The sequence below is a fragment of the Pleurodeles waltl genome, chromosome 5 (assembly GCF_031143425.1).
Source record: "Pleurodeles waltl isolate 20211129_DDA chromosome 5, aPleWal1.hap1.20221129, whole genome shotgun sequence".
NCBI classification, from domain to species: domain Eukaryota; kingdom Metazoa; phylum Chordata; class Amphibia; order Caudata; family Salamandridae; genus Pleurodeles; species Pleurodeles waltl.
In genome coordinates this window covers 653,109,090-653,253,268 of record NC_090444.1, presented here as the reverse complement: position 1 = coordinate 653,253,268, position 144,179 = coordinate 653,109,090, and the positions used below count along the sequence as shown (strand labels likewise).

Here is a 144,179-nt window from a genome sequence, read left to right as displayed (position 1 = left end):
GCAGACTCTAGAGGCCTCCCTGCAAGTGCCTGTTCTGCTTTCCTACTTATCTCATATCAGAGCTTACAGAACCTCTCTGGAATGCACTTCTGAGTTCAAAGAAGACCTTTATTGTTGTTAATTCTTCCCCACCCACAAGTTCTTGAGAGACGAATTAATAGATTTCAAGCACACGTTCAAAAGAGTAAAAGTAGTCGCAGCAATGAAAACAAAATATATCACAGTACTTCTCAGTTGCAATGTACACAGCAGATATATATTATATGATTATAATAGCAAAGCATAAAAGTCAAAATTCATCACCGTATGAGCAAGTAGGACCTATCTTCAGCTTCATCTTTCTGGGGTCTGCAAGTTGATGACTCCGGTCAACTGCGAGAAAGAGATTATCTACCCACACGGGAGACTGGCAACTGACGCCTAGTTCAGCCTGAAGTCAAGCAGATTTGAATTTAAATCACTGTAGCCCAGAGTCATCCTTACAAAAGCGTGCCCCCTCCTCTCAGACTTGGGAAAACTATGCAAGCCTTTGGAGACTGGCCAGATCTCCTAGACTTCTCCTATTCCCAAGGCTGAGCAGAAAGGAAAACACCAAATGTACTCTCTCTTATCAGGTCTAGTCTGGTGTGAAGAAAACAGCTTGGTTCATCTTGTGGAAAAACACAGCTTGGAAGAATACAGACATCTGCAATGTTTCAACTGCAATGTCTAACTCCACGTTAAAGCCAATAGGCAGCTAACCTAAATATCAAATGTAATGTCTAATGTCATGTCAAAGCCAATAGGCAGCTATGCTGAATACAGAATGTAATGTCTAATATCATGTCAAAGCCAATAGGCAGCTAAGCTGAATACAAAATGTAATGTCTAATATCATGTCAAAGCCAATAGGCAGCTAAACTGAATACAGCATGTCAAAGCCAATAAGCAGAATACAGAATGTAATGGCTAATGCCATGTCAAAGTCAATAGGCAGCTAAACTGAATACAGAAAGTAATGGCTAATGCCATGACAAAGCCAAGAGGCGGCTGAACTGAACAAAACATGCAATGTGCTACTAGTGAACATTCAGCAACTAATATGTGCAGCGGTGAAACACAGTCATTGGTCAAACACAATTAATAGCATCACATTCCACCCTGTGACCAATGAATTTTTGTTTCACATACCTCTTATTTAAAAAAAAAAAAAAAAAAATCAACACAAAAAAACCAACATTATAAGCAAATCAGATCTGAATGACAAAAGCAATCACTGTAAAGCAATGGAAGTGGATTCACATATAGATCTCATAACCTTTCACATCAGATACATCTACACAGAAAAGACTGAAACTCATATACAGTACTCTGATTGGGATAAAAGTGTCTCTGAAATAGCAATTTGATGTAGCATGAGTACTACTCATGTAAAGGTGCACGGTCCACCTGAAAGATTTGCTGGAAGGTTAGTGAAAGTCAGAGTTCCACTCAAAAACACAGACAGTTAACTGTTAAGGTTGCTTAGTTCCAGTGGAAGAATGTAATCAAGCAAGTTGAACTTGAACTGAAGGCGCCATTTGCGCAAAATGGAACCATGGTGCTTGTACTTTGGTGGAGAAGTGTGGCTCAATGGTTAGAGCGGCAGACCCTGAAGCAGAGATCTGGCTCAAGACCAGGGTTCAAGTCCCGCTTCGGCAGGTCTTGGGCTCAATTCCCCTTGACCAGATAATTCTCGCCTCGGTGCCTAATCTAATTCATGGGTCCCACTCTGCAACTCTGGGCAATAGCTTGCTTAATCTCCACAACGGCCCCAACAGCGCTTGGATGCCTGGCTTCACCCTGGGGGTGCTCAGGAGTGGGCCCCTCACAGGGAAAAGCCAGGAGGGGTTCCATAGCGGTATGAGTACAGCGCCTTGAGACCCTAACGGGTGAGTAGTGCGCTATACAAGTGCTAATTTACCTTTACCTTTTACTTTACTCAGTCAGGTTCAGGTTGGGGGTTCGGTCCCTTCCCCGACCCCACACGCACACACCCGAAGGGGGACCACACAGCACACTCGGGGACAGTGGTGAAACATGGTAGGACCTGCAAAAGAAAAAAGTATGACTTTTCTTGCAAATAACATTTGTCATCTGAAATGTACCCTTCCTCTACCTTTCCCTGTTTTATAATCAGCAGGACGTTTTTGGGGCCCTTTGTTAAAATTTCTGCAGGTTCTGGAGGGTCATCTGGGGCTTCAACCCACACCTCAGCACTGAGGTTTTTATCTGCTGCACCACAGCTTCCCTTTTCTTGCACTGTCAGAAGGGCTGGGGCAGACTCATTCTTTACCAAACCTCCATTCACTGCACTTTTGACAAGTTGGGCCATTCTGTCTCCAATTTGCATGAATGAATCAGATTCTTTTCTAGTTGCCATCATACTTTTAATTTCTTCTAGGTAATCTGCAGCAATCATTCGCCCTAAAACCTGATCAATTTGCCATATCTGTCCTGGTAACTTTCCTCTCCCCAACTGCTCTGTGACTGTTTGTGGGACAGATTGCTTTTGTGCGTGCTGCACCGTTTTTATCAAATCTATGGGAATATGTATCCCTCTCATCTCTGCCCACCTGTAAGTGGCTTTTTCTCCCAGCTGTTCACATTTCTGGTGCACCCACTTAGCTATCCCCACTAAGTCAGAATTCTGGGTGAACACTTCTCTGTCTGAATTTTTCTCTTTAACATCTGCAAGGGAATTGAACCAGTTAGGTACAAGCCATGTGGAAAACCAAACGGCTAAACCATTGGCAATGAACCAAGAATCAGTGTAAAAATGACACCCCTCACGCAGCTCTTGCTTTAAAGTCTGACACACATTGTACAACGCTGTTCCTTCTCCTGTGCCAGAAAACAACATTTCAGTCAATGAATCATTGGTCAAACAAACATGCTTTTTATCCTCAGTGGACACGAATTCAAATGGTGCACTCAATTTCACTGGTGACTCTTTTACCTGTGGTACTCTAGGCCCTGTCTTGCAGGTACCAGATCCAGTGTATGATCCTAGCTAGGGGCACTCTTTTCTTCCCCTGTTCCTGATTTACATGTAAATCAGTGTTTCCCTCTTGCACTGCACAGAAACCTAAAGTCATTATTTCATTTGCCAAATCACAAGGGTGCAGCTGCTTATAATTTTTCCTTGTGACTCTGTACCAAAGTGTTAGGATTTCACTCAGATGAGGGCTATATTGTTTCCAAACATCAAACAAACTAATGAAACTCGGTGTCTCTTGCTTAGTGCAAACAGTAAGAAACTCTAAAATCTTTCCTTTTACTTGCACATTTTGCGACGGTACCTCGTAAATCACATTCTGAGCTCTGTTCTCCGTGTTATCAGTTAAGGAATGCACTTCGACTGCCAAAAAACCTGGCTCACACGGAGGCTCAGACTGGCTCACAGCTGTCTTAAGCCCCTCATTACTGGAATGGGAAAAGACAGATTCTTCTGAAACAGTAGTTTTATAACTTTCAGCATTATCTTGCATTAATGTATTCTGGCTGATTTGCTCACGTAAATTCTTATTTTCATGTTCTAACTGCCTACATCTCTCCTGCATTTTTCTGTAACCAGATAAAAGTATCCAAACCCTTCTGTCAAGAACAAAATGAACATCATTGCTTCCAAAAGACACATTTTCTAAATATGCTTTATCACAGAAAGAAAACATGTTTCTCACAGCACCATCAGGCAGTTTAACTACACATGCATTTTCAAATATGGTCTGCCGTGCTTCTGTAATTCTCTAAACAACAAAAAACAATTACACTTTTAAATTGTGCACGTAGAAATCTACAATTCGACTTTCAAGACTGCTGACTACGTCAAAGTGTTCTGCTTTCCTACTTATCTCATATCAGAGCTTACAGAACCTCTCTGGAATGCACTTCTGAGTTCAAAGAAAACCTTTATTGTTGTTAATTCTTCCCCACCCACAAGTTCTTGAGAGACAAATTAATAGATTTCAAGCACACGTTCAAAAGAGTAAAAGTAGTCGCAGCAATGAAAACAAAATATATCACAGTACTTCTCAGTTGCAATGTACACAGCAGATATATATTATATGATTATAATAGCAAAGCATAAAAGTCAAAATTCATCACCGTATGAGCAAGTAGGACCTATCTTCAGCTTCATCTTTCTGGGGTCTGCAAGTTGATGACTCCGGTCAACTGCAAGAAAGAGATTATCTACCCACATGGGAGACTGGCAACTGACGCCTAGTTCCAGCCTGAAGTCAAGCAGATTCGAATCTAAATCACTGTAGCCCAGAGTCATCCTTACAAAAGCGTGCCCCCTCCTCTCAGACTTGGGAAAACTACGCAAGCCTTTGGAGACTGGCCAGATCTCCTAGACTTCTCCTATTCCCAAGGCTGAGCAGAAAGGAAAACACCAAATGTACTCTCTCTTATCAGGTCTAGTCTGGTGTGAAGAAAACAGCTTGGTTCATCTTGTGGAAAAACACAGCTTGGAAGAATACAGACATCTGCGATATTTCAAATGCAATGTCTAACTCCACGTTAAAGCCAATAGGCAGCTAACCTAAATATCAAATGTAATGTCTGTCATGTCAAAGCTAATAGGCAGCTAAGCTGAATACAGAATGTAATGTCTAATATCATGTCAAAGCCAATAGGCAGCTAAGCTGAATACAAAATGTAATGTCTAATATCATGTCAAAGCCAATAGGCAGCTAAACTGAATACAGCATGTCAAAGCCAATAGGCAAAATACAGAACGTAATGGCTAATGCCATGTCAAAGCCAAGAGGCAGCTAAACTGAATACAGAAAGTAATGGCTAATGCCATGTCAAAGCCAAGAGGCGGCTGAACTGAACAAAACATGCAATGTGCTACTAGTGAACATTGAGCAACTAATATGTGCAGCGGTGAAACACAAAGTAATTGGTCAAACACAATTAATAGCATCACAGTGCCAAGCTGATCTGCTCTTACCCTGCCTGAACCTGCAACTTGATCTTGCTGTACCTTCAAATGGACTTGCCTGAACCCTGCTAGACTCTGCTGGAGTATGTTCCTGAGCCCCAAGGGGTGCTTCCCCACATCCTGGATCCTTGGATGGCCTCAGTTGAGCTCCTCTTGTGAAATCCTAATGTTTTGAACTCTGCACTCTGCAGGTTGACAAGATAACTTTATTCAGTGGGTTTTTTCTAGTCCCTGTATCCCACCTGCAATTCATCATGGTCAGCCAGAATGTGCGAGTTTGTCCTGGTCTAGTGTGACCAGATAACCACAGTTAGTGCTTTCTGGGCCAGATGGAAGTAGCGTTTTTTATGGCGCAAACTGCGAAAATCGCAGTTTGTGCCATGCAAAATGCGTATCGCGATGCTCATTCCCATTTTGCGGGTCGGTACCGACTCACAAAATGGGAATGTAACTCGCAAATAGGAAGGGGTGTCCCCTTCCTATTTGCAACTCGCACTGCGATGCTAAAATGCTTTGTGACCGCGAACGTGGTCACAAAGCAATTCGCAGTTACCACCAGTGTCACACTGGTGGTAACCCATTAGCAAAAGGGAAGGGGTCCCCATGGGACCCCTTCCCCTTTGTGAATGTTGCCATAAACATTTTTTCAGAGCAGGCAGTAGTCGAATGGACCACTGCCTACTCTGAAAAAACAAAAACAAATGGTTTTGTTATTTTTTTTTGTATTGCAACTCGTCTTCCTTTAAGGAAAACGGGCTGCAATACAAAAAAAAAAAAAAAAGCTTTATTTAAAAAGCAGTCACAGACATGGAGGTCACCGTCCCTGTGAGTGCAGAGAATCGCAATGGGGTCGCAAAATGCGACCCACCTCATTAATATTAGTGAGGTGGGTCTTTGTGACCCCATTGCGATTCGCAGACGGTGTCTGAGACACCGTTCTGCATCCGATTTTGCGATTCGGAAATTGTGAGTTGCACCAACTCGCAATTTCCGAATCGCAAAATCGGAAATTGCTACATCTGGCCCTCTGTGTCCTGGCACAATTTTAACATTAAGCTTTAAATTGCACATTCGCAGTTCTATTGATTGCATTTTTTTGATTTGGGTCTCATTTTATTTATTAAATGTTAGTCTATTTTTCTGAATTTGTTCAGGATTTTTCTTGTGTTGTGTTTTATTTATTACAGTTTGTGTGCTTAATTCAATGCCTCCAAGTTAAGTCTGACTGCTTTTGTGCCAGGCAACTAGAAGCGTTCATTTAGTGGCTTCTGTGGTTTGTGCGTAGAGGAATTGTGGTTATTTGAGAAGGGGTTTCAACCCCCTCAATCAGTGTCCAATTTGTCATAGATCACATGCCAGGGACCCTGTGCCAATGTGTCGGTGTACATTTTTGCTCAAATTAAATAAAATGTCTCACTCCAATTTGTGCTCACTGTGCATAGGACTTGAGCTACACCCTACTGATGAGACCTAAATAGGCTGACACCTGTCTGGGTTGCCTGCGTTCTTTTCCAAAGGGGGGTTGTGGTCTGTTCTCATGAAGGGCAAGGTCAGGGTTAGTACTGATTTGCAAAATGTCAGCCTCTGTTTACAGTGGTATGGTGGACAAAAATCAATGGACTGGAATGCGGCCCGGGCCATTGCCAGTGGCCGGGATTAATTGCAGCATTCTTCTATCACCTTGTTGTTTGTTGCAGTTGATGCCCTATGTGCAATGGGTATGCCCAGCTGTGGGTCTTGTATTCACTGTGCCACAAGAATCAAGCTGCACCCACGCTTGGGTCCTAAATTAGTCAAAAGGCTGGCCAGGTGTGCCTGGATAACCACATCACCTCTGAGCCGTCCTGCTCTGGTCCTCCTGAAGCACTACACGCATGGCCTTTGGGCCCACTCCTAGCGGGCCTGACATGATGCTTGGTGGTGGCATAGACAGGCGTGTCTACCTGCGGCTCCTGGCCTTTCCTAGGGGGTGGTATGCCCATCATGTATTGATGCCGACGGATGCCTACTGACCTTGCCAACTTCCCAAACATTGGGAAAGTGGAGGCACGCCAGTCCAAACTGGCCTTTGAGACGAAGAGGCAGAAGCGCCACACAGCACCATTGAACCCCAGAGAGACCGCAAGTTACCTCCCTGCAAGACCCAGACCTCAAAGAGATCATTGTGGATGTCAAAAACACCTTACGTGCCATTGATACCAGAATCGACCTTCTCAATAGCTGCATCGATCGTATGAAGGTGCAGGTGGATAAGCACAAGGATTGGCTGGATCACCTGGAGGCCTGAGCCTCGGATGTGGAGGATGCTCAATCAGCAGCAGGGAAACATTTCCTTTGTATGGACAAGGTCCTATAGGTCATTAAAGTCAAAAATAAATTCTTGGAAGCGTGCTTTCGGTGCAACAATCTCTGTATTTTTGGGATCCCTGAATCCATGGCAATTGACAAAATGGAGGAATGTGTTGAGAAAATGCTGCACTCCCTCTTTGAGGACTCCCTGTCCACTTTTTTTAAATCATTGAATGGGTGCATAGATCCCTGGGCCAGTGCCTCCCTGGCACTCCCATCCGACCGATAGTTGCTAGACTCTTCAACTACAGAGATCGAGGTGTGAATCTCTGGCTCTCCCGTGAATTGCGCTCTATTCAGTACTAAGGGAACAACTTCTCCTTCTATCCCAACTTCACACTAGCTGTTCAGGCTGCCTGTCATGGATTTGTTCCGGCAAAAAAACTCCTCCAAAAGGTGGACATTACTTGCTCTTTTCTATACCCTGCAAAGCTGCGTAAACTCCACAATGGCAAGCCCCACTACTTCACCAATACCAAAGCTTCACTGAAATTTTCCCAGCAAATCTCGTCCCAGAAGTCAGCTCCTCGAACTTCCCCACCTCTTCCACTTCAGTGATCCTTAATGATGCCCCATCACGTTATCTTGCCCCTCGGGCGGCCCCCACCTCACCACTGACTGTCGATTGCTCAGGCCTGTACTCTGATCCTTTATCCATGAGTAGAGCAGACATCTTCCATTTACCTTCACTTCTTGGTAGTACTGTTTGTACCTCAGGAGCCCATACCCACTTCACCCTGGGTGCTTTGCACCACATCAGCCACCTGGCTAGCTTCTGACTGGGTAATTCGCCTAGCTCTCAGATGCCTTAGGGTATGCTTCCAAATGTGTTTGGGTTGCGGGTCTGGATGGAGGGTGGAATGGGGTTCTCAATCTAGGTTTTTGGTTCATGTGGGAACGGGGCGGTATTGTTTGGTAAGTTATGGTTCCAGATTTCTTCCCCGGCACCACAGTGCATTGCGTCCTCACCCTGCACAGCTGACAGGTCACAGTTGGCCTGCCCTCATGCACACATGACACCCCTTCTAGCAATGTCATGACCACTACCAGATGCCTGATCTGACACGTCCGCAGGCTCAACAACCAGCGGAAGTTCAGACTAGTTCACATTTACATTAACAGGCACCTCATCAACATCTGCTTTCTCCAGGAACTCTATCTGCAACCGGTGACCACCCCCGATAGTGAGCGGGGTGGTACGCTGAGCCACATATGTCTCTCTACCCCAACTACTCCAGGGAGACAGCCATACTCCTCTGTAAGAGGCTGCCTTGGCAACTACGGCACACCGTGTGCAACCCTCATGGGTGGTATGTCCTACTTGCTAGCACACCTCACAGGCACCCTGTTAGCCTAGCTTTGATTTATGGCCTTAATACTGATAACCCAAAGTTCTTCTCCGAAGTGTCATGTCTGAAAGCTGGCATGGGTCTGGCTGCGGTAAACTGGGGGGGCTGTTTTAATGAGGTACTTGATCACGATATAGGCCTCTCTGGTGCTCCTAAACACCCAACCCTCTCGCTATGGTGCAACTTAATACACTCATGATCGACAATTTCCTCACTGACACCTGGTGCGTGAGTTACTCATCTAGCGATGAAGGCATTTGCGTTACAATGGTGTGGGATGCATGATCACACAGATTATTGGCTGCTCACACGGGATGTCCTCACCAGGGCTGCCACAGCTACACATCTGCCCTGCACTCTACCAGACCATGTGCCTGTTCTGCTGGAGATCTCCCCACTGCTGGCTGCCCCACAGGCATTTATCTGATGATTGGCCCCCGGCAATCTGCACAACGCAGCCTTCTGGGGCAAGGTCCGAACTGGGATCATTGACTACTTCACCACAAACAAGGGATCTGTATCCTCCCTGTTAACACTCCGGGAGACATTAAAGCTTGTAATCTGTGGCGTCTGTATCGTTAAGCAGTCCAGCAATCCAAATGCAACTCACTATGCTTAAACGGGACCTACAGTCCCTCTAATTGGAACTTTGTCTCAAAGTGCCTCTGCTATGGCTGCTATTCATGTGTACCTGCTGGAATATGACAAGGAGGCTCAAAGAGACAGAATACCTGCACTGGGAGGTAACCATGCGTGGCTATGGCGTGGACGACCGCCCCCAGAGGACACCAGCCAAAATGCTCTGCCAGCCTGGGGCTTCGCCCCATGTAGTGGAACATCTTGATGAGTGCCAGGAGCGGCAGACTACCCTGGCTGGCTTTTTGCAAATCTTGGTCTCCCTTTATGCTAGGCTCTACAGTGACTCGATGGCCCCGAACAAGGAGGACCTGTTGGCCTATCTGGACACTATCCATCTGGTATGGATGGATTGTGCCCACTGTCTTTACAGAGACTGTCCCTTCACAGAGGAGGAACTCCAAGTCATACAGGCCCTTCTCGGTGATAAGGCTCCAGGTCTTGACAGCCTCACCACTTCATTCTACAAAGAGTATGCAGCTCTCCTTACCCCACATCTTCTGGCAATGTACGAAGACTCATTGGAGACTAGAACACTGCCACCATCCTTGCTGGAAGCTTTCTGGTAACAGTACTCAATCCAAACAAGCCAGACTACCAATGAGACTCTACAGACTGCTGTCAATGATCAACGTAGATTACAAAATCCTTGCCACGCTCCTTATAAATCATCTCCTCCCATTACTACCTGAAATTGTCCATTCAGATCATTGTGTTTTGTGCCGGGTCGCTCCACTGCACGCAATCTACATAAAATGTTTGCCCTTAAGCACACTGTTAACCCCCAGCATGCTGCTAATGCTGCATTGCTTGGCACCATGGAGGCATTTTATTCCTTGGAGTGGCCATACTTATTCCGAATTCTAACTCATATTGGGCCCACCTCGCACTTTATCAGCCTGATATGGCCTTTGTATGCCTTTCTGATGGCTCGCCTCCGACTCAATGGGATGCTGAAAGATCCGGTCACCCATGGAACCCGGGTGGGGTGGCCCATTATGCCCTGTCCCATTCTCCATGGCAAAAGAGCCGCTGACCACCCGCCATGCCCATTCACAGGCCAACAGCTGATAGTGTCCATGTATGTGGACAATGTCATGCTGTACATCTGCGAGCCCCAAACTACCCTTGTTCCGGTCATTCGTGAAGTTATCAGATTTGGGGGCTACTCAGGCATACACATCAACTGGGCCAAATCACTTTTATTCCTCCTCACTCTCAGCACACTGCCATTCAAAACAAAATACCTATTGCAATGGGCTTCAAAAGTGGTACTGGAATTTGGCTCAGTCGTGACTTGGATTAGCTATAGACACTAAATTATGGCCGGACCATTAAGTGGCTGGAGAAGTGCATACTGGCTTGGACTCAGCTACCAATGTCTGTTACAGGGAGGATTGCAATTGTGAAAATGGTAGTATTTCCTAAATTATGCTTTGACCTTGTAGCCCTAGTCTGGGCAAGCAGGCAGCCACAGATTACCTGCGAGATGCTTACTCTGCCATTTCAGCAGCAAGATCTGGATGCTCCTGACATGACTTTATAGGCACTGTATGCATAGGCTCAATATATGCATTTTTGTCTTTAGCCCATGTGATTCCAGCCCCTTGCAGCAGTGGAGTTGGATTGGACATCCCCTTGGCCATGGCTCTCTACCAGCCCTACAAGCCACTAAGGGCAGAAGTTGACAAAGTGAAGTCTGTCTGATGCGCATGGGATGGCATGAGGCAATGCACCAGGCTACCTTTCCTGTTTTTTTTCTTGTGCAAAATGAGCCTAGGACTGTTCACATTGGCCCAACTGGGCTGAGAATAAGCCCTCAGTGTATGGACTCCCAGGGGAAAGAAAATAAAGCAAATGTGCTCATAGCAATCTGCTGCAAGATCTCTGAAATTCCCAGAGGGGCGGTGCAACAGCATTTTATTATTGCTTACGGAGAGGGGCGTATGTGGGACCCCCCTCCCTGATCTCATATTACTCTTGTTAATGCTTCGGTAACAAAATGGATACTCCCAATGCAATATTTACCATTATATTGAAAGCTATTATTGATTAATACAGTGCATATTGATTTTAGTGTTAAATGATGACATGTGGCTATATTCCATAATGTGGTGTCACCATGACAGTCATTAGGCCTGTCTTATTGATATTGACACCCCCTTAAATTATGATAAACACTGCATATGTATTCTTCCCTCCTTGAGGAAGCAAACAAGCATATAGCAAACTGTAACACTCATTGGATGATGTCATTGGTGTTATCATCAGTGATGTTATCAATGATGTCACTTGAGATGCCATCAGTCATGTTATGAGTGATGTAAGATGAGAGGTTATAGGCAGTGCATGGTGATGGCACCAGTTATAGACAGCTCACTGAACTATTTCTGGTGAACTTCAGTATTTCTTTTTAGTTTCAAATTGTGTTGTTAGCTGACATTTTCACCTATATGTAAGCTCATGTTAACCTTTGATTGTTTTTCAGTGAATTTTGCTTCTTGGTAGTTAAAGTTAGGTCTGCGTTTCCACCACATGAAATGCCTCAGCACTTTCCAAAATAGTGATCTGTTTTGACTAATTTCTTCATGGAAAATGTTGGGGTGATCTGTCAAGCAGGGCCCAAGAAAAAGGGGTGGTCCCAAAATGCAAAACCCCATTCATTTTTCTCAGACTTTTTAGGGAGCGATACCCCAAAAACTGCTGAACAGAATTACACCAAATTTGGCAGGAAGCTAGATCTTTGTCTAGAAAGCATGCTTTTTGAGAATTGGTATCTAATGCATCATAGATGTGTAGAGGTATTGAACATGTTATAAATATTTATATTGAAGAGTAACTCTGTGTGCAGTTGACAGTTGACAACTTGCATCCAGTATGTTACACACAATTTGTTTGGTTCTACAGAAAAAGTTTCCAATAGGGCAAATATTCTACGTAGTTGATGCTAAATATTGTAAGCAGCCTTGAGTGATTAGACAGAATTCTCTCAGTGTGACAATTTCTACTTGTCATAAACTGTGTGCACCAGGTACTAACTTATGTCCATGTGCTTTCTTTGCTTCAGAGGATGGGCTAGGTGCAAGTTTTCTGAACCTGGTTATTTTAAGTGAATAGTGGCTTTTTTGACAAGTGTTGCATTCAATGTAAATTGTTCTTAGTAGATACTTTTTTAATACAACGTGGTGTTTTTCTCATAAGAGTTTAATTGTTTGCAAACAGTGTAGTACAGAGAAAACTCCCTCCATGGAGTAAATACTGTTTACAGTACCCACTTTTCCATATCAACTTCATTTCTCAACATATGTTCGGTGACTGTGAGGGATTTGATAATGATAAAAGCTGTCCATAGTACGGCATTCATTTTGGGACAGACGTTGAGTATTTTGAGAACATTGTATTTCTCTGAACAGTTGTATACAAATTGAACATTGTTTACAAAGAGGGTTTCACATATATCTGTGGTTGACTGTTAGTGTGAACTAGGCAAGTCGTGAAGTATATGGTATAAGGTCAATGTTACACAAAGCACATGCTTGATGAGCTATTTTGTACTTACTTTCAGGCCTCTAATTCCATACTGATTTATAGAGTAATACAGAAGAGGCTTGAATTGTGTCATCAGTGAGTTCATCAATTTGTCAATTGAGATGTCATCAGTGATGTCATAAACATACACATAGGTCATAGGCAGTGCATGGCTGGGGTGCTGTAGGAAAGTACCATCTTTCTTGGCATGTTACCTGCATTTTTACCTGTATGTCAGTAGGTTTTTGCCTGTCTCACTGGGATCCTGCTGGTCAGGACCCCAGTGCTCATACTTTGTGGCCTAATGTGTGTGTTGTCAGTAGTGCTTAACTGTGTCACTGAGGCTCTGCTAACCAGAACCTCAGTGCTTATGCTCTCTCTGCTTTTAAATTTGTGACTATAGGCTAGTGACTTCATTTACCAATTTCAATTTGCACACTGGACCCTCCCTTATAAGTCCCTAGTACAGTGGCAGCCGGCAGTTTTAGGAGGGAGGGGGCGTGCAGGAAGCACACTCACACTCACACTTTCACACACATACACACACACACATGCACATCCATTAACAACACTCATCAACATTCAAACATGCACGCACACACCAAGCATTCATTTAAAAAGATCACACACACACTTACCTTCAGCCTCGGAGGTCCCAGGAGGGTTGGGACTACTGCCTTCCCTCACTGGCTGACCTTAGGTCAACCAAAGAGAGAAGGCAGCAGCCCCAACTTAGTCACAGGGGGGGATGGGGGTCAGTGAGACTGCTGCCCCCACCCCACTCTGTGAAGCGGTGTCACTGATTGACAATCGCACTGGGTGCTTCAGGGCTTAAACCTGAAGCGCCCAGGTCGAAATAAATGGGTGACGCTTCCCTGGTCACCGGGGGAGGGCCTCGAGGCACCTTTGCTTAGCCAAGGAAGCCACGCCCACAGGAACTGTGACCTCTTCAGCCCAGCAAAGTTCAGCTCAGGCAGCCTGGAGTCTGCTCAAATCGCGCATGTCTGCTTCTGGATGCCTGACCTGAACATGAAGAGTGTCTGTCAGGCTGACCTTTGTTCAGCCTGACCGACACTCTTCATGAGGGACAAAAGGTGGAGGGGCATGGCCCCTCCACCCTAAAGGACTGGCCGCGCCTGCCCTAGTATATGGTACCTAGGGCATTGGGGTTCCAGGAGATCCATATGGGCTGCAGCATTTCTTTTGCCACACAAGGAGCTCAGACAAACCCTTTCACAGGACTGCCACTGCAGGCTGCGTGAAATAGTGCACACACTATTTCACAGCCATTTTCACTGCACTTAAGTAACTAATAAGTCACCTATATGTCTAACCTTCATTTACAGAAGGCTAGGTGCAAAGTTACTTAGTGTGAGGGCACCCTTGCACTAGCAAAGGTGCCCCCACGCAGTCCAGGGCCAATTCCCCAGACTTTGTGAGTGCGGGGATGCCATTGCATGCGTGCACTACATATTGGTCAATACCTATATGTAGCTTCACAATGGTAACTCCAAATATGGCCATGTAAGGTGTCTAAGATCATGGAATTGTTCCCCCACTCCGAATCTGGTATTGGGGAGCCAAATCCATGCATCCTGGGGGCGCAACCATGGACCCCCAGTACTGCCAAACCAGCTCTCTGAAGCTTGCACTGCAGCTACAGCTGCTGCCACATCACAGACAGGGTTCTGTCCTCCTGGGGTCTGAGCAGCTCCGCCCCAGGAAGGCAGAGCAAAGCATTTCCTTTGGGAGGGGGTGTTACATCCTCTCCCTTTGGAAATAGGTGTTACAGGCTTGGGATGGGTAGCCTCCCAGAGCCTCTGGAAATGCTTTGAAGGGCACATATGGTGCCCTCCTTGCATGAGCCAGTCTATACCAGTTCAGGGATCCCCAGTCCCTGCTCTGGTGCAAAACTGGAGAAAGGAAAGGGGTGGTGCCCAGAGCTCCTCCAGTGTGTCCTAGACTTCAGCCATCTTGTTTTCCAAGGTGTGGGGACACTCTGGAGGCCTCTGAGTGGCCAGTCCCAGAAGGTGACATCAGAGACCCTCCTGATAGGTCCATACCTGATAAGGTAGCTAGTCCCCATCTCAGGGCTATTTAGGGTCTCTCCCGTGGGTTTATCTTATGTTCTACTTGCAAGTTTCCAACAGGAATCCTATGCAACTACTTCTTCATTCTCTGACCTTGGATCAACCGCAGACTGCTCCAGGTACCGCTGTAACAGCAGCAAAGTATCCAGAAGGGCTACTTTTCCTCTGCAACTTCAGCTCCAGCCAGCAACTGCAACAGTTTCCACAGTGTGCACGCTCTGGGGACTCCCTGTCTTCACCCTGCACCAGAAGGACTGAAGCAATCTCCCGTGGAGTGATGGAGTGACTTCCCTGCTCCAGCAGGTGCCTTCTAAAATGATGACCGGTTCTCTTGGACTCCTCTCCTGGCAACAAGCATGCTCCTTGGATCACAGGTGGTGGATCCCCTCGACACAGACTGTCCAGATTTGGAGGAGGTAAGAGCTTGCCTTCCCCGTTTGCCACCATACACCTGTGCACCGCATCAACTTCACCTCCTAAGGCCTCTGTGCACTATTTGCAAGAATCCCTCTGCCTCCCCAGTCCAAGCTGAGGCCCCCAGGTCCCTCCTGGGTCCAGGCAGCACCACTTTGATGCAATCCACGACATTGCTTGAACCAAGGCTTGTTGGACAAATCCAGCGCCGAAACTCGCCTGCATCCAACATCTCCACGTAGGATATCCATTGCATCATGCAGGAACCCACAGCTATCTTCACTTGGTGAATTTCTGCAGTCTTCTTCCAACCCGAGACTCCTCTTTTACACCTTCTTCTAGGTTGGCAGGGGCTCCTGTCCTTCCTGGTATTTTCTGCAACTTCTGGCCTTTGTCTCCTCTCTTTACAGGTCTTCTGGTCCAGGAATTCACCATTTGTTGTTTGCAGTCTTGCTTTGTTCTTGAAATAACTCTATTCCTAAGGAAACTTGCAGTACTTTACTCCTACTTTCCTGGGCTCTGGGGTGGGGTATTTTATTTTACTCACCTTTGTGGTTTTCCTACTCTCCCAGCAATTCTCTACACACTACACTTGTCTAGTGGGGAATTCGTGATTCACATTCCACTTTCTTAGTATATGGTTTGGGTTGCCCCTAGACCTATTTTCTCCCATTGCATTCTATAGCATTTCCTATTGTTTGCACTTTCCTATGTCTAATTACTTACCTTATTTTGGTGTCTAGTGTATATTTTGTGTATAATACTTACCTCCAGAAGGAGTATTGCCTCTAAGATATTTTTGGTCTTGTGTCACTAAAATAAACTACCTTTATTTTTGGTAACACTGAGTATTGTCTTTACTTATGTATAAGTACTGTGTAACTATAGTGGTATTGCAGGAGCTTTGCATGTCTCCTAGTTCAGCCTAAGCTGCTCTGTTACAGCTACCTCTATCAGCCTAAACTGCTAGAACACTACTACATTTCACTAATAAGGGATAACTGGACCTGGTATAAGGTGTAATTACCCAACGTGCCCACTACAAACCAGGCCAGCCTCCTACGGGCGCAAGATATAGTTAGCTCTGCTAACTATAACTCTCAAACTTCTATGGTTTTTTTCTTCAAAACCTTACTGTTGTCACTGACCAAATCACCAAACTATAATTTTACTTTAACCTTTGTTTTTTTCAGTGAATGTCTAAGATTTGTTTTTAACACAAACAGATCTTTTTATAACACCAAACTATAACGTTACTTTAATCTAGATTATATTTTTTTCAGTGAATTTTTAGTTTTTTTTTTGCATAGAGTAATATTTTCTCACCAATGTAAAGCCAACCACCTGCTGTTCTTGGCCTACTGCCAGGTCAAGCAGAAAACCCCCTACAGGCAGCCAACCCCACATTGTGCACAGCCTTTCGCTGTGCACACCCTTAGGTTGGCAACAGGGTCTGTCCACCCAGAGGCAGCCAACCACCCCTCGCAGGTAGCCAAGTCCACGTTGAGCAGGGTTTTTCATTGCATGTAGTATGGGGTTGGCATCAGGGCCTGGCTTGCAGTCCGCCCAGGATTCAACTTCCAGTAGACAGCCACCCGAAGACAGCTAACCCCACGCCATGCATAGCCTTTGGTTGTGCATGCTTGCGGTTAGCTGTAGGGCCTGTCTTGCAGCTAGACCCTGATTTTAACTCATGCAAGTAGCCAACCGTATGCTGTGCACCGCCTTTGCCTGTGTGCAGCGTTAGTTGGCCACAGGGCTTGGGCTCCCACCAGGCCCTGTGGCCAAACCCCCAGGAGGCTGTCCAACCAACAATACACACAGCCATTGATGAGTGCAGCATAGGGTTGGCTTTTAGGGCCCAGGGACTCATCCCCTAAGCCTAGGTCACATATATAATGGGTAGGACTCTTAATTGACCTTGCTGACCCCATTGCCCCAGGGCCAGTTCCAAAAAAGGAGAGGGTCATGCAGCCTTATCAGGCCAAATTTAATTTAAAAAAAGGAAAGGCGAGCCAAGTGTCTCCCTTCCTAAACCTTATTAGACCTGAGGATCCCACCTCCTAGGGCCAAACCAATAAAAAAGAGGAGGGGAGCATATGCCTCTCCTCCTGAGCCTTCATCTTCTCCATGGACCCCATAACCTGGGGATGTTTTTTGTTTAATAGGGGTGGATGGTTGCACCGGCACCCTCCCTGTGCCAGGTACCAGGTACCCTAATACTGGGGCCAAAACCAACTACAATGGGGGCTGGGTATGCAGCCTCCCCTCCCCAAGTGTTTTTGGGCCTTGGGGGCTTCATTCCACGGGGGGAAATTTAATTTAGACAAAAAGAGGGGACCCTCCCCAAGACTTATTGGGCCCAAGGCCTATCCCTCAAGGCAGAGTAATTAATAAAGGGACAGGAACATGCAGCCCCCCTCCCTGAGCCTAATTAGATCCCAGCGATCCCACCCCTTGAAATGTAAATAAAAGGGGAGGAGGGGTGCAGCCCCCACTTCCTGAGTCTTTAGAGGCTCTAAGGACCCCATCCATCAGGGCCGTACCATTTTTAAACTTGGAGAGAGGCTGTTCCTCTCGAAGCCTATCCAGTATTTTGGCCCCAGACACCCCGTTTTTAAAAAGAGGAGGGGGCCTTGCAGCATCCGTGACACTCCTAAGGCCCCGGTGACCCCCATCTCTAGGGCAGGCCTTTTGTAAAAGAGGAGGTAAACTTCACAGCCCCCCCTCCCCAAGCCTATTTTGGTCCTTGGGACCTCATCATCCGGGCCTGCAATTAAATTAGATGGATTCCCTGGTGCTCACCCGGAGTAGTCACTGACCAACAGGTTGTGCAGGAGCTACCATTGCTCCTGCCTGGATGGAAAACTATTTATGCTGCTCCCCACAGGCAGAAGCAATCTAGCATTCTTTTTCCTGCCCACATCAATGCCAGCATGGAAACAGAACACTAGTCTGTTCCCAGCCGGAGGGAGCATTTTCAAAGTGCCTGCGGAATGGGAGCAGACTTTGGCCCTCATTACAACCGGGCGATAAATGCCGCCTACTGCCAACATACCGTGCCCGTGGCGGTATTCCGCCATGGGTATTATGACCCACACTGAGAATTCTGCCACAATACAGACACCCACACAAGTCCACCAGCCCAAAGGTCAGTGATAAACTGGCGATAGCAAAACCCACAAAGTTACGCCAACAGGAATACGCCCACAGTATCATTACCCAGGAATCACCGCAGCGGTCTTTTAAACACGGTAAACCATTGCCGGTACACATCGCCGCACTCAAAATACACACACATTTAAAAAACAACACCAGATTGGACAATTCAAACTACACACACCTGACACACACCACACCCACACACCCAATCCAATATAAAACACACACCCACATTACCCACAACCCCTTACAGCAAAAGAAATGATAGCACACAAAGAGTCAAGCCTGGAGCACCCACTCAATCAGAGGCACAGAACACCATCACCCATACCCCATCCATACACATCACAGCATACACCCCAACACATCACCCCACACATCACTCGCACCACATCCATGGCGCCCCAAAGACACCCCAGGTTTTCTGGGGAGAAGCTAAGGGTAATGGTGGAGGAAATCATTCAGGTAGAGCCACAGCTATTCAGATCACAGGTGCAGCAGACGTCCATTGCAAGGAAGATAGAACTATGGCGGAGAATTGTGGACAGGGTCAAAGCCGTGGGACAGCACCCAAGAACAAAGGATGACTTCAGGAAGAGGTGGAACGACCTATGGGGGAAATTGCATTCTGTGTTAGCAAGACACCAGGTGGCAGTACAGAGGACTGGCGGTGGACCCCCACCTCCTCCCCACAACTAACATGGGAGGAGCAAGTCTTGGCGATCATGCATCCTGAGGGCCTCGCAGGAGTAGCAGGTGGACTGGACTCTGGTAAGTCAAATCTTAACTACTTTATCCCCCCACCCTACCTGCATGCCATCACAAACTCCTACCCCTACCCTCACCCCCATTACTCCACCACCTCACATATACCCCACTAACACAACCAACCTATCCCAAAACCAAGCCCTGCATGCTACACCAATGCATGGACACCCATCACTGACCTGCATGGACACCCATCACCACAGCATGCCCAGTAGAGAGACTCACCCAGCCCACAAAATCACCACTCACACAAGGCCAAGCTGACAGGGAAATCACAATCATACAGGGAAACACACCCATGCACAAGATGGCACACGCAGATACATTAACACTGCATTTTCATCCCCACAGGACCCATACTCAACGTCACCGGAGAGGAGGTGCCAGCTACATCCAGTCCCCCCACAGAAGAGGCCCACAGTGACGACAGCAGCTCTGCACACCTGGATCACGATGACCAACCTGGCCCATCCGGGACCTCTGGACCAACAGGCCACCAGCACCCCACCCTTTGCAGAAGTAGACCCACCCCGCAAATACTCCCTGTGATCCAGGCAGAAGCCAGAGAACATTGCCAAGTCCCCCGCCAGGAAAGAAGACTCTCCTGATTGTAACCCTTCTGTACCACACTATCACCCTGTCCACCTTGAACTGCCATTACTCCCCTTCCTATTCCCCACTGGGCAATGCACCTGTGATACCAAGAGACTGGACTCTACCCTGAACTTTCCTCCACCATCAGCCCAGCCCCTTGCACATCCCCCTCTACTTATGAGCACCTAAATAAACACCCTTGGAACACATACCAATCTGGAGTCTGTCAAATGATTCACAAATGTATTAGTACAACATTATCAAAGCATAGCAACTCAAAAGTACAGTGAAATATACTTTAGGATGACCTTTGGTGGGCAGCAGTACACATAGCAGGAGCCAGAGTGGGGCACATATATGTGAAAATAGAGATGCCAAAGGTTACAGTCAGTGTCCATAGACAAAGGGAAACAGGCTGCCTTGTACAATGTCCAACAGATAACTGAAATGTTAAGTGAAGTTACAGTGTCTTATCTGTGTGTCACTGGAAGTACTTCTGAATAATATTGGTTCTGTTGTCAACATTTTCTTCCTCTGCCTCCTCTTCCTCACTGTCCACAGGCTCCACCACTGCCACAAGACCACCTCCAGGCACATCCTCCTGCAGAAAAGGCACCTGGCTTCTCAAGGCCAGGTTGTGCAACATGCAACAATGATCTGGCACAGCTTCTTGGGTGTGTAGTACAGGGATCCACCTATCAGGTGGAGGCATCGGAACCTGGCCTTCAGGAGGCCGAAGGTCCTTTCTAAAATCCTCCTTGTACGTCCATGTGCCTCATTGAAAAGTTCCCCTGCCCTTGTCCTGGCATTCCTCATTGGGGTCAGTAGCCATGAGAGGTTGGGGTAACCAGAGTCACCTGCAAATATCAAGGACAACTGTTAGACACACACTAACCCTTAGGGTCAACCCCATACCCAGACACCTACTCATACTGTGTGGGGACCTTAGGCTCACCTACTAGCCACACCCGGTGCCTCTGGAGTTGGCCCATCACATATGGGATACTGCTATTCCTCAAGATAAAGGCATCATGCACAGAGCCAGGATATTTGGCATTCAGTGATAGCTTTTTCTGTTCCTGTAAACTTGTTCAGTTCTCGGGGGGTACAAATGCCACATGTGTAACATCCATGGCACCAATGATGCTGGGGATATATCCCAGGGCATAAAGGCCAGCTTTCACTGTGGCCAAATCCTCCACCTGGGGGAACATAATGTAGCTGCGCATGTGTTTCAGCGGGGCTGACAACACTCTGGTCAACACGTTAGAGAACATTGGCTGAGACATCCCTTATGTCATGGCCACTGTTGTTTGGAAGGAGCCACTTGCCAGGAAATGGAGCACTGACAGGACCTGCACTACAGGGAGGATACCTGAGGGCTGGCAGATAGCTGAAATCAGGTCTGGCTCCAATTGGGCACACAGTGTAGGAAAGTAGCCTCTTTCTAGCCTTGTTATCCCCACTTTTGGCCTGTTTGTTAGTATATGTCAGGGTGTTTTCACTGTCTCACTGGGATCCTGCTAGCCAGGGCCCAGTGCTCATAGTGAAAACCCTATGTTGTCAGTGTGTTCGTTATGTGTCACTGGGATCGTGCTAGCCAGGACCCCAGAGCCCCTAGGTTTGTGGCCTATATGTGTTCCCTGTGTGGTGCCTAACTGTATCACTGAGGCTCTGCTATCCAGAACCTCAGTGGTTATGCTCTCTCTGCTTTCCAAATTTGTCCCTGCAGGCTAGTGACTAAATTTACCAATTCACATTGGCATACTCGCACACCCATATAATTCCATTGTATATGGTACTGAGGTACCCAGGGTATTGGGGTTCCAGGAGATCCCTATGGGCTGCAGAATTTCTTTTGCCACCCATAGGGAGCTCTGACAATTCTTACACAGGCCTGCCACTGCAGCCTGCGTGAAATAACGTCCACGTTATTTCACAGCCATTTATCACTGCACATAAGTAACTTATAAGTCACCTATATGTCTAACCTTCACCTGGTGAAGGTTGGGTGCCAAGTTACTTAGTGTGTGGGCACCATGGCACTAGCCAAGGTGCCCCCACATTGTTCAGGGCAAATTCCCTGGACTTTGTGAGCGCGGGGACACCATTACACGCGTGCACTATACATAGGTCACTACCTATGTATAGCGTCACAATGGTAACACCGAACATGGCCATGTAACATGTCTAAGATCATGGAACTGTCACCCCAATACCATCCTGGTATTGGGGGGATAATTGCATGATCCCCTGGGTCTCTAGCACAGAACCCGTGTACTGCCAAACTGCCTTTCCGGGGTCTCCACTGCAGCTCCTGCTGCTGCCAACCCCTCAGACAGGTTTCTACCCTCCTGGGGTCCAGGCAGCCCTGGCCCAGGAAGGCAGAACAAAGGACTTCCTCAGAGAGAGGGTGTTACAGCCTCTCCCTTTGGAAATAGGTGTGAAGGACTGGGGAGGAGTAGCCTTCCCCAGCCTCTGGAAATGCTTTGATGGGCACAGGTGGTGCCCATCTCTGCATAAGCCAGTCTACACCGGTTGAGGGATCCCCCAGCCCTGCTCTGTCGCGAAACTGGACCAAGGAAAGGGGAGTGACCACTCCCCTGACCAGTACCTCCCAGAGGAGGTGCCCAGAGCTCCTCCAGTGTGTCCCAGACCTCTGCCATCTTGGAAACAGAGGTGTTGGGGGCACACTGGACTGCTTTGAGTGGCCAGTGCCAGCATGTGACATCAGAAGCTCCTTCTGATAGGCTCTTACCTCTCTTGGTAGCCAATCCTCCTTTTCTGGCTATTTAGGGTCTCTGCTTTGGGGAATTCTTCAGATAACGAATGCAAGAGCTCACCAGAGTTCCTCTGCATCTCACTCTTCACCTTCTACCAAAGGATCGACCGCTGACTGCTCCAGGACGCCTGCAAAACCGCAACAAAATAGCAAGATGACTACCAGCAACATTGTAGCGCCTAATCCTGCCGGCTTTCTCAACTGTTTCCAGGTGGTGCATGCTCTGGGGGGTAGCCTGCCTTCACCCTGCACCAGAAGCTCCGAAAAAAATCTCCAGTGGGTCAACAGAATCTTCCCCTGCTAACGCAGGCACCAAAAGACTGCATCACTGGTCCTCTGGGTCCCCTCTCATCCTGACGAGCGTGGTCCCTGGAACACAGCAACTCTGTCAAAGTGACTCCCACAGTCCAGCGACTCTTCAGTCCAAGTTTGGTGGAGGGAAGTCCTTGCCACCCCACACTAGATTTTAAAGCTGTGCACCGTGTGATTTGCAGCTGCTCCGGCTCCTGTGCACTCTTCCAGGATTTTTCATTGTGCACAGCCTAGCCTGGGTCCCCAGCACTCTGTCCTGCAGTGCACAACCTTCTGAGTTGTCCTCCAACATTGTGGGACCCCCTTTTGTAACTTCGCGTGGACTCTGGTTCACTCTTGTTCTGAGTGCTTGTTGGGGTACTTCTGCAGGTGCTGCCTGCTTCTGTGAGGGCTCTCTGAGTTGCTGAGCGCCCCCTCTGTCTCCTCCTCCAAAAGGCAATATCCTGGTCCTTCCTGGTCCTCAGCAGCACCCAAAAACCTGTACTGTGACGCTTGCAGCTAGCAAGGCTTGTTTGCAGTATTTCTGTGTGGGAATACCTCTGCAAGCTTCATCGCGACGTGGGACATCCGTCTTCCAAAGGAGAAGTTCCTAGTCCTCTTCTTTCTTGAAGAACTCCAAGCTTCTTCCTACCAGAGGCAGCTTCCTTGCACCTTCATCCGAGGTTTCTTGGGCTCCTGCGCCCCCTGGACACTGTTGTGACTATTGGACTTAGTCCCCTTGCCTTGCAGGTCCTCTGGTCCAGAAATCCATTGTCAGTGCACTGGTGGTGTTTGTTCTTCCTGCAGAATCCCCCTATCACGACTATTATGCTCTTTTGGGGGTAGTAGGTGCACTTTACTCCTAATTTTCAGGGTCTTGGGGTGGGGTATCTTGGACACCCTGACTGTTTTCATACAGTCCCAATGACCCTCTACAAGCTCCCATAGGTCTGGGGTCCAATCGTGATTCGCATTCCACTTTTGGAGTATATGGTTTGTGTTGCCCCTATACCTATGCTTGCCTATTGCAACCTATTGTAATTCTACACTGTTTGCATTACTTTTCTTGCTCTTACTTACCTAATTTTGGTTTGTGTACATATAACTTGTGTATATTACTTACCTTCTTACTGAGGGTACTCACTGAGATACTTTTGGCATATTGTCATAAAAATAAAGTACCTTTATTTTAGTAACTCAGTGTATTGTGTCTTCTTATGATATTGTGCATATGATATAAGTGGTATAGTAGGAGCTTTGCATGTCTCCTAGTTCAGCCTAAGCTGCTTTGCCATAGCTACCTTCTATCAGTCTAACCTGCTAGAAACACCTCTTCTCTACTAATAGGGGATAACTGGACCTGGCACAAGGTGTAAGTACCGTTGGTACCCACTACAAGCCAGGCTAGCCTCCTACACACAGTTCTTAGATTAAGGCACAATCAAGTCTGTAGGTAATGATAATGTGTTTGTCCTCCACTGTCGCAAGGTCCACCAGGGGTCTGTACACCGGAGGATGCTGCCATCTCATATTCTGCCTCAGCGGTTGAAGCCTATCGAAGAGAACAGTGAGCAGAGGGTCATATTCACACATATATTGCACTAATGATGATGTGTTTACTTTGCAGAAACAGTATGTGAACTCGAGAGTCAGTTGGTGTGCCAATGTCTGCTGTGACGCAGTTAGGTGCCATGCCCTGTGCCCCCCTGAAATGGCGGCTGCCTGATCTGTGAGGAGGGACAAGTGGAAATAAGGTAATTGCGCTGGCGTTGTGCGCTGTCGCTGTAGGCGGTCGATGACCGCCGCGCAAAATCGCATTGGTTATCATTGGGCCATATGGGTTCCAGGAGCCAATGGCGATGTACGCCGGCGGTGACGGTACACACCGCCGCGGTGACGCGGACGTCACCGCCATTTTCTTTCAAATCACTCACTTGCTACCTGACCTTCAACAGGAGAGGACCTACACTGCAAGTGCTGCTGTGACCTGTGTCTGGATCTGACCATGGCACATGTGTCTGTGGAAAGGGCCCCTGCCTTCACTGTGGAGGAGTTGGAGACAAACAGGTGAGTACACTGTGAGCATGATGCATTGGCCATGAATGTATGGAGTGCTGTGTGTGTAAGCCACATGTGGAGGGGCAAAGGGATCCTGGCCAGAGTGCAGCATGTAAGGTGGTCAATGTATGTGCATCAGGGGATGGGTAGGATCTGGTGGGCAATGAGTCTGACGGTCCGGACGGGTGACTAATTCCTTTTTCTGCTGTCTTTTCCCTGCAGCTCAGCACCCACCAGAAAAAGGGTATTTGGCGTGCCATCGGCAAGGAGGTGCGGACCCTGGGGGTCTTTGACAGGCGGAGAACCCACTGCCGCAAGAGGTGGGAGGACCTGCGCCGTTGAGCAAAGAAGATGGCGGAGGCCCAGGTGGGGCTGGCCTCCCAATGAGGAAGGGGTGCCTGTTGCACCATGACCCCCCTGATGTTCCACATCCTGGCGTTGGCGTATCCGGAGTTGGATGGGCGCTTGAAGGCATCACAGCAGCCATGAGAGGGTGAGTACAGAATCTGAAACCTGACTTTGCACGCGTTTGGAGGTACCTGGGTGGGGGATGTGGGCTCTGGGTGCCCCTAGGCCAGGGCAAACATGGCAGGGTAGGTCCTTTGTTGGGCAGGCTCTGGAGCACTCATACCCAAATAGCATTAGTGGGCATCTTACTGTGCAGGGTCCTGTGGGTTTCTGGTGTGCAGATGATGGTGTCAGGCATTGTACCCCATGAGCTGGTGACTGTCTTAGTAAATGGTTGGGCATGGCCTAATCCATAGGGCTGCTCCCTGTGTGTTGTGTACGCAAACGGTAGTGGTGTTGCTGGCATTGACCAAGTGTATCCTCTGTCTCTTCCCTTCCCCTTTTTGTTTTGTCACCTTGTCCTTATGTGCATTAGCATCATCTGGCGGAGGAGCAGAGGCACCGGCGACGGAGGGAGCTGCATCGCACATGGGCCTGGAGGCCGAATCCACCGACGGTGAGGGCACCAGTGGGACGGAGGGCGAGAGGAGCACCACAACGGGGACAGGAGGGGACACGACAGACAGCAACTCCTCCTCCGATGGAGCCTCTCTGGCGGTGGCGGACACCTCTGTGCCCACCCCAACAACATGTACAGCCGCCACCCCCCCTACCAGCACCGTCCTCCCTGCAGACCCTCAGCGTGTTTCCCGTGCCTGCTCACCCAGGAGGGTGGGCATCTCCTTCACACCAGGCACCTCAGGCCCTGCCCCAGTCACCCCTACTGCCCTGAGTGAGGAGGCTATTGACCTCTTAAGATCCCTCACTGTTGGGCAGTCAACAATACTGAATGCCATCCAGGGTGTCGAGAGGCATTTGCAACAAACAAAAGCATACCTGGAGGGCATTCACTCTGGCGTGGCAGCCCAACAGAGAGCATTTCAGGCTCTGGCCTCCGCACTGATGGCAGCCCTTGTCCCTGTGTCTAGCCTCCCCCTCCAACTTCCTCTACCCAGACCCAATCTCCTCAACCCCAGCCTATCCCAAGCACACCTTCAGACCAGCATTCACCCAAATCACCACATAAAAGTGGCTCAGGCAAACATAAGCACCACACTTCATCTCACAGGCACTCACACAAGCACCATACCCATGCAAACACACCAACATCCACTGCCTCCACGGTGTCCCCCTCCTCCTCTTCATCCACCTCCCTCCCAGGAGCGTCTCCTCTCACACCTACATGCACTACATCTTCATCCACTACCTCCATGACCAGCATGCCCATCACAACGCACCCCTCACGAGCAGTCACCCCCCCACAACCATGCACACGTCCCCTGTGTCCTCTCCCAGTGTGTCTGTGACCCCTCTTCCCAAAGTACACAAATGCAAGCACCCACCCACCCAACAGCCATCCACCTCACAACAGCATCCAGCCCATGCACCTTCACCCAAACTCAGCAGATAGACACCTCCTACAACCACTCCCTCTTCCTCCACTCTCAAACCCTCCATCTTCCCGCCCCAGTGTGTCTAAAAAACTTTTCCTGGCAAACATTGACCTGCTCCCTACCCCTCCCCCGTCCTTGCCCTTGTGCCAGGGTGTCCAGAACCCAGGCCAGCACCTCAGCCACCAAGTCGGCATCCGCTGTGGTACCTGCAACTCCCAGAGGCTCAAAGGGGGCACCTGTCGGGCCAGCCAGTGAGCCACCGACCCCTGCAAAGGACAAAACCATTCCACCACCCTCCAAGGTGAAGAAAGGGACAGCATGCAGCAAGGGCAAGGAGAAAACTCCAGCTGCAAGAGCCAAGGTCCCAACAGCATCTGCCAAGGTGAGGAAGGGGCAGAAAAGCCAAGGCAAGGCACTTCAGGCATCGGAGGCTGCAGGTGAGAGCCCGGTGGCCACCATCAGAACCGACAGCCCTGCCACCTGTACTGCGGGCAGCACTGCCAGCATCACTGCCACCTGCCCCGGCGCTGCCACCATACTGTCAGCAGTAGCATCCCCAGTGGCCAGCCGTCCGAGGCTGCAGGAGAAGGGCTGGAGCCACCCTACACCGCTGGCAGCAGCGGCACCTGCACCACGGCCAGCACCGCCAGCATCCCCGCCACAAGCACTGCCACCTGCACCACTGACAGTAGGACCACTACCAGCAGTGGCAGCCCCAGTGTGCGTCCATCCGAGGCTGCAGGAGACGGTCTGGAGCCTCCCACCACCACTGGCAGCACCGCCACCAGCATCGGCACTACCACCAGTTTACAGCCTTAGTTGCGCAGGATTGAGTCTGGCCCTGCTTCCATGGACTATCATGCTACCTGGTCCCTGCAAATCTCGTGCCTCAGACACCCTGGTGAGGGAATGTGAACTGCCACACCCCAAGTGGTGCATCACTGGGCACAAGGCCCCCTCCAGAACCAGTGGAGAAATGCATCCACTCACCCTTTTCCTTGGCAGGATGAAGCACACTGGGCACAAGGCCCGTTCAGAACCAGTGGAGATATGCATCCACTCACCCTTTCCTTGGCACAATGAAGCACACTGGGCACAAAGCCCCCTCCAGAGGTAGTGGAGAAGCCATCCACTCCAGAGACTTCTTTGCACTCCCCAGGACCAAGGGTTAGAAATGGGGTCTTTTAGTTGGCAGTCAGTTTGCCGTTTGTCCAAGCAGGGGGGCCCTCACTCTTGGCAGGGCAAAGGAGATACGCACTTAAGATAACCCCTGCTCACCTCCCTTGGTAGCTTGGCACAAACAGTTAGGCTTATCTCAAGGGCAGTGTGTAAAGTATTTGCACCATCACAAATTATTTGTACCAACACACACAGTAATACAGTGACAACACTACAAAATGGACACCCCATCATTTTAGAAGAATAGGTAAAATGTATTTAAATCAAACAAGACCAAAACAACAAAAAAACATCATACACAAGTCAATATATGAATTTTTAAAGTGAAAAGAGTATTAATACATAGAAAACAATGGAAACATTGTGACACAAAGTACCTGTTTTGCATAAAAAATAAAGCAGCACGGGTGAGCCCGTGTCGGAAAAGTCAGCGCTGTGTCGATTCCTTACTCACAAGTGAGGCTGTGCGCCATTTCTTCTCTGGTCGGGTAGGCGATGCATCATTTTTCTCCCCTGCAAGAGAGCAATGCGTTGATTTCCGGACAGGGCACCTTAGATCCATGCAGGTTCACGATGACTTTAACGCCCTGCGATGATACATGAGAAATCCAGTCACACGGTGTTGGAAAACTGTGCTGAGTGGGGATTTGATTGTTATCAGCAGCCACAAGCAAGTGTTGTGTTGTTTATCCAGCCGTGATACGTCGATTTCCCAGCCGTGGTGCAGGTGGAGCATCGGTTTTAGCCGCGAAGCGGGTGGCACGTCGTTTTTCAGCTGCATTGCAAGTGGTGCGTCAATTTTCCCAGCACAGTGTTCTGTGTGTGGATTTGTGTCCTTTTTCTGCCAACTTCACCTCTCAAAGGCACCACTTGGCATGGCCGGAGCCTCAACAGAGAGTCCAGTTGCTGGCAGAGGAAGTCTTTGATGGCCCTAACAGTTCAAAACAGAAGACAAACTCAATCCAAGTCCTTGGAGATTCTTCACAAGCAGAATATGCCACAAAGTCCAGTCTTTCTCCTCTCTCAAAACTGCAGGCCAACCCAGCAAATCACTGTCACAGGCAAAGGGGCAGTACTCCTCCTTCAGCTCGTCTCCTTGGCAGAGGTTCTTCTTGATTACAGAAGTAATCTGAAAATCTGGGTTTTAGGTCCACTACTTATACCCCTTTCTGTCTTTGAAGTAGGCAAACCTCAAAGGAAATGGAGTCTCTGGTTGGCAGTCAGTTTGCACTCTGTCCAAGCAGGGATCCTCACTTTAGTAAGGGAAAACGAGATGCACACATAAGATAACCCCTGCTTCCCCCCGGTGTAGCTTGGCACAAACAGTACGCCTTATCTCAAAGGGAATGTGTAAATTATTTGTACCAACACACACAGTAATACAGTGACAACACTACAAAATGGTCAACAAACCAGTTTAGAAAATAGTTAATATTTATCTAAATGAAACAAGACCAAAATGTCAAAAATCCAACATACACAAGTCAAGATATGAATTTTTAAAGTAAAAACTGTTGTACTCCATAGAAATAAATGGAAACGTGGCTGTTACACAAAGGACCTGGTTTGTGGCAAAAATTAAGCCACGCGGGCGAGTGTGCATCGGAAAAGTCAGTGATGCTTTGATTCCTTTGTCTCAAGTGAGGTCGTGCGTTGTTTCTTCTCTGGTTTGGTAGGCAATACGTTGTTTTTCTCTCCCTGCAAGAGTGATGCATCGTTTTCTGGACAGGGCACCTCGGATGCGTGCAGCTTCACAATGACTTTAATGCCCAGCGATGATGTGTGAGAAATCCGGTCTCACAGTGTTTGAAAACTGTGCTGCGTGGGGATTGTGTCCTTATCAGCAGTCGCAAGTGGGTGTTGCGTTAGTTATCCAGCCGTGATGTGTCACTTTCACAGTTGCTATGCAGGTGGGGCGGTGGTTGTAGCCACCAAGCAGGTTGCGCGTTGTTTTTCAGCCGTTTTGTAAGTGGTGCAACAAAAGTTTCCCCACACGGTGTTCTGTGCGTAAATTTCAGCCCTTGTTCTGCCAATTTCACCTCTCAAGGGCCCAGGGCCTGGATAGGGCATTACTTGGCAGGGCAGGAGTCTCTGCAGAGAGTCAGGTGCAGGCAGAGAAAGTATTTGATGGCCCTGAGACCTCAAAATAGGAGGCAAGCTCAATGTAAGCCGTGGAGATTCTTCACAAGCAGGGATATATCACAAAGTCCAGTCTTTCTCCTCTGTCAGGAAGAAGCAACAACTGCGGCCAACCCAGTAAAGCACAGTCACAGGCAAAGGGACAGTACTTCTTCAGCTCTTCTCCTTGGAGGAGGTTCCTCTTGATTCCAGAAGTAAATTGAAAATCTGTGGTTTTGGGCCCACTACTTATACCCCTTTTTGCCTTTGAAGTAGGCAAGCTTCAAAGGAAAGTCTCTGTTGTTCACAAGATTCTGCCTTGCCCAGGCCTGGCTCCAGACTCACAATAGAGGGTTGGAGGTTGCATTGTGTGGGAGCAGGCACAGCCCATTCAGGTGCAAGTGACCACTCCTACCTCCATTCTAGCTCAGGTGGGTCATCAGGATATGCACGCACCCCAGCTCCCTTTGTGTCACTGTCTATAAGGGATTCACAAACAGCTCAACTGTCAGTCTGACCCAGACAGGGAATACACAAGCAGGGAAGAGTCACAGTATGGTTTAAGCAAGAAAATGCCCACTTCCTTAAAGTGGAATTTTCACACAAACAATTTAAAAACCAACCTTACCAAAAGATGTATTTTTAAATTGTGAGTTCAGAGACACCAAACTCCAGATTTCTATCTACACCCAAAGGAAAACTGCACTTAAGTTATTTAAAGGCAGCCCCCATGTTAACCTATGAGCGAGATAGGCCTTGCAACACTGAAAAACAAATTTGGCAGTATTTCACTGTTAAGACATGTAAAACACATCAGTACATATTCCACCTTTAACATACACTGCACCCTGCCCAAGGGGCTTCCTAGGGCCTACCTTAGGTCTAGTATGTATAAAAAGGGAAGGTTTAGGCCTGGCAAGTGGGTGCACTTGCTAGGTTCCAATTGGCAGTTTAAAACTGCACACACAGACACTGCAGATCTGAGCATGTTTACAGGGCTACTTATGTGGGTGGCACAAGCAGTGCTGCAGGCACACTAATAGCATTTGATTTACAGGCCCTGGGCACCTCTCCTACTCCTATACAGCAACACACACACCTACTCACTGACCCACACAGCCACTTACACCCTAATGTAGACACCCACACTCACAAAACCACTCACACACCCATGCAGCTACTCACACACCCACTCACAAACCCAAAAATTCACTCACTCACTCGCAGACCCACACAGCCACCCACACAATATATTGTGTAGGAGTTTGAGTGGTTGTAAGAATGTGTCAGTTCATGTGTGAGTGGGTGTGTGAATGGCTATAGGGGTCTGTGACTGGATGTTTTAGTGGTTTTGTGGGCCTGAGAGTGTGTGAATGGTGGGTGTGTGAGAGAGTGTTTGAATGGGTCTGTGAGTGGGTGTATTGTTTTTTGTTATTTTTTTTATGTGGTTTGGATCTGTGGATCTAGCGCAGATTCACACAGGTGGCCCCACTGAGTGCCATGGAGGATTCACGGATTCTCATGCACTTCAAAATAAAATGTTTTTTTGAGCCACTTCTTTCCCATGAGGGGTCCCTCACAGGCCCCTCTATCAGTCCCATGGGTTCAGGGTACCTCTACCCTGTCTCCTTCTTTCACTTTTATCTTTTATATTCCCTCCCGGGACCGAGTTCTGACGCACAAAATGGCAACCGCAACTTTCCTGTATGCTTGCAGCCAGCCAATCACGTATTTCCCCTGGAGCGTGGATCTGACGATCCACCACGTTGGATCCGGGGTGAATCCCCGTCTCCAGAGGTACATAAAGCTTTCTTTCTTTAATAACTCCAAAACTACTGAACAGGTTTATACCAAATTACAAGAAGAGATCTCTGTAGACCAAGATCTAGATTTCTGCCAAATTTGGTGTAGTTATCCGTGGATCATATATTTAGGGGTAATTAATTACATAGTTTGGCTGCTTGAATGGAGAAGGATGTACCACCTATAGGGGCATATTTATACTCCGTTTGCGCCGGAATTGCGTCATTTTTTTTGACGCAATTCCGACGCAAAACTAACTCCATATTTATACTTTGCCGTTAGATGCGTCTAGCGCCAAAGTCCATGGAGTTTGCGTCATTTTTTAGCGTGGACACCTACTTTGCGTTAATGAGATGCAAGGTAGGCGTTCACGTCTAAAAAATCGACTCCGAGGCATGTGCGTCGTATTTATACTCCCGGGCAAAATTCACGCCTGGGAGTGGGCGGGTCAAAAAAAATGACGTACGGCCGCTTTTGCTCTTTTTTTTAGCGCCTGCAAAAGGCAGGCGTTAAGGGACCTGTGGGCTCTGAAGGAGCCCAGAGGTGCCCTCGCATGCCCCCAGGGACACCCCCTGTCACCCTTGCCCACCCCAGGAGGACACCCAAGGCTGGAGGGACCCATCCCAGGGACATTAAGGTAAGTTCAGGTAAGTGTTTTTTTTTTTTTTTGTGGCATAGGGGGGCCTGATTTGTGCCCCCCTACATGCCACTATGCCCAATGACCATGCCCAGGGGACAGAAGTTCCCTGTGCATGGCCATTGGGCAAGGGGGCATGACTCCTGTCTTTGCTAAGACAGGAGTCATTTCTATGGGGGTTGGGAGTCGAAAAAAATGGCGCAAATCGGGTTGAGGCGAAAAAATTGCCTCAACCTGACTTGCCCCATTTCTTGACGCCCAAGCCCCATATCCCCCTACGCCAGCGCTGCCTGGTGTACGTCGTTTTTTTCCACGCACACCAGGCAGCGCCGGCGGCTAACGCCGGCTAACGTCATTGATTAAATACGGCGCCTGCATGGCGCTTCAGAATGGCGTTAGCCGGCGCTAATTTTTTTGAAGCAAAACTGCGTTAGCGCAGTTTTGCGTCAAAAAGTATAAATATGGCTCATAGTCTTTCATGTATGGTGGTGTTCTAAGGCGGGGCGCCAATCCTGAGTGGAGGTTTCTTTGAATGTATTTGGCTATTTTGTTTCTGATAAAAAGCAGTCCTGTTCTATGTATAGCTTTGTGGGTGATACAAAGGAGCTTGAAGGTGGATCTTCTGGCAACGGGTAACCAGTGTAGTGCTCTCAATGGAGGGGAGATGTGGGGGTTGTGGCTTGACATGCATTTGTAGCCTGGCAGCGGAGTTCTGAATATGTTGTAGGTATTTTATAATAGAGATGATTGATGGTAGAAGCCATTGGCATAATCCAGTTTAGATAGTACGAGAGTCAGTAGCCTGCACCTTGTGTGGAAATCCGAGGTGGGGGAAGGTGCGTTGCAGAGTCTTCAAGAAGATGAAGCTTGTTTGTGTTAATTTGTCCACTTGGGCATTCATTGTTAACTTGGAGTCCATGGTGATTCCAAGATTTTAACTTCCTTGGATAATTGAGGAGGTGGTCAGAGATCGTCAGGCCAGGTGCACAGCTGGCCATAATTTTTCCAGTCACCACATGTGAGTATTTCCGTTTTGGAAGTATTTCGTTTGAGATGGCTCCAAGTCATCCACTGATCAACGGCTCAGAGGCAACTGATGATTTGTGAATTTTCAATGTCTTTGGGGCCTTCCTTTAAGTTTAAGTAGTATATGTTTGTCATCTGTATAGTTGTGCATGTGAGTTGGAAATTATTGATCAGTTCTGGTAATGATATCATGTAGATGTTGAAAGTGAGATGATTGATCCTTGGGGGACCCCTGCTTTTGTGAGGTAGGGTTTTTATGACAAGGAGGTAAAATACATAATATTAGTTCTGTTTTGAAGGTAGGATGTAATCCAGTCGAGAGCAGTCCCTTCTATGCTGGCTTCATGGAGTCTTTGTATTATGGTGTCATGGTCAACCGTATCAAAGGCAGCTGAGAGGTCCAAGAGAAGTAGTGCAGCAATTCCATTTGAGAAACCACACTCGACTTAGCTGATCCAGCTCTTTCTCCCAATCCTACCGACATACCAACCACGTTCGTACTCTCCCTGGCCGGATAGGCCCAGCCTTGAAAAAGTCACTTGTGTGACGAAACACGTGTTGGCTGTTTCTCTGCATTAATGAAAAACTCATCTATGACCAACACGGTCTAAAGGATTAAAGACCTTGACCAACATCAACTTGGAATCAGTGTTTTTTTTTTTCTCCGCTTCTGGATCCACATTACTTAGGGAAACTTTTTCCCATTGATATAACCGGACTTTATTTCTCTGAGTGCCTGGTCATTCTGGAGCAATTCCATTGTGGTTGACTCTGTTTTTAAGAGCATCCCAGATTGCTATGAGTGCAGATTCAGTGCCTCTTCCTGGGCGGAATCCAGTTTGGGAGTCAAAGTGTGGAATTGTCTTCAATAAATTGTGCCTTCTGAGTAAATGACGCTCTTTCTTTCAGTGTGCCCAGGAAAAGTCCATTTGTGATTGGTCTGTAGTTGTTAGGGTCCTGTGGGTCTAGGTTCGTTTTCTTTAATAACAGATGTATGTATGCCTTTTTCAAGTCTTCAGGAAAAGTTCCTGTAGTTAAAGAGCTGTTGATGATTCTTCTTACAGGTGTGGCAGCAGAGGTAAATAAAATAATGTTCTTGAAGATGTGTGGTGGACAAGGGTCAGAAGGGCAACCGGAAGGCCTGCTAGCTTTCCCCAAATCCATAAATTCACTGTGTGATATTTGTATGAAGGACTGTAGAGGCTGCGTTGGTTTATTCTTAGAGGGGATTTTAGGAAAGAGGCTGGTGCTGATGGTTTTCTTCCAATGTGTCTGCCTTGGTTGTGTAATGAGTTACCAGTTTGTGAAATCTTGAGTAGTGGGATGACTTCCTTCCATGTATTTAGGTCTCCGAAATTCATTGAGAATTTTATAAAATTCTTTTGTTGCAGACTTAGCATTTTAAATTCTTTCTGATTAGTGCCTTTTTTTTTAGTTAAATAAATATATATGCATATATATATATATATTTATATTCACTGAAAAAAACAAGGGTTACAGGGAAGTTATAGTTAGGTTCTCAATGTACTCGTATAAAACCATAGAAATTCAGCAGTTATAGTGAGAGTTTTTAGTTACCTTAGCAACAAGAATCACAGCCACACTTTTGGGGACATTTTCGTGAAGATCTGTCAATCATCACTAAAGATATAGGCAAGTCAAAAAAACACTTTTCCCTATGGAAACTAGGTCCTAACTATAACTACCTACTGGCGACGTGTGTCTCATATATATATATATATGAGACACACGTCGCCAGTAGGTAGTTATAGTTAGGACCTAGTTTCCATAGGGAAAAGCGGAAAAGCACCTTTTGTTTGGTCAATAACTTTGGCACCGTTTGATGACCATTTTCAAAACTAGGATACCACTCACTTCAGCTGCTGTCTTGAAAGTTTTAGGGTGATTTTTCAAGCAGGGGCCAAGAAAAGGGGGGGTCCTAAAACATGTTTTCCCATGCCATTTCTCATAGCGATTTTGAATATGACTATAGCCTAAACCGCTGGACGTAATTACACCAAATTTGGCAAAAAGCTAAGTCTCTGGGTGTAGTCGAGTCTAAAATCCCTATGCAAAATTGCATCGAGAAAGCACATTTTGGGACCACCCCTCTTTCTCTACCCTGCTTAATGAATCACCACAAAACTTTCCATACAGCAGCTGGAGTGGCAAACTAGTTTTTGAAAATTTCTTGAAGATTTGTCAAGCAATGCCAAAGTTGTTAGTAAAATAAAAAAGGCTTTTTCCTAGGGAAACTAGGTCCTAAGGGGACAGCCACCTCCACAGGGGCCCTATTTCAAGTATGCGGGGGGTGTGGTCCTCCGGGATGTCACTTCCCCGGGATAAAATGTCAAATACGGGGGAATGCTGTGTGCCTCTCCCCCAGACCCTGGGAGGGCCACTACCCTGGGGCAAGAATAAACAGCAATGGGGGCGCACAACCCACCCAGGCACCGGGCACCGCACCAACCAAGGGCTGGCAAATTAATTAATTAGGGGCCCAGGCCCCGGGGACCACCACCTCCCAGGGCCACATTTCAAAAGATGGTGGTGGTGTGTGCGGCCTCCCTCTTGGAGCCATACATGGCCCTTGGGACTGCCATCCCCCAGAGCCAGCTCCTGCTGCCTCCTGAGGTGCCCACCCTCTGGAAGTAGCTGAATGCTTTTGCTTGACAGAAGCTAACACCTCCTCCATACAAAAGCAAACATAACTCCGATTTAAGCAAGCAGAAGCTGTCAAACAGCTCCCACTTGCTGAAAGTGGAATTTTTATTTCTTTGCCTGCACACTAACATGCAGGGAAAGAGAAAAAAAAACCTTGCTCTTGCAGGAGGGAGGTGGTGGTCCCAGGGGTGCAGGGAGGGCCCCGCGCACCTTCAATATAAACATGTTAAATAGCCCCATGGAGGTGGAGGCCCCAGAGCATGGGGTGACTTGGCGGCCCCCTAGGTTTTTTCTATGCAGACTCATGGAAGTGGTGGTCCCTGGGGCCCGAGCGGTCCATGTGGTCCCCCAACAATTTTTATTAGGTAATCCTGGGGAAGTGGTGGTCCCTGAAGTCCTCTAAATATATATTAAGTATTGCCCCATTTGAGCTCCAAACCTCTTAGACAGTGTGTGGCATGGGGTTTGGAGCTTAAAGGGAGTTGACCTCAGAGCCTGGCTGCGGTCAGGCCTTGCAGCCAACCCCTGTGGCGCAGGGTTGGGTGGCTATAGGGGGTTGACTAAAAGGCCTGGCCACAGGCCAGGCTCTGCTGCCAACCTCTGCCATGCACGGCAAAGGCCGTGGGCAGCGGGTGTTAGATTCACATATAATAATTAAAATTACTTTGTTTTTTTCAGTGAATTTCTGTTTTTTTTTTACACAAAGATTACAGGGACTTTATAGTTAGGAAATAGAGTTTTAAAAAAGCATAGAAATTCATGTAAAAAACTTACAGGGAAGTTATAGTGAGGTTCACATCTTAAACATACAAAACCATAGAAATGCAGCATTTTAGTGTGTATATCGGGTCGAACATTGACATTGAAATAGGACCAAATGTGGACAATGCACTGACCAGTGCCAACATTTGGTCCTATTTTTATTTCAAAGACTGTTGTGGTTTTTTATTTGAAAATCTGTTCACCCTACTCTAACGGAATTTTTTTGATTAATCAAATGATTAAGTTGTGTGTGTGTGAGCACGTTTGCAGCCTTAAGAAAGTAACAACAGTTCAGTCGAGCCAGCTAATTTTGAAAATTCTTGCTTCCAGCACTAGTGCACTCAGCCCTGCCCAGTACCACGTATCAGGTGTCAGACTAACACATTTCAGTGTGGTGATCCTCATCACCGCACTAAAATGCACGTCAGCCTCCTGACACCGCTGGCGCTGAGGCAGACACAAGGGAGAGTGCTGCCCATAGAAGTATTCCCACATATCCCATCATCACAGCACACTCATCCCAATACCAAGCCCTGCATGTAACACCAATGCATGGACACCCCTCACAGACCTGCATGGACACCTATCAACACTGCATGCACACTGGAGAGAATCACTAAGTCCACAAAATAGATACTCACTCAAAGGCAAATTTGACAGGGCAATAACCATACAGGGCAACACACCCATGCACAAGATGACACACACAGAAACAATAACACTTCATTTACATCGTCACAGGTTCCCCACCCAACGTCACTGGAAAGGAGGTGCCAGCAACTTCCAGTCACACCCCAGAAGAGGCCCACAGTGATGACAGCAACTCTGGACACCTGGATCTAGCTGACCAACCTGGCTCATCAGGGATCTCTGAACAGTCGGTTACCCAGGCACAGTCCCATACCACCACAGAGCCTCCCCCTCAGGAAACACCACCACAGTACCCACCCAGCGGGCCCACACCTCTGTCCCCAGGACACGTCAATAAGCAGTATGTCCACCACTACAATGACCCCAAGCCACCCCACAAACTCAGGATGATCAGGGACCTGGAGTCAGTGGCAGTGGGCACACGATTCACGGGACAGAGGCACAGGACAACAGGGAAGCTGGGAGGACTGGTGTGTGACAGGGGGAGGACAGGCCCAGGGAACCCACTCTCCAGGAAGCACTCACCAACATCCTGTGAGAAGACCACCATTCCCAAGAGACGATGGGCCAGATACTGGGCAAGTTGCAGGAGACCCAGCGGCTGCAGGAGGGACAGTACCTGGAGATCAGAGAGGACTTGAAGGACATAAACACCACCCTGGTCACCATTGCAGGGGTGCTGGCTGGCATGGCCAACACCATGAGGGAGGCAGTGGCACACCACTGGGCCCCTGACACTAGCCAAACTGATGAACAGCCTTCCATCTCCGCTGCCGCTAGTGGACAGGAGGCCCGCCACAGGATCAACAGGCCACCAGCACCCCACCCCATGCAGAAGGAGGACCACCACACAAACGCTCCCTGCGATCCAAGCAGAAGCCAGAGAACATTGCCAAGACCCCCGCCAGGAAATAAGACTTTCCTGATTGTCACCCTTGTGTCCCACTCTGTCACCCTCTACACATTGAACTGCCATTGCTCCCCTTCCTATGCCTCCTTGGACAATGCACATATGATACAAATAGACTGGACCCTATCCTGGACTTTCCTCCACCATCACCCCAGCCCATTGCACATCCCCCTATAATCATTTGCATTGAAATAAAAACCATTTGAAAAAAATACATGTACAGAGTCTGTCAAATCATTTAACCATGCATTCGTTTAACAAGATTTAAACACTGCAATATAACTGTACAGCATTGTATACATATGAATTACCTGTAGTTGGCTGCAGTTAACACACCAGGAGCAATAGTGGGACACAAATATCTGAAAATAGAGATGCCAAAGGGTACAGTAAGTGGCCATAGAAGTGGGAAAATCAGCCTGCCAGTGACAATGTCAAATACAAAACTGTCAATGTAAAGTGTAATTACAGTGTCATACCTGTGTGTCATTGGAAGTACTGTCTTATAATAGCACTTCTGTTGTTCTCATCCTCTGCTTCCTCATCTTCACTGTCCACAGGGTCCACTGCTGCCACACGCCCATCTCCAGCCTCATCTTCCTCTAGAAAAGGCACCTGGCGACATAAGGCAAGTTTGTGCAACATACAGCATGCCACGATGATCTGGCACACCTTCTTGGATGAGTAGTACAGGGATCCACCTGTTAGATGGAGGCAACGAAACCTGGCCTTCAGGAGGCCGAATGTCCTTTCTATTATACTTCTTGTTCGCCCATGTGCCTCAATGTAACGTTCCTCTGCCCTTGTCCTGGGATTCCTCACAGGGGTCATTAGCCATGAGTGGTTGGGGTAACCAGAGTCACCTGCAAACGTCAAGGGACAACTGTTAGAAAAACACTGTAAGGAAATTACTCCTTGGGATGGTTACCCCCTGACTTTTTGCCTTTGCTGATGCCAAGTTATGATTTGAAAGTGTGCTGAGGCCTGCTAACCAGGCCCCAGCACCAGTGTTCTTTCCCTAACTAACCTGTACCTTTGTCTCCACAATTGGCACACCCTGGTATCCAGGTAAGTCCCTTGTAACTGGTACCCCTGGTACCAAGGGCCCTGATGCCAGGGAAGGTCTCTAAGGGCTGCAGCATGTCTTATGCCACCCTAGGGACCCCTAACCCAGCACAGACACCCTGCTGGCCAGCTTGTGTGTGCTGGTGGGGAGAAAATGACTAAGTCGACATGGCACTCCCCTCAGGGTGCCATGCCAACCTCACACTGCCCATGGCATAGATAAGTCACCCCTCTAGCAGGCCTTACAGCCCTAAGGAAGGGTGCACTATACCATAGGTGAGAGCATAAGTGCATGAGCACTATGCCCCTACAGTGTCTAAGCAAAACCTTAGAAATTGTAAGTGCAGGGTAGCCATAAGAGTATATGGTCTGGGAGTCTGTCAAACACGAACTCCACAGCACCATAATGGCTACACTGAAAACTGGGAAGTTTGGTATCAAACTTCTCAGCACAATAAATGCACACTGATGCCAGTGCACATTTTATTGTGAAATACACCCCAGAGGGCATCTTAGAGATGCCCCCTGAAAACATACCCGACTTCCAGTGTGGGCTGACTAGTTTTGCCAGCCTGCCACACACCAGACATGTTGCTGGCCACATGGGGAGAGTGCCTTTGTCACTCTGTGGCTAGTACCAAAGCCTGTACTGGGTGGAGGTGCTTCTCACCTCCCCCTGCAGGAGCTGTAACACCTGGCGGTGAGCCTCAAAGGCTCACCCCCTTTGTTACAGTGCCACAGGGCATTCCAGCTAGTGGAGATGCCCGCCCCCTCCGGCCACGGCCCCACTTTTGGCGGCAAGTACGGAGGAGATAATGAGAAAAACAAGGAGGAGCCACTGGCCAGTCAGGACAAACCCCTAAGGTGCCCTGAGCTGAGGTGACTCTGACTTTTAGAAATCCTCCATCTTGCAGATGGAGGATTCCCCCAATAGGATTAGGGATGTGCCCCCCTCCACTCAGGGAGGAGGCACAAAGAGGGTGTAGCCACCCTCAGGGCTAGTAGCCGTTGGCTACTAACCCCCCAGACCTAAACACACCCCTAAATTGAGTATTTAGGGGCCCCCAGAACCTAGGAAAATAGATTCCTGCAACCTGAAGACGAAGAAGGACTGCTGACCTGAAGCCCTGCAGAGAAGACGGAGACACCAACTGCTTTGGCCCCAGCCCTACTGGCCTGTCTCCCCACTTCAAGAAAAACTGCAACAGCGACGCGTCCCCCAGGGTCCAGCGACCTCTGAAGCCTCAGAGGACTACCCTGCATCTAAAAGGACCAAGAACTCCCGAGAACAGCAGCCCTGCTCCAAAGAAACCAAAACTTGCAACAAAGAAACAACTTTAAAAGGACTCCACGTTTCTGCCGGAAGCGTGAGACTTTCCACTCTGCACCCGACGCCCCCAGCTCGACCTGCGGAGAAACAACACTACAGGGAGGACTCCCCGGAGACTGCAACCCTGTGAGTAGCCATAGTTGACCCCCCTGAACCCCCCCCAGCGACACCTGCAGAGGGAATCCAGAGGCTCCCCCTGACCGCGACTGCCTGCTTCCAAGAACTCGACGCCTGGTAAAGACACTGCACCCGCAGCCCCCAGGACCTGAAGGATCCGACCTCCAGTTCAGGAGCGACCCCCAGGTGGCCCTCTCCCTTGCCCAGGTGGTGGCTACCCCGAGGAGCCCCCGCGCCTTGCCTGCCTGCCTGCTTAGCTGAAGAGACCCCTGGGTCTCCCTATGAAACCTATTGCAAACCCGACGCCTGTTTGCACTCTGCACCCAGCCACCCACGTGCCGCTGAGGGTGTACTTTCTGTGCTGACTTGTGTCCCCCCCGGTGCCCTACAAATCCTCCCCCCCCCCCGGACTGCCCTCCGAAGTCACGGGTACTTACCTGCTGGCAGACTGGAACCGGGGCACCCCCTTCTCCATTGAAGCCTATGCGTTTTGGGCACCACTTTGACCTTTGCACCTGACCGGCCCTGAGCTGCTGGTGTGGTAACTTTGGGGTTGCCCTGAACCCCCAACGGTGGGCTACTTTGGACCCAACTTTGAACCCTGTAGGTAGTTTACTTACCAAAACTGTACATGCTATTTTGCTGATTCAAAGTTCCTATGATACCTAAGTGAAGTACCTTTCATTTGAAGTATTGTTTGTAAATCTTGAACCTGTGGTTCTTAAAATAAACTAAGAAAATATATTTCTCTATATAAAAACCTAGTGGCCTGGAATTGTCTTTGAGTGTGTGTTCCTCATTTATTGCCTGTGTGTGTACAACAAATACTTAACACTACCCTCTGATAAGCCTACTGCTCGACCACACTACCACAAAATAGAGCATTAGAATTATCTCTTTTTGCCACTATCTTACCTCTAAGGGGGAACCCTTGGACTCTGTGCATGCTATTTCTTACTGTGAAATAGTACATACAGAGCCAACTTCCTACACACATTACCCATAGGGCCCACACCATGCCCATAAACTTACATGGGTGGGATCCAGGCCTGACCTATTAGCCGCACCCGGTGCCTCTGGAGTTGAGCCATCACATATGGTATGCTGCTATTCCTCAGGATAAAGGCATCATGCACAGACCCAGGATACGTAGCATTGACATGGGAGATGTACTGGTCCGCCAGGCACACTATCTGCACATTCATGGAGTGAAAGCTCTTTCGATTTCTGAACACCTGTTCATTTCTCTGGGGGTGGACAAATGCAATATGTGTACCATCTATTGCCCCAATAATGCTGGGGATATGTCCCATTGCATAGAAATCTGCTGTCACTGTGGCCAAATCCTCTACCTGGGGGAAACCGATGTAGCTGTGCATGTGTCACTTGGAAGGAGCCACTTGCCAGGAAATCGAGCACTGATAGAACTTGCACAAGAGGCGGGATCCCAGTGGGGTGACGGATAGCAGATATCAGGTCAGGTTCCAATTGGGCACACAGCTCTGTGATTGTGGCCGTGTCAAGTCTGTAGGTGATGTAGGCTGGGGTGACGGTGTGCACCGCCGCAGATGTCACCGCCATTTTTTATCTGTTCGCTCACTTGCTACCTGACCTTCAACAGGAGAGGACCTACACTGCAACCACTGCTGTGACCTGTACCTGGAACCGACCATGGCTCGTGCCACTGGGGAAAGGGCCCCTGCCTTCACCGCTGCGGAGTTGGAGGGACTGGTGGATGGGGTACTTCCCCAGTACCAAATGCTGTATGGGCCTCCAGACCAACAGGTGTGTACACTGTGAGCACAATGCATGGGGCATGAATGCATGGTGTGCTGTGTGTGAGGGCCTTGTGTAAGGGTGTAAGGGGGGGTTGGTGGAAGGGTCCTGGGCAGCGTGCTGCATGTATGGTGGGCAATGTCTATGTGTAAGGGGATGGGAGGGCTGTAGTGGAACATGAGTGTAACAGGCCGGATGGTCTGACTGATACCTTTTTTCTATGTGTATTTTTCTGCAGGTCAGCGCCCATCAGAAAAAGGGTATATGGTGTGCCATTGCCAAGGACGTGCGGACCCTGGGGGTCTATGGCAGGCGGAGCACCCACTGTCACAAACAGTGGGAGGACTTGAGATGCTGGGCAAGGAAGAAGGCAGAGGCCCAGCTGGGGATGGCCTCCCACCCAGGAAGGGGTGCCCGCCGAACCCTGACCCCCTGATGGCCTGCATACTGGCGGTGGTCTATCCTGAGCTGGATGGGCACTTGAGGGCATCACAGCAGCCACAAGGGGGTGAGTACAGTTTTCAAATATACTACTTGCGCATGGTGGGGGGTCTCCGCGTGGGGGGTGTGGGCCTGTGGATGCCCCTAGGCCAGGCCGGACATTGCAGGGTAGGTCCCATGTTGGGCAAGGTATGATGTGAACCACCTCAAAACAAGCTGTGAGGCATCCACTACTGGGCAGGGGTCTGTGGGTCTCTGGTATGCTGTTAGTGGTGTTAAGTATTACTGTCCATGGCCTGGTAACTAGCATTGTGACTGATAGTGCATTGCCTAATGCGTAGGGCTGTTCCCTGTGTGTGTGTGTGGCGTGTACGCCAACGGTGGTATTGGAGCAGCCATTGACCCAGTGTATCCTTTGTCTCTCCCCCCCCCCCTTTTTGTTTTGTAACCCTGTCCTTCTGTGCATTAGCATCATCTGGCAGAGGAGCTGAGGCACCGGCGATGGAGGGAGCTGCATCCCACAGGGCCCAGGAGGCTGAATCCACAGACGGTGAGGGCACCAGTGGAATGGAGGGCGAGGGGAGCACCTCGGCGGAGACAGGAGGGGACAGTTCGGACAGTGATACCTCCTCCGATGGAAGCTCCCTGGTGGTGGCCAACACCTCTGTGGCTACCCCAACTACAGGTACAGCTGCCACCCCCCTTACCAGCACCACCCTCCCAGCAGCTCCTCATCAAGTTTCCCGTGCCCGCTCACCCAGGAGGGTGGGCATCTCCTTCGCCCTAGGCACCTCAGGCCCTGCCTCAGTTAGCCCTAAAGCCCTGAGTGAGGAGACTATTGACCTCCTGCGATCCATCTCTGTTGGGCAGTCAACCATTATGAATGCCATCCAGGGGCTGGCAGGCCATTTGCAACAAACAAATGCATTCCTGGGGGGCATTCACGCTGGCATGGCGGCCCAACAGAGATCAATCCAGGCTCTGGCCTCCTCTCTGATGGCATCCAATTGTCCCTGTTTCTAGATTCCCCCCTCTAACTTCCTCTACCCAGTCCCATTCCCCTCAACCCCAACCTATACCAAGCACAGAGGCAGACCAGCATGCACCCAGGAGTGGTTCAGGCAAACACAAGCAAAACACATCATCCCATAGGCACTCACACAAACACCATCCAGATGCAGACATACCAACATCCACTGCTTCCACTGTGTCCCCCTCCTCCTCAACCTCCCTCCCAGTAGTGTCTACACACACACCTGCATGCACTACATCCTCATCCACTACTCCATCACCAGCACGCCTATCACTACACACCCCTCACTGGCAGTCAACACCCCCACATCCATGCACACGTCCCCTGTGTCCTCTCCCACTGTGTCTGTACCATCTCCTCCCAAAGTACACAAACGCAAACACTCAGACACCCAACAGCCATCCACCTCACAACAGTGTCCAGCCCATGCACCTGCACCCAAACACAGCAGACAGACACCTCCTACAACCACTTCCTCTTCCTCTACTCCCAAAAGTTCACCCTCTTCTGCCCCAATGTCCCTAAGAAGCTTTTCCTCTCTACCGTTGACCTCTTCCCTACCACTCCCCCCCCACCGTCCTTAACGTCGGGCCAGGGAGGTCAGAACCCAGGTGAGCACCTCAGCCACCCAGTCCACGGCCACAGTAGTGTCAACAGCTACTGCAGGTGGGAGAGGACCCCGGGAACCGGCCAGCAGTACTGGAAGTGTGCATGCACCAGGTGCATCAAGGAAGGGCAAGGAGGCACCACCAGCTGCCGAAGGGAAGGGCAAGGAGGCACCACCAGCTGCCAAAGGGAAGGGCAAGGAGGCACCACCAGCTGCCAAAGGGAAGGGCAAGGAGGCACCACCAGCTGCCAAAGGGAAGGACAAGGAGGCACCTCTAGCTGCCAAAGGGAAGGACAAGGAGGCACCACTAGCTGCCAAAGGGAAGGGCAAGGGGCCAGCACCATCAGGCAGGATGGACAGGAGGCCTGGTGCTGGGACTCATTCGGAGGCCCCACCACCAACCATGGTGGTTCAGCCGTCCGAGGCTGCAGGGGAAGGACTGGAGCCTCCCCCCACCACTTGCAGCACTGCTACCAGCACCTCTGCCAGCAGCAGCAGCAGCAGCAGCCCCAGTGGGCAGCCGTCCTAGGCTGCAGGGGAAGGGCTGAAGCCTCCCCCTACCACTGCCAGCACCACTGCCAGCAGCACCGCCACCAGCACTGCCGCCAGAACCGACACCTGCACTGCCAACAGCAGTAGCAGCCCCAGTGGGTAGCTGTCCGAGGCTGCAGAGGAAGGGCTGGAGCCTCCCCCCAGCACTGCCAGCACTCCCACCAGCACCACTGCCAGCAGCAGCAGCCCCAGTGGGCAGCTGTCCGAGGCTGCAGGGGAAGGGCTGGAGCCTCCCCCCACCACTGCCAGCCCCAACACCAGCACCACCATGCCCACCACTGAGCAGCCATCACCGCCGGTGGGCAGTGTGTATTCCTGCCTCCATGGGCTGTACTGCGTCCTGGACCCTGCAAATCCTGTATGTGTGACACCCAGGTGAGAGACTGTGACCTTGCACTCGCCAAGATCTGCATCATAGGGCACAGTGCCCCCTCCAGAACCAGTGGAAGAAGCCATCCACTCACCCCATCCTTGCCAGGATGAAGCATACTGGGCACAATGACCCCTCCAGAACCAGTGGAGAAGCCATCCACTAGAGAGACTGTGGCTTTGCACTCCCCAGGACCAAGCAGTGGGCAAACCACCCACTTGAGAGACTGTGGCCTTGCACTCCCCAGGACATCGCACAGGGCATGTTGCCCCCTTCAGGACCAGTGGCGTTGTACCATCTCCCGACTGAGGTGCCCCCCCATTCCCCGTCCCCCTGAGGTGCCTGTGTATTTCCAACCTGATGCCCCTGCAGTGTTCTCTCCATGTTGTTGCAGGGGTGAGGTGGGGCCTTGGCCTATGTGTTGTTGCCCTGCGGCCCACGGACATTGAGGACTGTCACATAATGGTGGTTAATTCCACATGAAAGGGCGGGGATGGTTCATGGGCAAGCTCGGTGCTGGTAAGACTGCAAGTGCAGTGTACCCATTGCACTTGGCAGTATGAGTCACACGTTGGGATGGCAGCTGGTAATATGTCTGCACATGGTAGCTCTGTGGGGCACTTACTAGACATTATAGATGGATCAAATAGAGTCAGTGGCAGTTGTGGCCTGCATTGGGTGTAACAGGACACGCTGCACTCAGCCCTGCAAATCAGGCAGTGGAAAGGGCAAAGGGCCAAGGTATGGGACACCCTGCACATCCCATTCCAAGTGCATGGGCTTTTCAGGGGCACCCAGGGTCACACCACACCACTTCACCAACAACCATTTCATGGGGGTTACACCGCCATGCAAAGGCTAGAGGAAATTTGGAAATTTACCTGGATGGGAGTGTTGAACGTATCACTGGTCTGGTGTCACATGACAGATGCCATAGCCAGTCTGTCAGCTACTGGCAACCTGCCATGTACAGGCCATGGCCCATGGGGAACTACACATTGACAACAGTTGCCACTACAACCTGTGCTGTTGGGGTGAACAATTACACAGTGGCAGTCAGGTGCCCCTTGGACTGATGCACATGAAATATGAACCTACCTCAGGCCTTGAAGTACAACTCCTCTGAATTGGCGATGTTCATTGACATATTTACCATCAGGCGCTGTCACATACAGAATGATGTACACAGCAGAAATTTCATACACAAATTTCCCATCCCTGGGTTCAACCTTGTGCTTTCGTCACATGAGCTGTACTGTCACCAAACTGCACTCATGTATCATAGTGCAAGGAGGGCTGCATTGAGGGAGCAGTCATTGGTGTTTAGTAAGGTAAACAACCAACACCGACAGGAGTTGAAACTATACTCTGCCAGGTCTATGAGTGCTATGCAAAGTAGCACACAAACACAAATAACAACATGAGGAGATGTCAATGGCAACAAGAGCACAGTGTTGTAAATGTGCCATCCCTGGGGTGGTGCAAGGTCTCAGAACAGCATGGGTGTATGTGAAACATGTAAGACTGGGACAGGTAAAAATTGACATATGTGGCATGAGCACAGAAACACACATTGCAAGGCCTCACCATGCAAATGGATGCAAAGGGAGGGTAGATCAAGATAGGAGGCCGTCAAGACATAATAAGGATAGATAACACACTTAGAAGACATGATGCAGCCAATAGTGACAACTGGGCTTCCATTCATGTGACATGCAGGTTGGGCATAGGGCTGTCGACTGCAGCTATGATGTACAATCCATTGAAACTGATGGGTGCACCATAGGCCCCTATCGCTACTGGAGCATCACTTTCAGTGATGCTCTTATGGAGCTAAGCACTGTGCTGTATTGACAAGGAGCATTAAGACACTTTTTTTGCCAATGTGTCACCTTGTTAAGACGTAGCTACTGGATCATGACTTTAAGTGGATGGTGGTGCAATGGGTGTTGCTGTGGACGTGCAACAGCAACACACATTAAATTTCGATGCTGCCTCAGATAAATGGAATATTGTAAACTTGAGGTCGGGCCAAAGCTATTACTCCAGCCCCAGGGGTGGCATTAGCAGGGTGCAATGAGGAGGAATAGATTTATACCTCCTTCACTTCAGATTTTCCAATGTGTGGCGCATTCTGCAGCATGGATAGGAAGAGCAAAATGCCTGAAATTATTGTTTATGAACGTGAGGGTGTTCCTTCATGCACATAAACAATCATATGTAAATAACAATTTGTCTCTTCAGAGTGTGCTGCATTCTACAGCTCACACAGAAGTGCCAAAGCGCCATTGGTAATTGGTAATGTGCATGAAGGGACACTTTCACGCACATAAACAGTCACACCCCTCAACACATACATCCTTGCATGATGGTGCAAGGATGCCTGCTATGACGCTGGCAGCTGAATCTTGCACCAGTATGGGGGACAACACAGGGGTGCTCCGTATTCACTTATATACGGTGCATTCTTGTGTCACCAAAGTGATGCAGTGCGGCGCTGAATATTATTGTAAAACACCATGCTGCACCACATTTACATCAACATGGGCCTATAATGACATTGATCCTCAAATATCAATTCAGTGATGTGACTTGTCAACTGCCACAACACAGACTGATTTTACACCATCTTATTGCAGAGGGTGATAGCTCTCCTGCGGATCTGCCTGTCCTGGAGTACCCTAATGACCTGGATGACCAGCTGGCAACTATCAGCCAAGACACCCTCCAAAAAGTACTTGTGAACATGCAGATACCACCTCCAGTCGCAAGGAGCAGTATTAAATTAGCAGACATCACACAGTCCCCACTTAGCACCCCAAGGGTACGGCCTGCCAGCACAGACACAGCAGAGGAGTCCGAGGACACAGGCACCAGCTTTGAGACGACAATGGTGGGAGTCCAGTGCCCAAGATTTCAAAACAAACCCGATACAATGTCAGCTGAATTCACACACCTATCCTGTCCTATACATGGTCAACATAGTCAGCTTGTGTGGTGGGAACACTGGATGGCAGGTGTACAGGTAAACAGATGTGTTGTAGCTGCCAATGTGACAGCTCACTCATAAGGAGGTGTTGAAAACATCAAGAGAGGGATTTAAATTCAGGACCAAGTCCCCAGGACAACACACAATTTGCACTGTACACCCATGGGAAGACCCTGAGACCCAAGCATATGACACAAGAAGTAAGGAAGTACCCAATAATTTCTATCATGATTATAAAATCAATAAAACGATAGTAATAAACACCTACCCTAATCTACCCTATCCTAACTATACATAACCCACAGCAGACCCTAACTATTCTATGCTACATATACCTTACACATTTAATGACACTCTAAACATTCGCCCCAACCCCCCCTTATATCACAGGGCACATACAGGACAAAATACACTAAACTAAACATTTACTAACTATGACTAAACAAATATATATATATATACATTTTTTTTTATTTGTATTTTTATAAACATATAAAAGCCCCAACATCACCCCTACCCACCCACCCACATAGTAAAACATTAAAATTAGAAAACCCACCCCCAAATCTACTTATCCTAACTAACCTATATTAACCTACAACTAACCCCCTAATGCCCACAAAAAACCTAGAAAAAGAGGAGGGAAGGGAGTAATCTTGGGAGGAGTGACATAATGCCATTCTGGGGTTGGCCCTTTTCAGTCTTTTCTTTATATTCTTGAGGGCCTTGCTATTCTTGGCCACCTCCTTCTCAATGGAGTCCAACTTTTGGAGGTCCTGTTGTACATCCCTCTGAATATCTGTAATGGCACTCATTTCCATGGCAGCAGATATGGTTGGCTGTGTAATGGTACTTGTGGGTGCAGCAGCAGGAGCAATATTCATGTTGGCAGCTGTGGGCCCCTGCACAGCTGTGGTGCTTGGTCCGGCCTGTGTGGGCAGTGTGGGTCCCCCTTGGCTGAATGCCCACCACTCACTAGTAGATCGTTTCGAGCGATTGCGGCGTGCCATCCTCCTGAACCCATATTCCACTGCCAACATCTGACTATAGCGCACTGCCCTCTTCTGAAAGGGACAGAGTTGGTTGTCATCTATGTTAGCAGCTGTTAAAATGAGACAGGCAACCATTAGTGTCAGCATTGTATGGAGTATGTACAGTATATTAACTTACTATCTACATCGAATAGCACATGCACTCCAGCTCACAATCCAGATGATACAACGGCCCTGATGGATGAAACGACAACGCTCCCTTAGCACCGTTTATCTTACACCATAGCCATCCACAACAAGATTAGGTAACAAACTAATTTAGATCTGCTTAGACTTTACACCATGTGTCACAGTGCTGATGAAGCATCAAAATCACATTGATCAGGGCCACTATTCCTCTTCATATGTGTCACATTTTCTAACATACATCTCCTGAAACTTGATGCTGTTATTGGAAGTATGGGATGCTGTTGTTTACCATAAGGATTTAGTGTTGATAGGTACACATGCAAGCCTGATCAAAGTTACTGTCACCTACACTGTGAGCATCACATCTACCTACACATTTGTTTATTCCACCCCCTGTGCCTCAGGGGGTGTGGCCATGCAAATCAACATCTCAACTGTCCATCCACCAATGCATGCCCACTCATACATGGACTCAGGGAGTGAACTATAATTTAGCTGATGACAAAAATGAAGCTGGTATCCATAGGTCTATCCTTTCTACATCCATGTGTGGACACCCATCAATACCTGATCAGCCAATACCATTCCTCACACCCCCATAACCATGCCAGCACACAATAGGACTTGACCTACATGCATGCCTATTACGTTTCATATAGTTGTCACGTAAGTGGACTACCAAATTATAGGCCCCATGCTGGGGGACAAATGCCCACACAATCCTACATGAACATTACAATACAGGGATGCACCAATTTGTGTCACAAATGGTGCATCATTGTGTTGTGGGAATGATGGTGTGTTCCAGTGCCATTATATACACAACAGTGCACATCTAAGTCACATATGGAGTTACATGTGGCTTGTCATCACCTTGTTTAAACAATGCTGGCCATTGAGTGACAGAAGCCTCACAAGATATGACTCTCTGCCCATGCATGGGGAACCACTTACATGTGACACATTGTCACCATCCAGCCTACTTTGAATTCTGATCATTTTATAGCTGATCACTTCTAGCATTAGGTGCTGAACTCATGAGTCACTCACAGTAAACATTTCAACACTATACAGGACAGACAATATCACACTTACTGGATATATCTGGGTCCTCAAATATTGCCACCTCGCCTATGGTGAAGGGGGGAGGTCCACCTAAAATATATGGAAGGAAAACCATGGTAAGTATCACATCACTGTCACTTCTAGTGGACAACATATGGCTGTATGTACTATTTCAGAAGGGCGAGAAAATCATCCATGTTGTGGACAGTGCTAACTCACAACAAGATTGTCACTCTGGTGAATGAGAGCCATACGTCTGCACTCTTACACTGTGCCTGAGACTCATGTAGTGTTACATCCTGCAACAATCATGTGTGGCCATTCTGTAAAAGATGGAGCTCCAAGGAATAAGGGGGAGTTTGGTGACAGATAAATGACACAACCCTTGTGCACTGCAAGACTACTGATTCATTTATTCTGGCTTGTCCTACAAGGCACACAGAGGCACCTTGTAGAGGACAAGCGGCTAAATAGTCAGTCTGCAATTTTCATGCATTGAGTATTCCATGACTGATGTCACACGTGGGTTATGGCATCAAATGACCCATTGCCAGTGTCCCCTAAGGTGGGTATTCCCCCTTTGTAAACATAATGGCTGGGATGATGTATGTGAAAATCTGACATTATTGCACCATTCATGGATTGTCGTACTAAGTTATCACAATCCACTTACAAATGGTATGCTAGCAGTGTCTTGGCTTATCACACATGACGCAATGCTGGGCTACAGATGTTGCCATGGCCCCTGAAATGTGTGACTTGGTGATGGATGTGCATGACTCGCCTAACTTCTGATTTGCTTTGGTAAAATCTTAGGATATGTAAAGCCCATGTCTATACTGGCATAGTGACACTTCATTCTGATTGCATGCCACAAGCACTGCATGCAGCACGCCAACACATCTGCTACTGTCATTTAAGTGCAGTGAACAGTAATTAGTTAGCCAATGGGGTATACACCAACAGGGCTACCAATCCCCACATCAAGATGCTTCAGCTGATGGCCATTGCGACTGCTGTGGTACACCTCTTCAGGTGGTGGAGCACCTTTCCCCACTGCATTGTCCTTGCCTTCATACGGTAGCCCTGGATCACACGGCCATCCATCTCTTGCATTAATGAGAGGTAGTGGGCTACCAGCCCAATAAAGCCTCCCAGCTCCTCCTCCCCCATTCTGGTCTGCCTCCCCCTGCCAGACATTGCACTTTGATAGGTAGAAAAAATGTAAAACAACAGTATTGAGAAACAGAAATAATGAAAGGAAACTTAACACGGTCTCGCTCGTGAGTGATATCAACGCATCACAAGCCCCTTTTGACACACACCCGCCTCTGCAGGGTTATTTTTTAACGCGCCCAGGTACATTTCCACGCTAACAGTGTTAGCGTTGTGTTTAAAATTACATGAAGACTCTTTTTGGTTTTTAATTGATAACTTGACTTGTGTATTGTTGATTTTTGTTGTTTTGGTCTTGTTTTGTTTAGATAAATATTTTCTATTTTTCTAAACCTGTGTTGTCATTTTCTAGTGTTTTTATCAAGTTACTGTGTGTGTTGATACAAATACTTTTCACCTAGCACTCTGAAGTTAAGCCTGTCTGCTTGTGCCAAGCTACCAAGGGGGTGAGCAGAGGTTAGCGAGGGTGATTCTCTTTTACCCTGACTAGAGTGAGGGTCCTTGCTTGGACGGGGGGGTAACTTGACTGCCAACCAAATACCCCATTTCTAACACAGTTGATATAGGCGCAAGTTCTGTGGTGTTTGATATTTGTTCTGGCAGTGATTTGCACAGCATGACTTGAGACATCTGTGCCTATTTGGAAGTTACATGACATGGGCATGGTTTATGCCATTGACGTGTCTGTGAGACTGTTTGTTTGGTGTAGTGTGTGTGATGTGTACATAGTGGGCAACCTGAGGGCACTTATGGTGGTCTGTGTAGTTCTGCTGTTACCAAAGGGTACATGTCTGCACCTGTCCTTCCTGTGGTGTGCCTGTCAAGTTGTGGGTGTGTTATGTACATGTGGGCGTATGTATTGATGTTGTGCATTGTTTTCTTATCAATAATGTTATTGCAAACTGCTGAGCATGGTGCATATGTGTTATCACCTGCACATGTGTGTAACCCTGGCCATATGTTACTGTAGTGGTATATGCCTTGTGTGTCTGACAGGGTTGGGGTGTTAGGTGTACATTACTAGATTTGTATACTTAGCCACAAGTGGTAATTTCCAAACTGTCCATCCTGGAATTGTTCATTGATCCTGCTGTGCCAGAATATGTAGGCATTATGCACACTTCCAGGATACTTGGCCAAAATGTTTATGAATAATCCACGGTGGTCCACTATGGCCTGCACATTAATGGAATGCGTATGCTTGCGATTCCGGTATAAGTGCTCTGTTGCTGCAGGTGGTACAAGCCGGACATGGGTGCAGTCAATTGCACTGAGCAAATGCTTGAAGCCATGGATTTGATCGAAACCCTGTTTGTTCTCCTGTTGCTTTTGCTGGGTGTTAGGGAGTCTGATGTGGTGGGGTGACAGGGAGATGATGGCGTCTAACACTCTTGGTAGGAATGCAGAGAATGACGGCTGCAAGACACCACCAACCAGTGCACCCGTTGTTTGGAATGAGCCACTTGCCAGCATGTGCAGGACAGCGAGCAGCTTTGTTATAGGTGGTATGTTGTGTGGAGTCTGCAGGCTGGCTGCAATTTGTGGCTCAATGTGGTGCAGCAGGTGTAGTATGTCTTATCAGTTAAGTCTATAAGTCCTAATTATGTCCAGATCCCTGAGGCCAAGGAGGGTTGTCCTGGTTCTTAAAACCCTCTCCTGCTTTTAGCGTTGCCTTTCTGGGGTGCGTTGTCATGCTGGTGATTGCTGTTCTCTGTACCATCTAGCAAGCTGTATCAGTATCACCTCAATCTTTTCATGTGGGTTGTAATGTTGCTTCTGTATGTTCTCCTTAAGTAGTGGTGTGTTTGCCTCATTGTAACGCCTGTCCTGACCCAGGCGTTAAATTTTGACTCAAATCGGTGTTAACGTAATTTTTTGGGTCTGCCTCCCACCCGTGCATCTTTTTTGCCTGGATGGTTAAATATCGCGTTAGGGTATTTGAGTCATTTGTTGGATGGGAACGCCTTCCCTGCATCTCATTGATGCAAGGAGGTTTCACGCATCCGAAAAATGACCTTAACACCAACATTTTGACGCTAGACTGGTCTAGCGTCAAGATATAACAAGCATTTTCAGTGCAATGGGGCTCGCATTTGCTCGAGGTGGAGATATTTGCATTGGAAACTCAACCGAACTTTTCTTGCCACACAAATTAAAAGAAAAAAAACACAGCGCGATCGTGCTATGTAAAATGCAGTGCCATCGCACTGAAATTGAAAACAAAAAAACGAGCGCGATCGCGCTATGTAAACCCCAGCGCAATAGCGCTGCGGGGAAAATTAACAGATAAAGTATCGGTCTTAGTGCGAGTTGCAACAGAGAACAAGACAAACTCACTCCCAACCTCTTAATGAACTACTTTTTATGGCTTGCAGAGTTACATAAATTATTTATGCTTAACTGCTGGGCAGAAAGTATTTAGCAGTCCTCAACCGTAGCCGACCGAGTTCACACACTCAGTCCCCTTAAACTGGCATTCAGCCAGAGAATTCCCGCATCCCGAGGATACGCGCAGGCTTTTCCACCATTTCAGAAGCACCTCACTTTATCAATTTCAACTTCCATAACGCCGACACATTAATGCTCGTTAGCATAAATACACCTAAAAACTATTCATCTCCCAAAAAGGTGTGGCCTTGAACTGAAAAATGACAAGCTTGGCAACCAGTGGTATCTCCGCCCCTGGAGACGCGATTCAATAGGCAAAATGAGAAGGCAGCCATTGAAAAAGTCGAGATTTTCAATCGGTTACAATGAAATGTATGCCCAGAAGAATAAAAAACGAGTAGATTCATTTTTTGGTGTCTTTTCAAAATAACTTCGTGCAAATGGAAGTTAGTCATGCATAAGTTATTCAATATATACTTACCTAAACGTATAAAGGTTTAAGGTTCCTCTATCAAGCTCTGTTGACCTTATGTAACATGATGATGAAATTGTTACATTCTAGCAGCTTAGCCTTAATGCTATAGATTCTCAACAAAAAAGACACACTTTTCTAATATGGCCGTCTGCGATTACATACGTCAGCCCATTGTTCAGATATGAAAACGCACACTGTATATACTCAGCTGGTGTTTGAATGGGAGGCAAAAGACACTGTATACACTCAGCTGGTGTTTGAATGGGAGGCACACGGTCGGTGTGACAGAGGAGAGGAGGGTGGTGCACTGTTTCGGCAAGAAGAGAGAGGTGACGGGGTGCAGAGTTTTTTAATGTCAGTCAGTCAGATGTGAGAGTTGGAAAAGACCGCGTAGCCCGTGAGGTGCAGATGCTTGTACACACTACACAGTCCAGCGCGGGGACAAAGTTCCACAGTGAAAGGGGTATGTACTTTGCCACATTTATTCTTAAATTTACTGCTCTTATACAGCCTGGCTAAAACAACATTTCTAGATGCCTAGCTGTTTGCTATTATTTGTTATTATTTATTATTATTTGTTGTTTATTCGTTGCTGTTTATTTCCAACTGGCATGACCAAAGTCATTTAGAATAAGTCTAGATTAAACTGAAAAAAAACAAGTATGCCCTGTTCCACATTCCTGTTCTAAGTGTCTATTGTTTACCATACATCTTGGTCTGCTGTGGTTATTATGTTATCATTTTGTTGCATTTTCTTCAGTATTTATACATGTTTATTCATTACTTATAGTTGTTTATAGACATTTTGTGTTTTGTGAAGAAACAAAAATCCAACTAGCATAAATCCATATTAATTTAACTATTATATGTAGACTCTCTTGTATATGCTTGTCTGGGTTAATCTCTATGAAAAGCAATAAAATATGTAACAATATACTCCTCTAAAAACGTTAGCATTGTAATTCAAATACATGTTCGTATCTGTAGCTGTTAAGGGAAATCTCATCATTTTTAGGCCTGGCTATAGGTTAAGCTCTTGCATCTCAAATATAGTCAATACAACAATCCAGAGAGAGGGAGGGGCAATTGTTAGCATCCATGGCAATTACTTGCCCAAAGTATCGTTCACGTTTTGATTAGCTTACAATATAGACAAGGGACGTTGTAGCTGTCAGTCATGATACTGGGTGTTCTATCTTTACTGTCTTCTAGCCATTTCATTGACCAACAGCTTTATCGTGTCACCTTTGCTTTTCTTTATGGTGTTGGTTCCTTGTCTGGTGATGTTCCTTCTCCCTTTCTCTGCATCACCAGAGTGGATGGCTGTTACATTCTTTCATGGAGCCTCCACGACCTCTGATACATACCTGCCAGTTCACCCAGATTTAGCAGGTGTCATCCTCTTTTTTATGTCTGTTTGCCTGCCTGATAAACAAAATGCCTCCATGAACTTAAAAGGGGTCACCCTCTTTTCAAACCCTTTAAAATGTATTAATTTACTATTTACCTTAATGGAATCACTCTCTTAAACGCCAGACTTTCCCCGCATTTATGAGCCAAGAGGTTGACAAATGTATGATATGACTCTTCAGACGTTTGAGATAGGTTTGGGTAGGGTGACAGAAAGTTACAAAAAGTTAAGGGAATTTGTCTCACAGTTCGTGGCAGTCATAAAACTATTAAAAAAATCATTGTGATTGTCTCACATGTCTGTTTCCCAAAATGCCTGTCTCCACCCATGGATCTAGCTCCTTCATTGGGTATGGATGGAGCAGATGGATGGCTGTAACCAGCCAATCATCGAGCGTGTACCTCAGGTGTGATGCAACTCTGTTGCTAGGAAATTGTTGACAAGGAGGAGTCTGCACATCCTTCTCGGAGAAGTCAGTTAGTTTCTGGGAGAGGGAAAGGATGTTTCTTAAAGTCAGTGAAATGTATCTCACCCTGAATGGGCAGACATACAAGTATCTTTTAAGAGGGATTTAAAAGAGATTTCGTACAAAACTATAGTTGGGTTGGATTTAGAATTAAGAGGCATGTACTTTTAGAAGCTTTGTGCAGGTGAGGTGGTTATGATTACTTCCTGCAACACACAAAAGGTGATGGGAGAAAGCTTGCAAAATGTCTAACCACTGACAATGGCATGGGGTAGCATTCCAGCCCATCGTTCTTTATTCCACCATACCACCTCAGTTTGGGCCCAGCCATATTCAAGTCAGTCTTGACTCTGCTCCAATACAAACTCTCCAGCACCAACTGCCAGTCCAGGTTCTCTGTGAACAGGAACACAAGCAATCTAAGACCAGTTTTGCCCTGATTCGGGCTTGCAGCCAGGTGTAATTTGATTCCAGTCATATAGTGAACACTGGACCCATGTCTGGGCATACCCATAGTCACTGAGGGTGTTACATTAAACACAAAAAAGGTGATGCAAAAGGCTTGCAATAAGTCTAACCACTGGCATTTGCTCATGATAGCATCCAGGCCATTGTCCTTTTGCCCACCACGCCACGTTAGTTTGGACCCAGCTGTATACAAATCAGTCTTGACCCTGCTCCAGTAGGAACAATCTAGCCCGAACTGCCAGGACAGGTCTTTGCTGAACCGGTACACAAGCAACTCAAGACCAGTTTTGCCCTGATTGAGGATCTTCAGTCGGGTATAGCTTGGTTTCAGTGTGCTTGGGACCCACTAGTAGACGGAAGTGATTCCCTTGCTCACTGTCCCACTGGAACAAACCTACAGCCCTGTGAAGAGCCCCAGTCAGGTTGAAACCGTTCTCGGGTTGCTTGTGTTCCGGTGCATGGAGGACTTGGTCTGGCAGTTCGCACTGAACTCTTCCTGTTGGAACAGGATCAAGAAAGATTTGCAAATGGCTGGGTCCAAACTGAGGTCCATGGTGGGCAAAAGAATGATGGGTTAGAATGCTACCACAAGTGACTGCCAATCGTTAAACTTACAACATGCATTCCTTCCATCACCTTTTTGTGTGTTTGATGTGCTTCTCTTAGTGGCAAGGATATGCCCAGACATGAGTCCTTTGCTCATTGTGCCACTGGAACCAAACTACACCCAACTGAAGACCCCTAATGGGGTGAAACACAGTCACAGGCAGGGTAGCTCTTCTTCCTCAGCTCTTCAGCTCTTCTCCACGCAGAGGTTCCTCTTGGTTTCCAGAAGTGATCTAAAGTCTGTGGTTTTGGGTGCCCTTCTTATACCCATTTTGCACTTTGAAGTAGGCTTACTTCAAAGGAAAGTCTCTCTTGTTTGAGAAATCCTGCCTTGCCCAAGCCATGCCCCAGACACACACCAGGGGGTTGGAGACTGCATTGTGTGAGGGCAGGCACAGCCCTTTCAGGTGTAAGTGACCACTCCTCTGCTCCCTCCTAGCACAGAGGGCTCATCAGGAAATGCAGACTACACCCCAGCTCCCTTTGTGTCACTGTGTAGAGAGAGGTGCAAACAGCCCAACTGTCAAACTGACCTAGACAGGGAATCCACAAACAGACAGAGTCACAGAAATGGTTTAAGCAAGAAAATGCTCACTTTCTAAAGTGGCATTTTCAAACACCCAATCTTAAAATCAACTTTACTAAATGAAGTATTTTTAAATTGTGAGCTCAGAGACCCCAAACCCCAAATGTCTATCGGCTCCCAAAGGTAATCTACACTTTAATCATATTTGAAGGTAGCCCCCATGTTAACCTATGAGAGGGACAGGCCTTGCAAAAGTGAAAAACGAATTTAGCAGTATTTCACTGTTAGGACACATAAAACACATTACTATATGTCCTACCTTAACCATACACTGCAACCTGGCCTTGGGGCTACCTAGGGCCAACCTTAGGGATGTCTTACATGAAAGAGAAGATAAGGTTTAGGCCTGGCAAGTGGGTACACTAGCCAAGTCGAATTTACAATTTAAAACTGCAGACACTGCAGTGGCAGGCCTGAGACATGATTATAGGGCTACTAATGCGGGTGGCACAACCAGTGCAGCAGGCCCACTAGTAGCATTTGATTTACAGGCAATGGGGACCTCTAGTGTGCTTTACTAGGGATTTACTAGTAAATCAGATATGCCAATCATGGATAAGCCTTTCAACCATACAATTTACACAGAGAGCATATGCACTTCAGCACTGGTTAGCAGTAGTAAAGTGATTAGAGTTCAAAAGACAACAGCAACATGTCATAAAAAAATAGGAGGCAGGAGGCAAAAAGTTTGGGGATAACCGTGCAGAAGGGCAAATTCCAACATTGATGAACTGGATCTTTTCACTATTAGCCACTTAATGTCATCTAGCATTCTGCTGTTGCCCCATTTGCCACACGTCTGTAGTGTTCTAGAGAGTGTGGCATTCCAATGCAATCAGAGATGACTACCGAGAAACAGCCTGACTGCTCTAATTTTATTTTCTTTCAACTAATGTAAATATTAAATCTTAATAGGCAGACAGCCTTTGTGAGCTTCCTGTGGAAGGTTGGGTTTTAACATAGAATTTCGCTGTGTAACTAGAGATGTTTGCACATGGTGCTCAATTAGTTTTCATATACAGAGTGCAGTGCTCGTTCTTGGTATTTGTAAAGTACCACTGCCAACTAACAACGTTTGTAGAGGTAAACGGAATGTTATACTTTTTGTTTCAGGACTTGTTTGTTTTTGAAAATATTGCTCTTTTCTGACATGTACGCTGTACACCTAGCTTCCTAATAGGGTGACGTTGACTGGTATGACTCAGGTATTGAAGAAGCCCAGGTTAACTTGGAAAATATCAGATCAAATCCTCTTTGTTGTCATAGCAAATTAACACTAGTGTTGAACGGATGCCTTGGTTCTTCCATGTAGGTAATAACAAAACTATCTTTCTGGTTTAAATGGCGAGCGAATATGAAAAAAGCATTATCAAATCCTGTAGGTCTGACCCTCACTAGTGCAATCGTTTTTTTTTATTCAAACTTATGACACAAAATAAAATGAAAAATGCAGCTCCCTAAACGTGGATTCCATCTGCTCACAATAAAATCACAATTAAAAAAATCACTAAAGTGGCAACTTTTGTGGTGAAGTTTTGTTTTAAATAGGATGGCTTTCAGTTCCTCAATACATTTGGTTATTTCTGTTTGTGAAGGCGACAAGAATAACCCGTCACCAAGCCAAACACTCAAATTGTAACCAGCTACAGTGTTACAGTGTCACTTAAACTCTTTATTACATCATTGTTACAAAAGAAACAGAAAGAAATCCCCATCTTATTGGGCACGCAGAGTGTAGGCAAAATAAGTAGCCAGTATTTAAAGTTAATATAAAAAATATAACAATAAAGCACATTTTGCACCAGCTTGATCACTGAAGAGAAAGAACTATTGTTTAGGCAGATGTGACCAATGTGCCCATGGTTTGTGCAGTCACTCAAAATGAAAGAAGCCAATCAGTAAAGTAGGCTGACCCACTGTCACTTGCGGTATGCTGCACATGAGCCGAAGCAAAATATGAAAGAGAATTTAACAGGCCAAATGATGAGGCCAGTTGACAAAACACCGCTCTGATTAATACCTGTCACCTCTTGGCATGTTTTTTTACTGTCGTCTTGTTGTTTCTGACCTCCTGGTTTTGATCCTGTGCTGAATTTATTTAGTTTTTGCTGACTTTAGGCCTCTGGGCACTTTACCAATGCTGACCAGTGCTAAAGTGCAAGTTCTCTCTGTCTAATTGCATTGGTCATTGTTTATTCCATGATTGGCATATTTGATTTACTAATAAGTCCCTAGTGCAGTGCACCATGTGTGCCCAGGGCCCGCAAATCAAATGCCTGCAGCACTGTTCATGCCACTCACATGAGTAGCCCTGCAAACATGTCTTAGACCTGCCACTGCTGTGTCTGTGTGTGCAGTTTTAAACTGCCATTTCAACTTGGCAAGTGCACCGACTTTCCATGCCCAAACCTTCCCTTTTATTACATGTAAGTCACCCCTAAGGTAAGCTTAAGGCAGCCCCAGGGGCATGGTGCAGTATATTTAAATTGTAGGACATGTACTGGTGTGTTATAAATGTTCTAATAGTGAAATACTGCTAATACCCTACCCTGCAACAGTACAGAACCCACGCAACTCCGGCTTTTTCAACTCTTCACCTACCCTGCAGCCTACATCATCTTTGTTTTTTGACGCATGTCAGGAACTTTGCATCAGTCAAGCGCTTCATTGATTTCAAGGAACTACAATTAAATTGAATCTTTTAAAGGTGATATCTTTACTTGTGTATGTTGGATTTTTGTAGTTTTAGTCTTGTTTTTTTGGCTACTTTTCTAAACTGGTGTGGAGTACCTTTGTGGGGTTTTCACTGTGTTACTGTGTGTGTATGTACAGATACTTTACACATTGCCTCTGAGACAAGCCTGTCTACTTTGAACCAAGCTACCAAGAGGGTGAGCAGAGGTTATCTTAGCCTCCCTTACCCTCACTAGAGTGAAGGACCCTGCTTGGACAGGGTGCAAACCACTGCCAACTAGCCACCCCATTTCTAACAATTATTGTAAATTATTTTAAAAAAACAAAAGTAGTGCAAAAAAAACTATCTCAAAAGCAATACCTAAAAACATGGGTTATTGATTCGACTTTTTAACTGCAAAGGCAACATGTTTATTCAATAATGTATCATTTCCACTTTGTCCCCCAAGTTTTCACAAAGGTGCAGCATAAATCCAAACCTCTAAATCCTATGTCTTACAGATTCTGTTTAAAATTTAAGTCTAACTTAGATCATCAAATGATTCTAGAATTAATTTACTTTTTATTTTTAACCGCTATAGCCTCACAATAAGGAATGTTTCAATTAATCTTTTACACTTTAAAATTCCTCATATATTGGGGGTCATTCTGACCCTGGCGGTCTTGGACCGCCAGGGCAAGAATGACGGAAGCACCGCCAACAGGCTGGCGGTGCTTCACTTCCCATTCGTTGCACCACCGGGGACGGCGGTGTCCCGCCGATTTTCCCCCGGCGGTGATAATCCGCCAGGGCAGCGCTGCAAGCAGCGCTGCCCTGGGGATTATGACCCCCTTACCGCCAGCCTGTTTCTGGAGGTTTACACCAGGCATGGGCAGTGCAGGGGCCCCCTAACAGGGCCCCGGCCTGCTTTTCACTGTCTGCATGGCAGACAGTGAAAAGCACGATGGGTGCAACTGCACCTGTCGCACCGCCGCAACACCGCCGGCTCCTGTGTTGTGACCTCATTCCCGCTGGGCCGGCGGGTGCTAACATGGTTAGCGGCCGCCGGCCCAGCGGGAATGTTGGAATGGGGGCTGCGTTATTGCGGCCGCATGGCGGCCGCTTGGCGGTTCACGCCGCCCGCCCGCCAATGTTAGAATGACCCCCATTGTGTCTTTGTGCAATGTTATTGTTATTACGACGCTTGTGCAGTAAAGTTGTTCAAAACAAACTCTGCCCACATTGAATCCTTCAAAATATGTGTCTGCACGTCATGCTGTTTTGTCATAGGTTAAGAATGCTACTCCAGAAAGTGGCAAAACATTTTTTCAACCCATTTTTAATCTTAATTGTGCGTGGGAAATGGAGTTCTGAAGGAGAAAATCATAAACAGTCATCAATTCATCTAGCCAGCCATCTGATTTATTTCAATACATTATATAACCATATGATTTTGAAGGTGTAAGATTTGCTGTTTTTACCCACAAAGTCCGACTCAATCATTAAAGAAGGAAGGTTTATGATTAAAAGATGTATTTTCATTAAATCTTCTGTGATTAGTAAAGCTGTAGATTAAGACAAAGTTTACCCCGAATTTCACAAAACTGATTACGCTAAGTGGACCCTTTTACATCTTGAGACTGTTCAGGGTGTCACTGCTGGAAGGAGCTTTCCTCATTCCTACTTGTATGTCAATATTTTAGTCTTTTTAAAAAAAAAAAAAAAAACTCAAAGACAGGGCCTCCCATTAACCAATATCCCAGCTGATTAAGGATAGCAAGATCTATTCAAATTGTTTTCAAACTATGATACTCTCTTACAACCTTTATGATATGTAGTGAAAAACATGGTCTTATAGCACGCATGGATACCACTAACTTCCCAGACACAAATGTATTCCTGCTGGACATAACACCAGAAGCCCTTGCTCCACTAGCCCTTGCCTTTTTAGACACTGTTTGATCCTTTTCATCACAAGTTTTTGAAAATATATTCTTTACTCAGAAATCTACTTAAACAGTAGCTATATGAAAGACAGATGGGCTCTTTCTCTGTTAACTACATGATATCTGGTTGATTCATCATGAGTCGTGGTGCACTGCAAGGATGCCCACTATCCACTAGGCTGTCATACTTTATCTTGAGAGATCTGTGTATAAACGTTGTTCCGATGCTGTAATTATACCCTGGGAGAACCAAAAGCTTATATTCAGCATTGCAATTTTTGTTAATGGGATTCAAATTGTGTGTAGTGACTCCGAGACAACACTGCCCTCAGTTGTACAGCTTGGTTAGCGATCTGGGAAGGTATCTAGAAATTATTTGGAGGGTACTAAGACATATTTAGCATTTGGCTTGCCACTATACAAATCCATCTATAAAGTTTATAATTTGCTATATCTTCGTATGATGTTTAGCTCTAGTTTAGTCCCTTTTAACTGTTACAGACAGCACCTTGAAAGAATGAAACCATTTCCATAAACTCTTAGAGGCTTTATAAATTTGATGAATATGTGTATTTGTATATGTTTTCTTTGTTTTTCCTGAGTGATTCGTTGCCATTTGGCTAGAACCTTTCATTGTCAGCTCAATTTCATTATCATTTACTTTTTGCGGGACAACAAAAATCTTCTGGCACACAAAAATGCTGCTCCTGTGTTAGGCGCTTGCTTTTTCCTGATGCCATACTCTATAAGTGACTGCCTTCACAGTGCTTATGATTCATCAAGGTAATAACTGATGCAAGCTTCCATTAGTGGGCTACCCCAACCGTAGTTATGATTGATAAAGGTAATAACTGTCTGTCAATGGTTTTATTGCAGATTTCAACCAACAACATGCCTGTAAAAATATGCAGTCCCATGTTTTTCAAGAAGATGGCATTTAAGTACTATTTGGTCTAACATTTCTGTACTGATTCCCGCAAGGTATCGGACCTCCTCAACACATCAAGATTTATTTCACCTTGGTGTAACTCTGCTTTCCATGTCTCTGCCAATGACCATAGTTCATGTTTTGGCAGAGTGGGCCTTTTCAGGTACTAGATTAACTGATAGGTTTGGAAGCTTTGCAGGTTTCTCTGAATTGTAGTCTAGGTTTACAGCCTGTAGGAGTGTTTTTGGTGTCTGGAGACTTTCTAATGCCTTAAGTTATCCCTTAACAGTGTTGCTCATTAACAGTGTTCAAAAGTGATTGGATTTATGTTTTTGAGTGTTACGTCCACTGAGAACAATTAAGGTGCATTGTTGAGATTCGTACGAGACAATGTCCAAGGTCCTTGTAGTAAGTAGTCATGTGATTTGGACATGAATCCTGTGATTTAAAAAGTAAAATTGGAGGCACTCCATTATTTTCTTAGAATTTTTTTTTTTTTGTGATTTCACTTAAATACAGACATTTTTTTCTCTTACGTACTTATTTGATCGAATCCTAAATATCTCAAACTAGAAAATATATTCAATTCATAAACAGTAGTTCCTAATTGTAAGGCTTGCGACATCAAACATTGTTCTAATAAAAGTTGATAATGCTGAGAATACAACAGTTGATCCTCTATCCAAGAACGCCCTAACCGAGACAGAGGGACTACATATCCCAGACTGCTTCGTGGCCCCAGGTGGCAGCCATCTTCTGCATCACCTGCTCCCACTTGCTATTTCCAACGAGCGCTATAAAGCGTGAGTGGGCATACCGCAGCGCGGGACGCACTAACCGAGACAGAGGGACTACATATCCCAGACTGATATGTGGCCCCAGGAGGCGGCCATCTTCTGCATCACCTGCTCCCACTTGCCTTTTCCAACGAGCGCTATAGAGCACGAGGGGGCATACCCCAGCGCGGGACATGCCCGGGCCCGTCTGTGGCCGACCTAGACTGGGCTGGGCCACCTCCACAAGACTGGTTCTTTTTTGACCACCTTGAATAGCTTTGCTTTCCCTTAGTTCCTCCCCAACGCATCATCCCAGGCCCCCCCCCCGTTTTATTCTAACACAATCCTACTGAGATGGGTAAAAGAAAAGCGGACAAAGGTGGTGTGGGGTTGGGAGGGAAAAAGCATAAGAAAAATCTTAGTCGGGCTGCAATGAAGTGCTTGAACTCATCAATCCCCTCCTGGTTGATTGCAGGGAAATATTAGCTCCATCATCTGGCGTAGTCCAACAATCGAGCCCCAAACAGTGCCTAGCAATCCAGCCACTGTCCAACAAGCAGAAAAGTATATCTAATATATTTAATAAAGCTAGGGTACAGATGACGAATAAGACCAGCATGGCGTCCCAAAACCCTGTAGATCCAGTTCCTACTTCTGGCTCCTCCGCTGAAACAGCAGTAGTCCCCCCTTCCTCTTCCATCCGCTGTACTAATCGAATTTTACCGCTCACTTGTATCATAGATCGAACCACAACCCAGTACCTTGCAGCTTCCCCCGGTCAAGCTCACCTCCAAATGACTACTTGGCAGGCTGTATACAAATACTCAGGTCAGAAACAGTAGCCCTAAAGTCCATGATAGGCGATCTTGTGGCCACAGTGGGGCGTATTATGGAAGAAAGGGGGAGAACATCCAGGGAAGGAGCTGCCATCTTAGTCTTAATACACCTGCCCTGACACCCCCTGCTTCTATTATGCCCCCTCATGCAAAACACCTTGGAGGCCATTCAGGCATCCCACATGAGGATACTACCTCTAGGACATTAGTCAGAGCCCGCATCACAGGTTACCATACACTTGCAGGCGCACCAATCGAATCACCTTCTACCTACCCTCAGCGCAAAGGTCCCAACTCAACGCTTCCTACACTAAGGGAGGCCTGTCGTCTTAGTGGAACTAATGTTGCCAGGACCACCACTCCTGCTCCTCAAATTCTTTTTTATGATCAATGTACCCAAACTTAACCCTCGGGGCAGGGAAGGGGAAGACTCCTTGATTAACAAAGTCACCCCTTGGATTTGACATAGGATAGGATGTCTCTCAGTAATTAGAAAAGATATCCTTGGGGTCAGAAGGTATAGGTCTTTGAGCTCACCGTCAGACTGTATTGAGCTTCTTTTAGAAAACGGGCAGGTAACCTATGATCTAGTGGCCCTAGATCAAAGAACCAAACCTCTGGATGGGTCTACTATAAGTTCAAACTTGATCCACTTACTTCTCCTTGTGTGTTACCCTCGCACCCTGTTCTAGACGATGGTACTGTTTGTTCCAAGTTAGATTGACCCCTAGAGCCTTAGATACAGGCCTCCTATGACAGAGTTAACAGCTGTGGAAGTCTCGACAACTGTCTCTGCACTACCAGTTATCCAGCGGATATGCCCGATCTGAGAGATAGGAAGGCCCCTACTGTACCACCTAACGTTGTTGCACCAGCTACTAAGGAAGCCTGTCGACCTACCACAGGTCCCCTAGATTTCCAGACAAATCCTCACCTATTTTTTTAATCTATGACCATCGGGTGGAAAGCAAACATCGTCTCTTGGAATGTGGCAGGCATTAAATCTAAACTCCCATTGCCTCATTGGAATACTTTTATCGATCAATATGATGTGCATCTTCCAGCTACCTAACCTGCCTATAAACCTTGTTATGCCACCTACCATACATCCGCTATTCCCAGTAAGGTGGGTTGTCCATCGGGGGGGCCTCTTAATAAGGGTGAGAATCGCATTACAGTGTGTAGTGAAACTGTTACCTACCGGCAGCCCTGATATTCTTGGTATTAGTCTTAAGGGATCCGGGACCATTGTCACAGATATATTTAACATCTATGCTAGGAGGACAAAGGGCCCTGTCCACTCTGTCACCTTACAGTCTCTTGAGAACCAATTGGGTGAGAGACCACCTAATCATGCCCTCATTGTAGCAGGGGACTTTAATACCTCTTTTGAACCCCTTGGTCTGGAAAATATGGATGATTTTCTGGAAGAAGACAACCTATGGCATATACCTAGGCTTGAGCTCTCCCCTATTAAGAAGTGGCTGCCCTGCAATTAAATGTAGAGAAAACTACTATATGAGCTACTCGAATACATATGAAGATACCATGATCTTCATAAAAACAACAATAAAGTTAAGGATAATATGACCTAAGTATAATAAGCCAATGATACACATAGGATATCGGACTGATATATACTTATTATTAGTTACAGATAAAGTAATCCCATTATATGATTTTATATATACTTTTTATTTTTGTTATTTGTCATTCAATAATAATACAATTATAAAAGAATTATTTTTTATTATATACATCATTTAATAAAGAAAACAAAAATATCTAAATCAGACATACCACTCACATACACTAAACACAATAGGTAAGAAAAAAGTCTTATAAACTAATGAAACATAATATCAATGAGGCTAATCCTAATATCATAGTGAAGCTAAAACAATTTTTAATAATGAAGATATATTGACATAAATTCTTCTAATACATTATTGATAGTCTAATACATAAAAGGAAAAGATAATGCTAACGTGGTTCTATCTGAGTGGTACCGTAATTAAATGCCTTGACCCTTGGCCAAGGCTTGAGGGCAGTCAATGGAAGAACTAAATCTGATAGGCATGCTGTACGTATGTTAATTGGCGCACAGGGGAAGAGTCACATTGACTACATTCTGATAGATCTTAGAGACTGGCATTTGGTAGATGATGTGGTAGTCCGGACCCAAATGGACAGCGACCACAACTCACTCTGTCTCAGCTTAGAGCCCCCTTGGAGAAGGGCGCCTATTGCGACAATCACCACCAAAGTAACTAAGCTGGTCTAGGCTGAGAACAGCAGACGGCGTCTAAGATGGAGTAAGATTGTCCTGCGAGATGACATTCTCTCTACCATCAACCAAGATCTGACACAATGTGTAGCATTTATATCCACGATGGAAGAGAAAGTGGGAAATTGTTCCTCCCTACTTGATGTACATACTGGGTTCTCCAAAAGATTGGGACTGCTGTTAACCTCGCAAGCTGCCCATAACACTCCTACTGCACCACCCCGCGAGGAAGACAACTGGTTTAATCAAGATTGTCGGTTGGCCCGGACAAATCGAATCAGTGCAATCAAGCAAAAAGATGTTGGCCGAGTTAGGATTCTGAGGAATGTGTATAAGCATACGCCAAACAAGGCTAGGAAGATCTGGGGGGAGTAGAGATGGAGACTCATGAAGGCTGCATGTGAACACAGGGACTCCAAATCCTTTTGGCTTATAGTAAGCAAAGGAAACCAAAGGGGAGTTCCCGCAATTGGCGATAAAGACTGGTTCCAACATTTCAGCTCCCTTTATAATGTCAAAAGCCATCTCGCAACCACCTTTGTCCCTTCACTCCCACCCCACCTGAATACTACTTATTGGGACGGTCTGTTCAATCAGGGAGACATCCAAAATACACTAAATAACACAGTACATCTGAAAGCTGCTGGCCTAAATGGTATTCCTGTTGACGTTTTTCTCAACAACATTGACAAATGGGCTGACTACATCCCCTTTTTATCCAATGCAATTGCTAAGGGAGCCCCCATTCCCAAGTCATGGATGGGTGTAGAGGTAATACCCATCTATAAGAAAGGCAATAGTTCCCTACCTGCCAACTACAGGCCCATAAGCATTATCGACACAATACAAAAGGTGTTTTGTTGCGCCCTACTATTAAAAATTCAAGACTGGATCACTGAGAATAACATCATATCACCATTCCAAGCTGGCTTTAGGTCCAAAACAAGCACCATAGACCAGGTGTTTCGGTTTCTGCTCCTGTTTTGGAAAGTTGTACTGCCAGGGAAGGGGAGTCTCTATGTAGCCTTTATAGACCTCAAATCTGCCTTTGGTCTGTATCCTTGGGGTAAACTCTAGGAGGTCCTCAATGAAATGGGAATGCCTTACCATAATCATTCGACTACATGAAGCCAACTTTGCAAATGTTTGCTGGGGGAACCAGGGTGACCACACTGATCCTATCACGGTAGTCAGGGGTGTCCAGCAGGGCTGTGTATTAGCCCCAACCCTTTTCTCCCTATACCTGAACCAGGTCGTCCAACACCTCACATTGCAGCCCTCTGATGCATCAGCTTTAGGCAATTAAAAGATTTCGATACTTCTGTTTGCAGGCGACACCCTGATAGTATCCAAAACCCTGATCGGACTCCAATCTCTGCTGAATCGATTTGACGATTTCTGCTCTAAGAGAGGCCTCGAAATAAACACCTCCAAAACCAAGTCTATGGTTATTAACCCATACAGATCGTACAGGGGGAACTTCTTCATGGGTGGCTCCAAACTAGAACGGGTTAACACCTTTGAATATCTGGGGATCAATGTCCGGGATAACCCGTATTAATTCTACATCATTAAAATTTAGCCAGCTGGTGGGCATCCTTTTAAGGGATCACCATGCATTCTCTACATGACCAATATCTGCTGCCCTTCAGATCTACAATTTGATGTCCGTCAGTACAGCACTCTGAGGCTGAACTCTAGGGCTTTGAAGATGTAAAAGAGCTCACCCACATAGAAAACACATTGATGAGAAAGCTCAACTCCCTGCCCCACAGTACCCCGCTTCTCCCCTTGCACATGGATCTGGTCCGCAAACCTTTAGCTGCCATAGTTGGTCATAGACCACTGTTGTTTTGGAGGAGCATCGTGGCAACTCCCGAACTTTCCTCTTATGCTGCCGCATTCAGGGAAGTTTGTTCTTTGGACACCTCCAACAAGATCCAGTGGATCAGTCTTGTCAAGTCACAGTTGACTGCCATTGGGATGGGTGACTCATGGAACTCATCATACACAGGTTCACCACCGACCAACGAAAGAGTGAAGTCTTGCTATTGGGAGTCGGTAATCCAGTCTGTATTCTGCTCACACATTATTAGGGCAACTAACTAGTGAGTTTTTGTACTTCAAGTCTACCTGGTTGCTAGACCCTTACCTGGACAGCATCCTAGGTCCAACCGACAGGAAGCTTTATATGCAATTTAGATTTGGACCCCTCCCTCTTAAAACATTTGTTAATAGATGGCAGAATAGGGCCCCTACCAATAAGTTATGTCCCAGCTGCAACCAGTCACAGGAGTCAATCGTCGACGTTTTCCCAAATGCCCATCCTACATTCACATACATAGGAAACGGCTTGCTCCAACCTGCAAACAGCTGGGAATACAAGATCATGTTGAGCCATGAAAATTTTAAAATCAGATTCTAGTCTCCCCATTGCTATCACAGTTGCCAAATTCCTCGTAGGAATGTGGTGCATTAGAAGGAAACTGGTCAAGATTGCCGAGCCCCTACACCCCTGTAGTCTCACTTGCACTTTTCAGCACCCAAATTGTATTTTGGGACTGTTTTATTCCTGATTGTACTGCTCTTTTTCTATTTATTTTCATGGAAAATGCTATTTTATGACTCATTTATTGTGTGTTATGTGCCTTTTATGGCATTGGATGCCGAAATAAAGTTTTATATATATATATATATATATATATACAAAAAAGACACTAAGATCCTTTAGTGAAAAGCTCCCAATTCTTTCAAATATTCTTTTTTTCACAAGAAGGTATACCGTTCTTTAGATATGAGTTCGCAGCTGACAACTCACTTTTTGTGAAAAAGAATCTTTTAAAGATTTGAAACCTTATTACTGATGGATTTTTCTTAAGAAACTAATAGAGTGCCTCCTACTTTACTTTTTGTATTTAAATTTGATTTGCCAGTGGGTGTACTGGTGAGTTTGGCGTGCACCTTAGGGGTTGTATTATGTTTCTCCACCCAGTTATTTATTTTTTAATAATTCCTGCAAGATTTGGTATTTAAGGGAGAGGGGTTTAAGGTTTCCTAAAAAGGCTAGATGCTCAAAGTGCCAGCAGGGAGTAATCATACATGCTGGCAAGTTTTTCCTTATTTCAAAAACATCAAACAAATTATTAGAATTCAAGAAAACTCATATGCTTTTAATACAGACTGTATAGATTATTCCTGTCCTAGAATACTTGATGCAATTGAGGGTAACCCAATTACAATACATTTACAAAATCAAATCAAATAAATCTGTGTTTGGTTTACAAAACAGGATTTGGTAATGTATTGAATCAAATTTATGGTTATACTAACATGAGCTAGTAATATGCAAGTTAAATATCAGAAAATGTAAATAGAACAGTACCAAATAATTATATGACTTTGGGAAAGACGTACAGTGAAACATTGATATTTTCACCAACTACTACACAAATTTGAATTTAAGTCATAATTATTCTTATCCTCACAATTTGGTCCATCTGAACTGCAAACATCTTCTTTAAAACTGTAAATGGTCTACAGTTAGAAAGGCCATTCAAGTGAACCTTCATACCTATATTTATTTTCAAGAAGTTAGGAAAACTATTAATTCATTTAAATCTGTTAGTTATTCAGCTAGCTTCTGCAAAATATTTTGTACATCTATTACCAAACCTACTAATCAATGCTATTTCTTTGCATGATGCAGCCAAGGCTCCCATTGTATTTCCTAATTGTGAAAGGGTCGTAGAGTGCGCTGATAATGACAGACTGTTCTGTTTGCTAAACTAAAAGGGAAGGGTATATTCACACTTTCACAAATACTGATCAAGCTGCTTTCAGAGTTCAAACCCAAACAAGCTTGGCTTTACAAGATGATACCCGACATTCAACAATACCATGCATAATGAAGAAGCAAAAGGAATTCCTGAACTGGCAGTGGTTGAAACATTTTATGCTGAATGATCCTTTGATACGATATGTTGGGCTTTCCTTGCAAAGATGGAGACATAGTTTGACATCAAAGAGATCTTAAAACGCAAGCAAATGATTATTTACAATCCCGCAGAGGCAGCAGTTACTATAACCTCTTTCCACTTTTCTACTATTTCTGATCTCCCTAACCTTTGTGCCTGATAACACTCCACGGGAAGGCTCATCTCCATCCAGTGATGTCTTTTCTCTCAATGCCTTGTGCCCAATGGCCCTCTGTTCCTGTTATCACACACTGTTGCCAAATAAAGTGATAGCCTGTTCCCTATTTGGGGAGGGGAGGGTAAATAAATATGGGACATTCCCTCCAACTGGAACATATGGTTGTATGTTTCCATCTTCTATAAGGGTGAACTGCATCAATGCCACCACATCTGTAAGGAAAGGTTAAATGCAGTTTACCACGATCCCACTGCCCCTATCCAACACCCATTTTAAATTAAAGTAAAATTAATTTAATAAGCTATATTTGAATATATTTAACATAATTATAACCACAACCTTATCCTTAGTCTTGAAATAAATTGCAGTTAATTAAATGTAATTACTAATCTTAAAAATAATCCATATGCTGACCCAGCCCTATACCATAAATCATTTAAAAAATGAAATGAAATTAAATATATTTTCTCAGCCCAATGATAGCCCTGAACCTTAATTTGAGAAAAAGTAGATTAAGCAGTTAAACGTTACATAACCTTAATATGACCCTTAACTGTTCTATTTAATTTAAATGATTCATTAACCTGTACGTATTATAACGTAGAGAGGAGTCACGCATTCTACTACCACTTAGTGTCCATAGCGACAGTAAACCAAGGAAAAACATCCTTCTGCAGTTTACCCGTTGAAGTTATTCTTAAACATTAACTGCCACAACTAGTCAGGCTGCCTTTAGCATTTAAAGAACACGACCTTTTTTTCTTAACGGAAAAAGGATACCAACATTATGCAATGCTGTCTGGTGACGTAGATGGACGTGAGTAAACCAGACAAAGGCATTGTAGAGAAACCGCTCGAGGGCGGCTTTATGTAATTTGTGGTTTACAGCCCGTGCGGATAGCACATTTGTTGATGTTCACAATAAGTGTTGCCTATGACATTACTGCTTAAAGTTTATTTGTAGTGCAGACATAAAGAGAATTTGTGTACACACTCGGTGAAAGCCAGTGATCTGAATGAACTGGCCTCAAGTCTGCTCTCCAGCTCCCCAGTCTGTCAGTTTTTCATGACAGTGGTGACTTTGGATTCCAAGGCTTGTACCAAATCACTCCAGATTCACAGGTTTGGTTTTAATTTTCAATTTTGATTAATTCCAGTTTTGAGATTATGGCCAGTAAGAAAGCGAAATAGATTTCTCAGATTAGTCTCCAGTAACCAATTGTTCACGTAGAAACTAGTAATGCATTTCACTAGTGGTAGTTTATGACAACGGAATTACAGTTCATTCTAAGTGCTATCTACAATAACAAAGGCCTGCCAACATGTGTTTCACCTTTTTATTGGCGCACAGACCTGGAGCCTTCTCAAGGCTAAGAGTTCTATAGCACTGAGTGGCATATTTATCAAACGTTAAAGCAGTGCAGCTCAGCAAGCCACCTTGCACTGCGTGGAAAGGAAAAGGCAGGATAGGGCCGTATTTAACATCATCCAACGCACTTATGTCCCTTTTTTGCGCTGGGGCCCTTTTGGCTGCCTAGAGCCAATGCAGGCACCCTTACGCTGTGGTGCACAGCTGCCAGCGTTGCAAACAGGATTGTTTTTGTGCAGGAAGGGGCACCTTCGTAGACAAAAACAATACTTGGAGGCATTCTCCTCTAGAAAGAAGTGAAATAAAGATATTTGTTCTTGTTACGCCTCACCTGCAGCAGCAGAGGATTTTGACGCCCTCCCAGGTCTACCAGTAATGGTAAATCTGGGAATGTACCAAATCCATGGGTGGATGTTTCTGAACACTCACAGTACACCCATGGAGGCCTCACTGGGACAGAGTAACGCAACAGTGATTTGCACTGCGTTGTGTTACTCCAGATTTATCAAACTACTTAGGTTTTACATGGCTTGATAAATCTGACTTAGGTTTTGCACCACCCTTGAGCCCCTTTTCGTGGCGCATGATTGGTGCAAAACCTTTCATAAATGGGCCCCTGGGTGTATTAGGCCGTTTGCTGTGGTCGGGAAAGTGTTTAAGAATAGTCTTAAAGGTTGTGTCTAGAGTTAGCACACATTGGATGGGGGCCTACATAGGAGAGGGTAGGATCATTGGCAAGGTAACCCATGGTAGCAATGTTTAGTTAACAATACTAATGCACCATCCAAAACGGGTACAGTACAAGACTTTAATGTGAAATGAAGATTGAATTAATAGCGTCACTGGTCATGTATGATGTAGGTTACCCAAAACACATGTTGACTATACTTTTTTGTTGTGTATAGCACTTATAATAAACTTGTATACCAAAATAATAAACTACCACTAATGAAATGTATAACTGGTTTCTACTAGAATGATTGATTATTAGAGATTAATTTGAGAAATCAATTACATTTTTTTCTGACTACCCTACAGCCATCTCAAAAAAAGATTTTGGCTGAGCTTTAAGAGGGCCTGCCCCCTCCTTGCGCCACATTAGCTTCATTTGTGTTTTTACGCTAATATGACCCAACAAGGCCAAATTCAGATTGCCATATTTACAAGTTGTCACAATGCATGCATTGTGCCACTTTGTGACCCCTTGAACCACATTATGCCTGCCCCATTAGGAGGACCGCAAAAATGGCACATTGGAATTTAAGAGCTTCCACTGTGTCAATTTTTGCAGCAACTTTTAATGCCTGCACAGAGCAGGCTTTAAAAGAGGGCACACCATTGCTTTGAATGGGCCCCCATGTACTGTGCACGATTAGCGCCAACATTTTGGTGCTAATCCCACACAGCACATCAATAGCATCATGGTGTGCTGTATATTAAATACAGTGCACACATGGTGGCGGTAGGGGGGCGCTAGGGGTCACAAGAAAAGCGGTGCTGCATTGGATGCAGTGTCACTTTTCTTAAATCGGGCCATTTGTTTCTGTGGGTTTAGGGTTTTGACACACACATAGGGTGTTTGAGCCACAATTAAACTTAATTAGAAGCATAGGCCACAAGACTGTCATTTACATATTCAAATTGATTAGTTCCAGGGCTGTGGAGGTTCATCAAGGTTAAATTGTTTCAGAATCAATTTGCTGTAGTTGGAATTTTCAATTAAAGCAATTGAGCCAAAGGTATATTGCCATTGTCATATGTAACTCACACTTATATTCTCTGTTGACTCCAAACTGAGGTTTGCTGTCTCTTTGTATTTTAATTTAATGGTTATTGCAGAGCCACATGTGGCGGTATGTAATGGGGGAAACTTAGAAACACAAACTGGCAATCTCTATTCACTTCTGCCCTATCAGTAATGTATCAGTTTATTGTCTCTGGCAGAAGTTAGGTGGGTTTCTTGAAAGAAGACTATATGAGCTCCTTATCCTTTGAAGTACACATCCAGTACCCAAGAATAAATTAGATATAAACTCCTAATCATGATGGTACAGCAATAAGAGTTGAGGTGATTGTTATTGCTCTCACCTGCCCTTTTCCACTGCTTCCAATGTCATCAGATGTGTTGCTCAGATGTTTTAGCAGAATCTGATTTTTAATGGAGTGATATGTCTTTGTAAAGCATCTGCGGATTTTTGGGTGATACTGAACAGTTGAACCCCATCTTCAACTGACTGATCTTGTCCGAGTCAGTGTCTGAGGAGTTATGCATTGATCCTTTGGAGTCCTTTGTTGACTTTGTTTCCTTGCTCATGCTCAATAGTTTACACAGTGGCATGACATTCTTAATTCTCAAAATACATCATCTCACGCATGCAATCACACGATCTCTCAACTGCTGTCACAAACACTGCTCATAAATAATGCACTTCCTTCAGATGTACATTACCGTCTAAGTTAAAGGAGCTAGTGAGTGACCTTTCTTTCTGCGTGTGCATGACTCCTAGGCGGTTTCTTGTTTCTAGGTGACCTACATCTTCTTTTTCAACTTCTCTTCAATTGATGAAGAGAGGCAGGTGCCTATCCACCAAGTGCACTATCATATTTCTTCACACAGTCCCAGGCCTTTTTGGATTCAGTGTGTTTGTCTTTAACCAGTGCTTAATTTTTTTCCAGGAATAGAAGCAAAAAATGAACATTTATTCATTTTAGCTTCTGTTTTGCTGTCAGAAAGGATGCCCAGTGGTGCCTCACAGCAGTGCTATGGTATGGAAAGATGGTTACTATTCTCCATTTCGCAATTACCTGCAGTGTGTGTTTTTTGTAACACCAGGTCTCTCTCCAGGGAGTTTAGAATTTGTCATCCCAACTCTCTATTGGATGCACAAGCAGCAGCGGCTGGGGCACTGGAACCCTATTCGCTCATTCTGTGGTGCAGAAATGAGATAGGCCTTGTGGTGCTGTTAGCGCAGGAGTCTTAACAAATAAGTATTAATGTATTTGAGTAATGAATTTGCGTAGAAAATATAATAATCTAGAGAAATAATGCACGTATTTGAAAATGTGCCCACATGAGTGATTGCCAACATCCACAGAGTATACTTATTAATGCCTTATTAATATGAAATATTGAGCTTATGTTTGAAAATGTAGTAGTACATCATATTAAAAGTTATGCATTATGAATTAGCTTTATTAATTGAAAGCCTTAACTTAGCGAAAGTCTTGGCCTACTTGCATGGCCTCATGTCAAGCTGTACTCCTTAAACATTATTAAAATGTCTGTGTAGAGAGCTGAAATGTAATTGTCCTACTGTGCTGACCTAATGCACTCATAACCTAGAGAGCTGAAATGTAATTGTCCACTGTGCTGACCTAATGCACTCATAACCGAAGGCTTTTCCATGAGAACTGCTTGCTAGATGATGCAGATCCTGCTGAATGCAACAATGTAGATGCAACATGTACTAGACTGACTTTCCCAGGCACAAAGACAACAGAATATTCTGACTAGAGTGTAAACTGCAACAATATTGTTACCTGATAAGCCGGATGGATGAGGAAATTGCAAATGAACCAATCGAAAACACATAGACCATGAACTTGTAGAAAGTGCTGATCTGATCTTATAATTTTATTGGATAACGTAGAAAAATACGATTCCTCAGCCAGTAGGGAATTGGGGAGTGTTTTTAGGAGATCTTACTTAACTGGACTGTACTGATTGATGTCATCTAATTTTTGACCATTTTCCTGACCGTTATTGAGAGCGTCTTGAGACGTGCTTAACTGTAATGCTAAAGACTTTGCCATTTTCCTGAACCTGATACCGATACCTGATGCCATGCTGACTAACTGATGTCCTGATGACGAAGACTATTACCGCATGCTGATCCATTCTGTGGATAGGTAGTATAACGTAATGATGTTTGCGTTTATTGCTTGATTTCTTTCTAGGTACCGACCGCATTAATTTTGTAGAGCCACGGCTAGGTGTTTTCTAAATTTGTGTGTCTAAATTCCTTTTTGCATGAAGCCCAACATGCTAATTCTGATCTGAGTTTAGATAGAATTCACTAATAAGAATCAAGCTTTTGAAATAATGTTTGATGCTTTACTTTGCTGAAACCCAATGTATGTGATAACATTTGAGCAACTGTTCTTACTGTTGATTTGTACCGTAACTCTAGAATGTGTTATAGTTAAAGCTTTGATTAGATTGTGTTTCTTTCTTAGGTTCGGCCAGATTGTATTGTTCTTATGTCTATCATTTGCTATTGAGATTAACCTACGTGACTTTAGCATTGTTAATATAGGGAAATAAATATTCTAACTTTTACCAAATGGTGTGGTTATTTATGACTAAAAGGTCATGTTGTGTGATAATTACTGATTCCTATTGATTACTAATGTTATTGATTGTTAGTGATCTGTCTATACTGGATTTGTGGTGGGATCATCCAGATTGAGAGTCAAAAGATTAATCAACCTATACGCATCCCCTTGTAAGATTACTTACCAAGGTCAGGCGTGCCAACAGTGCCACTGTCTGAGAGTCAGTGTTTCAAGAAAGTGTCATTTTTTGGCCCTTCAATTTTTTCAGGCAGTCCAATCACCTGAATGTTTTCTTGCTTTGAGCTTTACTCTGAGTCCTCTGCCCCGTTTTCAATAAAGCACCCTCTATCAGTGTGGTCTTGAACATGTTTCTGCAGTTCATTAGTGCCTAGATTTAGTTCACCAAGTTACTTTTTGTTCTTTTTCACATGTAAATGAGTTATTTTATCATCACAAAAAAGCACTATGTCTGTGACAACAGATTCAATCTTCATTTGCAGAGCTTTTTCTGCCCTTGCGCCAACTTTATTCACACTAGAGTAGTTGGGACTGTATGCATGCACAGTACATCTTATATATCTTTAGATAAGGTTGGATCTAGGGACTCTTGTGTGTAACGTACAATGGGAATTTATAATTTGTGACATTGATTTGGTGTAGCTCATGGATATTGTCGAACAAGATTCCAATGTTGTTTTGTGATATAAAGAATTAGACCTGATGAAGTTCCAAGAAAGAAATTTCAGTAACACAATGTGTGTTGGTAGAAAGCAATCTTTTTGACTTTGTTTGAACTCTTATGTATGGGCCAATACACAAAGGATGAAGTGAATGAAAGGAGATTAATTTGTGATTTCGAAAGTCATTTTTTGCATTGTGGTGGAGTGCGGACAGAGCGAGTCATTTTAAGTAAGTGAATTTTACATTCAAGAATTGGGATGTTGAGAAGTTCAAAATCCTATCCTATCCTAGTACCTAGTGTTTGTATTATTGTTTTTTGGTGACATACACATATTAGGAATAAGGAGGCTAATACCTTAAGTGCTGGAACTTCTCCCCCCTTCTCCCCTCGTGCTGAGCCCTTTTTTGGCTATATGGGTTAGTTTGCATGTTTTTTCTCAAAACAAGGTATCTACGCCAAATTTGTGTAGTTTATCCAACATCCTGGGGATTTTAAATGTACCCAGGGTTTGTAGATTCCCGTGGTGGAGACTGAGAAAATAGGAAAAATATAGCTACATTTAGAGTTTTTTGAGAAAAATAGAAAAAAGTGGTCCAGATAAGAGTCTTTTTTTTCATAAAAAGACATCAGCAAACATGTTGCTGTGCTTAAGTCACCATATTCCCAACTTTCAGGAACACTAAGAACTGACTAAAAAGCCTAATTTGTTAGCACAAGTTTAGGCATTTTTCAAAGAGCCCATTTGTCCTATTTTTGTGCTCTCAACCTACTTCCAGCTTGTGACTGAAACCAGTGTGAAACGCATGGATGATCCTGAAAAGCTATGTATTTCTGAAAAGTAGTTAAAATTCCAAATTCATCAAGGGGTCATCTGTGTAGTGCCCTTAAGGGTTTCCCAAAGAAAATAACTGTTGAGATAAAGAAATATGGAAAATGAATGGGGAAAAAACAGCCATTTGTGATGTTTTTATCTGTAACTTTTTGTCATAATGTCCTATTTCCAAAAGCAACACGCCATTACTTCCACAAGACCCTTCTGGTTGGAGGGATATATAGGATTGTAGGTTCTTCAACCACCCAAGGTACCCAGAGCCAACAAATTAGCTGCACAATGCAATGGTTTTTCATTGTGTACCGAATATACACCAATTCATATGGTGAAACATGTAGATTGAAAAATGGGTATCAAGGAAATTTATGACTATCTGAAATGGACATAAGATTTGGAGTTTGAGCATTGGTTATTTGTACATTGCTTAATTTGTGGTTACTTGTACTAGCATGATTTTGAGGATATTCTTCAAGATGTATTCTTTCTTCTAGGCTAGCTTACATTTGGAAGGCACAAATGCAGCAAAATCAAATTGATAATAACAAATATCCTACTATTTTATGCTCACATATGTCTGCCAATGGAAATGGTACCTCACTTTGGTGGGTAGGCCTTGTGCCTGCAACAAGAAGCAGGCCAAAACACAATGTGGACTCATTACATTTTTCCACTGAAAACTGACCATTTTCTTAAAGTGGGTAGCTGTGGGTTTTAGGCCCTAGCTCATATGGCACCTAGGGAAACCTAGCAAACTTGAAAATATTTAAAAGCTAGAGGCCAGGGGAGATCCAGGGGTGGGGTGACTTGCACTGCTCTCATCAGGTTTTTATATCCTGAATCCCTTGCAAACCTCAAACTTTAACAAAAGAACACATTTCCTCACATTTCTGCGATGGAGAATTCTAGAATCTATAGGGAGCTCCAATTTTCCTTCCACCCAGCATTCACCCAAGTATCTCTGTAAAAATGGTACCTCACTTGTGTGAGTAGGCCTAGTGCCCACAACAGGAAACAGCCCAAAACGCAACATGGATACATCACATATTTCCTCTCAAAACAGACCCTTTTTTTCCAAAGTGGGGTGGTGTGAGAAAGTAGTCTCTTTCTAGCATGGTTACTCCCACTTTTGGCCTGTTTGTGAGTGTATGCCAATGTGTTTTTACTGTATCACTGGGATCCTGCTAGCCTGGACCCCAGTGCTCATAGATAAAAAACCTATATGTCAGTGTGTTTTGCCTGTCTCACTGGGATCCTGCCATGACCCCAGTGCTCATAGTTGTGGCCTAATGTGTATGCCTGTGTAGTGCCTAACGGTGTCACTGAGGCTCTGCTAACCAGAACCTCAGTGCTTATGCTCTCTCTTCTTTTAAATTTGTCACTGTAGGCCAGTGACTTCATTTACCAATTTCATTTGCCATACTGGACCACCCTTGTATGTCCCTAGTATATGGTACCTAGGTACCCAGGGATTGGGGTTCCAGGAGATCCATATGGGCTGCAACATTTCATTTTGCCACCCATAGGGAGCTCAGACAAACCCTTACACAGGACTGCCATTGCAGCCTGCGTGAAATAACGCACATGTTATTTCACAGCCATTTTCACTGCACATAAGTAACTTATAAGTCACTTATATGTCTAACCTTCACTTGCTGAAAGTTAGGTGCAAAGTTACTCAGTGTGAGGGCACTCTTGCACTAGCAAAGGTGACCCCATATAGTTCAGGGCCATTTCCCCGGACTTTGTGAGTGCGGGGACGCCATTACACGAGTGCACTACATATTTGGAAATAGGTATTACAGGCTGGGGAGGGGTAGCCTCCCCCAGTCTCTGGAAATGCTTTGAAGGGCACAGATGGTGCCCTCCTTGCATAAACCCATCCACACCGGTTCAGGGACCCCTTCTCCCCTGCTCTGGTGGGAAACTGGACAAAGGAAAGGGGAGTAACCACACCCCTGTCCTTCACCACCCCAGGGGTGGTTCCCAGAGCTCCTCCAGTGTGTCCCGGACTAGAGCCATCTTGCTTTGCAAGGTGTGGGGGCACTATGGAGGGCTCTGAGTGGCCAGTGCCAGCAGGTGACGTCAGAGACCCTTCCTGATAGGTCCATGCCTGATAAGGTATCCACTCCCCCTCTCAGGGATATTTAGGGTCTCTCCTGTGGGTTCTCTTCAGATTCTGCTTGCAGGTTTCCTTCAGGATTCCTCTGCAGCAACTTCAGATTCTTATGACCTCGGATCAACCGCAGCCTGTTCCAAGAAACGCTGTAACTGCAACAAAGTGTCTACAAGAGACACTTTTCTTCAGGAACCTCAGCTCCTAGTCAGCAACTGCAACAGTTTCCATGGTGTGCACGCTCTGGGGACTCCCTGTCTTCATCCTGCACCAGAAGGACTGAAGAAATCTCCTGTGGAGTGGTGGAGTCACTCCCTGCTCCAAGCAGGCACCTTCCAAGGCAATGACTGGTACCCTGGGACTCCTCTCACAGCGACGAGGGTGCTCCTAAGGACACAGAGGGTGGACATCATTGACATAGACTGTCCTGAGGTCCTGCTGATGCAATTTGGAGGATGTAAGACCTTGCTTTTCCCAGAGAGTGACAGTACCCCTGTGTACTGCATCTTCTTCACCTCCTGAGGCCTCTGTGCACTCCTTGCTAAATTTGTTTGTGCACAGCCTGGCCCAGGTCATCTGCACTCCATCCTGCCACGCACAACTTGCTAAGTTGTTCTCCGGTGGCGTGGGACCTTCTTTTGTTGTGCTTCATCAACTGCATTTTGCACCTGCTTTAAAGCCGGATCCTGCAACTCCTGGGGGTGCTGGCTGGTATCCTGAGGGCTCTCTAAAGTGCTGAGAGCCCCCTCTTCCTCCTCACACAGAGTTGAGGCCCCCAGATCCCTCCTGGGTCCATCCAGCACCATTTTGATGCAAAACTCACTTTTGTCATACCCTAGGCTTTTTGGTGACTTCCAACACTAAATCTCGTCTGCAACGATCTTCACGCTGTGGGTGCAATTCTGCAGTCTTCGACTAACTGCGGACTCTTCTTTTGCACCCTCTTCTGGGTTGGCAGGGGCTCCTGTCCTTCCTAGAACTTCTTTCGACTTCGGGACTTGGTCCCCTTCCTTTGCAGGTCTTCAGGTCCAATAATCCAGCAGTTGGTCTTTGCAGACTTGGTTGGCTTCTGCCAAACCCCAACAACGAGGTGTGATGTGTCCTAAGAAAACTTGCAGTACTTTACTCCTGCGTTTCTGAGCTCTGTGGTGGGGTAATTTGCTTACCTTTAATGCAGTCTTAATCTCCCAGCGATTCTGCACACACTACACTTGTCTAGGGAGGAATTTGTGATTCACATTCCACTTTCTTAGTATATTGTTTGTATTGCCCCTAGACCTATTTTCTCCCATTGCATTCTATAGGATTGCCTACTGTTTACATTTTCTATGACTATTTACTTGTCTAATTTTGGTGTCTAGTGTATATATTGTGTATAATACTTACCTCCAGAAGGAGTATTGTCTCTAAGATATTTTTGGTACTGTGTCACCCCAAATAAATACCTTTATGTTTGGTAACACTGAGTATTGTCTTTACTTGTGTATCAGTACTGTGTAACTATAAGTGGTATTGCATGAGCTTTGCATGTCTCATAGTTCAGCCTAAGCTGCTCTGCTATAGCTACCTCTATCAGCCTAAGCTGCTAGAACGCTACTACATTCACTAACAAAGAATAACTGGACCTGGTGTAAGGTGTAAATACCCAAGGTACCCACTACAAACCAGGCCAGGCTCCTACAGTTGGCTGTAGAATTTGGCAGCTGGCACCTAGGGAAACCTACAGATTTGCATAAGTTTGCAAACTATACACATGGGTGAATCCAGGGTGGGGTGACTTGCATGGCTCTCACTAGTTTTTTTTTTTTTTTACCCAGATGCCCTTGCAAACATCAAATTTTGGTAAAAACACATATTTTCCTCATTTCTGTGACAGAAAGTTCTGAGTTCCTACTTGCCCCCTATTGGAACAGAAACCCATTGTGTAGGTCGGCCACAACACAAAAAGACCCTAAAGTGCTATATTGAGAGATAAGCAGTGGGGGTAGCTGTGGTACTTTGGGGATACTGTGGTACCACCCATGCAAATCTACAAACCATACATTTTTGAAAACTAGACAACTAGGGAATTCCATGGCTGTTCGTCTTGCATAGATCACATTCGGTTAACTGCTTGGCCTTACTGACTGATGTTTTTAAACACCATGGCCCCACTGCTTTGCACCCTATCCACCCTTTGGTATTCACATCAAATACTCTTAAACACAAGCAGCAAATGTGTGACATGTCACAGAAATTGATTATTAATGCATAGTGAAGATGTGAATGTACCATCCTGACATCTGGCTCCCTGCAACAAAGTCAGTGACCACACATCCCTGCGTCCTCAGGGAGCAGAGAGGGAAGATTAGTCAAACATCATCCACAGCACTTCTGCAATTGATAGCAGAGAAGGTACATCACATATAAATTGTACTGTTGTCAACAGTATGTACCTGCACATCATGATGGTTAAACAATTTACAGTGTAGGTTTACACATTGATAGACAATCCAATACAATTGCACACACGACCACAACCCTGTTCAGGTACTATGAGACAAGATAATCATTGCATCTAACAGTGATGAACTGAGTAATAGACACTCATTGTAGTGTAGTACACAGCTCACACCCTTTGATGCCAAGTATTTACATCAATTGAAATCACAAGAAGCAGCGAACTATGCATATGAACATATGATACCAGAATGTAGTAGTAAAAAATGTGTGAACAAGTAGATAGGGTGTCTGAAGTGTATGCTACACATACAGATAAACTAGATAACATCGTGGGATCGGTGGGACCGTTGACCTACTTGGCAGAACACTCTTGTATACAGTCATCTAATACCCAAATGAGATCAGCACCTACTCATATCAGGAATGGAAAAGGAAGTACACCGAACCTGTACTCCAACATGAGACATGTAAAATGTTGAGCTATACCTACCACAAGATTAGCTGAAGTACTACTGGATGAGCTCTGTCCTTGTGCCTTCCGCATCCCCATCTTCGTCACTCATATATCCTCCCTCCTCTGCCACCGGATTCTCCCTAACTCCTTCCTCCTCCAGCAATGGGCTATCCCTCCTTAGTGCCAGATTGTGGAGCATGCAGCAGGCCAACACAATCTGGCACACCTTCTGTGGTGAGTTCTGCAGGTAACCCCCTGAGATGTGCAGACATCTGAACCTTGCCTTCATTAGACCAAATGTCCTTTCGATCACCCTTCTTGTCCTCCCATGAGCCTCAATGTACTGTTCTTCAGCCATGCTCCTTGGATTCCTCACCGGTGTCAGTAGCCAGGAGAGATTGAGATAACCTGAATCACCTGTGGATAGGGTAAACCAACATTTTCAATGCACTGTGTCACATACAGCCTAAGTAGGAAGGCTGGGGTAACATACACTCATCATACTCACCGATGAGGTAGGCCCTCACTCTTTGTGGAAGCACCATCAACTGTGAGACACTGCTGTTCCTGAAGATTTACGAATCAAGGACAGACCCTAGAAACCTTGCAGACACCTGGGAGTTGTACTGGTCAGCTAAGCAGACCATCTGCACATTAACAGAGTGAAAGCTTCTACAGTTCCTGTACACTTGCTGATCAGCCCTGGGTGGTATTAATACAATGCGGGTGCCATCTATTGCCCCAATCACAAGAGGGATATGTCCCATTGCATAGAAACTAGACTTCACACTGGCCACATCTACAGTATGGGGAAACTGAATGTAGCTTTCCATATGTTTAATTAAAGCGGACAAGACATTCCTACAACACTTTGCTGAACATTGGTGGAGACATGCCTGTTGCCATTCCCACTGTCCCCTGGAATGAGCCAGTGGCCAGGAAGTGGAGGACGTGCACATTTAGAGGAATGGCTGTAGGTTGTCGAATGGCTGGCAGCAGATCAGACTTCAACTGGGTACACAGCTCCCTGATTGTAGCATGGTTCAGTCGATAGTTAGAGATGATGTGGCGTTGTTCCATTGTTGCCAAGTCAACCGGGGTCTGGTACATAGGTGCATGCCTCATCCTCCACAGTGGTCGGCATCTACACATGGCATACAACACAAGAGTGGCTCAATGATTACACTTCATGCATCCTATCACATGGTAACAAATGGAGAATCAACGTCACATCTGCTACCACTTGTTGCATGCAAAGCAGACTTCAAAGTGCCGAGCTATAGAAATACTCATGTTAGTTGTACATACATCTGGGTTTACATCAGAAAGATGGTTGTCTGTCACTGCTAGTGTACAGTCACCATCAATATGTTAGTTTTGTTCCAGTCTGTCATGAAGTCATTTTCTGTATCTGTGCATACTCTAAAGTTTATACTGCCTGATTGTAATGTACACCGTCCCAGAGCGCCACTTATCACATGTCCAGGATGGAAATGTGTAGTGACGCTTTAAAATTATGTTTTTATAACAGTTACAATGCTTGTCCTGCATGCAGGTGACAGATGTCTGTGAGTTCAATCATCCGGGGTATGCCGTCATGGCGGTAGGCAGGCGGAACTGCTGTGCAACTCCTCATTGGTTAACATTGATGTCTATGGCATACAGGGACCAATGACGATTACCGCGGTGGTGCAGACCGCTGCAGCTGTGACTGCCATTTTCTACAGTGTATCCCACGTGACTCGTGACTCTACAGCCATCAAGACCTTCACTGAGTGTTCTGCTGTGTCATGTTCCTGGGAACCACAATGGCTCGTGTTACAGGGGATAGGGCCCCCGCCTTCACAACAGAAGAACTGGAGAAAGTTCTGGATGGGGTCCTACCCCTGTATACAAAGCTGTATGGGGCTCCAGAACAGCAGGTAGGTCGCCTTATGGTTATTTTTGTTGCTACATGGGTATGTAAGTGTGTTAGTTTATGTACGCAGGATGTTCTAGTGGAGGGTGTACCTTTAGATATGACTGCTAGGAATGTTGTGTAAGTGTGAACTCGTGTACGATGCTGATATGTGTACTGTTAGTAGGCCTATGAATGCCGTACATTAATGCACCTCTCCTTCTGTGACTCCCATGTAGGTCAGCGCCCATCAAAAGAAAGGTCTGTGGAAAGCTATCATCAAGGACGTGCGAACCCTGGGGATCCATATCCGGCAGAGCAACCACTGCAGGAAGTGGTGGGAGGACCTGAGACGCTTGGTCTGGAAGACTGCAGAGGCCCAGTTGGGGGACGGCCTTCCAACGAAGAAGGGGTGCCTGTCGGACCCTGACCCCCCTAATGTCCCGCATATTGGTGGTGGCCTACCCGGAGTTGGATGGGTGCTTGACGGCAACACAGCAGCCACAAGGGGGTGAGTTACAGAATACATTTCCTGTACTGTTTGCTTTAGACTGGAAACAGTGTGTTAGCCATGGGATAAAGGTTGTCTAGTGTAGCTATGACAGTTAATGTAGGTAGGATACAGTTGTGCTATGAATATTAGTAGCTGTGAAAGGTAAGTATCTGTGCAACAGCTTGCCATTGCATTTGTACTGAGCCAACTTGTAGGATATGACATGGACATACAGGATCTTCAGTTTGTTCCAATACCTATCTATTCATGTCCATTATGGGTGATACAGGTAAGTATGACAATGTACAAATGTCACTCATTGACTGACTTCTCACAGTAATAATCCTATATACAAGAGCCATGACAGTGTAGAGTAGTACCTGAGTGTTATTGTAGAGATTTCATGATTGTGTATGCACCTCAGAGTGTATGCACAGTAGGTGTGGAGAAATGTCTATTGAGGAATTTTCAAAGAGTCATGTTGTTGAACTGTACAAATGTGCATAGTGAATTAGTATTGACACTATGTTCCCACATTTTTTCACCTCCTTCCCTCCTTTTTGTACTATCCTATCCTTGTGTGTATTAGCGTCAGCAGGCAAAGGAATAAGGCACTGGCGAGTGGGGAGGCTGCAGACCACTGAAGTAGAGGGGACCAGTGGGTTTGAGGGCAAGGGGAGCACCACGGGGAAGACTGAAGCAGAAACCACTGATACTGATTCGGCCTCTGATGGAAGCTCCCTGGCGGTGGCAGAACCTTCTGGGACCGTCCCAGCACCATCCTCGTCTGCCACTCCCCTTACCAACACCGCCTTCCCAATAGCACATCACCCAGTTGCCCGTGCCCACCTACTGAGGAGGGTGGGCATCTCCTTTGCCACAGGCACCTCTGCCCCAGTCAGTCCTGTGGTCCTCAATGCAGAGGCTATTGACCTCCTGAGCTCCATCTTTGTAGGACAGTCAACCATCATGAATGCCATCCAGGGTTTGACATCCCAGATGCAGCAGAGTAATGCCTACCTGGAGGGAATTCATGGTGCCTTGACTGGCCTACAGAGCTAATTTCAGGCTCTGGCCTCTTCATTGACGGCAGCCAGTGTCCTTAGTGCTTCCGTCCTCCCTCCTGCTACCTGTGCCCCATCCCAGAGCCCTCTCCGCTCTCCCAGCCAAGCCACACATACAGGCAAGCACTCACCCAAATCAACAGACAAGGTGCGCAAAGACAAACACTGACACCACAAATCACATCACAAGCATTCACACATTCAACACACAAAAGCAGGCACAACATCAGCCACTACCTTCCCTATCTCCCCTAGCACCTTCTCCCTTACACTCACATCACCATTCACACCTGCCAGCACTGCATTCTCATTTCCAGTTCCTGTCACCACTTGTGTGTTGCCTTCAGTCACCACAACAGCAGACATTCATACATGCATCACATCTGCACTCACCACATCCACAATCACTGACACATGCAGCACACCCACCTTACATGCAGACACCACCTCAACATACATCCACGCGACCTGTCTGTCCTCTCCCACCCTCTCTTCCCCCTCCTCCCAGTACACAAACTCCCACACTCACCCAACATTCCTCCACCTCACACAAACTTATTCTGCATACATCTGCACCCATGTCCAGAACACCTACGCGTCCTACAATCACTACCTCTATCTCCACTCCCACACCTGTTTTCAAATCCATCCCCGTGTTCCTAAGAAAATGTTCCTTGCCCACCTTGACCTGTTCCCTTCGCCTGTCCCACCCCTTGCTGCCCCTTGCCATCATGGTTCCCTCCCCAGGCCAAGTCCCTCCACCTTCAAGTCCTCCTATGACCCCCTTTCTACCTTTGCTGCCCCTCCATCCGCAAAAAAGCTTCCCCCTGTCCCCAAAAAAAACCTGCCCCAAAACATAGAATCCAAAGCCCCTGCCCCTCCATCCAAAGCAAAGGTGAAAACCCTTCCCCCTCCCAAACCAAAACCAAAGGACACCCCTCCCAAGTCAAAGCCCAAGGACCCCCCAAAACCCAAACACATGCCCACAGACCCTTTAGGTGCCTGCCTGCCAAACTGATGCCCCTACCTTGTGGAGGCTATTAGGGTGTCAGGAGCCAAGTTGGGGCCTTTGCCTGGCATACTTAAGACTCATAGACTTTGGACTGGCCTACGGGCCTTGTTGTGTTTGTTGCACATTTGCATTCCATTTGATGTCATATAAATTTAGACAACAGGTATCATGTTAGTTTACTTAACATACATTTGTTGAGTCTTTTTGTTTACAGATACGTTTCCATTCATCTATCATGTGCTGTACAATGTGCATTTTTAGGCATTTCTTTGTTCAAGTTCACTGTTCTTTCTTGTATTTGGCCATTGTTTGCATTGTGTATTTGTATTGGTTTGTGTGTCTCTGCTTGTTAGTGATATTGGTGTGGTTGTGTAGTTTTGATCTGGGGTGTGTGTGTGTGTGTGTGTGTCTCAGTACGGGTGTTCTGTAGCTTGTGTGTGTGTGCGTTAGAGTCCATGTACGGTGTGTGTATGTTGTGTGTGGGTGTGTAACTCTCCCCTTCCCCCCTTGTGTGCTCTGCAGGTGTTCTCACCAATGGGTTTGGCGGTTATAGAGGAGGAAGGCGAGGAAATTTGCTGTAAAGACTTCAAGGTGGCGTTCCATGGCTTCCGCGGAGTTGTCTGTAGAGGTGAGTGGGTCCTTTTCTACTTGCTGTTTCCGCCACGCTTTGGGTGGTGGTCATCCCATCCCAGAAATCGTGGTGGTCTGCAGTGTCCTAATACGGTTCGCAGTGCAGTGGCAACCACCGGCCTGGGGATGGCAACCGCCGTTGGCAGCAGTCAGGCCTCACTGTCAGTACTGACGACAAACTGTCTGTTTCAGTGGGTTGAGTGGTGTGGTCGTAATATGGAGGTCTGCACCGCCAGCCTGGCGGCAGTCCCATCGCCATCTCTGGGGTGGCAGTACCGTTACCGCCAAGGCCATAATGAGGGCCATAATCTTTATATAAAGATGCATAGGTGCATGCTAGTCATGCAGTAAAGCTTTTACTTCAAGTATATCATTTGACTTTGGTTTTACGATGGTGACTGAGGCTTCTATATTATCTTTTGTCAATGTTATTGTTTCAATAAATGCCAATATTCAGGTTAGATAGTATTGCTGAATCATCACCATTTATAGACTAAAATACTCTTCTTCATTTGATATTCATTATTTTCTCATTATTATTATTATGCTTTAGGCGTATTTTCTGATCACTCCTGATGTAGATTCAAGTCGCCAGAGGTACTTCTCTACCCTTCTTTGCTATTGGTTCAATTCACAATTTTTTTATTTGTGTGTAAACGTTATCTACAAGTAGCACCTTCCCAAATAAAATAGTGATTCCGAGTCACAACACAACATCTATAGACTGTCATGTGCATTCATGCAATAATATGACTAAAATGTCACTGTAATCCTGACCTACACATGATGATTGTGTGCACAGGGGACAATCCACGAACATGGGTTTAAAGTAAAAAAGGCAGACTTGAAAATCTTAGTTTGCTTGGTTTACTCCAAAGGTGTTATATGAAATAGCTGTTAATTCAATCTCTACAAGTTACACTTGTGCATTGAACCATGTATGGATATCTGACATTCTCATATAATGTGTCCTTTCTGGGTGCTTTGCTCGGTGGTGACCCGCGGCCAGCACTAGAGTTTCTGTAACATAGCAATGCACGGTTATATTAGAATTATTTCAGTACCAGTTTCACTTTGTTTTAGCATCTTAGACCTGAAGGCCTTAAGGTGGTCATCCCCCAACATTTTGCCTTCCTCCTTCCACTTTTCTTATACTGTGTTTGCTGGTTTTAGGACACTGCACACTTTACCACTGCTAACCAGTGCTAAAGTGCATATGCTGTCTCCCTTAAACATGGTAACATTGGCTCATACCCAATTGGCATATTTAATTTACTTTTAAGTCCCTAGTAAAGTGCAATACATGTGCCCAGGGCGTGTAAATTGAATGCTACTAGTGGGCCTGCAGCATTGGTTGTGCCACCCACATAAGTAGCCCCTTAACCATGTCTCAGGCCTGCCATTGCAAGGCCTGTGTGTGCAGTTTACTGCCACTTCGACTTGCCAAGCCTTAACCTCCCCTTTTTCTACATATAAGTTACCCCCTAAGGTAGGCCCTAGGTAACCCATAGGGCAGGGTGCTATATAGGTATAAGGCAGGACATGCACATGTGTGTTTTACATGTCCTGGTAGTGGAAAACTCCTAAATCCGTTTTCCACTGCTATGAGGCCTGCTCCTTTCATAGGATAGCATTAGGGCTACCCTCATATACTGTTTGAGTAGTAGATTCTGGTCATGTTTAGTATGGCCAGAATGGTAATAGAAAATCCTACTTATTGGTGAGGTTGGATTTATATTACCATTTTGCCACGTTTAGAAAGTGAGCATTTCTCTGCACTTAAAATCCATCTCTGCCTTACAGCCTGTCTTCAGTCAACGTCTGGGCAGGGCTGCTTGACAGCTTCGCTGTGCATTTCACCCAGACAACCACATACACAGGATAATCAGTCACACCTGCACTCATCTGCATACAGAATGGGTCTTCCTGGGCTGGAAGGTTGGATGGCCTGACACTTACATTTCAAAGACTAGTGGCCTGCCTTCGACTGCCTAACCCCCTACTGGGACCCTGGTAGACAGACCTGTACTGAAAGACGACCTTGTGCACTTCAAAACCACTCTTTGAAGTCTCCCCCACTTCAAAGGCATTATGGGTATATAAACTGGCCCCTAACCCCACCAAATCGGACACTTCTGGACCTGAACCTGCAACCTGTCGAAAGGAACTGCCTGGCTGCCCAAAGGACTCATCTGGACTGTTATGCTGAGTAGGACTGCTGCCCTGCTGCCTTGCTGCCCTCTGACTTTGCTGAGAATAGCTCTCCGCAAGGGCTTGAATTGAGCTTGCCTCCTGTTTCCTGAAGTCTCAGGGCCAAAAAGACTTCATCTCTTCAGGAAACTCCTTGCGCACTGAAATTCGGTGCACAGCATGCCGTAAACGACACACAGCCTGCCTTGTGACGAGAAGATCGCCGCACCGCTGAACCAGCCCGACTTCCAGAGTGAAGAATCAATACAGCACCTGCCTTGTGACCAGAAATTCGCCACACAGCCCTTCCGGATCGACGCACAGCCGAACCGAAATGACGCAGCCCAACTTCCAGAGTGAAGAATCGACACAGCACCTGCCGTGCGACAGAAAATGTGGCTCATTGCCATACCGGGTCGACGCAACGCCTGTGACTTCGTCCCGTATGCTCAGGATTTCCACGCATCGTCCCTGGGTTTAAAAAAGACCCTCACATCGCAGTGAGAAACCAAGACTGCGTGCCGGAAATCGACGCAAAGCCCCTTGTAGCATGGAAAGAAATAACACGTCTGTGCTGTGAAGGAAATTCTGACGCACACCCTATCTTTTTCCACACATCTCCGCCTCTGTGGTCTCCATGCATGATATTTCTTGACGCAAACCAAGTACTTTGTGTGAATCAATAGACAACTGTTGATTTAAGGCACTTTTTTTTAATCTTGCAAAAGTGAAATCTCAACTTGTGCTTATTGAATTGTTTTTGTTTTCACTTTAATTTAACCAGATAAATATCTTATATTTTTCTAAACGTATGGTGTATTTTTGTGGTGTTTTCACTGTTACTGTATGATTTATTGCACAGATACTATACACATTGCCTTGTAAGTTAAGCGTGACTGCTCAGTGCCAAGCTACCAGAGGGTGGGCACAGGATAATTTGGATTGTGTGTGACCTACCCTGACTAGGACTGTGGTCCCTACTTGGACAAAGATGAATACTTCTGCCAACTAGAGGTCCCATTTCTAACATAGCATATTTATCTATTGAATTCTTTATTTGTGTAGGAACTGTGTGTTGGGGGGCGGGTGTGGGAGCTAGGCAAGATGATTGCAGCGCTGCTTATGCTTTACTGTTCTGCGTCGGGGAAAGCTTTAATTCCATTGTTATACCTTGTTTTATTATTTTGAAGTAAATTTGCAATGCTGCATGAACTGTATTTGTTGTGTGTGAAGGAAAATTGTACTCCTGAATCCTACACTGTATGTGGGGCGGGACTGCAAGAAAGGTTAGGGGCATATGTGTGTCTGTGTTTTGCATTGCCGCCACCACTGCAGTAACTTCTGTCTCTGTAGGATTGAAGCTCAAACTGCTCTTAGTCACATGGCCCATCTTCTTGGTCTCTTACTGGAGCTTCAGAAAGCTATTTAACTATACAAAAACCAAAATGATTTTCATTATCCATACCGGTCCTTTAGGAGTTAACCATTTGCCCAGACGTACTCTGTACTCATGGATGTTAAAATGACAAAATAGTGAAGGAATACTGCCACAGCATGTGCTGCACTGTGCCTCATAACACATAATTTAGCATACCTTGGACCTCCTGTGTCACATAATTTTAGTGGACCTGCATATGTTGTAGTAAATTCTGATACTCTCACCTTGCCTGTATGACATCTATTTTTTGTTGTGAAAAAAGTAGTTTACTTCCTTGAAAATAGCAAAAGCATGAAAGTTAACACTTCACAGGCCACATAATGCAGACATCTCAGCTCAGAAGAAAAGCGTCTCCCCACCACCCCAGACTACAAAAGTCCCACCGAAAGTCGCACCATAATTTCTTTCTTCTGCATATCTAACTACTTACAGTTACCGGGTAGCACTCTTCTAAATTAACTGCTACACTCGTAATGTACTTAACAAATTAAGTTTTCATTTATTGTGCTTTTTTCAAGGTTTTTTCCAAGTTAACCAATGATTCTTGGTTAACAATCGGTGTCTCCGCAACCTTCCATTCTGACTTATATAGCTTGCCTTACCAAGCTGAAGTGTTATATTTCTACCAGGTGGCTGGTCTGAACAAACTGCCGGGGCTGCTTTGGGTTCCTAGTCCGGCACTACCTCTGGAGTCATGCCCCCCTACCCAATGGCCATACCCAGGGGACTTCTGTCCCCTGGGCATGGTCATTGGGCACAGTGGTATGTAGGGGGGCCCAAATTAGGCCCCCCTATGACACTTTAAATTTTTTTAAAAAAAATACTTACCTGTACTTACCTGGGATGGGTCCCCCTATCCATGGGTGTCCTCCTGGGGTGGGTGAGGGTGGCAGGGGGTGTCCCTGGGTGCAGGGCAGGGCACCTCTGGACTCCTTCCATGGTCAGAGTCCATGGAAGTGAGCCCACAAGTCCCTTTACCCCTGCCCTGACAAGGCGTTAAAAAACGGCACACATTAGGCTGTGCACCGTTTTTTAAGGCCCGCCCCCTCCTGTGCGTCAAAATGACGCTGGAGTATAAATAAGGCGCACAGGTCTTAAAGTCATTTTTGGGGCGGGAACGCCTACCTTGCATGTCATTAACGCTAGGTAGTTTCCCGCATCCAAAAAATGATGCACACAGACGATTTGGACGTCCACGGGCGTCAAAGTTTAAATAAGGTGCACGGTTTGCGCCAAATGTGGGGCAAATTTTTTAATGCACATTCGGCGCACACAGAGTATAAATATGCCCCTACGTTTTTACACGTAATGACCACCAAGCATCAGTTACCTTGAGCTGAAGATAAAGAAAAAAACAACGTTCCATGTGTGCTATGGAAAAAAAACTAGATCGTTAGTGATCTGCTTACCTCTTAAGATGAACGAAATGGAATGCATCTCTACTACAACAACAGTACATCAAAACTGATCAATACATTGAGCCATGAATGAAAATGGGGTGATGACATGGTGAAGTGTGATAAGGAGTAGTTGTGAGTTGGCCCTGAATCACAATGGATGGTCTACCCGGGGCTCAGCATCAGGAGGATAGGGAAAAGACAGGGGAACGGATCAGGGTCATATTATATTGTCTGCCATTTGTGATGTAACCAACAGTGGAATCTAAGAGTCATGGTGTGGTCCATCTGATACTGTGGAGTCATCATCAGACGTGAAGATGTGGGGACCTCGCTCCCCCTCCGAGGAGCTGGCATTATCCTCAAGTGACACCGCTGCATATATGGCCTCTCGCCTGTCTGCGATCATCTGCTCCAGGGGTGGGCACTTGCAAACTGCAGAAAGTGGAGCCGGGCCCACACCGGGCTCGATTTCACCTGTGTCACCCTCCCACTGATTGTCAGAGAGACCCCACTCACGGGCAGTCGACTACCTGTTGTGATGTCTATCAATCCATTGCAGTCCCATATGTCCCTAGAGTCTGTAAACCAAAGGGATCTATCCTCTGTTAGAAGTTTGAGGTAGACAGGAAAACACAGGGAGTATGGAATGCCTAGTTCACGAGTTGCTTCTTTGCACCTTGAACCGACACCCACTGGCATTGAACTGCTGGAGTATAGTCAGGGGACAGCATGATGAGTTGGTTTTCGAGTTTCAGAGGCAAGTCTTAAAAAATCATAAATATGTTATCAGCGATAACTGTAATGTACTTGACCCGTAAATAGATCTCAATTGTGTGACCCTAGGCAAATATTTTACTTTGCAGAGTGACCTTCTTCTTCATTCTCACATGAGCGTACCTTCAAATATGTGAGCTCAGCATTGCTGTTGTACAAAAAAAGTCTTTGTTTGAATAATTGAACTAAACGTTTCCTTCATGTATAAGAATAATCTAGCCCACATATAGGGGACACATGATACATTACTTGACTCTTAGGGCCAGATTTACATGGCCCTAGTGGCTCCTTGCACCACACTAGTGTCATTTTTTTTTAACGCTAATGTGGCTCAAGGAGGCAGATTTTGCTGCACCATACTTACAAAGTGGTAGTATGCATGCATTGCGCCACTTTGCGACCCCTTTCGCCACATTATGCCTGCATCAGGCATAATGTATGCCGGGGGGGTTCCGCCGTTAGGAGGCCTGCAAAAATGGCACAGTGAAATATACAAGATTTCACTGCGCCATCTTAGGTTTCATTTTTAACTCCTGCTCAGAGCAGTCGTTAAAATGATGCACCCATATTAACCTATTGGCCTCCTTGCACTTTGCTCCACTAGCGTCAACATTTTTAACGCTAGTGGAGCAATGCAACACAGTAGCGTAAACAATTCTTATGCTATTGGCCTAAAGTGTGCCATGGTGTGCCGTATTGTAAATACATATGGTATTGTTTGGTGGGGCAGGGGCAACGAAAAAAAACTGGTGCATCAGTACTGATGCGCTAGTTTCTTGTAAATCTAGCCCCTAGTTTACCAATAGGTTTGCTACCATGGCAGGAGTGTTTCTAGGTTTAGGTTTAAATACTAATTTTTAATAAATATGTTACTTAAGCCTGATGTGGTCGCATACTGTCATTTACAGAGAGAAAATTTCCATGAAATGTCCAAAAACCTTCCCACTAACTTTCAGCTTTACTAATAAAACTATATAATGTATTAACAAATCTGTGAAAATCGGGTTTCAGAAAACATTTTACCTTTGCACATCTCCAGGTAAAGTGTTCTGATTTATTTTCATCCTATTAAAATAATGTTTATATCACACAGAAGTACAAACAATGGGCTTTTACAACTATAGAAATATACTTTTAAATGTTTGTGCAATTGGCCTAGCTATTTATATGTTGTGTGGTAGGAAAAAACTGACAAAATCCTGGAACTCTGCAGTCAGAAGGAAAATTAATTGTAAGACAAACTGACCTTTGACGTCTGTCTCTGAACACAGAGCAAATGTGACAAGAATAAGGGGCATATTTAATAAAAGTGGTGCTGCACACATTGCAGTGCCACTTTTCTTGTGCCCCTTAGCGCCTCACTAACGCCACCATGTGTGTGCCATATTTAAAATACTGCGCTACATGGTGGTAGTTAGGGACTAGGGCCCATATTTATACTTTTTGATGCAAAACTGCGCCAATGCATTTTTGCGTCAAAAATATTACAGCCGGTTAACACCATTTCTGTGCGCCGTGTGGGTGTCAAATTTATACTTTAACGCACGGCGGCGCAAACCACAGGTGTGAGTCATTTTCTTTGACGCACACCACAGCGTCACGTCGTAAAGGAAAACTACATTAACGCAGCGGAAATTACTATGAGCCGATTTACGTCACCGGATATGCAGCGTTTTTTGACGCAATAGCATCAAAACTCGCCGCAAACACAGCCATTTCTGCAGAGGAGAGCCAAAATGGATCCCAGATGCCTGTTCAGACCAGGAACCAGCCAGGAGGACCCACACAAGACCCAGGACAGAGAGAAGAAGAAAAGAAAGTGTTGCTTCAATGTAGAGGAGCAGGAAATTCTGGTTAAAGAGGTGAAGGAACACCAGCACCAACTGTTTGTCACCTCAAAGTTGCCAATTAGTAGGAGAGAGGCAATATGGCAACAAATCGTTGACAAGATTAATAGTGAGGCAGAAGTACGCAGAACAGTCATCAAGTGCAAGAAACGCTGGCATGACTGCAAGCGCAGGACCAAGGAAAAGATGGCCAGGAACAGGAAGGCAGCACTGCAGACTGGAGGTGGGAGTCAAGCACCGCAGGGGGCCCTGGACCACATGGAGGAGATGGTTGCAGCCATCATCCCTGAGGAGATCGTCACAGGGATCCAAGGACAGGACAGCGCAGACTACTAGGAGACAACGCACATGCAGGGTAAGTCGCATGGGGAATTAAAATGCACTAATGTTAACTGCCAGCAGGGGGGATACCTACTACACAATGCATGTAAGTCATCATATACATGGAGTGGCATGGGTAAAGGGGCACGGCAAGGGGGCATGTCCTGTTCAGATGAAACCTGGGGCACACCACTACACAACACCAACAACCTTTCCATGGGGGTATGCTGCCATGACAACAATGTTGCAAAGGTAAAGCCACACCAAGAGGGAAGGGCACAACGTCAAACTGACATCTCGTCACACGTCAGCCACTATACTCCCTACATTAACTAGGGCCCAATTAACAACCTCTAGCCATACCGACAACTGGAATGTAACATTGACAACAGTTGCCACTACCACCTCTGCTGTGTGTGCTGGTCAAGTAGCCAATGGCTGTAACGTCCCCATGGATCATACACACCCAAATTAGAGGGCTTAGGATGACAACGTTAACAATCCCCTGAAATCAAGACAAAAGTTCCAGTCCTGTCAAATGTGAATGTCCATAGTTGCCGCAAACATCAGCCAATGTCATCCACATTAGGAGGCACACAGCACTAATGTCACACCCATGCTTTACATGTCAGGGTCCATCCTGTGCCTGGGTCACAATGCAACATCCCAAATGCCATACTGCTCAGACAACAGCATTGAGGGGGAGGACACATGTAACTGGTCACTGAAATGCACCTGCACAGTCAGAGGAGGAAATAGGACACTGCTCCGACTATCAGGGCAATCCAATGTACCACACATTCCCCAACATCAGCAGTTCACATTACCAATGCTGACATCCATATTGTGCCATAACTATGCTATACATAGTATACGATACATTTCAACTACATATAGGTAGGTGTGAAAGATCAGAGACTGGGGCAGGTCCAGATTGTTAAGTGTGCTGCTAGTGCCATCAGAGCACCCACAGTCAGTGAAAGGCCTCACCATGAGAATGGAAATAGGGGGAAGGTTGAGTAGGACAAGAAGGTGGCAATTCACTAGTTGGCCAGAGCCAACACCTAGAGGAGATGATGATGACAAGTCCACAAACTGACCACAATACATGTGACATGCAGGTGGGGCATAGGCCTGGGAGAATGCCCATCTGAATGACTGGAGCAATGAACAGGAAACAAGATCACAATGTGAAAATCATCACAAGGCAGACATGACACATCACAAATGCCACAACACAGACACACTAATTGTACCGTATTTCATTGCAGAGGATGATAGATCTCCTGCGGATATGCCTATCCAGGGCTACCCTGATGACATGGATGACGAGCTGACAAACATCAGCCACCAGACCCTCCAAGAGGTCCTTGGAACCCCCCAGATCCCACCTTCATTCACGAGGAGGAGCACAGATACAGCAGCCATCGCAGAGGATCCACCGACCACCCCAATTGTACGACATGCCAGCTCCAATACTGCTGAGGACTCTGACGACACTGGCACCAGCTTTGAGAGAACTGTAGTCGGAGTACAGCAGGAGCTGGCCAAGTAGGTGCAGGTGGGGATGCAAAATATGGCAGCCAGCCTAGAGGGGGTGCGTTCGTGCATGATGTCAACTGAAGAACAGGCAGCAGCTATGCAAGGGCGAACAACTATCTTGCAGGAAGTAGAATAAAGGCTGAAGGAAATCAGCACAGCTGTAATACAGTTGACCCAACACCTACAACAGCAATCCTGTCAACGTGTGCACGTATGCAACATTGAACCCCTCAGGGCCGACCTGGCTGCCTACCATCGTGATGTGGCTGCTATTCTTAAGAACCAACAGATCCTCCTTGCAGCAGCACTGCCTTTAAGACCCTCACAGGTAGCAGCTACCGGAATGTCTGACTCCACGTCTACACACACTGAGGTGTGTGTTGCCCCTTCACAACCACCACCAACAAGGGCAGAGGAGGCAACACACACACCAGAAGACAAAGACCAGGAACATATCACCGTCACACATAAAAGTACCCGGTAGCACTAGTCCCTGCCACATGGCCACCTATTACCAAGGTCCTGCGCTTTGTAACATACCAGTCTTGCAACAACTGTACTCAAGCACTGTTCTGCAAACCACTGTTTATCTTGTCAGCCTGCCCAGTGATTGTCTCTCACTAACTCATTGGCAAGTCCTGTCCCTCTGCACTGTCTGACACTTCACCCCAGCATGTCCAATGACATGTCCTTTTGCACTTGTGTAGGATCACAATGGAAGATGTCACTATAATGGACTCACAATCATGCACAATGTACATATAGCACTACAGCACTTTTCAGTAAATAGCACTTACACCAGCACTTTGCCTCTGTGTAATGTGACACATCAACCGTGCAGTATCCAGTGAATTTTGCCTCCTGTCAATTATCATAGATTGTCAATACAAATGTCCTGAAATAATGTGGCCTGATAACTATGCACAGTGACCTGGATTCTACTTACTCTGCCCTTCTTGAGGGTAATTTCTGAGGAAAAGAGAAACTATACACCATAATGCTGTGTTGGACAGAATAACGCTTCCTCAAGGGATGTCAAAACCAGAAAATAGTGCCTACAAAATGTTGCTTCAATGCAAAACTAACATATGTAACATTGCCCACAAATATAAGCTAGCCACATTTGTAATGTCACGCGACAGTTGAGGTCTTATGACAGAGCCACAACTCTCCTGTGGCAGTGGCTGACCAGCCGACCAAGCAGCACATGGCCACATATTTCCAGTGATCAATTGCACAGAGGTGTCTGGTTCATGTGTGTGGTCCAATGTTAATCCTGTATATTTTTAGGGGTCTATGTTGTCACAGTTACGTCCAGGTCTAGTCATGAGTCAGTGGCGGCTATTCCTGTATCTACTGAGTATCCTTCTGAGATCAATGGAAGTAAAGCCAATGAGGATTTGAGTACCCACATGGGGATGGTCCTACCCTATCTCTGCAGACATGTTATGAGACTGTCAACAGGACAACCTTGGTGTGCTGAGTAAGATCATATCTCAGGAGTCTTGTACCGGCAAGTACACAGGTTGGCCTGTAAAGTTCCCACTGCATCTGGGAACATCATAGCCTCTGTTAATTAATCTCGCAGCTATTCACCATGCACGGCCCATTAATATGTAGTGAGCAATGTGAATCAGCTTGTGAACTGTCAGGGTCCTAACATGTGTGGACTTTTCATTCACATTATCTGACGTTGCTGGTTCTGCTGGAGGCACCATACCAATTCCTGCATACGACCATGGTACACTGTCACACTTTGTCACTCATGCATACATGAGACCCAGACAAGGGATAGGCCATGATTTGGGTATTTGGAGACAAGTTCCCAATTATGGTACGATAAATAAGCAGATTATGCTATATAACGTATTTGAGTATGCTTTGAAGATCCACCTGACAAAATACCCCCAGAGGAATGTGAGGGTTGGGAAAGCAACTATGATACATATGTAGCCACAAGGAACCTTTAGGGTAATGCACAGACAGGTGCCAGTCAGGCTGACAGGATGCGGGGTCAATCAGGATCCAGCAATTTCACAAGGTACATACTCAGTGGTCTGACTAAGACTGGTCGGAGGAAGAACAAGACAGTTGACATGGAAAACTGTGTTTGTCCTGTGTTTTGGAAGGCGACACATAAACCCAAAGGCTGTGTTACACAGCTTATTTTTCTGGCAATGCATAACAGTGTAATCAATAAAATGGCAGCTTCTATGCTGTTCCAAGCATCTGCATGGGCAGTGCATGTTCAAATGGCTGGTCTGCATGGAGGTGCTCACAGGTGTGTGCTGCATCAGTTTTTCACAAGTCCTGTAGGTGATATTTAAGTTCAAATGGCCAACAGTACCTTTCACATGGTAAGCAATCTACAGGTGAGAACAGGGCTTAGAGACTACAAGCCAGTGCATTATTTAACCTGACATCCATGCAGACAGATGTACAATGACTATGGCATACCATACTAAAGGGTGAAGCACACTGGATTAATATTGTTAGTCTGTGTGTGTGTAGAGGAGGCAATATCTGGGTACACATATTACCATTCCAGGGACCTCTTAAGGCGGGTGAAGTGAGACCGGGAACATGGGTGTGTCAGGACTTAGGACATGGGCTGACATGTACATGGAATGTCATGTGTGCAATGCTTGTCATAGGTGTGGCACTTGTGCTCTCTATGTTCTGCTTATATGGAATTCTAGTCACACATGGTCCTTGCAAAGAAAAGTGATGTAACAGTTACTGCTGTCAAGGGTGTGGCCATACATTAATGTTACTGTTGCAATTGCAAATCCCCTGCCTCATGTATGATGCATTTTGTTCCATCATTGACTGATGGTGTCTTAGTTGTGTGCCATATGCTGCAAAGAATCATGTTGCCAACATGTATGTGTGAAGTAGGTGTGGTCCTCTGCTATTGCCCTTCAAAGGTGAAATGTACAGGATATATGTCATTTACAGTGTGTGCGAATGTGACTGTTGAATAATACACATCACAATTGCTTTGGAAATTTCTGTGTCCTGATCAGTATATCAGCAATGCTCCATGAGGCTACACTCTTATTCTGATAGTTAGAGATAAAGGTGAGCAAAAATTATTACCCAGACCATGATATGGTGATTATTATAGGTGTTTATTTACATATGTTATCACAGTGGTGATGGTGAGTTGATTCAAAAGCAATTGTTGACAATATTTTGGCGCCTATGCAATCCTGCAGCTGTGTTGGGTTGGTCCCCCTCATGTTGATGGCCAGCATCCTCCTCTTCAGGCATTTGTGGCTCTGGTTCTAATAGGGGAATATTCTTTCGTATACAAATGTTGCACAGGATGGTACAGGGTAAAATGATCTTGCAGACCATTTCTGGTGAGTATAGGAGGCTGCCACCAGTGATGTCGAGGCACCTGAATCTCGACTTCAGGATGCCAAAGGTCCTCTCGACTATGGTGCGTGTCCTCCTATGTGCCTCATTGTAGGCACGGTCTACTGCAGTGCTTGGGTTTCCAAATGGTGTCATAATCCATGGCTGGATCCCATACCCCTGATCAGCTGAAAGAGAAAATGATTGAGATCATGTTGATGTAGCTTGCCCCATCAATATCTCCTTGCATGGCAGCAGTTCTCTTGTGTTGTCTGTGACTCATTTGTGTTTGTGTTAATGTGTTGATTCGTAGGCTTCTAGGATGTACCATCAGCATTGGGTTGTTTCCTTGGCTGAATGGGTGTTTGCCTGCTGACCGGTTGTCAGCAGTATATTTTGGGAGTTGCAGTACAATGTGTACTCCCTAGCATTGTGACTTGTGATACAGGTGTCCCTGTGTTTTAACTGGGGGTGAGATGATAGTTCCATACACAGAATCAATTCGACAGTGGTGGTAAAACGTTTGCATCTATGTACCCTGGACATCTCATACCTTTTGACATATGCAATGGATTAATTTAAACATCAGTGAGACGCTTACATTTTGCAAGGTGACAATTAGGCAAACTTCTCCATACGTTGTGTTCATTGACGTCTTAACATTTGACCGTACACTAATTTCACATGTGTGACAAGTTCACTGCAGACCTATTTCTCTGCCCTTGGCAAGTTGACTCAGGTTGTAACGTCTACCTAGACTACTGCACATGGTCTAGTTCAGCTGGCTACCTTGGTTGTGAGGTTGTCGGTTTGGCTTGAAGAGTATTTGTTTGGGTGTTATTGATGTGTTTTTGGAGTTTTATCTTCACAGATGTAATGCCAGTTGGCACCATGTGTTTTTCATTGTGTTGTTTACATTTTCCCCTTGTGTCTGTGACGTGGCATCAGTTTTTATTTGGAACGGTACTTTGTCCCTAGGTGTGTCTCCCATTGGGTGAGGATATCAAACATGCCTAGCGGTGTCACAACCTCAGTGTGTTCCTGTTCACATGTTGCTGTTGCGGTGTATGTGTTGTTTGTCCTAGAGGGTTGCTGTGCAGTGTGTATATAAGTAGGTTTCTGTACTTACCAACAAGTAGTCCATTTCCATATCGTCCATCCTTGAAGTGTTGATTGATGGTACAGTGACGGAAGATGAATGAATCATGTACACTCCCAGGATACTTTGCCACGATGTTGGAAATCAATCCTTGGTGACCCACAATGGCCTGCACATTGATAGAGTGCGTGTGCTTCCTGTTGCGGTATAGATGTTCAGTTGCAGCAGGTGGCACAAGGCGTACATGTGTGCAGTCAATGGCACCAAGGACGAGTGGAAATCCATTAATGGACCCCTGTTTGGTCTCCTGCTGCTTCTGCTGTGTGTTTGGGAAGCAGATGTGGCGGGGTGTGAGTGTGATGATGGCATCCAGTACCTTGGGCAAGAAGGCAGAGAATGATGGCTGTGAGATCCCAGCAACCAGGGCGCCAGTGGTTTGAAAGGAGCCACTTGTCAACATGTGTAGTACAGCTAGCAGCTTGGTTTCTGGTGGGATGGTGCTGGGTGTCTACAAGCTAGGTGCCAGCTGTGGCTCAATGTTGCGCAGCAGCTGCTGAATGGCTTGCCAGTTCAACCTGTACCTCTGGACGATGTCATGCTCCCTGAGGCCATGAGGGGTTGTCCTGGTGCGGAATATCCTCTCCTGCCTTCTGTGTTGCCTTTGGGGTCCATGCTGGTGTTGTGGAAGCTGCTGTTGTTGTTCCTGTGCTCTGCGTCTGCGTGCACGCTGGATGAGAAGCACCTCCATGTCTTCCTTTTGCTGCTTTGCTGTTGCTTCTGTGTGGTTTTATTAAATACAGGTGTGTTTGCCCCATTTTAACGCCTGCCCTGACTCAGGCGTTAATTTTTTACGCAAATCGGGCTGTGCGTCATTTTCCGACTCCGCCTTCCAGCCGAGCAGGATTTTTTCGCAGTAGAATAAATACGGCGCACGGGTGTTTGTGTCATTTTTTGGACTGGAATGCCTACCTTGCATATCATTAATGCAAGGCGGTTTCCCGCATCCAGAAAATGACGCACATGGCGGGATTTTGACGTACGCGGGCTCGGGCGTCAAAGTTTAATTATGGTGCACGGTTTGCGCCGATTGTGCGGCAAAATTTTTGACGCACATTCGGCGCAGAGAGAGTATAAATATGCCCCTAGATTTGCTTGCGCCATTTTTTTGACCCCTCTAATGGGGGAACGCCCCCTTTGCATACATTATGCCTGGCACAGGCATAATGTAGCGCAAAGGGTTACAAAGTGGCGCAATGCACGCATTGCGCCACTTTGTAAATATGGCCTGGCATTTTTGACCTTCAAAAGACACATTAGAATTTAAAAAATGACAGTTATGTGGCATTGGAATGGCGATAGGGGCTCTTAAATATGCCCCTAAGATTTAAAGGCCTCCTTCACTTTCTGACTGAACAGAACACCTGTTCTTTGTCAACTCGCCAGAAGGTTCAAGTAGATACTAAAAGTAGCTCGATCTCCAGCAGTATGGCATTTAAGAGGGTCATCTCGTAGGCCCAAAAGAACAATGTCAGAAGAGGTTGGGATCAGGTATCCCTCGATTTCTTTAAGTTGAGCAACTATTTCCATCCAAAATGGGTGAATGGTTGGACAGTCCCACTGAATATGGCGAAGGTCCCCTAGAGGTTCACACCCCCTTCAACACAGGTCAGATCTGTCTGGGAAAAATGTTTTCAGCTTGGAAGGGTAGTGGTACCAGTCAAATAGGAGTTTGTAGCGTGCCTCTTGCATGGTAATAGAGTGGTTAAACCCGGAGATGTCTCTCCAAAATTTGTGCCATTTCTCTATGGGGATGCAGTAATCCCGTTTTTTTTTTTTATCCCATTAGGCCATATGGTGAGGTTGTCGGGTAAGGACTGTAGAGAGAGGGAGGCTGTAAAGAAAGGACATGCATCCCTTCAAGCCCTCTGCTCGTCAGACAAATTGTTCAATGGGAGGAAGGTCCTTAATGACTGATGTCCTGACATCTGTGTGTAGTACCCCATATTTTAGATGAATATAGTGAAAGCTTTCCGAATCAGGGAGTTTAAAGTGCTGCTGGCAGTTCTCAAAAGTGAGAATGTCCCAGCTGTAAAATAGATCAGAAATGGTGATACCACCTTCTCGCCAACAGTCAACCAGCTCTGGACAAGTAGCAGGAGGAAATGCTGGGTTGTAATGAATTGGGGAAAAGGAAGATGGAACGGTTGTTCATTCGCAACCTCGGTTATTTTGTCCCAGATCTTGAGGGCCGTTCTGATGGGGGTGCTAATGTAAGCATTAGCCGTGCGCTGCTCCTTTGACTTCCACAATAGGTCCCATATATATCTACCCACTATTGCTCTGTCCTTGTGGAGTCATTGTTTGTCGGATTCATGTACAGACCACTTGGAAATTATTTGCAGTTGTGCTGCTTTGTAGTATAAGTGAAGGTCTGGCAGAGTTAGTCCTCCACGCATTTGGGTAGATTTAGTAAGTTGTAGGGCAGGTGTGCTCTATGGTTTTGGCATTTAAGGTGTGCAAATTGGGAGCGTGGAGTAGGTAAAAAAGTGTGGTCTTTTTTGATGGTAAGACCCTGAAAAAGATTTAGGCCCTCATTACGACCCTGACGGTCAGCGTTAATTTGGGGAAAGGTACTGCCAACAGGCTGGAGGTACCTTTTCCCAAATCATGAGCCAAACCGCCAATGTACCACTCATGCCACCAGGGTGGTAACGGCCGCTGGGCTGGAGACTTCGGTCTCCAGCCAGGCGGCCGTCACAATCCCACCCTTGGGTTTATGACCCTGCCTACCACCATAGTTTTCGTGGCAAGCATACCGCCAGGAAAACCATGGTGGTAGGCATTATCAGTGCCAGGGAATGCCCACGCATGCACTCATACGCACCCACACACCGCAACACACACCAACATACATTGTCGCACACACGCATTCACAACATACACGTACACTCACATTGTCATTCACGCATGCACGCATTCAACGGGACTCACACCCGCATGCACGCATACAAAAACAGATACACACACCCCCACACACACAACACCCCCACACACGCACACACCACCCCCACCCTCCTCCCCTGTCGGAGAACCCGACTTACCTGCTTGCAGAGAGTCCTCCGACAGGAGACAGAACGCAGTGCTGCTGCCAGCATCAGCGTCCGCCAGCAAAACACCACCAGGCTGTATCATTGCTCATGATACGGTCAGCGGTGTTTTGCTGGCGTGGCGCTGCTGCTGGCAGCAGCGCCACCTTACCGCCATCTGCCACCATGACCTTCGACGGTATTCCACCAGCATTCTGGTGGAATTCCGTCTACAGTCATAATGTGGATGGGCGGCTGGTAGCCACGACAACAGTATGTTGGCGGCCGTCAATGTGGCGGTAGGCGGCAGTTACCGCCAAAGTTGTAATGAGGGCCATAGTAACTTTGGTAGTACTGTCATTTTAATTGCATGGATACGACCAGGCCTAGTTATGTACATGGGGGCCCAACATTTGAGATCTGCTTTTAGTTGTTGCAGGACCGGAGGCTAATTTGCCTGGTAGGGATCTGCTATTCTAGGAGTGAGTCTGATGTACAGGTAGGTAGTATTTTTTTTTCTCCCGAATAAAGGGGTTGGTACGTACCGTTGTCTCCATATCACACAGAGGTAGAGTAAAATGGAGAGAAAAGATTTGTGTAGGTTGAAATGAAACCCCGCCACTTTCTCATAGGCTTGGAGTTTGATTTGTAGGGCTGTTAGTGAAGTTTGAGGGGAGGTAATGTACAGCAGCACATCATCTGGGATATGGGAGATTTTACGTTCCATCGACCCAAAGGTAGTTCCCTGGCTAGCGAGGGTCACTCACAAGTTGGCATTCAAAGAGTTCAATGCTCCAAGCAAACAAGTGTGAGAACAAGAGGCTTCCTGCTTTGTGTGACCCCAGGAGGAAGGAATCTGAGCCCACCCCATTGACTAAAACGTAGGACCGTGGCAAGGCATAGGTGGCCTCTACCATAGCTATAAAATTGTCACAGAAGTCAGAGTTTCATAGTGTGAAATAGAAATGACCAATCCATCCGGTCAAAGAAAATCTTGGCATCCTGCGCCAATAGAACTGCCAGTACGGATTTTTAATGGCCTTTTTGACCAGGTGGATCACCCTCCTCAGATTTTCATGGGACTTTCTCCCTTTGGTACACCCGTACTGGTCCGGTTGGACCAGGTCAGGCATGATGTTCTTGAGTCTGGAGGCCAAAATCTTTTTATATAATTTAGCATCTAGGTTAAGAAGTGCTATAGGCCTATAGAAGGCGCAAGATTTTAGGTCTTTCCCCTGTTTCGGGATAACGTTGATTAAAGCTTCACTCATAGATGGGGTCATCGCCTGGGTTTTGGCAAAGTAATTGAACAGTGCCGTCAGATGAGGGATCAGGTCGGAGCTAAAGGTCTTAAAGAATTGGACTGTGCAGCCATCAGGTCTGGGGAATCTAGGGAGATTCAGTGTAGAAATTGAGGCTTGAATTTCCTCTTCTTTTATGGCGTCTACTAGTGTAGATTCACCCCATCTAAGTATTTGAGTTGCATTGCAGCATCATTGGGGTCAGCAGTGTAGAGCTGCTTATAAAAATGTCCAAAGGCCCTGGCTTTGTCATTGTCAGAGACTGCCACAGAGCCATCTTCCTGGGCAATGTTCCCTATGTATTCTTTTTTATGTTTTACTCTAAGTTGCCGTGCTAAGTGAAAGCCCACTTTGTTACCTTATTCATAAGTAGTGTGTTTAAGGCATAGGAGTATACATTTGGCCCTATTTGGTATAGATTGTGTTAAGTTTCCCACTCAGAGCAGTGGCTTTCCTTTATAAGAGTAGAGATAGACTTTCTTTGTGGGCTTTTTCAGCTTCACTTAACGTGGGTGTTGGAGAGTTACTGACAAAAATATAATCAGTCTGGAGTAGATGTGATGGAAATGGGAGAAGAATGTATAATCTTGGGATGACGGGTGGAGGGTCTTCCATGCATCTATGAGCCCTAGTGAAGAGCTTTGGGGAAACTCCCAATGAGGGCATTGTGGGGATGTGTGATATCCCATCCCAGGTCCTATGTTAAGTTAAAATCTTCCATCAGGAAGATATCTTCCATTCAACCTCCCGGTAAGGATATCAGTGAGTGTAAAAATGGGGTTTGTCCTGAATTGTGAGCATTTATGGAAGGAATAGTAGGCATTTGACCTGCCAGGCGTCCCTTTACTACTACTATCCTACTTCCTTATCAGTTTTGCAGCTCTCTGGTTGAACTTCTAAGGAGGAGTGGACAAAAGTGCTACGCCATTATGTTTAGAAGTGACAGATGATTTATACATGATAGGGAATGCCGAATGGCGCAACCTTTGTTCCTCATCTCGCTGAAGGCATGTTTCATGTAAAGCTACTACATCATGTGGTTGAACAAGCAAATTTGTCCAAAGCTTATGGTGTTTGGCAGAAGAGTTAAGGCCCTTGACGTTCCTTGCAATCGTAGTGATTACCATAGAAACATATTAGCAGTTAGTCCCCATTCTATAGTGCCCTCATCTCCCAGTTCTTCAAAGGCAAGTCTAACCACCTCTTTTAAAGCTTGACATTTCTGCCTGGAGTCTCTGGTCTCCGTCAGTGTTACACATACCCCCGCACACCTGAAAGAAAAATATATTTAACTAAAAAAACTGTAAAAAGTATTGCTAACAGTCCTCAACAATGGAAGGACATTTCTGCACATTATAACTATAAGGGCGTATAGGTAAAAAACTGCTAGTGCAGCATTGGAGAAGTTAATAAAATCAAGGCGCCCCAACATTAGCATGGTATGAAACCCGGGAGAGGAGGGTTTACAACCTAGAGATTATCTCTCAAGCAACAGTCAGTGTCCAAAAAGGAGAGAAATAAATCAAACAGATGCAGCCCACAAGATGGAAATTAAATGTAATTTATCTGGGTTGCAGGACCTAGCACTGATCTGGTTCCCTCATAGAGTAATGGCAGGTGTCACTCCATGTCATTATTTCCTGATTCCTCAGGCGTCGTAGTGAGAGACATTGTCCCCTCTTTCTGTTGACCGTCTGGCTTCACGTGGGATTTTTCTGGATTGCCCTTCAGGTGCTGCATATCTGCCTTTGATATGCCTAGTAGGGCCACTGACTCTAGTAGCTCTATGAAATGATGGTTTTTATTTTGAAAATCAAATGGGTAAGTCCATTGATATGTGTTAGAGACATAGGCCCCTATTTATAATATTTTAGCACCGCATTTGCGTAATTTTTTGACGCAAAAGCGGCGCAAACTTGCAAAATACAATTGTATTTTGTAAGTTTGCGACGTTTTTGCATCAAAAAGCGGCACAAATGCAGCGCTAAAAAAGTATAAATATGGGCCATAGTTTCTGTGACTGGGTAGAAATGCAGACGCCGAGCCAGGGTTGCTGGGGCTATATCTTGAAATAAAGAGCAAGTGGCTTCTTTAAACAAAATTTCATCTGCTGTTTGTGCCACATGCAGGATCACTTCCCTGACTTTCTAGGACATCTCGAGTGCACCTCCCACCCCATGACTCTGTGGACCCACTCAAACTCTATTGAGCTCCATTTTCGTCTGATACTCACCGAGCACCTCTGAGAACAGGCCTGTCAGAAAAGCGACTAGTTTTGGGGCCTCCACTCCCTCTTCTAAATTGCGCATGCATATGTTGTCCCTCCGGGACCTATTTTCCAAGTCTTCACATTTTAACAGGGAGGCCTGGAGCTGCATGTTGAGGAGGTAATCGGAGGATTCCATCTGATTAATGCGATGTTCCAGGTCATGGACTTCAGTGCCGAGATCCAAGATTTTAGTGGCCACTGAATTCAGGTCTTGCTGAAGGGGAGTAAGTTTTGTATTGATTTCCATTTTGAAGGACTCAAGTGAGGATGATAAGTGAGCCTTTAATTCCTCTTGGAGTTCTCTCTTAACGTCTCTTAGGAAAGACAAGATTTTTTTTTAATGAGGGCCATTGCGTCGGTCTGTTTCGCTGTTTTGGTTGCGTCTCTATCTTCTACAGGTGAAAAGAAGCTTTAAACTCGGTTAGACTGAGCTTTTTATGGCAGCATAGAATCTTTGCTAGTGGCCAGCAGGGAGTGCTATAGAAATGTAGAGAACATGGAGAGGGGTGGTGAAAGTTACGATTAAGGTGGGATCATGAGCGAGCTTTGTACAGGGCCTGGTGGGCAGCTTCTTTAGTTTGTGACCTCCTATGAGTGTTGTGGTGTAGGTGAATCACGGATGTGTGCCCATGAGAGGATTAGCACTGTGGCCCAAGCTCCTGTCGTTTTATGATTACGATGGGTCTGACGAGAATCTGGGGAACAGCAAGTGAGGGCCCACAGACTTTGGTGCAGAACGTGGGTACAGCTTCAGAAGGAGATTCCTAGGCCATTACTGGTATTGGGGTCAAAATCGGAAAGGCAATCTGAATAATAGCGGTAGCTTGAAGAGTCAAAAGGATTCACATTTCAGTGCCACCCGCCCGTGAAGACGAAGAACGGGCTCGCTGCCTGGCAAATGTCCAGAAGTCACTGAGGGTCTGGCCTGCCATATTAAGGTCAGGTAAGCGGTCCTTATAGGTTTTGTAGAACAGTGTGATGGGCTTTTAAATGCTGGCACAATACTCCCCCATGGCATGGCTCGGCCGAGTGTCTGGTTCAGGCAGGCACAGAGCACATTTGTTTCAGCGCCCGCAGAGAGGCAGACCCACCTCATGTGGCACAGGTCTATCTCACCAATGTCAGTGCTCCAGCAGATGGGAAAGTCTAACAGCACACCCAAACTTCTCCTCAACTCTGTCTCCTGTCCCCTTGCAGTCCGTCACTGAGAATGAGATTGTCGGGGCACACCGGCCCCAACTGGCCTGTCCAAAAAGGATTCCGTCTGACTGAATGATGGTGCTGCCGCCGATGCTTGGCCCTCGTGGATGCGGAACCACCTCTTGCTCTTTTGGCAGCGCTGTACAGGTCAGTAAGCCTCCTCCAGGGGTCACCCCACCCTCCATCGGCCCTGCATCATGAGAGGGGGTAGATTGTCTCCGACAAGTGTCAGTGGCCAGGGATCACCACAAACGCTACAGCAGAGCTCTCGTGGATCACATCCACTCAGTCATCTTGGTTGGCCACGCCCCTAGTGACAGCGGGTTTTGCATGGGTTTTTTGGGTAGGGGAGTCTCTGGCACAACTGTTTGAGGGTTGAATGTAGCGGAGTTACTGCAGGCATAGCAGCTCTGTGGCAGCCCTCTGTGAGGGACAACAGTGTCAGGAAGAGCCCAGGTGATCATAGCGTACAGAAGAATGTCCAAGGTATGTGTGCGTGGTCTGTGAAGGAGATGTCATTGAGTGTTGCAGATTAGTCTCTCTCTGGTGACATGGTCGAAGAGGAGCCTGCAGACGGTAAATGCCCAGCTCTCTGGATGGAGCTAAGGTGGTCCGTTTACCGGGAGGGCCACCGTTCGGGGCAGAAGGGTCTCTTAGAAGCCGCACTGGGGACTCAGGGATGGCATACCCTCCCCAAGTCTCCATATCACAGCCCTGGAAGAGCACTGGTTCCCACTGTCTCTGCACGGAGGCCCTCCCACCCCTCAGCAAGGATCCCTCTGACTGTGTCCAATGTGCTGGGGCAGGAGTAGGAGGGAAAAGCCAGTCCCACAGCTGCCAGAGAAGGAAGGGAGGAGATGGGATTGAGTGCACGCAGAAGCTGATGGCAATTGTAGGGGCCTCTACTCTTCACCCGTGCAGATGTAATCCCTCAGTGGCAGAGAGGCAGGCAGAAATTCGCAGCCAGCACAGCACTGAAGCCTGTTAGGGTGCTCCTATGGTGGCCACGTGGAGGAGCGGCAGGGTCTGTCAGGCCTGATGGTCAGGCCTGCTGTTCTTGCAGGCTCCAAGAGGAGGCAGGCCGTGTGAGTGCCTGAAAATGTCTGGGGAGGGCCCCACTCACTCCCAGCCACCCCTTGGGGCCTCAGATCAGCGTTGTTGTTGTGGCACACAGCAAGCCTCCACTGGGGCTAGGAGGGGCCGTTCCCAGCAGCTCTTCCTCACTGAGTAAGCCTCAGGCCTTCGGTATCCCTGTGGGTTGCGGCACTCAGCAAGCTGCCATGTCTGGAGGCTGAGAAGGTCGCACTGCATCGGGCCTTGACCCAGGATGGGCCCAAGCTGTTGCAGGCCTTGCGAGCCGGTGATGGGCCTCAGGGGGATGATCTGTGGAGTTCTAGTGGGAGTCCCGGTTGCTAGTGTGTGGATGACCAAATTGCGGGTGATGGTGAGCCACATGAGGAGGATTGAGAGGATTATGTCAGCCGGTAGAGGGGAGCTCTGTTCCAGAGTGGCCACTGTTTTTGTTTACCAAGCCACGCCCCATATCATCAGAATCATATTTCAAATAAATGTACTATGATTTTGCATCCCGTTTTGCCCTGCATTGGAGGCACTGTCATGTATTGGTTCCTTCTCATTGTCCCCACAATTCCTGACACAGCAATATGACCAGGCCTGTATATTCATCAATATCCACGGCAGGAAGGACACTGCACTGAGACACCACCTTTCTTTCCTTTCCATCTCCAGTAGCCCCTGCGGGATAACTTACTTACCCCATGCCCCCTCTTGATAAGACCTCACCCTAACTGCCTGAGGTATGCATACAGTGAAGAAACGCTACACCAGTGGTTCCCAACTTTTTGACTTCAGTGGACCCCCACTTTATCATTACTGGAACCCGGGGACCCCCACTGAATCATTATTAGAATCTGGGGACACCCCCACTGAGTCATTACTAAAAGATGGGGTCCTAATCTGTTAATATTATTTAATTTTCTAATCATTCGCGGACCCCCTGGGGGTCCCCGGACCGCAGGTTGGGAACCACTGTGATACACTGTTTACTCCTACAATAAATACTAGAATGCACAAAATATATTCCTCTAAGAAACACACACCACATTAGTACAGTTAGAGCACTTGCTCAAACATTGGAGGGGGCTCCTTATAGTTTCTACCTATTGTGCCTACACAAGCAGGGCACTAATCTGGATTTGATCTGGAATCCCGTTCCAGGCCCTAGATAGTATAGTGGACGGAAAGGGGCAGTATGCCCCTGTGGAAAGTCATCAACATGGCTCCAGAAGCCTTCTGGTCAGCATGTATGACCCCAAAGTAGATCAGGGGGTCTTCTGGGAGACACTGTCTGAGGTGCTGGCACATAGATCCAAAACACTGTGGATTCTAACTGGTGACAATAATTGTACACTCAACTTAAAACTTTACAGCTCATGATCCCCCTTCCCCATTCCGCCCCTGCCCAGATGGATCACTTTAGGAGGAGGGTTCGCCAGTCATCACTAGTGGATGCCTGGAGATCTCAAAATCTCCCATCTCAAGTCTTCTCATTCTTCTCTGTGGTGTACAATCTTTATGTATGACTTAACAGCATCCTGGGGCATATTTATTCGCAGTTTTGCGGCAAAAAATATAGCGCTGGCTTGCGTCATTCCAAAGCGCCAGCCTGGCGCCAAATTTATGGAATCCCGCAAGCCGGTGCTCAGGGTGGGCTAGCGTCAGAAAAAACTTACGTTAGCCGGGTAGGGAGGGCGTTACAGGGAAGGGGGTTTTGCCTAAAAAAATTACGCTAGGCTGGTTAGAGGCAAAAAAAAAAAAAGCCTCTAACCAGCCTAGTGTCATTTCCTGACGCAAAACCATCCATACCACATGACTTTTGTCTTATAAAAGATGGGAGTCATGCCCACCACCCCAGTGGGCAGCACAGGGGACCAGGGTCCCCTGGACATGGCCATTGCATCCAGTGCCATGTAGGGAGGCCCATGTCATGGCCCCCAATGGCACTTACGTTTTGTTTTTAAATACTTACCTTTACTTACATTAATTACCTGGGGTGGGGTCACCCATCCTCTGGTGTCCCTCTGGTGTGGGTGGGGGTGTTCCTGGGGCTTGGGATGGGCACCTGTGGGCCCATTCCATGGTGTTTCACCATGGAAATTGGTCCACAGGTCCCGTAAAGCCTGGTCTGACCCAGGCCTTAAGTGGCGCAAAGCAAGCTTTACACCATTATTAAGCCCCTCCTCCCACCTGTGCATCATTTTAGCATGGGGGATAAATATGGGGCTATGATGTTAGCACCATTTTTTAGATGGGAACTCCTACCTTGCATCGCATGATGCAAGGTATGTGCACGCATCCAAAAAATGGTGCTAACTCCAATATTTTGACACTGTCTAGCGTCAAAAGATAAATATGGAATTAGGTTTGCGCCAAATTTGCGTAAAAAAAAAGACAATTCAGCACAAATATAGTATAATTATGCCCCCTCTTCTCAATCTCCATTCTGGATGCAATCCAGCACGCCGACTATTTAGGCTACGTTATTTGACCATGATGCACACATCGCAGGTTTGGTGTGGAATGTGACAGTGCCCCTGTTGCTCATGTGTGAATTCCCTGCAGACGTTGGAGGACCCAAACTTCTGTGTCTCTCAAAGCTTACATATTGGCCAATAGTGTGCAGAAAACCGCACACAGCATCCACCAGGGCACTTGAATGGGATGCCTTTAAGGTGGTGACAAAGGGACTTTGTTGGCAGGAAATAGCTATGGTCCGCAACACACTCAAAAGAGGGATTGGAAACTCTGAACATCAGATCATCACATTAGAAAAAGATGTAGTCTTCGATGTCTGCAAGGGTTGCAAGCTTAAGGAGGTTAAAACCCAGTTTGCTGCTCTTTTAGAGCAACTGCATTGCTTCAACCTCAATGTTTATGCGGCCAGGACACATTGTTAAAGGGATAAATACGGCTGTGTCCTTGCGTGGCTGGTACGCCAGGATGCACACTCAGTATCAATTCTAGAGATTACCTCACCCTCAAATACCACTCTGCATGTTCAATTCAACATCCTGGATGCATTCTTTACCTCCACCTATGCAGAGCCCCCTCAGCCCTCCGCTGACATTATCAGGTCATTCCTAACAAGGCTCCTTCTTCCTTGCATGTTACCTGTCACCAGAGATGAACTGGATGCATATGTCCATAGATGAAACAGACCATCCATACCCTAGCCAGAATTAAAATCCTAGGCCTGGATAGCCTATTGTTAAAAAATACTACAGAACCTTTACCACACTCTTTACATCCAGGTTAGCTGGGATGTATAGCGAAGCTCTGCGAGTTGGTAAACTACATTGTCTCTACGAGAATCCCTGATGGTGTCCATACTGAAGCCTGACAGAGACCGGACCCTCCTGGCATCTTAGAGGCCAATAGGCATCCTAGGAATGGACTATAAAATTCTGAGAAAGATCATGGGTGAGAAATATGCTCAAAGTTTACACGCCCTAGTACATTCTGACCAAAACAACTTTTTCCTGGGGTGTAGCATGTCACAAAGCATACGTCGTCTGTTCCATGTAATGGACCAAGCCCCCAGACAGTTCCCATATACAGCTTAATACTGAACCTGGAAAAGGCCTTCAACATGCTAGAAGTGGACTATCTTTTCCAGGTACTGACAGCTGTGGGGATAGGCGAACATCTCTAGGCATACACTGAGGCCCATATTTATACTTTTTGACACAAAACAGCGCTGGCGCAGTTTTGCGCCAACAAAATTACCGCCGGCTAACGTCATTTCAGTGTGCCGTGCGGGCGTCAAATTTATACTTTGACGCACGGCGGCGGAAACTACAGGTGTAAGTCATTTTTTTGACGCACACCGCAACGTCACGTAGTAAAGGAAAACGACGTTCACGTGGCGGAAATGACTGTGGGTCGATTTACGACACCGCAAACCGGATATGCAGCGTTTTGTGACGCAATAGCGTCAAAATTCCCCGAAAACAGTCATTTCTGCAGAGGAGAGCTAAAATGGGGTCCAGATGCCTGTACAGACCCCAGGAAGATGACAACAGACCAGGAACCAGCCAGGAGGACCTACACAAGAACGAGGACAGGGAGAAGAAGAAAAGAAAGTGTTGCTTCAGTGCAGAGGAGCAGGAAATCCTGGTGAAAGAGGTGACGGAACACCAGCACCAACTGTTTGTCACCTCAAAGTTGCCAATCAGTAGGAGAGAGGCAATATGGCAACAAATTGTTGACAAGATTAACAGTGTGGCAGAAGTATGCAGAACAGTCATCGAGTGCAAGAAACGCTGGCATGACTGCAAGCGCAGGACCAAGGAAAAGATGGCCAGGAACATGAAGGCAGCACTGCAGACTGGAGGTGGGAGTCCAGCACACCAGGAGCCCCTAGACCACATGGAGGAGATGGTCGCAGCCGTCATCCCTGAGGAGATCGTCACAGGGATTCGAGGACAGGACAGCGCAGACTACCAGGAAACAACTCACATGCAGGGTAAGTCGCATGGGGAATTAAAATGCACTAATGTCAACTACAATCGGGGGGGGATACCAACTACAAAATGCATGGAAGTCATCATATACATGGAGTGGCATGGATAAAGGGGTACGGGATAGGGGCATTGCCTGTACAGAGAGAAGCTGGGGCACACCATAACACAACACCAACAACAGTTCCATGGGGGTATGCTGCCATGCCAACGATGTAGCAAAGGTAAAGCCACGTCAGGCGGGAAGGGCACAACCTCAAACTGACATCCTGTCACACGTCAGCCACTATACCCCCTACATTAACTAGGGCCCAATTAACAACCTCTAGCCATACCGACAACTGGAATTTAACAGTGACAACAGTTGCCACTACCACCTCCGCTGTGTGTGCAGCTCAAGTAGCCAATGGCAGTAACGTCCCCATGGATCATACACACCTAAATTAGTGGGTTGAGGATGACAACTTTAACAATCCCCTGAAACAAGGCAAATGTTCCAGTCCTGTCAAGTGTGAATGCCCATAGTTGCCGCAAACATCAGCCAATGTCATCAACATTAGGAGATACACAGCACTAAGGTCACACCCATGCAGCATATGCCAGGGTCCATCCTGTGCCTGGGTCACAATGCAACATCCCAAATGTTATACTGCTCAGACAACAGCATTGAGGGGGAGGACACATGTAACTGGTCACTGAAATACACCTGCACAGTCAGAGGAGGAAATAGGACACTGCTACGACTATCAGGGCAATCCAATCTCCACACATTCCCCAACATCAGCTGTACACATTACCAATGCTAACATCCATATCATGCTATAACAATGCTATGCATAGGATACGCTACATTTCAACTACATATAAGTGGATGTGAAAGATCAGAGACTGGGGCAGGTCCAGATTGTTAAGTGTGCTGCTAGTGCCATTAGAGCACCCACAGCCAGTGAAAGGTCTCACCATGAGAATGGATGTAGACGGATGGTTGAGTAGGACAAGAAGGTGGCCAATCACTATTTGGCCTAAACCAGCACCTAGAGGAGGTGATGCCGACAAGTCAAAACACTTACCACAATACATGTGACGTGCAGGTGGGGCATAGGCCTGGGAGAATGCCCATCTGAAAGACTGGAGCAATGAACAGGAAACAAGATCACAATGTGAAATCATCACAAGGCAGGCATGTCACATCACCAATGCCACAACACAGATAAACTAATTGTACCCTATTTCATTGCAGAGGACGATGGATCTCCTGCGGATATGCCTGTCCAGGACTACCCGGATGACGAGCTGACAAACATCAGCCACCAGACCCTCCAAGAGGTCCTTGGAACCCTCCAGACCCCACCTTCAGTCACAAGGAGGAGTTCAGAACAAGCAGCCATCACAGAGGACCTACCCACAACCCCAATTGTAAGACCTGCCAGCTCCAATACAGTTGAGGACTCAGATGATGCAGGCACCAGCTTTGAGAGAACTGTAGTCGGAGTACAGCGGGAGCTGGCCAAGGAGGTGCGGGTGGGGATGCAAACTATGGCAGCCAGCCTAGAGGGGGTGCGTTCGTGCATGATGTCATCTGCAGATCAGGCAGCAGCCATGCAAGCGCTAACATCCATCCTGGAAGGACTACAACAAACTGTAAAGGAATTCACCACTGCAGTAAGGGAGTTGCCACAACACCTCGCACCCCAAACCTTCCACTGCATGCACGAATGCAATCATGACCCCCCCTCAGTGCCGACCTGGCTGCCTACCATCATGATGTGGCTGCTATTCCTAAGAACCAGTAGATCCTCCTTGCAGCAATACTGCCCTTAAGACCTTCACAGGTATCAGCGACCGGGATGTCTGACTCCACGTCTTCAAACACTGAGGTGTGTGTTGCCCCTTCACAACCACCACCACCAAGGACAGAGGAGGCAACACACACATCAGAAGAAGAAGACATGGAACAGATCACCTTTACACGTAAAAGTACCCGGAAGCTCTAGTCCCCACCACATGGCCAACTGTTACCAAGGTCCAGCGCTTTGTAACATGCCAGTCTTGCAACAACTGTACTCAATGACTGTTCTGCAAACCACTGTATATCTTGTCAGCCTGCCTTGTGATTGTCTCTCACTTACTTATTGGCAAATCCTGTCCCTCTGCACTATCTGACACATCACCCCAGCATGTCAAATGCCTTTTCCTTTAGCACTTGTGTAGGATCACAATGGAAGATGTCACTAAAATTGACTCACAATCATGGACAATGTACATATAGCACTACAGCACTCTTCAATAAATAGCACTTCCACAACCACTTTGTCTCTGTGTAATGTGACACATCAACCGTGCAGTAGATCACTGAATTTTGCCTCCTGTCAAATATCATAGCTTGTCAATACAACTGTCCTGAAATAATGTAGGCTGATAACTATGCACAGTGGTCTTGAATCTACCATACTCTGCCCTTTCTGAGGGTAATATCTGATGAAAAGAGAAACCATACACCATAATGCTGTGTTGGACACAATAATGTTTCCTCAAGGGATATTTAAGCCATTAAATAGTGCCAGCAAAATGTTGCCTCCATGCAAAACTAACACATATAACATTGCCCACAAATCTAAGCAAACAGTCAACAAACTGCATGAATGAAGGTGTCTGAATTTACATCCAAATAAGTAATCATGCCGAACAGTGTCACAAATGATCTATGTGAGTCATGAACACGATACTACAAGAGTGCTTACTACCACTCAGCTTATAACAAATGATCCAAACAAAAGTTTTTAGCGGAGCACACCAAATCTTCTTAAAGTACCGATTGTAAAAAGCAAATAGTGGCTGTATAATTAATGATAGAAAATTCAAAATATATTTATATTCCTATATTGTCGTTAACCTCAGTGATGTAAGTTCTCTATAATATTGTACAATTATAGTATTTATTTGAAAATTATTGACAATAGTACGTGACATACAATACTATACAATACAGTGAAAATCCAATAATTATAACATAATATAAATTAATACAATAAAAATCCACTGTCGAATGGCTATCACAAAAGTAAGCTTTAGATCAGTGGGACCGCATGGTCTTTGTTGAATCCACATGTAACATCAGCCGACACGTGTTTTGTCCAAAACTGGACTTCTTCAAGGCTTAATATCTCCACTAGTCCTTGAATCACCAACTGATATCCAAACCTCTTAGTAATATTCGCACATAACTCATTCATTGTACAAAATACCGAAACCAACTTCCATTTCTACTGGTAATATTACTTCAGTTCGCCAACTTCCAGCTAGTCCTGAAATATCACAGCGTCTCAAATATTATCCATCCGCGTCGCGTTCTGCTTCATCAGAATGACACATATAACATTGCCCACAAATCTAAGCAAACAGTCAACAAACTGCATGAATGAAGGTGTCTGAGTTTACATCCAAATAAGTAATCATGCCGAACAGTGTCAGAAATGATCTATGTGAGTCATGAACACGATACTACAAGAGTGCTTACTACCACTCAGCTTGTAAGGGTTTCCTTGAACATCACACTGCAGTCAGACATAACACAGTGTCCCCAATAGCAAATCTGGAGGCCATGTATGTGACATTGAAAATATACTTATTGAGAAAAACACGTTGGGATCCATAGTAACTGTGATTGGTGGTTGCAATGAATGGTCTAATCTTTGCAAGGTAGCTTTGGGGTAGCTGCCAATGTTACAGCTAATTTGGGATTTGTTTGTAGTATTGTAATACAAAAGAAATCATGTACACTCATGCCAAGGCCCTGATCTACAAGCATTTCACACATACTGTAAAGGGTTTACTACATATTTATTAAACTGTAAAAACAGAAGAGAAAACTCAGGGAAAAGCCTTACCTACCCTAATCTAACCTAACCACTCATTAGCCACAACTGTCCCTAACTAACCTAAGCTAAACTTACTTATCACATGTAACAAAACATTCTAAACATCAACCCCCCACCCCCCTTATGAGACGGGACACATGGAGGACAACAGATATTAACCTAAACACTACTATCCTATACTAAACAAATATATAATTTTTGGTATTTTTTTATTTTAATATTTTTTTTAATGTTTTTTTTTTTTCAAAACACACAAGAACCCCAGCATTGCCCCCCAACCACCCACCCACACACTCAAAAAGAAACAGTAGAAATAATCAGGATCCCCATCCCCCACCCACTAACACTAACTAAACTAACAGCCTATACTAACCTAACACTAAGCCCCCTAAACTGACAAACTATAAGAATAAGGAAAGAGGATGGAGGGGAGGGAATCATGTCCATCAAAATGTCTATAGGTTGGCCCTCCAGTGGGTCCGCTTAATGGACCGCGCCCACCGGTTAATACGATGAACATCCTGCCGCAGACAACTCATTTTTCTCAGGACACGGTCCATTTTACGCTGCATGTCCACAAAAGCAGCAGGGTCAATAGCTGCAGCTGGGGTGGTCTGTGTGCCAGCTGAGGAAGTATTGGGCTGTGTAGGGTCAATGTCTGTGGGCTGCCCTGCAGGTGGTCCTGTGCTAGGGCCTGGAGCACTTGCTGATGTTGTTGCCACAATGGTCACAGCTGTTGGTGGTGCCACCTGGGTGGTAGTGGTGGTGGTGGTGGCTGTGGTTGGCTAAGAAGGGCCACCCTGTGGGAATTCCCTCCAGGCTTCAGAGGCCTGTTTGTGCCGGTAACTGCGGGCCATTCTTCGGTACCCCGACTCTACCTGCAGTATATGCTGGTACCGCATTGCCCGCCTTTGGAATTCACGCATCTGGATGGGTGTCATATTTGCTGCTGTGAAGACAAATGAAAACAATTACATTAGGAACTGCATTGTGTGAAATGGCACAAGAAGTAAATCAGACAATACATCTACTGTACTTGTAACAGCTCATATCATCATGCAGATCATTAAATGTCCCTGAGGAAGTACATGGCAGGCCATCTTACAAAGGTCGTTTCACACATAGCACATCCAAACCCTACAAGATAGGTAACAACTGGTATGTTTTGGCATCACAGTTCTGCCAGTTGTCAGCTAACAATCATGCAGCACATCCTCCGCCAATGCCAGGGCTACAAATGTCATTGTACGGGATGGAAATCTAGGGCCACATGATCTGCAAGTTGTAAATGGACCTGCTAGTATAGTACTCATGTGCTAAACATGAGTGTGTATACTAGGTTCAGACAAAAGATTCACTGATTTACATGTCTGTGTACCAAACTTGTATCATCAGTCCTAGGAACACTATTCACAAACCCATGCCTGTGTTTGAGGGTGGGGGGTGGAGAAACAACTAACAATTTCAAACAACATGGACACCCAGGAAGCTCATGAAAGCTGGACATGTGTTTGGCTCTACACACACACCACAGGTAAGGTGTATCTACAAATAGGAGACAGCAAATCCTTGACTAATCCCAGCGCCACACGTCTGGTAATGCAGACCTTTATCCACAACATATACTTGCAGTAAGCCATGACTTACAGCTAACACAGAGATGCAAGAACACCCCCGGCCATGATTTGCATGCACACCTAGGCCATTGCACTGAAGTGCCACATACTCGTAGCACTACATGTGGAGCTACATGCTGCTAGGAAGTTCAACCTACAGTTTAATAAGTACATTAGTGAATAGGGAAGCAGAAGTCTGTGGGTAAGCATTTTGCAGCCCCATTCAGGGAGAATGTGGATCTGACAGGCTGACTAAATCACAGATTAGGTCCAGTGCGACTCTTGCTGATACAAGTGTTATCCACATGACTCATCCCCATTCACATTGCGGGCCTACAGGACTGACCTAGAATCTCTAAATAAGACAATAGGATAAGCATTGGCCAACTCTAAAATGGTGAGAAAATGAAATCCCACTCATGGAACAAGACAAATGATGGGCCAGCGCATCACACCTTGCTATGTGTTCAACACACAGGAGTCCATCACACATCACCAGCAAGCACAACACATAACAGACATATCAACACTTACTGGAGTTGTTGGGGCCCTCGAATGAAGCCACCTCGCCCACAGTGTAGGGTGCGGGTTCACCTGTAAGGAAGGGAGAAATGTGCTCAAATTCTGTGCACTGTCCAACAATTCCAAAGACAAATACTATGTGTAAGATTACATAAGTAAGTAAAGCCACTCAGACATGATGATACTGCATCCGATATAGCACGGCTAACATGTACATACCATGGGTCTCCTGTGAAATTTACACACATATCTGCACACGTGCAGTGGCCCTAACTACCATGTGGTGGGAAACATGCTCCTTCATTAGTGAGCAAACATAATAATGGAGTGTATTCGTCTCATCATGTGTATCCAAGAGAGACATCCAAAGCCACTTTCCTTGAGGAGTGCATTACCATTCAACCAGCCATTGTGGCCATGACAAATTTATGACATACAGGTACAATGTACAGAGGGGCAGGGACAGTTGTAAGCCCTCATATTGTTACAGTTTCTTAATTTGATGTGGCCCAACTATGATGAGTTGCGCCAACCATAGAGATAGGAACCCATGTGCATACCTTTGGCCAGCCATCCCTAAACAAAAGGTGGAACAACAAACACCAAATACCAGTCTAAGATGTTAGCTGAGGGCACCTTGCACTTTTTCCCTATGTCTCCAAATCCAAATCTGACATGTATCCAAAATGACGAAGGACCACAATAATCCCTAAGATTTATAGAACTTCCATGATCGCTTGCCTTACACAGTCACCAGACACACATGAGACATATGTTTGGGCCACATTGCTATCATCAATAGACGTGAAGCCTGCACTCATTTTCAGCATCATGTAGTGTTTCGAAAGTCAGTCTAGATGTTGCGTCAACAAATGTTGGTAATGATTTTGAAAATCTATACCTCACAGGCAAATGTGACCTATATATACATATTTGGCTCCTAATTTGTGTTGCTATTTGACACAAAGGCGGCACCAACTTACATTAAGCAAAAGTATTCAGTAAGTTTGCAGAGCACTTGCTTCCTGACAGCTAGCAATTGTGGTCCTTAACATATTCCATCAATGACCCTGTATGTTTCCAAAGCATTCCACACACTCAACAACATTGCCGGCAGATATTGTACAAATCATCTGATGTCACTACAGAGCATTTAATCGTGCACATTTACATGATTTTTACTCACCAACAGGGCCACCTATCACAATGCCCAGGTGGTCCAGCAGATCTTGCTCCCTGGAAATGAGGTCAGCCCAGCGGTGCTTCAGCTGGTGGTCATTCCTTGGGGTCCGATAGACGCGTTGCAAGTGATGCAAAACCTTTCCCCACCAGAGCCTCCGTGCCTCGGTGTGATACCCCTGTATCACCCGCCCACCTGCCTCAATCATAAGGGGGAGGAAGTGGCACACCAGCCATATGAAACCCCCAAGCTCCTCCTCACCCATCTTGCCAAGACGTGGCCTACCCAACATCTTAGCACAAAAAAGGGTAATTGGGGATAAAGGAGAACAAAGGAGAATAGGATGAAAGTAGATTAAGAAAAACGTAAACTAAACAACTAAAAGAGCCCAACTATCCCCAAACTATCACTACCCACAACAGACTCCCAAAAACAACAAATACTAGACAATACTAGACAATAGTACACAATAAACACTCAGACAGGATACAACAACAATATTTTATTCACAAAATGACAAGTAATGGACCACACAGGAGACAAAAGCGCAATTTAACTAGACAAAACTCTGAGAGCACAGCCACACAGTCTAGAAGAATCACAGACTGTAAAGTGAAAGTGAAAGTACACCCACTGTACATAATTTGTAAACAGGATAACCTATTACATCACTTCCTGCATAAAATGGCGGCCGTTTTGATCGTTATGTGTCAAATTTCTTTGGCGCATACAGTCTGGGCATCATTTTTTTCGACGCACAGGAGTAAAAATGAGGCCGCATCCATATATTTGGAAATAGTCTAACACTTAACCAATTTTCAGGGCATAATGCGTCGTTTTTCGGGCATAAGCGTCATTTGTTGACGCTTGTGCATCATTTTTTGACGTGTATGTGTCAACATTTCAGGGCATTAACTGGCTTTGGGTCATTTTACCATTTTAATGTAATGTTACATTTGTGACACTACTGAGATAGACTGATTGCACCCACTTTGGTCTTGACGGTGTATGGGCACATGATCCGCTACTTCCTTAACATGATTTTCACTCTTGGCTGACGCACTAGATGGCCATATGTGTGGCCTACAAATATGTATTGCACAAATTGGGCATGTTTGGCATCAGGAGAGGATAGCAAGGTGACGCGCATAAGTACAATACCTCAATGCCTATTGCTCAATGTGTGTGCATTGGCTACTAATGTAGTTGTTGACCCAGTGTGTGTGCATCACAAGCTGCATTATTGAAAATATGCTTGTATGAATGTGAAGTCAATGTGTCCAAACCTTAGATGCAAGTCAGTGTGGAAATGAGAGGATATGTGTTAGTCATACATGTAGCAACATCTGTTGTGTGCACTTCCAAGATTTTTGGTAACTTAGACACCACAAATGACAAAGCATGCACCGGATAGATGGCAGACGCTTGTTCATGTCAATGGTCAAAAAGTTGCCCATCACATGTCCTGGAAATTTGGAAACTGCTTCCTAGGTACTTTTTGGTGAACCCACCGTGAGTCAGGCATATGTACAGACTAAGTGGGTACCATGTTATTGACACGGAAAGCCAAAGGTGACCCACAACTGTAATTTCACCCCACAGTTGTGGTCATATGACTGAGCCACAACTCTCCTGTGGCAGTGGTGGACCAGCAGACGAGCCAGCACATGGCCACATATTTCCAGTGATCAATTGCACAGAGGTGTCTGGTTCAGGTGTGTGGTCCAATGTTGATCCTGTATATTTTTAGGGGTCTATGTTGTCACAGTTACGTCCAGGTCTCATCATGAGTCAGTGGCGGCTATTCCTGTATCTACTGAGTATCCTTCGGAGATCAATGGAAGTAAAGCCAATGAGGGCATGAGAACCTACATGGGGATGGTCCCACCCTGTCACTGCAGACGTGTTATGAGACTGTCAACAGGGCAACCTTGGTGTGCTGAGTGAGATCATATCTCAGGAGTCATGTTCCGGCAGGTGTCATTACAACATTTGTACACAGGTTGGCCTGTAAAGTTCCCACTGCATCTGGGAACATCATAGCCTCTGTCTTGATTAATCTTGCAGCTATTCCACACGCACAGGCCATCAATATGTTGTGAGCAATCTGATTCAGCGTGTGAACTGTCAGGGTCCTAACATGTGTGGAATTTTCATGCACATTATCAGAGGTAGCTGGTTCTGCTGGAGGCACCATACCCAATCTCTACATACGGCCCTGGTACACTGTCACACTTTGTCGTTCATGCATACATGAGACCCAGACAAGGGATAGGCCATGATTTTGGTATTCAAAGACAATTTTACAATTATAGTACAATTGAAAAGCAGATGATGCTATACAATGTATTTGGGTATGCATTGAGGAAGCACCTGACAAAATACCCCTTGTGGAATGTGAGGTTTGGGAAAGCAAGTGTGGTACATATGTAGCTACAAGGAAACTTTAGGGTAAACCACAGACAGGTGCCAGACAGTCTGACAGGATGCAGGGTCGATCAGGATCCAGCAATTTCACAAGGTACATACTCAGTGGTCTGACTTACACTGGTCGGAGGAAGAACAAGACAGTTGACATGGGAAATTGTGTTTGTCCTGTGTTTTGAAAGGTGACACATAAACCCAAGGGCTGTGTTACACAGCTTATTTTCTAGCAATGCATAACAGTATATTCGACAAAATGGCAACTTCTATGCTGTTCCAAGCATCTGCAAGGGCAGTGCATGTTCAAATGGGTGGTCTGCAAGGAGGTGCTCACAGGCGTGTGCTGCATCAGTTTTTCACAAGTCCTGTAGGTGAGATTTGAGTTCAAATGGCCAACAGTACCTTTCACATGGGAAGCAATCTACAGGTGACAACAGGGCTTAGAAACTACAAGACAGTGTATTAATTGACCTGACGTCCATGCAGTCAGATGTACTATGACAATGGCATACCATAGGATAGGGTGAAGCACACTGGATTACTATTGTTAGTCTGTGTGTGGAGAGGAGGGAATATCTTGGTACACATATTACCATTCCAGGGACCTCTTCAGACATGTGGGGTGAGACCAGGAGCATGGGTGTGTCAGGAGTTAGGAAATAGACTGACATGTACATGGAATGTCATGTGCGCAATGCTTGTCATAGGTGTGGCACTTGTGCTGTCTATGTTCTGCTTAGATGGAACTCTAGTCACAGATAGTCCTTGCAAAGATAGGTGCTGTACAACTTACTGCTGTCAAGGGTCTGGTCATACATTCCTGTTACCAATGCAATAGCACATCCACTGCCTCATGTGTGAGGCATTTTTTTCCCTTATAAACTGATGGTGTCTTAGTTATGTACCATATGCTGCGATGAACCATGTTGCCAACATGTATGTGTGAAATAGGTGTGGTTCTCTGCTATTGCCCTTCAAAGGTGAAATGTACAGGATATATGTCATTTACAGTGTGTGTGTATGTGACTGTAATACGCATCACAATTGCTTTGGAATGTTCTGTGTCCTGATCGGTATATCAGCAATGCTCCATGAAGCTACACTGTTATTCTGATAGTTAGAGATAAAGGTGAGCAAAAATGATTACCCAGACCTTGATATTGTGATTATTATCGGTGTTTATTTACGTATGTTGCTACAGTGGTGATGGTGAGTTGTTTTAAAAGAAATTGTTCACAATATGTTGGTGCAATCCAGCAGCTGTGTTTTGTTGTTCCCCCTCATGTTGCAGGCCAGCATCCTCCTCTTCCTCCTCTTCAGGCATTTGTGGCTCTGGTTCTAATAGGGGAATGTTCCTTCGTATACAAATGTTGTGCAGGATGGCACATGTTAAAATGATCTTACAGACCATTTCTGGTGAATATAGGAGGCTGCCACCAGTGATGTCGAGGCACCTGAATCTCGACTTGACAACGCCAAAGGTCCTCTCCACTATGGTGCGTGTCCTCCTATGTGCCTCATTTTAGGCACGCTCTGCTGCAGTGCTTGGGTTGCCAAATGGTATCATAATCCATTGGTGGATCCCATACCCCTCATCAGCTGAAAAAGAAAATGATTGGGATCATGTTGATGTAGCTTGCCCCATTAACATTACCTTGCATGGCAGTAGTTGTCTTGTGTTGTCTGTGACTCTTTTGTGTTATTGTGTTGCTTCATAGGCTTCTAGGATGTACCATCTGCATTGGGTTGTTTCCTTGGCTGAACGAGTGTTTGGCTGCTGACCAGTTGTCAGCAGTATGTTTTGGGATTTGCAGTACAGTGTGCACTCCCTAGCATTGTGACTTGTGATACAGGTGTCCCTGTGTGTTCACTGGGGGTGAGATGATAGTTCCCTACACAGATTCAAATTGACAGTGGTGGTAACACGTTTGCATCTATGTACCCTGGACATCTCATACCTTTTGACATATACAATGGATTAATTCAAACATCAGTGAGACGCTTACATTTTGCAAGGTGACAATTAGCCAAATCTCTCCATACATTGTGATCATTGACGTCTTAACATTAGACTGTACACTAATTTCAGATGTGTGACAGGTTCACTGCAGACCTATCAAACATGGCTAGCGGTGTGACAACCTCAGTGTGTTCCTGTCCACATGTTGCTGTAGTGGTGTATGTGTTGTGTGTCCTAGAGGGTTGCTGTGCAGTGTGTGTATATAAGTAGGTTTCTGTACTTACCAACAAGTAGTCCATTGCCATATCGTCCATCCTGGAAGAGTTGATTGATGGTAGAGTGACAGAAGATAAATGAATCCTAGACACTCCCAGGATACTTTGCCACAATGTTGGTGATCAATCCTTGGTGATCGACAATGGCCTTCACATTGATGGAGCGTGTGTGCTTCCTGTTGCGGTAGTAATGTTCAGTTGCAGCAGGTGGCACAAGGCGTACATGTGTGCAGTCAATGGCACCAAGGACGTGTGGGAATCCATTAATGAGGTAAAACCCCTGTTTTGTCTCCTGCTGCTTTTGCTGTGTGTTTGGGAAGCAGATGTGGCGGGGTGTGAGTCCAATGATGGCATCCAGTACTTTGGGCAAGAAGGCAGAGAATGATGGCTGTGATATCCCGGCAACCAGGGCGCCAGGGCTTTAAAAGCAGCCACTTGCCAACATGTGAAGTACAGCTAGCAGCTTGGTTTCTGTTGGGGTGGTGCGGGGTGTCAGCAAGGTGGGTGCCAACTTCGGCTCTATGTTGCGCAGCAGCTGCTGAATGGCCTGCCAATTCAACCTGTACCTCTGGATGATGTCATGTTCCCTGAAGCCATGAAGGGTTGTCCTGGTGCGGAATATCCTCTACTGCCTTCTGCGCTGCCTTTGGGGACCCTGCAGGTTTTGTGGTAGCTGCTGTTTTTGTTGCTGGGCTCTGCGTCTGCGTGCACGCTGGATGAGAAGCACCTCCATGTCTCCCTTTTGCTGCTCTGCTATTGCTTCTGTGTGTTCTGATTAAATACAGGTGTGTTTGCCCCATTTTAACTCCTGCCCTGACACAGGCATTCATTTTTTACACAAATCGGGCTGTGCATCATTTTCCGCCTCCGCTTCCCGGCCGTGCAGGATTTTTGCCCGGAAGCATAAATACGACGCACGGCCGGTTACGTCTTTTTTTGGACGGGAACGCCTACCTTGCATATGATTGATGCAAGGCGGTTTCCCGCATCCAGAAAATGGCGCACACGGTGGGATTTTGGCGTCCGCAGGTGTCAAAGTTTAAATATGGGGCAAGGTTTGCGCCGATTGTGCGTCAAAAGTTTTGACGCTCATTCGGCGCAGGCGGAGTATAAATATGCCCCCGAATGCGCTGACAAATTCGCCCCAGCCAAATCCAAAGAATCTGCCAGAAGAGCCAGCTGGTTCACCAAGGAATTGAAATCCACCAAACACAACTGCCAGCAACTAGAAAGGAAGCGGTGCATCAGCAAAGAGTCAGGAGACCTCTCCACCTTCAAGAATGCACTCATTCAGTACCACCATCTCCTGAAAGCAACAAAGAAGAACGCTCTAACAACTTCATAGAAGCAGCTCAAGGACTTCTTCGCCATTATGAGTGAGTTATCTGGGAATGCATCACCCCCTCCCAAGAACCGTGCGACACCCTGGCAGACATTTTTCATGATAAGATCTCAGTCATCTACAAAAACTTCGATCCCCAACCCCTCGCCACATACAGCATCAACCTGCTAACACCCACGAACACAAACCCTGAACACTTGCTCACCCATTGGCCGTCTCATGACTCAAGTCCCAATCTCCATCATGAATTAGGTGCACTCAGGAACGCCCAGGGATCCCCACTCCCACCACGTCTTCAACCTTGGGAGGAGAACTATTAGGAATGAGCTCAAGAAATCCTTGAACACCTCCATCACCCTTCTTCCCTGAGGACTGGAAACATGCCGAAGTAAGGCCCCTCCTGAAGAAACCATCTGCTGACCCAGCAGAGCCAAAAAACTGCCGACCCATCCCCCGACTCCCCTTTCCAGCGAAGGTCCTCAAGACTTCAATAAACCAGCAACTCACCAAACACCTGGAACACAACAACCTCCTGGACCCCTCTTAATCTGGATTCTGAGTCCACCACAGCACTGAGACAGCCATGGTCGCAGTCACCAGCAAAATCGGAGCCCTCCTCGCAGACGTTCCCCCGATACGCAGATTCAACAGCGAAAGACGCTCCTTATCAAACCTTAGCGCCAAAGGTTGAAATGACCCTACCATGCACCTCAGGTCAACTCCATATCTCCAGCAATTAGAACTCAAGACCTGGTTGTTCGAATGAACAGTCCACCATGAAGCAACAGCATCCCCAGTGCCTTGAAACACTCACAGGTGATTTGCTGTGTGTTGGACTTTTGCTTATGCAGGGTCATCCCCAGTCTTTTTGCCTCCTGCCTCCTATTTTTTTTCTGACCTGTTGCTGTTGGCTTTTCAACTCTGAGCACTTTACCACTGCTAACCAGTGCTAAAGTGCATATGCTCTCTGTGTAAATTGTATGTAATTGGTTTATCCATGATTGGCATATTTGATATACTAGTAAGTCCCTAGTAAGGTGCACTAGAGGTGCTAGGGCCTGTAAATCAAATGCTACTAGTGGGCCTGCAGCACTGGTTGTGCCACCCACATAAGTAGCTCTGCAATCATGTCCCAGACCTGCCACTGCAGTGTCTGTGTGTGTATTTTTACACTGTAAATTCGACTTGGCAAGTGTACCCACTTGCCAGGCCTAAACCTTCCCTTTTCTTACATGTAAGGCACCCCTAAGGTAGGCCCTAGGTAGCCCCAAGGGCAGGGTGCAGTGTATGGATAAGGTAGGACATATAGTAATGTGGTTTATATGTCCTGACAGTGAAATACTGCCAATTTCGTTTTTCACTGTTACAAGGCCTGTCTCTCTCATAGGATAATATGGGGGCTACCTTTAAATATGATTAAAGTGTAGATTCCCCTAGAGAGTAGATGGACATGTGGAGTTTGGGGTCCCTGAACTCACAATTAAAAAATACATCTTTTAGTAAAGTTGATTTTAAGATTGTGCGTTTGAAAATGCCACTTTTAGAAAGTGAGCATTTTCTTGCTTAAACCATTCTGTGACTCTGCCTTGTTTGTGGATTCCCTGTCTGGGTCAGTTTGACAGTTGGGTTGTTTTTCACCTCACACCAGACAGTGACACAAAGGGAGCTGGGGTGTAACCTGCATTTCCTGATTAGCCATCTCTGCTAGGAGGGAGGGGTGGAGTGGTCACTCTCATCTGAAAGGACTGTGCCTGCCTCTAACAATGCCGGCTCCAACCCCCTGGTGTGTGTCTGAGGCCTTGCCTGGGCAAGGCAGGATTTCACAAGTAGGTATGAGTCCCCTTTGAAGAAAGGTGACTTCAAAGACTAAAATGGGTATAAGAAGGGCACCCAAATCTACAGACTTTAGAAACACTTCTGGAACCAAGAGGAACCTCTGCCTGGAGAAGAGCTGAATAGCTGAATAGCTGAGGAAGAAGTGCTGCCCTGCCTGTGACTGTGCTTTGTGGAGCTTTCCTGCAGTGCTGCTTCTGCCAGAGTAAGAGGGCAAAGACTGTACTTTGTGTGCCTTCCATCTTGCGAAGAAATATCCAAGGGCTTGATCTAGAGCTTGCCTCCTGTTGTTTGAAGACTCAGGGACAGCAAAGACTTCTCTCTGCCAGCACCTGGAGTCTCTGGAGAGACTCCTACTCTGCCCTGTGGTGCCCATCCAGTTCCTGGGACCCTGAAAGGAGAAGCTGGCAGCCTAAAGACAAGAAAATCCACGCACAGAGCGGTGTGCGGGGAAAAGATTGACGCAAATCCGATCTGCGGCTGAAAAAATGACGCGCCGCCGGCTCTGCAGCTGAGAAACGACGCTCGCAGGAAACGCGACCGAAAAATCGACGCACGGAGCAGGAGAAACGATGCGCAGCATCGCTGACGGAGGCTGGGAGATCGCAACCTGCGCAGCGGGATTTTCAAATCATCGTGCGGCTGGATTTTTGACTCAAGTACCGCCGTGCGGAGTTATTTTTGATGCACACACGCCCGTGCAGGGTTATTTTTGACGCACACCAGGTACATTTTCACTCTAGCAGCGCTAGTGTGTTTTTGAAACTACTTAAAGACTCTTTTTGATTTTTAATTAATAACTTGACTTGTGTATGGTGGATTTTTGTCGTTTTGGTCTTGTTTTGTTTAGATAAATATTTCCTATTTTTCTAAACTGGTGTTGTGTCATTTTGTAGTGTTTTCATTAAGTTACTGTGTGTGTTGGTACAAATACTTTACACCTAGCACTCTGAAGTTAAGCCTACTGCTCTGCCAAGCTACCAAGGGGGTAAGCAGGGGTTAGCTGAGGGTGATTCTCTTTTACCCTGACTAGAGTGAGGGTCTTTGCTTGAACAGGGGGTAACCTGACTGTCAACCAAAGACCCCATTTCTAACATTGGTGATCAGCGGTTGGGATTTGGACTTGTATTTGTACTTGACATACAGTGATTAAGTGTACACTACTGTTTGAGTTCAGACCACTACGTGACCACGTACTACTTGTTTGGTGATCTTTTGCTTTTTCTCTTAAGGACTCCTTTTTGTTTTACTTCCATGATTTTGCTGATCCCTTGACTGATTCTTTTTACTTCATTGGGAACTTATTTTCTGCCTTTGGAACTTTGCACTTGTGACCATCATGTCTCAATCTGGAGATGCAACAGCTGGAGCTGTGTTTGAAATAGAGAAACTGAAGGAGTACTCAGTTGCTCAATTGAAACAGTTCCTTAAAGATCTTGACTGTCCCACTGAGAGCTCCACCAGGGAGGGGGAGCTGCAAAAGGCACAGAGGGCCTGGGTGACAATCAAGAAGGCTGGAGGGCACACAGAGGAGGAGAATGTGGGTGGGGAAGTGCAGAGGATACACAGTGGTGTAGTGGAGGTACCTGTTACGCCTGGGGGGAGGGTCCCCAGGAGGGGTAGCAGGGTGTCATCCAAGGGTCTGACTCCTGAAGAGTTACAGGACAGACAGGCAGAGAGGGCTCGCCGGTTCAAGGAGTTGAGGATGCAAAGGGAGAAGGAGTTGGAAGAAAGGAGGAGGGACTTAGAGATCAAAAAGAGGATTTGGGCTTATGAGCTCAAAATGAAGAAGCGTGAAATCATGAGGGCTGAATCCAGCTGGAATGGTGGCAGCAACAATTTTTTATCTAGTGCTGCGGAAGAAGTGCACATGCCCAGAGATGTGGTGCCCTACTTGAAGGATGGAGTTAACACACACCAGGAGGTTCAGGGGTATGAGGTAGCTCCAGTGATGCACAGGGTCCCTGAGGTGGATTGGGGAACTGGCATGGGGAGTCATATTCCTACTGGTGGGAGGGGCACTCTACTGACTCTAGGTGAGAGTGACAGGGAGAGGGGTTCCCCCCAGGTAGAAGTCCTGGTTAGGGAGTGTGAAGACATCCCAGAAGAGTGTGGGTTGAGTGTCAGGGACAGTCAGGTACTGTCTCACGAGTCTCAGAAGGGTGATGTGTGGTGCTTTTCCAAAGCAGAGTCACTGGATGGTTGGGTGAAGGGTACTTTGGTTAATTCATGTAAGGGGCTGAGTGATGTAATTGCTGGAGAGCATATGTCTAGTCCTTATTTTCCAGAGCTACGCCAACACCAGGTGGAGTGTGAGTTCTCTGACCCCAGGGAGCTTACAATGGAGGCAGACCTCTTGGTGAGTACCAGAGAGTCTGAAGAGGCATTTGGGGGGGCTCCTGAGAGGAGTGGTCTAGGTATTTCCCAATCAGGTGAGGTAGGGAAGGATTGTAGTGTCCCAGGTAGGTCCCAGTGTAGTGGGATGGGTGAGGGACCCCATGTCCAGTCTCTGAGGAGAGGGAATGGGGATGGGCTGAGGTCCAAGGTGCCCGAGATCCGGTCCCAGGTCCTGGAGGGTTCCAAGAGGGAACACCAGGAGGGGAGCCTAGCCTGTACCATAGGGCCATCTGTTGAGGGAGATCCCACAGTGTCAGGAGAACTGGGGGGGGCGGCTGTAGCCAGCGTCCCACCAGTTCTGGTGTCTGGCAGTACCACTCCTAGTGAGGGGGTGCAGAAGTCCAGACAGAGGGTGAGAGGGGGTTGCGGACCCCAGTGGAGAACCTGGAGGGTCAGGGGTCAGCTCTGAGAGCAGAGCTCCCCATGAATGACCTTAGTGAGACCATTTCTGGGTTGGGGGGAATCCAGACTCTGTCAGATGGGCAGAGGTCAGGAGACCTGCGCCAGCCAGACTCTTGTGTGGCCCTTCGGGACAGTGTGTCCCTTGAGGGGGGTAAGTGTGCCCCCCTGGAAGTCCTGGTGTGCCAGGCAATGGTTCAACCGCAGGGTGGTGACTCTGGGTTGAATGTTCAGGTTCAGGGGGTAAACTCTGACCTGATGGGGGGTAAGTGTGCTCCCAAGGAAGTCCTGGTGTGCCAGGCAGTGGTTCAACCGCAGGGTGGTGACCCTGGGTTGGATGACCAGGTTCAGAGGGTAAACTCTGACCTGGTGGGGGGTAGGTATGCCCCCCAGGAATTCCTGGGTTGCCATGCAGTGGTCCCGTCTGTGGGTACAGACCCTGGACTGGAGGATCAGGTGCAGGGGATAAACCCTGACCTGAAGGGGGGGGCCGTTTGCCCAATCACCCCCCCTGGTGTGATTTCAAGGGGTACTCTCCCTGAGTGGTGGGCGCAGAACCCTGAGAGTAGGGGAAGGGGAGAGAAGGACTCACCCCTGACCCCAGAGCAATCTAAGGGTACAGACCCTGGATTGGAAGGACAGGTTCAGGGTGTCCCCCCTGACCTGGAGGAAGGGGCTACTGCTAACAGTGCCCCTACCATGTTGTCTTCTGGGGGGGCCACTCCTAGGTGGGTGGTTCAGGACCCCAGAAGAGAGGGCAGGGGGAGGGAAGCCTCACCCCTGGCCCTGGTCCAACCTGAAGGTACAGACCCCAGGTTGGAGGATCAGTTGCAGGTTAACATCCCTGCACTGGTGGAAGAATTGTGCAGGACTGCTTCTACAAGCACCCTGACAATATTTTACTCTGGGGGTGCCGCTCCTGGAGGGAGGGTACAGAGCCCCAGAGGGGAGGACCAGGGTCAGGTTATCTTCTCTGACCTGGTGGAATGGAGAGTGGTCAAAGGGTGTCAGGCACCTGGGGCTACTGCCCCCCACTCTCCACAGTCACAGTGCTTGGAGAGGCCTGAGGTCGGGCTCTCATCCCTGACAGTTGTCTGGGGCCACTGTGGCTTGCTGTCCTGGTGGACAGAGTTTCCCCTGGGGGCGGGACGAGAGTCACACCCCGGGGGTGGAGCGGGCAACACCACTGTGTTGGCCCTGGTGGTACTATCTGCCCATTGCAATACATCTGTGAGCAAAGTAAAGTTAGGTGCTGCACAGATGGTGTCTGTAGATGTGGAGAAGGGTTCCCCATGGGTTAGCTTAGTGGGCCCTGAGAGTATGGACAGAGGGATCCAACTGGAGTCAGGAAGGCGTAGAACTGGAACATGCCCCTGCTGTTGTGGGCCTGGGTCCTTGTTCTATCGCCCCAATCAGGGAAGTACATCAAGGTATTGATTGTTCTCCCCTGGCTTTAGGCTGGTAGGGGGTCGTGTTGGACTTTTGCTTATGCAGGGTCATCCCCAGTCTTTTTCCCTCCTGCCTCCTATTTTTTTTCTGACCTGTTGCTGTTGGCTTTTCAACTCTGAGCACTTTACCACTGCTAACCAGTGCTAAAGTGCATATGCTCTCTGTGTAAATTGTATGTAATTGGTTTATCCATGATTGGCATATTTGATTTACTAGTAAGTCCCTAGTAAGGTGCACTAGAGGTGCCAGGGCCTGTAAATCAAATGCTACTAGTGGGCCTGCAGCACTGGTTGTGCCACCCACATAAGTAGCTCTGTAATCATGTCCCAGACCTGCCACTGCAGTGTCTGTGTGTGTATTTTTACACTGTAAATTCGACTTGGCAAGTGTACCCACTTGCCAGGCCTAAACCTTCCCTTTTCTTACATGTAAGGCACCCCTAAGGTAGGCCCTAGGTAGCCCCAAGGGCAGGGTGCAGTGTATGGATAAGGTAGGACATATAGTAATGTGGTTTATATGTCCTGACAGTGAAATACTGCCAATTTCGTTTTTCACTGTTGCAAGGCCTGTCTCTCTCATAGGATAATATGGGGGCTACCTTTAAATATGATTAAAGTGTAGATTCCCCTAGAGAGTAGATGGACATGTGGAGTTTGGGGTCCCTGAACTCACAATTAAAAAATACATCTTTTAGTAAAGTTGATTTTAAGATTGTGCGTTTGAAAATGCCACTTTTAGAAAGTGAGCATTTTCTTGCTTAAACCATTCTGTGACTCTGCCTTGTTTGTGGATTCCCTGTCTGGGTCAGTTTGACAGTTGGGTTGTTTTTCACCTCACACCAGACAGTGACACAAAGGGAGCTGGGGTGTAACCTGCATTTCCTGATTAGCCATCTCTGCTAGGAGGGAGGGGTGGAGTGGTCACTCTCATCTGAAAGGACTGTGCCTGCCTCTAACAATGCCGGCTCCAACCCCCTGGTGTGTGTCTGAGGCCTTGCCTGGTCAAGGCAGGATTTCACAAGTAGGTGTGAGTCCCCTTTGAAGAAAGGTGACTTCAAAGACTAAAATGGGTATAAGAAGGGCACCCAAATCTACAGGCTTTAGAAACACTTCTGGAACCAAGAGGAACCTCTGCCTGGAGAAGAGCTGAATAGCTGAGGAAGAAGTGCTGCCCTGCCTGTGACTGTGCTTTGTGGAGCTTTCCTGCAGTGCTGCTTCTGCCAGAGTAAGAGGGCAAAGACTGGACTTTGTGTGCCTTCCATCTTGAGAAGAAATCTCCAAGGGCTTGATCTAGAGCTTGCCTCCTGTTGTTTGAAGACTCAGGGACAGCAAAGACTTCTCTCTACCAGCACCTGGAGTCTCTGGAGAGACTCCTACTCTGTCCTGTGGTGCCCATCCAGTTCCTGGGACCCTGAAAGGAGAAGCTGGCAGCCTAAAGACAAGAAAATCCACGCACAGAGCGCCGTGCAGGGAAAAGATTGACGCAAATCCGATCTTCGGCTGAAAAAACGACGCGCCGCCGGTTCCGCAGCTGAGAAACGACGCTCGCAGGAAACGCGACCGAAAAATCGACGCACGGAGCAGGAGAAATGACGCGCAGCATCGCTGACGGAGGCTGGGAGATCGCAACCTGCGCGGCGGGATTTTCAAATCATCGTGCGGCTGGATTTTTTACTTAAGTACCGCCGTGCGGAGTTATTTTTTACGCACACCCGCCCGTGCGGGGTTATTTTTGACGCACACCAGGTACATTTTCACTCTAGCAGCGCTAGTGTGTTTTTGAAACTACTTAAAGACTCTTTTTGATTTTTAATTAACAACTTGACTTGTGTATGGTGGATTTTTGTTGTTTTGGTCTTGTTTTGTTTAGATAAATATTTCCTATTTATCTAAACTGGTGTTGTGTCATTTTGTAGTGTTTTCATTAAGTTACTGTGTGTGTTGGTACAAATACTTTACACCTAGCACTCTGAAGTTAAGCCTACTGCAGTGCCAAGCTACCAAGGGGGTAAGCAGGGGTTAGCTGAGGGTGATTCTCTTTTACCCTGACTAGAGTGAGGGTCTTTGCTTGAACAGGGGGTAACCTGACTGTCAACCAAAGACCCCATTTCTAACACTGTGCTTTCCAAATTCATGATTGATTGATCAAGTTGCTCTACACTGACCCCAAATACAGGGTCTGTCTAGCCCGGTTGATCTTGCTTCTCTACAGTCACGACGTCTGCTCAGACCTAACCTCCATATATGCTACACTACAGTCATTTACTCAAGCCGAGGTGCAACTGAGGGGAACACTACTGGACTGGAAGGGCGACACCATCTGATACCTCGGCATGCACCTATATCACTCCCCAACTGACCTCCTGGAGGGCAATCGAAAGAGGGCCCTCTCAGCCTTGAAATCACTGATGCAATTTTGGAAGGCCCTACCCTTAGCTACAATGGGGAAAATAGCTTTGACTAAAATGATTGTCCTCCCGCAACTTAATTATTACTTTGCCAACATACCTGCTGGCACCCCTATGTGTTTCTTTTGTGACCTAGATACAATGCTAGGGGAGCTCATATGGGATAACAAACGCCACCATATTGCACTGCACAAAGTGCATCTGCCGGTGGGCAGGGGCGGTCTCAGTCCCCCCTCTTTCAGGCCTACTGTCTTGTGGTACAGCACCTGTGGTTCTTGCAGTGGTTAGTGGGATGCAGTTTGGGAGAAACCTACGCTAGATCTGGCCCCATACCTCTGTCCATGCTCAGGGTTTCCTCCTGCCTATGGCCACCCCTTGGTCCCCCAGTCACTGCAGATAACTGTAGCCTGCAGATTTCTCAAAGAGTCACCTGCCTTACATGCTATTTCCCACCCTATGCTCCTGCTTTCCCCTTACACAGCCTGCTACTCCTCTTAAACTCCCATCCCCTAGCTGCCTTAACGGCTTGACACTCCTGCCCCCTATCTACAGTAGGTGGCCTCTTCATTGAGAAACACCTCCTCTCCTTGAGCAACTCATAGCTGATCACGCCGTCCCCAGGGGTCAATCCCTGATATACCATCAGGTACATCATATGTTCCAAACTCTCTGTTCCACATTAGATGAAGTGCCCCAAACTCACTATGTACTACAGACCCTATTACATGTGGGAGCAGGTTGCCACCAGATTACGTGGCTATACAAGGTTCTGAGGGTACACACAGGGATCCCGCTGACGGCACTGAGGGGCAAATAGGAGGACGAGTTTGTACGGGCACTACATAACACTGAATGGGATAAGGCATTAGAGTTTCCACACATTTGTCATGGAATGCACACTTAAAAAACGTGCAGCTCACATTCCTACATGTGCCTACCTGACACATGAGCAACTCAATCACTATTTACCCACTTCCCTCCTGGGCTGCCCACACTGCCAAGCGCCATCTGCAGGCCTACAACCTCTGCTACGGTCTTGTCCAGCTCTCCCCACATATTGGCATTCAGTCCACACCATCCTCCAAGAGGCTACAGATTTCCCTGACACCTACACGGTGGCATATGCATGGGCATGTTCAAATGTGGGAAATACATAGAGGTTAGGGTGTGCTTCGCCGGTCTTGCTCTCCTTCTTGTCAAACAAATTTTCACCCTACACTGGAGATAGATTCAGGGCCCTGTGGTGACGGCCTGGCATAGGGTGCTACCGCATAGGGGGAGGGCTCAAGGGGAGGACCTGCTGTATGAACAAGCTAGACATCTCTGCAAGCATCTCATCTGCTCTGTTTGGCACACGCTCTTCAATCACTTACTACAACTCACCTGGAATGACAACCTACCTCTGTGAATCCCAACCCTCTCGCTCCTCGCTTGCAAATTCCTCGTTCCAGGCACCGGTCCCTTCAGATTCCCCAATGTGTCATCCTCCCTCAGATGTCACAAGACTCAATGAAGTCTCCACTATCTCTGGGCCCCCCTCCTGCTGCAAACCCAATCTCCAGCATTCGCCTCATTGCACCAGATGTTCCTTGTACACTCTCTGACGGTACAATATTGGTGGGCGGTTGTAATGAGGGCCATAATCTATTAGCTTATCCAGTGCTTGTTGTAGTATGCTGTCACGTAGAGGCTCTCAAATATGAGGGCACTGCAAGATGTGCCCTTAATATATATTCAATGTACTCTCCTCCAGTGTTCAGACCATGTGTACATGCAGGAAGGCAAGACAAGTGTGAAAATTTTTCACTGCCAAACAATTGGAATATAGGCCCTCATTACAAGTCTGGCTGTCGCATGACTGCCAGACTTGCGCTGGCAGTTGCCTTCAGCCTGGCGGTCCCGGCGGTTGTTATCTGCCAGGGCAACGCTGCAAGCAGTGCTGCCCTGGGGATTACGAGTCCCCATCCTCAAGCCATTCCATGGCGGTAAATACTGCCATGGAACAGCTGTCGGAATGGGTGACTCTGGGGGGGCCTGGGAGCCCCTGCACTGCCCATGCACTTGGTATGGGCAGGTCAGGGGCCCCCATGCACAGGCCCATCGCGCAATCCATGGCCCGAATTACGGGCAGTGGATTTCGCGACGGGTACTGCTGCACCCGCCGCACCACCACATTGCCGCCGGCTCCATCAGGAGCCGGCTGCAATGTTATGGCTGTACTCCGCGCCGGCCCAGCAGGGATGTCAAATTAAAGCCGGCAGATTTCAGCCTGCGTTGGCGGCCTGCTGGCGGTACAATATTTGCGGGTGCCCTCGCCGCCCGCCAATGTTGTAATGAGGGCCAAAGTCATAAATGGGGTATGCATGGATTTTAAGAAGGGTAAATATTGTTTTTTTATTCAAACCACTGTAGAAGTGAATGTTAGTCTTTTAAGCAATCTAACCTCTCCCTTTTGTTTCTCTGTAGAACCCAGAGCTTTCCAGAGTATGGCGAGAGACTGTGAAGACAACATGCAGGGTCCTTTGGTGTTTCGTCTTCACAACAGTGCCCCCGATGTGATCCGACAGGTTTTACTTGAACGTGGATGGAGAGAGTTTGATGATCATTCTCAAGACCAGACGGAGTGGAACTTGCAGTGGCGGGGCTCTGCTTTCCGTGCCCCTGAACATGACAGCATTAAACCATGGCAGCGCCTTAACCATCACCCTAAAACCGCCACGATGATGAGGAAGGACAGTTTGGCAAGACATTTAAAACGCATGCAAGGGATTTATGGTGTGTCCCAATATGATTTTAGCCCAGTGGCATTCATCTTGCCAAATGACTACACAAAGTTCATTGCTGAATATACCAAGGAGAGACAGTCACATGACACGAAACAGAGTTACTGGATCTGTAAGCCTGCTGACCTGTCTCGTGGGAGAGGGATTTTTATTTTCAAAGACATAAAAGACTTGACGTATGACTGCACAGTCATAGTTCAGAAATATGTCACTAGCCCCTTACTCATATCCGGATACAAGTTTGACCTCCGTATTTATGCCTGCGTAACAAGTTTTAGCCCCCTCACCGTTTATGTATACCAGGAAGGGCTAGTGAGATTTGCAACAGAAAAATTTGATCTCAGTTCTCTCAACAATATTTATGCCCATCTGACGAACACAAGCATCAATAAGTTTGGGGTGTCTTATGGCAAAGACAAGGAGCGTGTCGGTTCTGGCTGCAAATGGACTCTGAGTCAATTTCGTTCTTACCTCCGCAACCTCGAGATGGATGACGTGCTGCTGTGGCAGAAAATTCATAACATTGTGACACTTACCCTGCTTGCCATTGCACCTTCTGTTCCAAAGGCAACTAACTGCTTCGAATTATTTGGCTTTGATATCCTCATAGATGAAAGCTTCAAGCCATGGCTTTTAGAAGTAAACTTCAGCCCAGCCCTAACTTTAGACTGTTCTAGTGACCTAATTGTGAAAAAAGGTCTCATCAATGACCTAATTCAGCTTCTGAACTATAAGGCGATTGACAGCTCCATGAAAGTTGACAATGGCACAAAAATTCAATCTGGACTTCATTTTATAAGTGGCCATTCTCAAAGGTCCAATGACAGGTGTGCAAATGGACATTTACGTTCTGGACTGGAAGAAAAATTGTCAAGTTCTTTACAATGTTCACACTTTTATTATACTAGCATCTCTGAATTGGAAACAGGTGGTGCATTTTGTTCAGCCAAGGTGAGCGCTCCTTTTAGCAATGGTCATCCTAGACAAAGTAAAGAAGCCATCTTAGAAAGAAACAGTCCACCCAAACATCCAAGGAATGACAGCGTATTTCCCAGAGAACTGTGTGTTGATCCCATATCTAATGAAGAACGGTCCCTCATGCAGCTCGCTCATGGTTCACTCGGCAAAGAAGTGATTGTGAACAGTATTATTTCTGGAACACACCCTAGGAAGACCCTCACATCAAAACTACGAGAAAGGATGAATATGCCTCAACATTCGGCACAACCTAAAGTATCATCACTGATGCTGGCCTCGGCAAGACCTAGACGGTCCACAAATGGATCCTCTCACTTGTCCCATTTGCAGCAGACAACAGACTCTCTGCCTTTGTATTTTGCATCAGATACAGACAACAAACCTCTCCCTCAAGTAGGAGAGTTTATGCTTGTGTTTCCTTTCAATGAAGTGACTTACCAAGCCTCCAAAAACAAGACTGATATGAAAGTGATAATGCAAGAAATCCACAGGTTGATTAACAAATTGCAGCCTCTGCAACAAGAGGTGAAGAAAAGAAGAGATGAATTAAGTCTCTGATAGATTTTGCTTTATTCTCAAAACAAATACTACACTTTTTAAGTTTTTGTAAATCATTGCAATGGAAATGTGTTCATACTAGTACTCCCACGATTCCTGTTTCTTTTTTTTTTAAATATGTCACAGAAGATCATTCTGTCACTGTTTTTTTCCTATTTTTATACCAAATATGAGTTAATCAACTGGGCAAACTCGTGGTAGTTGGGCACACAATTATACAAATTCAAATGTATTTTACAAAGGAGTGCAGTGTACCCAAAGACCTGCAATGATACATCATGCTTCTCTTTGTCAAATGTAGTATATTAGGTTGCCCAACATTGCTCAAGACCTCAGAACAATGTCTATTCCTTTTGTCAGTTTGCAGATCTTTTATTGCTCACACTCACCGCATCAATCCAAGTTGTTGAAAGTTAAGTTCGAGAATACCTTGAATGTGTTCTAGTGTAATGTTTACATTAAGCCAGTTTAAGTGCTTTTTTAGCTGTGTGAAGGGATAAGACAATATTTTAGTGTATGTCCAACGGAATACAACAGTGAGTACGTTGGCCCTAATTGACACTTATCCAGGAAAACCGAACATGAGCCTGGAAGGCATGAGTATTGCAGCATTTGTGGCCTGAGGTATTTACTGCTTGTTTCTAATTGGGGGTGAATGAACAAAGCATCTGTTTTCTCCTGCCCTCTAACACATACACTGGTGAGGCCTCTTGTAAGAGGATGGAAAGCAAGACCCATACAGACATCCCAGAGACTGCAGAATACTGAGAGGGAATCCAAACATATATCACTCTGGTTACATCATCAACAGCCCTATTCAGCCTTTACTTACTGGATCACCAATAAAAAAAAATCTCCTCACAAAACAAAATATAATCGGAGGTTTAAGCTGTTAAATCTTTCCATTGCTTTATTTTTTGTTCCACTCTCTGTTCTGCCTAAAGTAATCATGATGCTCTAATAAGTTTAAAGGAAAGAACATTATTATGCAGAATGAGATTATGTATATCTCTCATAGAGTGCCTCTGTCATTTATTTCAGTTTCTGAAAGTCATACCGACTTGCTATGGCATCACAACAGTTGATAAAAAAAGTGGTTATCAACTGTTGTGAAGTTATTTAGGCATTCCAGACCCGGTGACAGGG

The 144,179-nt window shown here is 46.3% G+C and overlaps 1 protein-coding gene across 1 annotated transcript; it reads left to right on the top strand.

Annotated features, from left to right (window-relative positions):
• Positions 1-55,416: 55,416 nt before the first annotated feature.
• On the top strand, positions 55,417-143,927 carry TTLL2 (tubulin tyrosine ligase like 2). Its single transcript, XM_069234530.1, has 2 exons — positions 55,417-55,669; positions 141,181-143,927. Exons 1-2 carry the CDS (start codon positions 55,615-55,617, stop codon positions 143,031-143,033), a joined length of 1,908 nt encoding a protein of 635 aa, XP_069090631.1. The 5' UTR covers positions 55,417-55,614; the 3' UTR covers positions 143,034-143,927.
• Positions 143,928-144,179: the final 252 nt, after the last annotated feature.

Excerpts from the sequence above, each read along its gene's own strand:
- TTLL2 (XM_069234530.1), top strand. The coding sequence starts at position 55,615 with ATGCTTGTACACACTACACAGTCCAGCGCGGGGACAAAGTTCCACAGT. Across the intron at positions 55,670-141,180 it reads AAAGTTCCACAGTGAAAGGG|AACCCAGAGCTTTCCAGAGT; the intron begins GTATGTACTTTG and ends GTTTCTCTGTAG.